General features: G+C 61.9%; 4 protein-coding genes and 1 long non-coding RNA gene across 7 annotated transcripts in view; 3 read left to right on the forward strand and 2 right to left on the reverse strand.

Annotated features, from left to right (window-relative positions):
• The first annotated feature begins 13,101 nt into the window (after positions 1–13,101).
• Positions 13,102–19,693, forward strand: PEX10 (peroxisomal biogenesis factor 10). Its single transcript, XM_047083673.1, has 6 exons — positions 13,102–13,249; positions 13,943–14,023; positions 14,525–14,931; positions 16,196–16,371; positions 16,513–16,648; positions 17,929–19,693. Exons 1-6 carry the CDS (start codon positions 13,138–13,140, stop codon positions 17,995–17,997), a joined length of 981 nt encoding a protein of 326 aa, XP_046939629.1. The 5' UTR covers positions 13,102–13,137; the 3' UTR covers positions 17,998–19,693.
• A 222-nt stretch (positions 19,694–19,915) lies between these two features.
• RER1 (retention in endoplasmic reticulum sorting receptor 1) lies at positions 19,916–30,461 on the reverse strand. 2 transcript variants are annotated; one of them, XM_047083674.1, is made up of 7 exons: positions 30,321–30,460; positions 27,441–27,528; positions 26,121–26,225; positions 24,074–24,173; positions 22,388–22,466; positions 21,230–21,365; positions 19,916–20,601 (listed from the first exon to the last, which is right to left on the reverse strand). In XM_047083674.1, exons 2-7 carry the CDS (start codon positions 27,519–27,521, stop codon positions 20,512–20,514), a joined length of 591 nt encoding a protein of 196 aa, XP_046939630.1. In that variant the 5' UTR covers positions 27,522–27,528; positions 30,321–30,460; the 3' UTR covers positions 19,916–20,511. The 2 variants fall into 2 exon arrangements, with proteins under 2 accessions (XP_046939630.1, XP_046939631.1); XM_047083675.1 differs by lacking the exon at positions 26,121–26,225 and having other exon boundaries at positions 30,321–30,461.
• Positions 30,462–30,678: 217 nt separating this feature from the next.
• On the forward strand, positions 30,679–82,088 carry MORN1 (MORN repeat containing 1). The gene is made up of 14 exons (XM_047084657.1): positions 30,679–30,808; positions 31,435–31,506; positions 33,878–33,976; positions 34,503–34,613; positions 35,790–35,880; positions 36,378–36,465; positions 44,375–44,471; positions 45,656–45,766; positions 57,069–57,192; positions 57,599–57,771; positions 69,176–69,315; positions 69,426–69,502; positions 80,007–80,053; positions 81,940–82,088. The coding sequence occupies exons 1-14, from the start codon at positions 30,736–30,738 to the stop codon at positions 82,086–82,088; spliced, it is 1,452 nt and encodes a 483-aa protein (XP_046940613.1). The 5' UTR covers positions 30,679–30,735.
• A 10,140-nt stretch (positions 82,089–92,228) lies between these two features.
• Positions 92,229–96,742, forward strand: LOC124514946 (uncharacterized). The gene is made up of 2 exons (XR_006962697.1): positions 92,229–94,782; positions 96,112–96,742. It is a non-coding gene; the product is annotated as an uncharacterized LOC124514946 (long non-coding RNA).
• SKI (SKI proto-oncogene) overlaps positions 94,526–137,558 on the reverse strand; it is a 70,114-nt gene continuing 27,081 nt past the window's right edge. Inside the window, exons 2-7 of one of the 2 annotated variants that reach the window (XM_047083390.1) lie at positions 100,973–101,095; positions 100,734–100,849; positions 99,904–100,166; positions 99,493–99,794; positions 98,503–98,733; positions 94,526–97,688 (exon numbers count right to left, since the gene is read on the reverse strand). In XM_047083390.1, coding sequence (XP_046939346.1) covers positions 97,500–97,688; positions 98,503–98,733; positions 99,493–99,794; positions 99,904–100,166; positions 100,734–100,849; positions 100,973–101,095 — 1,224 coding nt within the window. In that variant the 3' untranslated portion in view covers positions 94,526–97,499. Of the gene's footprint in view, positions 97,689–98,502; positions 98,734–99,492; positions 99,795–99,903; positions 100,167–100,733; positions 100,853–100,972; positions 101,096–137,558 lie in introns of both variants that reach the window. The other variant, XM_047083389.1, reaches the window with a different exon arrangement.

Here is a 137,558-nt window from a genome sequence, read left to right on the forward strand (position 1 = left end):
GGCTCCATCACTAAAGAGCGACTGTTGTTCTGTGCTGGGACTTTTCCTGAACTCGATGAAGTTCAAAGGCAAAACAGGCAGCATTTCACAGACGCCAGCCAGCCCTTTCTGTCACGATGGTGCTGGGGGGTGCTCGCCAGCCCTGGGCCTCAGAGGGGTGGCCCCGGGCCACAGGAGCGGCCCGAGGAGGCTGCCCCTGGACCCTTTCCACAGCCCTCGGCTCCCACGGCACCGTCACCCCCAGCCCGGCGGCTCAGGCCACCTGTGGGTCTGTGCAGCAGATCGAGCCACTTTGGTGTCCGAGCCCCTGAGTGGCCCAGGCTCCACCTGCCTCCTGGCGCCCCCTCCCCAAGTCTTAGTCCCGCCGGCCTGTGCGCAGGCTCCTCTCCTACTTGGAGCCCCCACTCCATCCATCCACCTCCCCCACACACGCCGGACCAGCTCCTTCCAGAGACTTCTTCCTCCCTGGGAGCTAGAGAGAGGCCGCAGAGGCCGAGGTGGGAGGCCACTGGGCCCAGGACAGAGCTTCTGGGCTTGGCCCCCGGGTGGACATCAGGATACCTGGCCCCTCCAGCCACCCAGAGCCACATGCTCTGCCCAAGTAGGCAAATGAACCGAAGGTGGGCAGGCCCTCTCCCGAGGTCCCCGTGGGTCAGGCTTAGCGCGTGACTCTCCTGAAGCCCAGGCCTCTGGGGCTCCCTCCGCCCCCCCGGGGGTCTATCCCTCCCTCACCCCCGCCTACTTCAGCCCCTCGGCCTCCACCCAGCCTACCCCATCCAAGACCAGCAACTGACCTAGAACTAGCCGGCCAGGAGCTCCCTGGGGTCCTACGCCCCCGAAGAGCACGGGGCGTGGGCACCAGGCAGCCCGAAGGCCAGGGCGCCAGGACTCACGGGGCCCCTCCGGCCCCAGCCCTGCTGTGCCTGCCACAGCCTCTCACAGGCCCGCCCTCCACTCCCGGTCACCCCTCCAGACGCCCTGGCTCCAGGTTCACCCGAAGCTGTGGGGTCCCCCGGCCCAAGCTCACCCGAGGCCGCCGGCCACACAGCCCACGAGGCCAGAGCGAGCTCCTGCCACCGTCTCAGCCGGCTACTGCCGGGTTCCGAGTAGGCACGGCGGCTTCCTGCTGCTACGGGAGCCCAGGATCCGTGCCTGAACACGTCTGCAAGCACAGGCCGGGCGTGGGGCTCGGCGGGACTGGCGCGGTAGAACCTAATTAGGCAACAGCACCACACCGCAAGCCGAGACAAGGCCGTTGAGGACCATGAGGTCAGCCGTTGGCACGGGCCCGGCTGCCCCTTGCCGTGTGAGCTGAGCCCCTCACCACCCGCCCCTGCCCCTCAGACCACGCCAGGGCCCCTCGTGGCACCCCTCGGACACGCCCGGCCCCTACAGTCCGCGGGCCTGCGGCGGGGTCAGCAGCCTTGTGGGGTGGGGGCCGCGGGCGGGAGGAGCCCCAGCTGACGGTGTTGTGGGGCTGTCCCCAGCCAGGCCTGCTCCTCCTCGCAGAGCCCCAGGCCGAGGAGGGGGGCCCTCTGGTGCCAGGCCTTCAGCTTGCTCAGACCCCCATCCAGATGCCAACGTCGAGTCCTGGGAACTGGCCACAGCCCACGGGTGACCGGTCATGGATGACATGGTTCAGTGCCAGGCTGGGTCCACTTGACCCCTGTCCTCCAGCATCGGCCTATTTAATCAAGACATACAGCCCAGGCCCAGAGAGGCCAGAGAGCGGCCCAGCCCCGAGCCCAAGTGTCAAGGGCGCGGTGCTCGTGCCCAGAGGTACGCCCACCTCCACGAAATGGCCAGCCCCCGCCCACGGAGCCCCCAGAGGACAAAGTGGTTGCCGTTTGGCCTGCACTTGTCAGTCCGTAGTGCCCTGCCCACAGGGAGGGCTGGCGTGGACCCTCAGTGACTTCCACCCCTGACAACTCGCCTCCAATGTCCGCAGCGCCCCTGCCGTGCCCTGCAGAGCGGCCGGCTGGCCAGAGGAGTTCCCCGGGGGTCACCGCAAGCCCCGGCCTGCTCCCGACATCCTCTGTGTCACTCCACGGGCGTCCCCTGGCTCAGAAAGACCCCAGGGGTGGGGAGCCAGGCAGAGGTGGGAGCCCCGGCCTCTGGAGGCGGGGGTGTAGCGATAGGGCGTCCGCTCCTTCCCAGCCCCAGGCCCCACCGGCCACCAGACTCCAGACATCCCACCTGACTTTTTCTAGACCCACTGCCCACTTTCCCCCTGGGGTCCCACCCGGGCTGGACACTTGGTCTGAGGGCCTGAAAATCTCATACGATGAGGGACCTGGACATCAAGGAGACGGTCTGCCTGCCCCCCAACCCCTTCCTCGTCTCGGGACCCAGTAGCCAGGGTCCTCCACTCCAGCAGTCCCTTCCCCCTGACCCCCTAGTGCTGCCTGACAGGTCTCCTCTCCAGCAGGGCACCTCGCTGCCCGCCAGCGCCCCCTGGCACCGGTTCCTACAACCTTGCCTCTCCAGCACAGCCTCCAATGGAGGAGCCCCAGTGATGGGGAGGCAGGTCAGGGCGCCCCCATGGCTGGCCGGTCTGAAGCTGGACCCTCTACTCACCCCTGACTTAGCGGATGAGAACACAGATGATGAGGGGCCACTCCCCCCCCTCAAGCTGTCGAGCCGCCCAAAGCCAGGCCGGGCACGTCGCACAGAGAACCCAGCAGCCCTGACTCCGAGGCCGTGGCGGGAAGCGCCCTGCCCCGGCCCCCTGCTCACGGAGGGTGGGCAGGAGTGAGCTGGCCCAGGGGCTGGTCTCACAGAGTTGAGCCCTCACGCTAGGTCCCGAGGGAGGGGCTTTTGTCAAGGGTCAAGCCCCAGGTAAGAGTGGGGGGTCACTCAGCCAGCTTGGCACTGGCCCCCGAGGAGTGGGGGAAGATGTTCCCAGCAGCCCTGACCGCTGGGGGACGCACACATGGAATAAACACACGGCATGAGGTCCGTGGGGACAAGCAGCGTCTTGAGAGCATAGTATTGAGCGGAGGAAGCAGAGACCAGAACGAGGCGTGCGGGAGAGCAGTGCTTCCAACGTGAGGCCCACGGAGCCCCTGGTGTCCCAGAACCCCCCGGGGGGTAGAAGTCTGCACTATTTCCATACTAACCCCCCACCCCGCTCCTCCCCGTGCCCACATCTGTGCAACGGTGGATAACAGCCAGCACAGAGCCAGGCAGCGGCTCCAAATGGCCCTGGGTCGTCCCGTCAGGCCCCCTGTCACCGCGCACTCAGATCTAAACACAGAAGAAGCCGCTGCCCTGGGAAATTCCAAAACGTGAATTTTGTGAAACCTCAGCTCTTGCCCGTATCCTGTGTGAGAGAGCCGGGGGTTTCTCAAGAGGAGGGGCTCCGGCGGCAGATGCCAGGCCCGCGGGCCGCGAGGCGCAGGCAGCAGTCTTTGCTGGAAGGAACCACGGCAGACAGACTGTTGGGAGGCACGGGCGTGTTCAACATCTGGCGGCGGATTTCTCCAAAGCACATACGGCGAGCCTGCCACCTAAAAGCAAAGTGACGACCGCGTGATGAGCTCCGTTGCCAGCGATGAAATTCGCGCTTCGGTAAAAATGAGCATTTTGGAGAATGTGTATCCACCACTGCGAGTCTGACGGCTTCCGAATATTTGAGGCTTTTTCTCACGGCAGCAGTGGCGACGTTCAGGAGAGACCACGCGACGCGTGGACGTGCAGGAACTCTGCCGCACTCAGCGACCAGCGGCTTCCAGATGCCCCAAATCCTGCCCAGGTAGAGATCCACTCACAGCCAAAGACCCACCGACGGGGCTCACGTAACAGAACCCCAAACGGGCATTGCCAGGCTCGGGCTTTCACCCGCCACCACCTCCGCCAAGCGTCATCGTCTCTGTGGCTTTGCCACGGCGGCGAGGGACGCCCATGCCCGCGTGCAAGGAGGTGGGTCTCCTCGAGAGCTTTCCACCCCGACGGGCACGCTGTGAACGCACGCTGTGGCGGCCGTGGCGCAGCAGCGCATCCAGAGCCCGGCCCCCTTCCTCCTGCCCCCCGTTCCGGACACTCACGACAAGACAAAGCAATACCGCTCTTCTCGCCGAATTCGTTTTGGGGAAAAAAAGTTATTTTCATGAAAAACTATTTATATTAACCTAAGTTTGTGCAGCCACTGTGGAAAACAATATGGAGGTTCCTCAAAAATTATAAATAGGAATGCTACTGGGTATTTCCCCAAAGAGAATGAAAACATTAATTCGAAAAGGTACACGCACCCCGAAGTTTACCGCAGCACCATTTACAACAGCCAAGGTGTGCGAGCGCCCTCTGGCGTCCACCCGTTGGGGAATGGAGAAGGACCGGGCATGTGCGCACGCGGGAATATTACTCAGCCATAAAAAGAATGAAACCTGGCCACCTGCAGCAACACGGATGGAACCACAGCGCATCACGCTACGTGAAATAAGGCAGACACACGAAGACAAAAGCCATACGAGTTCACTCGCACGCAGAATCTAAAACACCAAACCAACGAACAAAGAAACAGACTCGTAAGTACTGAGAACAGGTGGTTGTGAGAGGGGAGGCGGGTGGGGGGATGGGGAAAATAAAGGGAATTAAGAGGTACAAACTTCCAGTTACAAGAAAGATAAAGGAGTCACAGGGGTGGGAAGTACAGCACGGGGAACACGGTCAGTAGACTGTAATAACGTGATGGCGGCGAGCCCTGAGTATTTTACACAACTGCCCGGTCACTATGCTGGGCACCTGAAACTAAGGACTAATGTCAGACCGCACGTCAACCCTACTTCCAAAAAATACAAAAAATGTTCTTTATGTTCGCACGTAATCACTTGGTTGTTATTCAGCGAGACTACGTCAACAGAACGTTTTTCATGATTACTCTCAACATCTAACGTAGTAAATGTCAAGTGCTAATAACCAGGGATGTGGCGATCCAGATTTACCAACCAGCCCCGTGGGGGTGAAAGCCCTGATGGGCGGTGTTTGCCAATTTGCACGTGAATACGCCCGCGGCAGCCAGTTTCCAGCTGGGAGGAAACGGGGTCACGTCCGGTCCTCCCGCACTTCCGCTGGGGCGGAGGGCACAGGCATGAGCTACAAGATAGGGGCGCAGACAACAGCAAGATGTGAATAATCAGGAAGCAAGAGTGTTCATTACCTTGCTTTTCTTATAATTTATATGTTTTACATAATTTAATTAGTTTAATTTGATTTTAATAACGGCCGCGTGTGACAACCCGCTCTCAGAATTACCGGAGACCTCATAGCCGGTTCGGGAGCCGGTGCGAGCGGCTCAGGCTCCACTGCACAACACACTTCGGGGTCCCCCGACAGCTGCTCAGATCGGAAAGGGGTCCGGAGACCACCCTGTGCACTGCCAATACGGATTTTTAAAAATCACAGCGAAATAACACTATCCATGCTGAAAAATACAAAAAAAAAAAAAAAAAAAAAAGATGCACCTAAGGGGGGACCGGATGGGCAAATGGCAATCCATTATCAGTCAAGAGTGGGGTCGAGACGTGGTGAGGAGGGGTCCCCGCTGCTCTCTGCGCCCGAGGCCTGCAGAAGAGATTACTGAGGAACTGGGCGGGTCTCAGGGAGAAGCCCAGCCTGGTGAGCAGACACAGGCCCCTCCCAGTCTTCACGCTCTGGGACCCCCACCCCCAGGGACTCTTTCCCATGTTGCACCAGGAACAACACCCCATCGGGGCAGGGCCAAAATAACCGGGTTTCACCCCACAAAGATGATCCCGGGAAGAACCCACAACTTACCAGCAGACTGGGCCCCAATGCCCCTCCTGCCTGAACCCCACCTTCTCCACTCGGGAGGGTCACTTGGGCCCAACAGGCACCTCCAGGGGGGAGCTTCAGGGCAGTAGTTTCGTCTCCACGCCACAGCACAGGGGGATTAAAAAGGAAGCATACAGCCCAGGGACAGCAAAACCCCTGTGGCAGGAAGGGCCCTCTGGTCCGTGGGCCCAGGGCTGGCTAGGACCTTCGTGTCCCAGTCCTCCCAGGATTCGCCTGGGGCAGCTGAGGGAGCGCACTCTTCAACTGAAGGGCACCTCCACAGCTGGGGACACCTGTTCCGGCTCCTCCCTCTGTCCTCCCACCCCCAGAGGAGGCTGGCGGTGGCTTCCCACATCCCAGTGCTGGGTGGGCACATAGCCAACAACACATCAGAAGCCTCGTCTCCCTCTGCCGGCCCCTCAGGCAGTGAACATCCACCGTGACTGCACCATTCAAGGCCTCTGCCAACAGCACATCCGGGCCCCACCAGGACCTGGGGTGGCCGGCTGGGTGAAGGTGTGGAAGCGGGCAGGCCAGAGCAGCCCGTGAGGGGGCCGAGGAGGCCCCACGGGGCCTGGGTGGGGGGCGGGGGGGGGCACTGAAGACCACATGCTGGGAGACCTGGCCATGGGGGTGCTGTGTTCTGGGTCGGGGTGGACAGCAGGGGGTGGGGGGAGAGGAAGTGGGGAGGAAGTTCACTCTCTTGAAAAGGGTTTGCTCAAGGGTGGGCACATGGCTGAGGGCAGGGCAGGGAGGACTGGTCGCTGGAGCCACCGGTGAGGGACGGACGGGGAGGGATGGGAAGCAGACCCCAGGGTCTTTGGGCAGCAAAGACGTTAGTGCCACGAGGGTGTCGGGCCCAGGGTGGGGGCGCAGGGGTGCTGGGCAGCCACGACACAGAGCAAGCCTGGGTAAGGCCAAGCTGAGAGTAACAGGGCTTGGGGGGGGAGGGGCTCCCGCCTGGGAGAGGGGGAGCCGGGACAGGCATGGGCACAGGAGCGGCTGTGGGAACAAAAGGCAGTAGGAACGTGTCACCCCCATGTTGCACAAGGCAGGAAAGAGGCTCCAGGGGGGGAAATGCCCCACCCGAGGCTGGGGCCACCTTGGCCGTCCCCTGCCCCACTCCATGCTCTGTGCTGCACTCCCCTGGGGTGCCCAAGGCTTTCAGCCCTGCCCATAGGGTTCTAGACCAACCTGGGGACAGGGCCAGACGCTTGCACCCAGGCCCACCCTCGCCCACAGTCTGCAGACCTATCCCCCATCCTCGGCCCCCTCCACAAAATGCTACTGTCTCATTAGAGACGGTGGTAGGTTCCGAGCCCACGGGCCTGGCCTCCCCTGAATGCCTCCTCCAGCTGCCCAAGCTGATGCATGAGCTCCCCTCCCCTGCCTTGGTGCTCCCAGGCAGGGGCCCAGGGCCAAGCGAGGCTGGAGGAATTGCACCCGTGCTCACCCACTGCCCCCCACCCCTGTGGACAGCCTGGGGACACGTGCTATCCCGCAGGCACAACAGGGCACCAGGAGCACCATCTCCAGTGGAGACTTTGAGAGGAGACACCTTCTAAGAGTCCTGCCCACCAGGCTCCTCCTCACCCGAAGGCACCCCAGGCCACCTTGGAAGGTCTCTTCTGCTGCCGGGCCACAGAGGGAGGACAGGAGGAGATGGGAGAAGATTCCAAGGATGCTGCCGGCCTCCATCCCAAGGGCAGCTGTCTGGGGGCACCCCTTCCTGCCCTCAGCACTGAAATGGGGGTCATTCCTTTCTGTGTTTGTTCAGGAAAACCTGTGATGCCCCTTCTGGAATGGGGAGCACCGCAGTGATCCCCCGGAAGTGCCACACTCACAGGGCTCACATCTTAAGGAAGCAGGCAGCAAAGTAGTCCCTTGGCGGTCGTAAAAGACCGTGAACAGGGATTATGCCTGGGGAGACACATGGAGCGGGGTGGGGGACGAGTGATATTGTGACTGAGTCACGGGACAGTCCCGGACAAGACGGTACCTGCAGACGGCCTCCCGGGTGGGGCCAGCGGTCACCAAACAGGGCACCTGTGTTCCCGCATCCCCACTCTTCAAGGTGCTCACAATATCCACAGGGACCTCCAGTGCCAAGGTCAGACCTAGAACTCTCTCCTCCAGGTGCTGGGGAGCCTCTGAAGGCTCTGGAACAGGGAGAGAAGAGTCCGGTGCTGCGGGGGACGGTGGGGCAGGGACGCGGCGCTGACCTGTAAGGGTGGGCACCCCCACCACATGCCCAGAGCTACCAAATGCAACGGTCAACTTGCACCCCATCGGGTCCCCACTCGGCCCTGGCCTTTGGTGACACGTTTTGGTAGGTCACACCTGTCTGATAAATGAGCCACAACGGTGTGGGCAGGGGCAGAAATACCCAGAGCCTGTCGCGGGAGGCCTCAGCTCCTGCCCGCTGGCCTCCAGCGGGCCCGGGGCTCCCACTGCCCTCCGCCTGCGGGAGGACCCCGGCACACTTGGGCCACAGTGGGCTGCGCTGGGTCCCCTCTGCCTGCAGGAGCACTCACCCCACTAACTAAAATAGCCCGCACGCCTCCTTCTGGTTCACTGACGTGAGGTGGCCAGAGGAGCGGGGTGGGGGGGTGCTGGTGCCCTTGGCAGCTACCGATCTCTGTGAATTGGGACAAATCTGCCAACCCCGCATTCAGAACCGACTGGATGCGGCACTGAAGCCCCCCAGGGCCCACCCGGCAGACGCGGAAACCGAAGCCCAGGAAAGGTACGGACCTACCCAGGATCCCCCAGGATCGTACCGCTGCGCAGACGCGGCAACCGGGTCCCCGCTAGGACGAAGGCAGTGGCGCCACAGGAGGGTGTCTCCGAGGAGGCTCCAGCACACGGTCTCTCGAAAGTGGCCGCCCGGCCCCCAGCGCCACCCAGGAAATGGCCCCAGGACAGGGCCTGACCTCTCTGCTCCCGGGATGGAGGCCGCTCCCCTGGCTGGAGTGAGTGGCGTGCACGTACGGGTTTTCTGTGCTGCTCTCAACACCCCGCCCGGCCTGTGGCCCTGCGGAGGCCTCCCTGTCTGGCCCTCCTGGTGCCCATGAGTCCCCACACTTCGGGGCACCCCACGCCGCGGGGGCCTGGCCTTTCTTTCCCTCCTTTCCTTTCTCCCCCGACCCCCACGGGAGGCCAGGAGGGTGACCCATCACCCCAGCCTCTTCTCTGGATAGAGCCCTCCCTCTCCTTCTGCCGGTGCAAAGCCTCCTCATCCAGGAAGTCCTCCTGGATCATCTCTTCCCTGGGCCCAAGCGGCTCAGCCCAGGATGACGGCCACGCATACATGGACAGCCACCCCCACCCAGCAACAGACAGAACCACTGGGGTACAGATGTGGGGCCAGACAGACCTGGGATCACCGGGTGCCTGCTTTGAACAAGGCACAGTCTCTCTGAGCTTTGAGTTCTTAGCTCTGCCCCTACCTTCCTCGGCCCCCCAAGTGCAGACTCCTGTCCTGGCTCCCTTGAAACCCTGACCATGGGCCAGAGCCCCAGAACCCCAGGCGGACTCTGCTTCGTCGGACACGCAACTCTGCCAAGACAGTCCCATCCCTGACGAGCACAGGGACGCACTGGCCCCAGCCACTCGCCTATGCCCTGGAGCCACTGACACGACCTCGCAGGCAAGCCCAGGCCCCCAACCTGGGCTCTGCACTCTGGCCCCTTGTCCTGACCCCAGCTACCGAGCCTCCTGCTGTGGGACCACTGCTTGGCTGAACGAGGTCTCTGCTCGAGGGGCTGGCGGGGGTCCCCTGCTCGGTCCTGGCGGTGCTGCCCATCTGCACCCGGGGCCTCCCTCCCCTCCCCAGGCTCCCCCCACCCCACGCCCACTCTGTGTGTGTGCCACCGCACGCGAGTGCCAGTCGGTGCAGTGAGGGGCATTTCTGGGCTTCCAGGCCTCTGGGGCGGCCACGGGGGTGGAGAAACCTGTTCTCCGGGTTTGTCTGAGAGCCGCTCCCCACAAAAGGAAGCAATGCCCACCTCTGCCCTCCACCCCCAGGGCACCTGCCCAGTCAGGGGCCCAGGCCCAGCACCCAGGTGTGTGGCTGTCCGGACACGCACGCAGCTTTCTCCAACGTCCTGTGTCCCTCAACCTCCCGTCCCCAGGGTGGGCATCCTGCCCCGGGGAACGGTCCCCCTCCCAGTCCCAGGACAAGGGCACACCCCACTCGGTATCTAACAGGAGGACCCTGAGGCCTGGGAATTCGGGACAGGGAGTCACACAGTGGGAGCATCTTAGAATTAGGGCAACAAGCCAGCCCATCTTGTTTTTCCTTCCTCCCCTCCTCCCGGCACTGTTTTCTTGAGCACCTGTGCATGCCGGGCTGGAGGGGACAGCAGCCACCCCAGCAGGAAGGCTCCGCCAGGTGAAGCCAGCCTCCCAGATGAAGCACAGGGACACAGACGAGTTGACCACCAGCTTGCCCACTAGGCTGCGGGTGGTGCTGGGTGGAAGTGGGAGATGAGGCGGGGGACCTGGGGTGAGGTGTGCAGCAGGGCTGAGAGAGGAACCAGAGCAAACACCCTGGAGGAGGGACACAGGAGAGGGTCCAGGGCAAGCACCCCGGAGGAGGGACAGAGGATCCTGAGTGCTGGGAATCACACTCCTGCTCAAAGGGCAGCCTGTGATCCAGGGGACTCATGTGCCGGCACAGTGGGCTCTTAATAAATACCAGCTCATTCTATCAGTGCTCCCATTTCACAGAGCAAAAAACGGAGGTCTGGGGAGTTAAGGTGGAAAGCGTGCGAAAGCTCTCTGCAAGCTAGCAAGGACCCGCCGAAGTCACAGCAGGTTGAGTCAGAGACCAGCCCGGCGCGGCTCCTGGTCAGCAGGGCCCACGGCTCGGCTGCCACTGGACACAGCAAATAGCACCCAGTAGTTTAAAAACGGAGTCACCCCTTAACTGCAGGCCCAGCTGGTGGACAGCACCCCCTCCCCCCCGCCCCCCACCACAGGGGCTGGGCTCGGCCACCTCAAGCCCGGCCCAGGCGGCCACTTCCCTGAGGTCCACTCTGTTCTTCTCCACCTTCCTGCCCGGGGAGAGATCGCGGTCACTCTGCCACGTCTTTGGATCCTGATCCAGCTTCACTCCTTGGGGTGAAACTCCCTAACCCCTAAAATTCTACCCTCTGACCCCCTAGAGCAGATGGGCCGACGGCGCCACCTGCCGGCCGCTCCTCAGTCTGACCCCCAAACCGAAGTCCTCTCAGCGAGGGTGCGGGGCGGCGCCAGGGGGGAAACGAAGATCTGAACCGGGGGACCCAGGCCCCACCTGCCCAGAACAACACACGCCGGGTCACATGGTTTCTGGTCATATGGTTTCGTGAGGCTGAGCAGGAGAGATGCTGGGAGGTGCAGTCCCGAGCAGGACCCGCTGCTGGGCACGACGGGGCAGTGAGGGACCCGAACCTCCACCAACTGGCTGCGGTGAACACCAGGGCCGTTTGTGCAAACCCACAGGCCAGGGCGTCTTGGGGGCCAGCAAGGAGCTGAGCGTTTCAGGCTGTCAGACGTAGCTGGTCAGAAACTTGTGAAGGCGGGGTGGGGGTGCCAACTGAAGCTTCGGGCAGCCTCTGGCTGCGGGGCACAGGGACGTGGGCAGGGGCTCGCCTCCAGGGGGCTTCACTAGGAAGGGCCTGCCCACAGCTGGTGGGACCTCCGGTTAGCGCGGAGACTGGCTCAGAGCCACAGCCCAGCCACTGCCCGGCTGCACCTCGGTGGGCGGTGGTCCTGGAGATGGGAGCAGAGGCGAGGGCAAGGCCGCGGCCGTCACGCCCCGCGCCCTCCCGGGCAAGGTCACCGTAGGCTCAGTGGCTCCCCAGCCCCGTGGCCAGGCACTCTCCCTAGTGCCAACAGGACAAGCCGCAGGCGCCAGCCGTGTCCGTCTGCGGCACCCCCTGCCCTCCTCTGCCGGGCAGCGGGTGGGGCACAGAGCCCCAAGCCTCCAGGCACACTCCATCCTTCCTCCCTCCTCCCTCTCCCCTCCCGCAGCTCGGTCCAGCTGTGGCTCTCCCAGCGCCGTCCCCTCCGGCGTGTGGCCTCCCTGGGCCCCTCCCCTGTGAGCAGAGAGGCTGACAGGGGTCAAGGGTCGGCACTTGCGGATGTGGAGCGGTGCCTGTCTCGTCACGCTCACCGTGGATACCGGAGCAAGGCTCACCTCGAAGCCGCCACGTTAGCTTCCGGAGCCGAAAACGCCAGCACTCGCACCCGGTCCCCAAACCACGCCCCGCATCCACCTCCGTCCGTCCCTCCCGCCCCGCCCACTCCCTTCCCACACCCCAACGCCCATCCCTTCCGGGACCTCGGGGAGCTGGGGCCGGCGTTCACCCACCGCAGCCCCGCCCCCACCCCCCACGGCCCCGCCCCTGCACGCCTCCCCAGGCCCCTACCCGCCTCCCCAGCCCCCTACCCCTCACGGCCCCGCCCCTGGCTCCTTCCCGCCTCTACGTCGTCCTCACCCTCCACGGCCCCGCCCCCACATTGCCCCCACCCCTGGCGCCTGCCCGCTTCTACAGCACCCCCACCCTCCACAGCCCTGCCCCCGCATCGCCCCACCCTCCACAGTCCTGCTCCCGCATCGCCCCCAACCCTCCACAGCCCTGCCCCTGGCCCCTGCCCGCCTCTACGTCGTCCTCACTCTCCACGGCCCCGCCCCCGCATTGCCCCCGCCCCTCACGGCCCCGCCCACCCCGCCTTGCTCGCCAGCCCTCACGGGTCCCAGCCCGCCCTTCACGGCCCCGCCTCCGGCCCCTCCCGCCTCTACAACGCCCCCGCCCTCACAGCCCCACAGCCCATTGCCCCTAGCCCCTCACGGCCCGCCTCAGCATCGCCCCCCGCCCCTCACGGCCCCGCCCCCGCATCGCCCCCAACCCTCACGGCCCCGCCCACCCCGCCTTGCTCACCACCCCTCACGGCCCCGAGCCCGCCCTTCACGGCCCCGCCTCCGGCCCCTTCCCGCCTCTGCAAAACCCCCGCTCCTCACAGCCCCTCACGGCCCCGCCTCCGCATCGCCCCCGCCCCTCACGGCCCCGCCTCCGCATCGCCCCCGCCCCCCACGGCCCCGCCCCCGCATCGCCCCCACAATGCTCAGCCCGGCCCGCCGCCACAGAGACCCCGACCGAGCGTCGTGCCCGGACCCGCAAGACGCCGCTCGTGCGGCTCCGCCCCGCCTGGGCAGCAGTCAGCCCCGCCCCCCGCACCGCCCGCGTCCCTCCACCTGCGTTGGACGCAAAAGGCCTGCGCCACACGTTTGCGTCATCGGGCGCCGCCCGCGTGGGCGTGGCCACGGGGGTCACCCGCACCCGGCGCGCAGCGATCATGGTGCCTGCGGCCGCCGGCCCTCCGGAGGTGGTTCGCGCGGCGCAAAAGGACGACTACTATCGCGGCGGGCTGCGGAGCGCGGCGGGCGGCGCCCTGCACAGCTTGGCGGGTGAGGCCCGGGCTTGGGGCCAGGGGTGAGGCCCGGGCACTGGTGCGCGCTTCCGGGCAGCGGGAGTCCAGGGCTGGGGGCGAAGGTAGTGGGGACGCTCGGACGCCAGGCTCGGGTTGCGGACTCACGGCTGGGGGTTCTGGGCAGGGAGAGGGGCGAGCGGAAGAAACGGGGGCACGTTTACTTTGGCACGTCTTGTGTGGAACAACGTTCTCGGTGCTTCACAAACACCACCCGTTTAGTTCTCAAAACGTCGTTCCCAGGCGGGACTCCGTCGGTGTATTCCTTTTTGCAGAGGGAAACTGGGGTTCCACAGACCTCTGGTAGCTTATGTGAGGTCACAGCCAGCAACGCGAGGGGCTGGGATTTGGTGCCGGACGGCAGGCTCGGCTCGGGTTCTTAGTCACCATGCTACACTGCCTGTCCTTCTGGCCCTTCTGGGCTCGAGAACGGTTACCCAGGTGGGTCCTAGAGGGCCGGGTGGCCGCAGGGGGGGAGGTTCTCAGGAGACTCAGCGGCCCAGACGAGGCAGGAGACTTGGGGCCGGTGCACAGCTGGGAGACCAGGACAAGAAGGGGTGTGGCTGAGGACAGACTCAGCCCTGGGGAGGGGTGGCTGGGCCTTGGCGGCAGGAGGAGCGGGCAGCGTTGGCCCTGAACTTTGCCACCTCGCCCCCGCCGCCCCTTCTCTCAGGTGCGAAGAGGTGGCTGCGGTGCAGGAGAGAGATCGAGCTGCTGTCGGACGTGGCCTACTTCGGCCTCACGACGCTTGCAGGTAACAGCCCGGGGGGGACCTTGAGACCAAGGGGCCCACGACACACCAAGCCCAGGGACAGGGGTGGGGGAGCTGCCAGCAGAGCGAGAAGTGCCTGGAGGTGCTTCCTGGTGTCGCTGGCCCAGATGCAGTCTCAGGGAAGGAGGGGACCCTGACCCCTCCCCTGCAGGAGACGCCAGGCCCCAAGCCCCAGCTGGAGCCTCTCAGAGTTCTGAGGTCACATCTGTGCCGTTGTCTCATCCTTTGTTTCTGGGGACTTTTGTCCTGGACTTTGCCCAAGGGACCGTTGGGACTGTTTGTGACTGAGTTCCGTGGCCGGACAGGGGTCCCAGCGCTGAGCCCTGTCACAGAGCAAGGGCAGCAGGGCCCCAGTGCGGCACCTTCAGAGGAAAGGTAGGGACCTGATCGAGAGCAAGATCCGGTACAGAGAGAAAGAAAGGGACGGCAGGGCCCGGCCTCAGTCTTCTCACGTGCGTCACCCCCCTCCCCCAACCCCGGCAGGCTACCAGACCCTCGGGGAGGAGTATGTTGGCATCGTCCAGGTGGACCCGTCCCGGAGCCGAGTGCCCTCGAGGTTGCGCCGCGGCGTGCTGGTCGCGCTGCACACCGTCCTGCCCTACCTGCTGGACCGGGCCTCGACGCACCTGGAGCACGAGCTGCAGGCGGACGCCGCCGGCGCCAGGCCCTCGCAGGGCAGCCCGGCAGCCGACAGGCGCGGCCGGCCGGGAGCGAGGCTCTGGGTGCAGCGGCACGTGGCCGCGCTGACCGAGCAGCAGAAGAGGGTGCTCCTGCGGGCCGTGCTGGTGCTCAGGCTGGGCCTCGCCTGCCTCCAGCGGCTCCATGTTGCCTGGTTCTATATCCACGGTGCCTTCTACCACCTGGCCAAGAGGCTCACGGGAGTCACTTACGTAAGTGGCGGGTGCCGTCCGTGCTCGCTCCGTTCTGGACCGATTGTGTCTCGGCTTCTGTTGGGGAACAGCCACAGGGCCCTCTACCGAAAAGCGAGGCTCTTATCACGTCACGTTTGCCAAAAGATCCTGGGAGTACGGTCTCCAGGAACCCTGAGGGTAGGGCACACCTCTCCTCCGGAGGTAGCGTTTGGGAGCCGCTCCGCTGTTTACTCTGAGAGCCCGCCCGAGGCTCCAGGCTCCTGGGCCCGCGCCAGCCCCTTCCCAGCTGCCCCGGTGGAGGCGCACGTGTAGGGACGCCTGTTGCCTCCGGGATCTTCCCTGATCCAAGCCTTCCGGTCAGCTCCGCCTCGCATCCTGTTTCTTACCTGATGCGTCCGCTTCAGGATTCACCGGGAGAGTCTCGCCTCGGGGCCCCGACTGCCCGCTTCCTCGCCTCGCCGGCAGCACTCTCCCGGGTGCCTGCCTCTCTCCTCTCCAGTCTCAGCCCTCCGTGCCCACTCACAAGGGCTGACGGCTCGCCGCCCTCGGCGTTACCTACGGTGTGTGCTGAGCTGCCGTGGCGAAGGGCCCGGAGACACGGGCTCAACCCAGACCGAGGCCTTTTGCTCTCCTGGGGCCCTGGGGGACTGCTGCCGAGTCTTCTCTGCCTGGATGCAGGGGGCCTGGCTTGGGGACTCCCAGCTGAGGGGAGGGGGACCAGAAGTGGAGGGCAGCCGACTTTCTCTTCAGGGCTGTGGCTGCAAGTTGCCCCCATCACTAGCTGCAGCGTCACCGGGGGGCAGGTGTCTCGCTGAAAGTGGGAGCTTCTCCGCGTATGTGACACACGAGCTGCTTAGCGGTGCCTGCCCGGGTGCTGCTTCCCTGCCCCACGGGTGTTCTCAGGCTTCTCTGCCAATGCCTTGTCTCTCTGCAGTGTGGGTCCCCGGATGTATCCCTTCACCCCCCAAATCCTCACCTGCAGCTAGAGTGACTGCAGACTTGGGAGCCCTGCAGCCGTCTCCCCTGCTCAGCTCTCGGTCCCGCTGGGAGTGAGGCGCTGAGCTGTCCAGCAGCGTCTCCCGCCCGGTACTCAGCCCCTGCAAGGCACCCCTGCCCTCCTGACTCAGCCGAGAGCCCCCCCCGCCCCGCCACATTGTGCCAGGAGGGTGGGGTTTGGCCTCATCCGGTGGAGCACTCTACTGCCAGGGGGCGTCCTGGCCCCCATGCTGCTTGGCGCTCTGTGCCAATCGATCACGTGACTGTCCCTTCTGGCCCTTGACAGCTTCGCGTGCGCTCCCCACCTGCAGAGGACACGAGGGCTCGTGAAAGCTACAGGCTGCTGGGGTTCATCTCCCTGCTGCACCTGGCCTTGTCCGTGGGCCTGCAGCTCTACGGCTTTCGGCAGAGGCAGCGCGCGCGGCGGGAGTGGAAGCTACATCGCGGCCTGTCTCATCGCAGGTGCGTGGGTCGCGGCTCGCGTGAGTCCCTGGGGCAGGGCCGTGGCCTGAGCGTCCCCATGCTGGGCACTGCCGCGGCTCAGGGCAAGCACTGCAAGGACCCAGGAGGTTAAATTACGGTCTCGCCCTGCCACACCCCCAGGAGCCACGTGGAAGAGAAAGCCATTTCCAGAAACTCCCGGTGTACTCTGTGCCTGGAGGAGCGCCGACACTCAACAGCCACGCCCTGCGGCCACCTGTTCTGCTGGGAGTGCATCACCCAGTGGTGCGACACCAAGGTGGGTGTGCCTTGGGTCCCTAGCTGTGATTCTGGAAGCAGGCTCCACGAGCAGGTGCCTGGGCCCGCCCAGGTGGCCGCCCAGGAATCCGGGAGGAAGCCTGTCCCAGAAACCTCCTCTCACGGGGGGGGGGGTGGACGGGTGCGTGTCTTTTTAAAGCTCCCAGATGAGCCGGACACGGGGCGTGCCTAGAGTCAGGGCTGTGGTTGTGCAGCTGGAGGCGTTGCTGGGGCAGCAGCCCGGCCGCGAGGTCCGGTCCCTAGAGGCCTCCCCGATGGGGCCCCTTCCTTGGAAGCCCCGGCTTGCCTGCACACACGGGGCCCTCCCCGGCCGGGTACACGTCCGCCGCGACCACCCACGTGGGCGCTCCCAGGACACACAGCTGCCTGCGCCAGTCTCCGAGACCGCAGGGTGGTGGGTCTACCTGGCCAGGTGACCAGAGCAGGGAATGCTACACCCTCTTCCCTCCATGCGGACTCCAGGGAGGGCTCGGGTTCGTGGGCCCCCACGGCCTCGGGGCGGGGGGGGGGGGCGCAGGTGAGGTAGATAAACAAGGCGTACGATGTGCAGCTTAAACGCCTCGTCCTCTTTCTTACCTGAGGACACCTGCCTCCACACACTGGCCAAGGGGCACTGTTCACGGAGCCTGTGCGTGGGGCTCACGGTGGCCGTGGCCTCAGAGCCTGGGTGGAGCAGACTCGGAACCAGCACCTGTGAAGTGTCCGCACTGTGTGGGTCCCACTGGATTGGGCCATAGCCTCCACTTTGGGGCCCCTGCTTCCATTCGAGGGATTCCCCAGGGACACAGGGGCTGCCTCTGTAAGGGCCGCCCCGGGCAGCAACACCTAGTGGGAGGTCAGCTGACCTTCCCAGGGAGGAGGGAACCCGATCTGTCCTTGGGGGCGGGGCCACGAGGACTGAGCTGGACAGGACATGCTCGTTCATTCCCGGAACCGCGGATACTGCTGCCCTTTCGACACAGCCCTCTGTGGCAGCCAGGCCCGGTCACCGTGTGGACAGGCTGACCGTCTCCTTGGCCTGGTCAGTGTCCCCAGCTCCGCTACCCCAGGGTTAAGGCCTTCCCTTCAGGTTTGTGACTACTGAGAAAAGTGGGGTTTTTTAATCGTCTTAATTTGAAGTTAACAGAGACGTGCACAGCCCACGGGTCACTGCAAGAGCCTGCTGTGGGAGGGCCTGTGGCGGTCTCGTAGGGACCCTGGGGGCCTGTGGGGGGGGCTGCGCCGGCCACGCCCGTGTGACCCTTCTCCTTCCCCCTGTAGACGGAGTGCCCTCTCTGCAGGGAGAAGTTCCCTCCCCAGAAGCTCGTCTACCTGCGGCACTATCGCTAACCTGACCAAGGGCGGAGGAGCCCACGAGTCTGTCTTCACCTCGGGAGAATCCTGATCCGTTCCCAAGGTCCACTTGCACAGAAATCACGAAATTCTCGAGTTTCGCTTCACGTCACATAAGCAACGCTGCCAGCAGCTCCGGCAGCACAGGCCGGACCTGCCGGTGAAACGGCCGGTCCGGGGCCTTCGGGCGGGAAGGAGGCCGGGGCTCCCCGTTCTGTGGACCCCCGAGCCCCCGGCGCCGGCGGCAAGCAGCGGAGCCCCCCTGGGGGGCCGGCCGCACCACACGCCCGCCGCGGCACAGCCGGGTCGCTTCTGGTCTCCCTCCCTTCCCCAGACCGTTCACGTGCCGACAGCGGCTCCGTAGGAGGCACGTGGTCAGGGTTTGGCCCGAAGGGGCAAGTGTGGCCAAGAGCAGAGAACGCGGCTCAACAGTCACCGAGCCGCCAGCCCCGAAGACCCAAATCCTTGCCCTGGTCACCAGAGGCAGGCTGCCGGTGGCTCAGGCACACCGTTCACGGGAGTAGAGGGACTCCGAGGGGCTGTACCTCCACCTGAGAAGGTCAGCACGTGCCTTTTAACACACATGCGTTTGTTTCCCATCTTAGAAAACAAGTCTGCATCTCGGCTGAGGTCTGCCCGGAGTTCCGGGTGCACAGCCAGCCTGCCCGAGAGGTTCTCTGCTTTTTTAACACCTAACCCACAGCCGCTCTCAGAGCTCAGTCTCCCCGAGGCCTGGGCAGGCCGGCTGCGCACACCAGGTCACCGCTGTCTAGCCTTTTGGTTACTTTTAGGTCTTGAAAAGTATTTAGTTTCTGCCAGAGACGGGACTTTGCCACAAGCTTCTTTAGGAGACCAGCTCCACAGAAGTGTAGGAAAGTTCAGGCTGTTAAGGGTGAAGAACTGAAAATCAGATTCATAAAGGGTAAGAACCTGTGGTCAGGATGTCGCATTCCCTGTCGCGTCGTGGGCTTGTGAGAGAGGCCTATGCAGAGTTCCGGAATCTGATGGACTGGACACGGTTGTTCGGGAACACACGGCTCCTCGGCTGACAGAGCTCACCGCCTGAGACAGGCCCCAGGACCCTGCCAGACAGAAGCCGACCTCCGGATGGAGAGAAGCCTGAGAGAGGCTCCACGGTTTGAGGCCCATTACCTGCGCTCTGACCGAGCGCAAACAATTTCCCGTCACATCTGCGGCCTGAGCATTTGCTAGGAAAACAGGATGAAGAATGAAAGTGTCTGGAGTTTGAGCATCTCCAGAGCTACAGTGTCGCCTCAGAAGTATGGATTGAGAACATCATTTAAATACCAAGATTAAAACACCGAACGACCTACACAAAAGGTCTGAATCGGGCCCTTCAAAGCAAGAGGAGCTCAATTTCCGACCTGTACAAATTGGCAAAAGAAAAGCCAGACGATAAACATTCAGTGCCTAAACCCCTAAGACGGATGGGACACTGGTCAGTCAGAGCTGCGCGCCTGCCCCCACCCCAAAGGGCAGGAGGAAGCCCCCGTGTCTGCACCTCAACACCCACCCCCACCCCCGGGGCCACCCCACTCACCCCTGCGGAGGCCGTGCGCCTCCCGGCCGGGTTTGCTCAACACTGGTGAGCTGCAGTGTTCCAGATAAAGACTCCACAAGAAAGGGGACGCTGTCTTTAATAAAGTTGGAATTAAAAAGTCACTTAGTAAAATGTTTACGAGTATTTGTTTTTATCACATCAAAAAAGTTGACATGCGGGTCAGAGTTCTGTTTTCCTGTAGAAAGTGAGAAGCCATGTGTTAAAACCCACAAACTGGTCTGCTCTTACCAGTTGTTTCTATAAAGGGGCCGCTGCATGAGATCAACTTTAAATTAATCAAAAACAAACAACTCTTCAGGTATCAAAGAAATGTGTCAAAATAATTCCAAACAATTAAAATATAATATATATATTTATAATTCCAGGCCCTCAAAAGCAATCACGGTAGTTAAGAACAGAGTTTTGAGTCATTATGATAGAGACCAACGTGAAACATCTCTCGTGAGATGAAAATGGGAAACTGGCATTAGAACCCCAGAGTTACTTGGAAATCACCTTTCGAATGTTCTTCCAAAGCACAGGAATCAGGTTGGCATCATCGCCCAGCTGGGCGACGTGGCCGTGGCGTCCAGGGGTGCGGGGGGCAGCTGGGGCGAGACCCGGCTCCCTCCGTGCAGGTCCGTTCCGGGACCACACGACAACCGAGACCACCCGCCCCACCCCTCACCCCACCCGACAGTCCTCCCAGCCTGCAGTTTACTAGAATTCCATCCATTTGAACACTTGAACGTCACTGAAAAACAAATCAATGCAATTTGGTTTAAATGTCAGTTTCTTCAAGAACCTGATGTTTCAGTTACAAATAATTGAAGCTCCTTTTTAAAAAGAAAATTCGACTCCCTCGAAATCAACTACTTTATGTGAAGGAAGAAGGCATTGTTACAATGGCGCAGAACCGTCCTCAGACTCCGATGGGTCCAGCTGAGCGCCTAGCTGGCAAACGTCTTGCCCGCGTCTTCCTTCCCCTTGTACGTCCTCTTGCCGTGCGTGAACGGGATGTACCGGTACTTTATCATGTGCTGGGGACAAACAGATGCATTTACAATGGCTTCATTCGTGATGAGTGTTTTCTCCCAATCTGAATCCTGCTCTTCTGTACGCACGGGGCAACGAAACCAGGATTCCAATAAGCTTCTGGTCCCCTCCCCACCAGCGACCCAGCAAAACCCTCCAGGGCCCGCGGAGTCGGCTGAGCTCCTTGGAAATCCCAAGAGTGGGGGGAAAGGTTTTAAAACCCCTTACATGCAGGAAGGGCTAGGGCTGGGCCGGGGCCCCGGGATGGGAGGTGCCTGGACCCTGCTGATACCCAGGGGGGTGGCGGACAAGCCGCCCTGGGATCTGTTTGAGGGTAACGTCAGCATGACACACGGCTACTGTGGTGGGCCCCGGGGCTCTGAGCCCCCAGGACGATGGGCCGGTGAGGACGGCACAGCAGAACCGGGGGCCTTTCCCACCTGGCCCCCAAAGAGCCGTCTGCTTAACGGCTGGACTGTGGGACAGATTTGAGTTGGCCACCTTGATGAGAAGGGGCTGTGCCCTGTCCCTGCTGCAAACCTGCACGAAGCTTCATGACGCTCCGACTACAGAGAAGATCCAAGCGGGCTCTCCGCTCAGCACTTCCCAGCGCCGCGGCGCCCGCGTGCTCACCTTAATTTGCCTCTTCATGGTGATACAGAAAAGCATGATGAAGTACATCACCAGGATGGGCCAGAACACCGGGACATTGAAAGCCTCAAAGAAGGTACAGGCCATGGCCACGAGGATGCCCTTGGTCGCCGCGTGCCTTAAAGCAGGGGAGGAGGTCAGTGCCACCTGGGGCCACGGCAGCATCCCCACTTGGGGCAGCAGTGGCCTGGCATGCACCGCGCTTCCTCAGTCCCTTGAGAGTCCCGTTTTCTTCCGAAATCACAAAGGGTGTGAAACACTACCGCTCGTGCCAAAAGCTCGAGGACAACTCGGGGGCCTCGTGTCTGCCGCGTGGAATGAGCCCCACCGGGGCCGCGCATCGCTGAGGGGATCCCGGCGGCTCCCTCCAGCTCAGGGCCCGGCCCACCGACTCAGGGCCCTACTGAAACCCCTCCCTGGCTCTCCCTCAGCGGCAGGACAAAGGCAGACTTCCCTGGGGGGGCTGCAGGGCCATCCCACCCACGATCTGCTCCCTCCCCAGGCAGTGCCCACGCCCCGCGCCCCCATCCAGCGGGTGGACGCCTGCAGAGGGCCCGCCCCGTCCCCCACACACATCAGGGACGCAAAGTAAAGGTGTGGCAGCTTGTTCCCTTCGGGTTTTTGCTCCTAATGCTGTGGGAGTCACCTGTCCACGTGTCACACTCCTCCTTGTGCAACAGCACACAGACATCACTGCCTCCGGGAGGTCCCATCCCAGCCCGGTCCCGAGCACAGCACTCCCGGGGACAGCAGACGTCCCCAAGGCCACACCTGCCCTGGAGGGGCCCAGCCCTGCTGCCGTGTGTGGGGTGGCACCCCTCCCTCCTTGAGCTCCACGTCTGCAACGTACCCGGGACCCTCTACCCCGAAGCAGCTTCTCTTGCGCTCGTTTCAAGGAGTACTGGTGTTACCTGGCAACCGGGAGAAGCCCCCCGGCACCGGGCTGTCCCACAGAGGCTTCTGTGACCTGCCCCGTGCCCCGCCAAGCACAGCACTCACTAGGAATCAATGCCCAAAGCACACAATGAAACTCTCGTCTCTTTAAGAAGCCGCTGCTGGCCCACTGGAACCAGAACCTCTGTTTTCGGTCTCGTCACACTGAGGACAAGCCTTTCTCAACTACCCTAAGGAATCACTCACCAAAACTTAAACTCCGGAAGCCTCCGAATAAAGGGCCGGAACTCCTCATTCTGTTTGGTTGGTAACGAGGGGCCGTCATCTGAAAGGCAGAATGTCAGCGAAATGGAGCATGGGTCTCCTCCGTCTGTCTCCACCTGCGTTTATGAGTTTGTCCCCACAGCTTCTGAATGAGCAGGCCCACCGGGTGAGGCACAGATTTATGTTGCTTAACCAAACACAACACAGAATCTTCACCGATTGAGAAATCAACTCACCGTGGGGCCCCTGGCTGGTTCAGTCAGCAGAGCGTCCGACTCTCTTTCGGCTCAGGTCATGATCCCAGGATGATCCCAGAATCATGGGATCGAGCCCCACGTTGGGCTCTGCGCTGAGCGTGCAGCCTGCTTGAGATTCTCTCTTTCTGCCCCTCCCCCCCTCAGCCACGCGTGCACACGTACTCTCTCTCCCCCACAAAAAAAAAAAAAAAGCAGGAGAGGGGTGGGAGGGACGAGGGGGGAGGGAGAGATAGAGATACAGAGAATCTTAAGTAGGGTCCGTGCTCAGCACAGAGCCTGACGAAGGGCTTGATCCCACGACCCTAGGATCATGACCTGAGCTGATACCGAGAGTTGAACGCTCAACCGACCGAGCCACCGGGGTGCCCCTAGAATTTGTTTTTAGGACAAACTCCTGCACATCTTAAATAGTCACATAAATGCCATGGCGCAAGCCAGTGGTCAGGCACGCACCAGCCGAGCTCACACAGGAGACGCATGAAGCTGGGTCCGCTCAAGAGTCCCGCTCAGGATGGCTGCCCTCCACGCGGAGCCCAAGCAGTCAGGCTGCCCCACCCTCCCTGCCCAGCTACACAGGAGGAAACTGGGGCCTACAGAGGAGATCTCTCAATCACCTAATTCCCCCAAATGACAGCAAACGAAGTGCTGTTTCCTTTACCATTTTCATTAAACAGCCCGTAGGAAAAAACCACAGGCTTCTGGTCACGGAGTGAACATTCTGGAGAAAATGCCTAGCACTCAGGAAGCATCACAAGGAGGGTCACGTGAGCGGGCAGCTGCATCTGAGTTTTTACAACAGTGGTGACGGACGTGCTGGCAGAGTGACCGACCCCCCAGTCCGCCTGTGTGCTCCGCCCCCCCCCCCAGCCGGCCAGTCAGGTGTGGGCTTGGCTCCCCAACCTGGCCCGGGGATGGCCAGGAGCAGCGTGAGATGAGAACTTTCCAACCCATCATCCTGGATAATCAGAGAGCGCTGCCCTCGACGGGCCATCAGCGGTCAAGACCCCGGTGGCCTCTGCCGGTCACAGCAAGCTGCCCGTGAAGACTTCTGGTTTCCCAGGAAGGGGGCCGACTCATCGAGTGTAGACAGGGCTCACACGGGCTGGCCGTCAGGCAAGAGTGCCAGCCCTGCCCCACGCGCTCCACCACAGGACCTCGGACGAGTCCCACAACCCCGCGTGCCTCCCTTCCCTGGTCTATAGATCAGAGGGACACGAGGACCTGCCCCACCATTTACAGAGGTTTAAGGACTCATTCTACACACAAATTTGTCATCACCAAGTTTCTACGTACATTTTAAACACCAAGAGGACGGTCTCAGAAGTTCAGATTTCAAATGAGGTGACTGTGAAGTACACAAAATCACAACCCTCCCGAACAAACAGAGCCAAGTGGACAATCTCTACTCTACCTGAGTCTTCCATCAAGGAAGGATCCACTTTCGGAGAAAGAAAAGCTATGAAAAGGTTGAGGTGGTAGATCCCCAAGGCGTAGGTCACGATGTACCAGCCCTGCAAGAGAAGGAGGCACGGTCAATGGCATGCCCCAACACCGCCCCCGGGGCCCATCGTGGCCCATCGTGGCCTACCGCGCTGTGAACTCCTGACCTCGGGTGAACCGAACTTCGGAGTATTCACAACTGACGTACAGGAGGAGGGGCAGCTTTTGTGGCAACAGGCGACAAAGAGGCCCAGTGGACGCCCACCATGGCAGTTGACCTCAAATGACTTTGTGAGCGTGACCGTGGACAAGCCACGGCCCAAACGGAGAACTTCTCCAAGAGTCGAGCTGGATGCACGTGACACCCGAAGCCAGCAGCTTCCCATCAGGAGCACAGACGAAAAGGAAGATTTTCGCGAAGCCGCACGCCTGAGCTGTGCCACGGCCCCCGGCAGGTACGGACCGGGCACCGAATGGCGCCGGCGTGCACGCCCCGACGGCCACCTGAACCAGAGTCCAGGATCTGAGCCGTCGCTCAGGACGTGCCGGCCATCGGCTCTCCTGGTAGGCCCGTCACGCCACCATCACCACACACCGGTCACGAGTGTTAAGAACCTTCGCCCGGAAAAATCCAGAACCGGAAAATCCGGAAGTCGAGAATGAGGTTCAGGGAATGTTGTGGAGCCAAACCCTCCTCGGGACGTGCAAACAAACGGAAGCACACGAACCTGTGCCAGGTTTACCCAACGGCACCAACGGTGCTACCGACTCTAAAAGCCTAAACGACTTGCACACAAGCAAAAACTCCTCTGCCTTCCTATTTTTCAAGCCCCGAAACCACTGACTAGACGTGGAAAGCCGACGGTCTCCTGCCGGCGTGCCTTCCTGAGAGCGACGCCACAGCAGGTGCGAACTCGGGTTTAGAAGACAGTACGGTGAGCCTGCGTGAGGTGCGCCCCCGTCCCGCCAGCACCCCGAAATCAAGGTCTCCGGGTCGTTCTGTCCGTTACAGAATGAACCAAGTTCCCATTCAAACGACAAACCTAGAAACAACCGCAGTAAATCTGACATCAGCCTCAGAGCAGCTGTGCAGTCCTGCTACGGGGAACCACAGAACGGCCCCCACGGCGCCCACGGCCCCACGCGGAGCCAGCGTCAGGCTCGCATACAGGAAACATGCACGGGCAACAGTACCCGGGAACAAAGAGGCTACACTCAGTTCAAGTGAGAACTTCCCAAAGCAGTGGACACGTCGTAGAGCCCAGGACACAAGCGTGTTGACCGGCGGGCCCATGTCCTCCTACGTCCTGGAAACATCCGGAACGGAGGCATTTGCTTTAAAGGAGGAAACGCCTTTGCAGCTACAGAGGAGAAAAGACTGTGGGCGAGGCCTTCAACCTTCCTTCCTCCAGATGTAATGGGACATCAGATACCCCGCACCCGAGGCCTACAGAGAATTCGCACCCAGGAACAGGTGGGCACTGGAGAACACATACACGGCAAAGGGGACGTCTGGGGACATCACCCGAGCTGAAGAAAGGTCCTTCAAACCCACTTCCAGTCACCAGGTCTCAGACTCAACAACCCACTCTCTCTCCTCGGCCTCCTGAAAGGGAACTTGAGAGAAACAGCTAAGCCCTCAGGATGCTCAGGGCATGAGGTGGCTGATCCAGAAGGTTCTTCTGTCACCCCGGGGTCTCTTGTGCCAGGAGTCCCAAGGCAGGGTCAGAGGGTCCACGGTGCAGACCAGGACCGGTGGAGTTTCACAGGCCCCAGGAGGATGTCAAGATTGTCCTGGGAACTCCAGCCACAGGGCATGACAAACTTAGGGTGAACTGCAGACGATCCAATTTTAAAACACAGTCGCTGCAATTTTTCTTACATTTAGTCCTTACCTGAAAAATGACTTATTAGAGACCACGTCCTTCGCCATGAAACCTCCTCCTCCAGAGACAGAAGGAGAACCGACACCCCGCCCCGAGACCGCGTCTGGGCAGCGTGCAGCCGGCCACACCCACCTGCAGCAGGTAGACTCGAATCATGTACACGAAGCTCAGGCCCAGCGTCACCACCCATCGCACGGCCGTGTAAGGCGTGGACTTGTCTAGCCAGGACTGATAGATCTAGAAAGACAAGAGTTCACATGCACCGCACAGACCCCGCGATGCCTGCTGCGAGGCAGCCACGCTTCCCGTGAGCGTTGGCTGCCGGCTCTAAAGTTACCAGCACAAAGCAGTGACTACGATTAACCCCAACCTGCAATCACTCCCGAAACAGGCCCTCCCCTTAAGCGAAAACACGACAGAACACTCTCTCTCAGCAGACGGTCCTACGGCATCAGCCTGAGCAGTCGTTTTGAGGACACCTAACCTCACCCCAAGGGCACTGGGAGCGTGTATGCCTTACACGGGTCCCAGAGCCCCCACCTCCCCCTGCCCCGAGCTGGCCTCAGCCCTGCCCAGCAGCCCCGGGCGGACCTTGCCTCAGCCCAGTCAGCCACAGCTTGACCCCTGGCGGGGTGGAGCTCACATACAGTGGGCACCAAGCGGTGAAGTTTCCGGAAGGATTCCTTGGTTCTACCCATACACGCATGTGTGCAAGCACGTGTAATTAGCAGACGTACGTGCACTGTCTAATTTTCACTCTCAAATTAACTTTAACCTGTAAGCTTTTAATTTTCTATGAAAAACGTCAATCATTCATAAAAGTAAAAGTACCCGTCACCCGGCTTCAGTAATTATGAAGTTTCCCAAATGCTTTTTAATTTTAAAAACAGATATGCTTTTCATTCTGAGTCAAAACATCAGTACGTGCAATTGTTCACCAAATCAGACCTCTGAACCCAGTGTGTGTGTGTGTGTGTGTGTGTGTGTGTGTGTGTGTGTGTGTGTGTGTCTCCAGGCACCGCTGACCACAGCAGGCCTCAGCCCACGGCTACAGCCCGAAAATCAAGTACAGAGCTGGGTGAGGGGGCCCGAGAGCCCCCCCCGGCCAAGTGGACGGGGAGGTGGGCGGCCAGGAGACAGGATGGTAAGGGCACAGCCACGCCACCCAGGAGCTAAGAAGTGTTTTCGTATTTGTAAAAGCTGTCGGGGAAAAGCAAAGAAAACAGGTGAGTGGCAGAGAACATACGTGGCCCCCAGGCCTAAACCTCTGCGTGGCCCTTCACGGAAGCACAGAAGACACGAGCACGCTGGCAGCACGAGGAAGGCGCGAAGGGAGGCTGGGGACAGGTCCGCCGCCCTCTTCCTGGGCGCGCCAGCGGCCAGCACGCTCCCAGTCGGCAGGAATCCCATCCGGCCCATTCAACTACCCGCTCCAACTACAGAGAAACCAACCTGCCCGAGTCTTGTGAAGAATCTGTACACCACAGAAGGTTTCCCATGGACAGAATCTCCCACGCTGTCACCTTCAGACATCCTGTACCTGAGAAACACACAAAAGACTTCAAATTAAAAAAGCACTCGAGGATTTCATCACTTTACCCCACTTTCATCGATACTACCAAGCACGTTTTCTGTCTTGACTGTTCCTTTCTTCTGGGTGTCTTTACCACGAGCTGCCCACGGGACAGCCGCAACCAAGAGGCCCTGGCGGAGAGCCAGCCCGGCACGTGACACGCAGAGCAGCAGCGGGGACTTTTGTTCCCGCTCATGTCACCTGGACCGCACTCCTCCCGCCGGCCCCCAGGAGCAGCCCTCGCCAACCGTCAAGTCCTGTGGACACAGCTTCGCTGGGGCCGCTGCACCCACGCCTCCCTCCTCTGCTCTATTCCCAGGGTTCCCCTCGGCATCCCCTCTTCTCCAGGCTGCTCCCCAGGGCACCGGCAGCCGGCCGTGCACGGCCTGGGCCTCCACTCCGTGAACAGGGAAATGCCACACAATTCCCAGGGAGGGAGCCCACGGCCTGCACCCCAGCTCCTCATCTGTAAGCAGAAGGGGTCCTACCCCCTCCTGTCTATTTCCACGTGCCGTGCCGTCATGGGTTCCGTGAGGAATTAGCCGATGAGAACCCACATAGCCACCCAAAGCAGCTTTATCGCTCCTATCTCACTGAGGAGGATCGAGTCTCAAATAGTTTGAGCCACTGACCCAAGGTCAGGAGCAGCTCTGCCCGACCTCGGCTTCTCCATCTGAGCACGCCGCTGCCCGAACCAGAGGTCCCAGGTGCTGATGAAGACACCAGGCCAGGGCTCGGCGCTGCCCCCCCAAAACCTGTGCGCGGCACCCTCCCAAACGAGTCTGCGTTAAAGCTAACTGTGATTCTGTAACACTAGGTCCTAGAGCGGACGTAGGGACGGGTAGAGGGCCAAAAGTGTCACGGAAGAAATGCCTTGTGCCCTCACGGGAGACACAGAAAGTGCAGGCGCACAACTGAACCCAGCGGAAAGGTAGCCCCAGGCCCGCCTCTTCAGGGGGTGCGTTTGTACGTTCTGAGAGAGAATTCCCCACGGCTGGCCTCCCGGCGTAGGCCAAAGCCAGGCCAGCAGAAAGCTACATCAGTAACATTCCTGTCCTATGGGTCCTCGTGAGCGCTCCCTTCTTCCACGTTTCTACGACCAAAGTGTCCACCATCAAAACGTCCACCTGACGCGCTCCTGCCTGCGAGAGGGTGTGCAGAACCCCTTCCAACACACGTTAGCGAACTTCGGACCGTCTGGCCAGCAACACACGCAGCGTCACGTGACTCCCTGTGTCTCGATGAAAGTCACCGCCACAGTAACATTAAGGAAGCGAACTCTTAGCAGTTCTGTCACCTTCTGGCGGTAGGACCTGAGCGACACCTCATTCCGATGTGTGAAAGGGAGCGACAGCACCTTGGCCCCTGTCTCCAAGGCTTCTCGCCCAGGAGTTACCAGTCAGCTGCATGGGCCCCCAGGGCCTGGCAGAAGGAGCCTCCCTCAGACGTGCCAGCCCTGTCTCTGGGATAGGGCCACCCTAACCCAGCTCCTCTGTCTGTGAGCCTCTTCCCCTGCTCAGGCTGAAGGCCACCTCTTCAGAGAGGCCCTCCAGTCAACAATCTCTAGTCACTCATATCACCTGGTTTTTAGTCTCCGTGACAACCATTTTCTGATTTTCCTCACTTCTCGTTTGCTTATTAGAATGCAAGCTTCTTCAGGGGGAACCTTGTCTGGACCACTGCTGGGCCCTGTCACCTAAAAGGGCCAGTTCTGTAGCACTTAGTAAATTACCTGTTGGATTGAACTGTTTTGTGCTCAGTCAGAAGGAAAACAAAGCAAAAAGCACTTTAACAAAACCCTTCCAAAGAGGGTCCTGCCTGAAACTGCACACAACTGTCTCTGTACCCAGTTCTGGGGCCCTTCCCTGCCCCAGAGCCCGCACTCCTCAAACAGCAAGCATGGCCCTTACAGGATTGCATCCTGCCAGGCTCGGGGGGCGGGGGGGACGACACACTTGGCCCTCCTCCCTTATTCCTCCTAGGTCTGAGACGTGAGAGTTTCACCTGCAACCTCTGGGGCCGTTCCCTCCGCTGAAATGCCCTTCCAGACGTCACCTACTCATTCTCAGCAAAACCGCATTTCCCCGGCCAGCGCTCCTCCCGCCCCTGGGCGTGCCCATCTTGGACGTCCGCACCTGGCCCTGACCACAGTGCACCTGGCCGGGGTCACCTCCCGCCCTCAGCAGGATCTGGGTCTCAACCGCCGAGGGCTCTGTTCACCCACGGGGGATTCGATCCCGCAGGCCCACGAACTGACAGCCCAACCCCGCTGAGAGGAGCGAGCCTCGGGAAAACTTCCAGGGCTCACAGGCCGCTCTCCTCTCGGGACTCGAGGGAGCGCCCCGAAGAACGTTCACCGGCGAGGGCGGCTGTGGGCTGCGCGATCCCCGGCGCGGGAGCACCGCCGGGTGCAAAGTCGGCTTGGAGAACTTCGACTTTTGCGGCCGTAATTTGCAATATTTCCAGATATCACCTTGGGCAACCTAACTCTTCATTCCGACGCTTTCCTGCCCACCCCCTACAGACAAGCCCCAGTGTCGAGCGAGGACCCGAGGAGGAAGGGCGGACGTCCCCGCTCGAGCCGGGGGTGGGCAGCCCACCCCGCCCAGGCCGCGCCCGCGGGCGGGGGCGGGAGGCGGTCACTGCGCGCCCCCGGAGCCGGGCCCCAGCCCCCGCCCGGCCTAGCACGCCGCCGCGCCCGCACGGCCCCCGCCCCGTGCCTGGCCCAGCCCGCCCGGACTCCCGCCGCCCGTCGGCACCTCGCCGCTCCCTGCGGTCGAGCGCGGTCTCCGAGGGCCGCGGGAAGGAGGACGCGGGCAGGCGGCCGCGCCGGCGCTTCGCACGGTCCGGGAAGGGACAGCCGAGCACTTCCGCTCTGTCCTGTGCGGCACCGCCTCCGGAGCCTCCAAGATGGCCGCCGGGGCGGAGCCGAGAGCCTCCAACCATTTCCGCTTCCGGCGCGGGCGCCAAGGCCGTTGGCGGGCGGTCCCCTCGGCGGAAGGGACGTCAGCGGCGGAAACGCGCTGTGCTGCGCATGCGTATTGGCGTCCGGGGGGGGGGGGGGGGCTCCGGGCCTGCATAACTCCAGTCCAGAGATTGCTATCGCCCAGAGGCTGGCCCACGAGCCAATGGAAGAGAGCTTTGCTGGTTGCTAAGGAAACCCCAAGCGGCAAGATGGCAGCCGCCGGCCATGGGAGCCCGAGCTCCAGCCCGCCTCGCCGGGACCCACCGAGGCCGCCGCGGGACGGTAATGGCTGTAGGCCGGGACCGGGCCTCCGTGCGCGGCGGGAGGGAGACGCCAAGGTCCCAGCCGACAACCCCGGGGAAGCCCCGGTGTCCCGAGCCTGGGAGGGGGGCACCCCCGCGAGTGGGAGGGGTCCCGGGCCCGCAGCGGAGCCGGGAGGGTCCGGGCCTGGCCCTGGACGCGCGGTTCCGAGGCTGGCGGGAGCTGCTCGTAGATGAGAAGAACCATCTTCAGGTAGTTCAGGTGGAGCCTGGGCTTCTTTACGGCAGGTGCAGGAGTCCAGGTTGCGCGGTGGAAACGGGGCTGGTGGGGAACTGGAGGGTTGCAGCTGCTGGCAGGACCCCTCAGGTGTAAATATGGGCTTTGTCCCGAAGGGACCAGAGGACCCTGGTGCGTTCGTGCAGAGGAATGGCGGGGCTGGCCCCTTCCCCTCAACCCTGTACCTCACCTTCCCCCAGCAGCTGTCTCCCAGACCCTCCCCAGGCCGCAGCCTCTCAAGGACCCTGTGCACGCATCCTGCACACTCCCCTCAGGGCCCAGAGACCACCCCTCTCTAGTGTCTGTTGATTGTCAGCGGGGTCACCTGTGTCACCACGTGCTCACACGTCCATTTTCTTTCCAACAATCAGGTTATGGTGTCTACGTGTACCCGAATTCTTTCTTTCGATATGAAGGAGAATGGAAAGGAGGAAAGAAACATGGTAAGAAGTATCTGTGGCCCACTCCCACGCTTGCCACCTTGCACCGACAGCCCATTTCCTGGGGTGCCTGGGCGGGCAGGTGGCTGCAGGAGCAGCATTGCTGGGCCCCACGCTCCCTGTCATGAGAGTCGGGGAAAGTCCCTGCAGGGCCCTGAGAGACCCCTCCGCCAATGCCTGCTGGCAGGCTCTGGGGCACCCTGGGCAGGGGAAGCCACAAGTGTAAAATCCTCCCCAGGGTTTTCATCTGTCTTGGCCAAATTGAAAATTGTCTTCATGGTTTACTTTTGATGATCAAGAAAATTACCTAGTTTTGAAAACAAACAAACAAAAACACCTCAGCACTAGAGAAGAGAAAGTGCCCAGTAAGAGGCGGGGGAGTCCTCTCCAGAGGTGGGCCCAGACTTTCCCGCATTTAAGCATTTATGTTCATGGGCATGTCTGTCTGGGGATTCTGCCTTCTCATATCCTCTGCCCGTTTTTCTCCTGGAGAACTGGTCTTTTGGAATTTTTTTTATATGAGTTCTTTTTGTGTCTACTGACTGTTAGTATTTTCTATATTTTTAACTTTTTGACTTGTGTCATTGTCACACAAGACATTTTTTGCTTTTGTCTGAAATCTTTGCTTCTCTTCCTTGAGGCCGGGCAGGGAGGCTTGTGTCTAAGACCTCATGGTTCCCCCTTTTACTTTTTTTTAAGTTTTTTTTTTTTTTTTTTTTTTTTTTATTTAAGTAACTTCTACCCCAATGTGGGGCTCAAACTCACAACCCTGAGATCAAGAGTTACACACAGGGCACCTGGGTGGCTCAGTCTGTTGAGCATCTGACTTCGGCTCAGGTTATGATCTCCCATTCATGGGTTTGAGCCCCGCGTCGGGCTCTGTGCTGACAGCTCAGAGCCTGGAGCCTGCTTGGCATTCTGTGTCTCCCTCTCTCTGCTCCTCCCCTGCTCGTGCTCTGTCTCTCTCGGTCTCTCAAAAAATAAAACATCCAAGGGATACAGGAGTACTGATGCATAGGGGCACTTGTACCCCAATGTTTATAGCAGCACTCTCAACAATAGCCAAATTCTGGAAAGAGCCTAAATGTCCATCAACTGATGAATGGATAAAGAAATTGTGGTTTATATACACAATGGAGTACTGCGTGGCAATGAGAAAGAATGAAATATGGCCCTTTGTAGCAACGTGGATGGAACTAGAGAGTGTTATGCTAAGTGAAGTAAGCCATACAGAGAAAGACAGATACCGTATGTTTTCACTCTTATGTTGATCCTGAGAGACTTAACAGAAACCCATGGGGGAGGGGAAGGAGGAAAAAAAAAAAAAGAGGTTAGAGTGGGAGAGAGCCAAAGCATAAGAGCCTCTTAAAAACTGAGAACAAACTGAGGGTTGATGGGGGGTGGGAGGGAGGGGAGGGTGGGTGAGGGGTATTGAGGAGGGCACCTTTTGGGATGAGCACTGGGTGTTGTATGGAAACCAATTTGACAATAAATTTCATATATTGAAGAAAAAAAAAAAGAAACCATTACAGGTATGATTGTGAATAATTTCAAGATGAGATCATCCTGGACTAAGTTGAATCCTAAATCCAAAGATGATTTTCCTCATAAGAGAAGAAAAGGGGAGATCACACAGAGGACAAGGCAATAGAAGACAGAAATATAAACTGGAGGGGTGCATCAGTAAGCCAAGAAAGGTCAAGGATTGCTGGCAAAATGCTAGGGGAGAAGTATGGAATGGATTTTCCCTCAGAGGCTGTAGAAGGAGCCAACCCTATCTACACCTTGATTTTGTAATTCTGGCCTGTGCCTACAGAACTGTGAGATAATAAGTTTCTGTTGTCTTAGCACTCCGTTTGTAATAATTTGTTATGGAAGAACACTAATACATATATCATAAAACATCAGATTTTTTTCTGCTATAAATAAATAAAACGTTAAAAAAATTTTTAAAAAAAGTTACACGCTTCTCTGACTGAGCTAGCCAGACACCCCAGTTCCCCTTTTTTAAATGTTTTCTTGAGTGCTGCCCTGTGTCACAGACTCCCCTTCGTCCCCAGTGCTGATGGAGGCCAGGTGACCATAGCGTCCCCACTGAAGAGGCCGGAGTGGGATCTCCTCTGCACTTTGATGACTCTGCAGTCATCCTGGCTGAGATAGCGGGTGTTCGTAACGTTTCAGAAACATTTCTGTTGATAAGCGTGTATGTGGGTGAGTTTGCAGAGAGCAGGTGTGGGACCAGAGACAGAGCCAAAGACAGAGACCTGAGAGCCTCAAGGCCTCGCTCTTCTCTCTGAGAAACGAGCCCGGCCACACACGTGTGCCAGCAGTCACTCCGACTTCGGTCTGACTTCACATCCTGATCTTTCCCCAGGTCGGGGGAAGCTGCTGTTTAAAGATGGAGGCTATTACGAAGGCGAGTTCACGGACGGGGAGATCACGGGGGAAGGCTGCCGGATCTGGGCCTCATCAGGTTAGCGGTGGGGACAGGTACGGGCATGCTAACTCCTCCCTCATAAGCCATCTGCTCTAAGTTGTACCTGGCTTCCGGCTGCAGAAGGCCCCTCCGACTGTGAAATGTGGGCTCCTGGTTTCCGTTAGGTGTCCTGAGTCAGCAGAGCGTCCCCTGGGGCAGGGTCAGCCACGGCTCCAGGAGCCCAGACCCTCGCAGGCAAGCCTGGTGGCCGCTTCTCTGGGAGGGAAGGTTCACTCCACAGACTGACCCAGAGAGGCCTTTCCCTTGGGCTCACGGATGCCACAGAGGGTCGTCCTAGGACAGGTCTGCTCCCACAGGCGAGGAGGGGAGGGAACCGACACCCCTACAGTAACCAGGATGACAGGGCCAGACCTACCCAATCATACCTTGTCTCGTCGGCCAAGGTAAATAAATGGCGCCTGCCGCCACTGATTGGGGACAGGAGGGTCTGACTGTTGACCCACCAAGGACACAGGCAACAGCTCTAACCCTGGATGCCTGTGCCCCTCCTCCTCTGCACCAGGGAACACCTATTCGGGACAGTTTGTTTTGGGAGAACCTCAAGGACGTGGCGTCATGAAGTACAAAGCTGGTGGATGTTACGAAGGGGAGCTCTCCCACGGCATGAGAGAAGGTCTGACGGCCACCAGAACTTCCTGAGTGTGGCAGGGTGCTGTGTGGGGAGCCCTGGACACCAGCACCCCTCACCAAGATCTGACTCAGGGGGCCCGTGTGGGCTCAGGAATCTGAGCTTGCCCAGGGAGCCTGACATGCACCCGGGGCCTGGGAGCCTTTCCCCCAGTTCCGTGTGGGGGCCATGGCCCGGGGACCCCGTGTGCTGTGGCTGTGACAAGGGTCGTGCGTCGGTTAACCACCACTGTGGTTTAAATCCAGTGGCTCAAGACAACCGCGACTTAATTGTTTGCCCACAACCCCAGGCGTCTGCGATCTGGCCCGGCCCTGCTGGGAAAGCTTCCGCACTCACGTGGGGTCTCCCCTCCAGCCGCAGTGACGGCACTCGAGCAGGGCTGGTAGCTCCCGGGCCCTCCTGGCCTAAAAGCCTCGGGGCTCCTGGGGGGCGAGAAGGTGCAGGCCCTCCGAGGTCACGCTGCTCACAGAGCGAGTCAAGAGGCCATGCTAGGGGGGAAGTGGACTCTGCCCCGAGGGGGCAGTTGGGGGTGGCATGCGTGCCCCCGAGGCCCAAAGACCAGAGCGCTCACTATTCTGGAAGACCAGCACCCAGAACCGGGCCAAGAGGCCACTAGGTCCGATGGTGCCTTCATGGTGTCCGCACGCGTTTCCGAGCTGTCCCGAACGACACAGTGAAGCCCTGTCCTCACGAGCGTGTCCTCTGGCCTCTAGGCCGAGGGCCTCTGAGTCTGTTACTCGGGGCCCAGCCCTGCTGTTATGTCTGTGAGGGGCGGCTTTCCCACGGGCTCACGTGCACACCTGCAGTGGCCAGGCCATGGTGTGGGCCCCACCACACAGCAGGCACTCCGGCCTCAGACTCCGGGGGGGGGGGGGGCTGGGGTCCTTAAGTGACACCCTCCCACCCTCACTCAGGACCTTTGAGAGCCGGACCCCAGAGCCACTTCCATTGGGTGGCCGCTGGGGCCACCCTAAATCGAATCTGCCCTTCCTGCCCCGACGGCCCTGGCCTGGGAGGACGGCCTGGCTCCCGGGGCCCCGCCGACCCCAGCTTTCTTCCCGACCCACCCGCCCTCAGGAGGCCCGCAAAGCCCCGTCAGGGATGTAGGTCCACCTGGCAGGACACAAGAGGTGACACTGGGTGCCTGGGCTCACTCCCTAGGATACGGGCGTCTGGTGGACCGGGACGGACAAGCCTACTGGGGGTGGTTCCATGATAACCAGCGACACGGCCAAGGACACATGGTCTTCCGGTGAGTACGCCACCCTTCTGTCCCCAGCCCCCAGCGCCGGTCCACGAGGTTCGGTCTGAGTTCTTGGTAGGATTCTGACCGTTCTCTCAGTTACGGACATCGCTCACGGGGTGTGCAGGAGAGAAGACGTCCCGGGAGGCGGGTGCGGGGCCCTGGCCGGAGGACGAACCAAGGCTTCCACGGCAGCAGGCCTGCCTGCCTGCCTTTAAATCCGGCGGCCGCGGCTCCGCGCAGGTCCCCCCCGCTTCTCCGGTAGCCTCTCCAAGTCTTACTCACCTGGGGGGCCAGGCGAGCGGGCGCCAAGGCCACAGCCCCCCGCCACCCCCCCGCCCGCAGCAGGCCCTGGCGAGGCAGGAGCTCACGCCATCTGCTCAGAGCCTATTTTCGCCTCCGTCCCGGCGGCGCTTGCTGAGCCCCGGTCGGAGGAGCCGGTCTGAGTCAGCGCCGCCACCTGGCTCTCCCCAGGCTGACGGCAGCCCCTGTGTTTGTGTCCCCAGGAACGGTGACGAGTACGAAGGCGACTGGGTCCGGGACCAGCGTCAGGGGCACGGGGTGCTGCGTTGTGCCGACGGCTCCACCTATGAGGTATCTGGGGACCTGGTGGGACCCAGGCCCTCTGTGCTGGCCTCCGGAGTGTTCCGGTGCGTGTCAGTGCTGCTACCCGCCCCCAGCAGGGGCCCGGAGGGCTGCGGTGAAGGGCCCCGGCCAGTACCTTTCCTGACTGGCTCCTGAGATGCCATAACCCGCACTGTCGCCTGTGGAAATGAGGTGAAATTTCTCAGTCCCTTGAGGATGCCCTCGGTGCAGGCAAAGCGGGTTTTGGTGAGGGATGCCCCCACTGATAATGTGCGGAAGCGGACGAGGAGGCCCGTCCCCCCTCACCGCTGCAGGCACTGCCCCTCGGGTTTGACAGGGGGGTTACTCACTACGAGGGGTGGGGGAGAGAGACCCAGGCAGATCCAAAGACCTTGTCAAGACCCCAGAATTCATCATTCTTTTTATGGACACTGGCCCGCATGCCCGGCCGGGAGCAAAGCGGGCAGAGCCAGGGATGCGTATCTCCGGTCGGCGGCCAGACTGGATGAGGGGCCCCGCTGGGTCTGCAGGCAGGTGGGTGGCCAGGGGCCTGGCCGTCCTCCCTGATGTGTCCTCGTGTGTGGGCGGGAGGAAGAGGGTATGGCAGGCCGGCTTGGGAGGCCCTGGAGTCTCAGCGGGGCTGGAATGTGTTCCGAGCGTCTCGGGAAGGGCCGGAGGGGTGACGCTCTGGTCTCTGTGGGAGAGGCCCGCCTGGCTCTTAGTCGGAGCCACCGTCAGGAGAGGCGATGGGGCGCAGAGAACAGCATCAGGACGTTTCGGAGGTGAAGACGCGGCCGTGCTGACAGCTTGGCTGTTGAAGCAAAGGCCAGAGGAGAAGCAAGGACCCCCGGCTTCGGGACTGTCAGGTGGCAGTGGTGCCCAGAGCCGAGTCCCGCTGGGGGACAAACCACACCAGTGCGTGAACATGGACACGGGCAGCTGGCGAGAGGCTGTGCAGCGCTAGGCGGGGTAAAAGCAGACGCACGGGTGGCCCCGGAGACGCCTCCAAAGATGGACCCGGGACCTGGCTCGGGCAGGGAGAGTCGTGGCGCGCATGGGGGGCTTCAAGACCGATGGAGCTGTGGCCGTGGTTGTGACACGCCCACTAAACCCGGCTCTGGGAGCCCAGGTGCTGCTGCTCGCGGCTGCCCCTGCAGCGCCCTCTGCTGACGAAGCGGCACACCAGCCGGCCGACAGAGACCTCAAGGGGTCCGGCTTCCGCCCCCCGAAGGCGGCCAAGAAGGGTGGCTCTGGGGCTGAGAGGCCATAAAATGGTCCCCGGCCCGGGGTGGAGACGGAGTGGCTGGGGCAGGGGCGGGGGTGCCCGGACGCCGGCCTGTAGTGCGGGAAGCCCCCCACGGCTGGCTGCCTTCCCTGCTCGTGAAGCAAGATCTGCCCCGGTAAGACCGCACCCAGGCCAGCGCCCCCTGTGCTCGAGGGGCCCCGCGTCCACATTGCTGCCGCCCTGCCGGCCTGGGCTGGTGTGCTTGGTGGTTTGCACCGCGCCCATTTGCAGGTGCTGCTGTGACCTGCTTCTTCTCCACGAGGGGACGTCCGTCCGTGCGTCCTTATGGGGCCACAGACTGTCCGCCTCAATTCTCCGGAGCTGCAAGGGAAGAGAAACGCAGGGCAGGCCCTCCTCCCAGGGTCCTCGCCCCACCTGGAGTCACCTCCACAAATGTGCACGGCCACACCCCAGGCTGGGGGACACCAGAATCTGCCACTTGGCCGCTAGGCCTCTCGCCACAGGCACCGGGCTCTGTCCTCAGCCCTCGCCTCAGTTCTGCACATCTTGTAGTTCAAGGGCCTTGTGAGTTCACAGGCCCAGAGGAGGCCTCCCACATCAGGGAGTCCTGGCTTGGAGCCCGGGCTCCCTCACATCCCTGTGACATTCGGGGACAGCCGGCACAGCCTAGGACCCGGGTCAGGCTCCCAACGGCCGGACAGGGCAACACGCTCTTTAGAGCCCCCAGCACTTCCCTGTTTCTGGAGGCTTTTCTGGCCCTCGGACCCTCCGCCGCCTGCATGGCCTCCCTTCGGGGCTGTGGCTGCCCACCTGGGCCCCCGCTCAGGCCTCCCCTGCAAGTCGAGGCTCAGCCAGGAGGGGACGGGCAGCAGCCCCCCACTCCCCGGGCTGACCCGGGACGCCTGCCGGGCGATCCACCAGGGGGCAGCCCAGCCCTGCCAGCAGCGTGGCCTCGGCAGGCCTGCCAGGGGCTTCTCCCACTCGGGAGACATCTTGTTCCGACTTGCGGGCCGGGAGCCGGGTCTCCGACAGAACCGCCCTGGGCTGCAGCTCCCGATGGCCAGGCTGCCTCGTCCAGAGTGAGGAGGTGTTTGCCTGGACAGTCGCCCCGTGGTGTCTCCAGCCACACCATCCCAGCCTGCAGACCTCGGGATCCCCGCATGCCCTTGAGGGAGGCGTGGGGCGCCTCAAATGAGTGGAGGTGGAAGCCTGGTCCCTCCAGGCCGCGTCTCCCCAGGATGCAGACTCGTGTCTCTCCATTTCCTTTTGCTGGGCAGCGTCCCAACCTTCCGGAGCCTTCTGCCCAAGAACCTCGGACAGTCCGCCTGCCCCCTGCAGCTCCAAGTGCTGCTGGGACACCCATCCTCCATCGTGCTGGGCGGTGTCCATTTGGGCAGCCCCATACGCACGTGATGGCAGGGACATGAGCAGCCACCTCCCCTGCGGTCCAGGCGCTGACCTGACGGCCTGAGTGGCACACGGGTCCCGGAGGAAGGGCCGGCACCGGGGTCCATCCTCTGCCCTCCAGCCCCTTTCTAAACTGGCTTCCAGCTGGCCGTGCAGACAGACAGACAGACGGACGGACGGGGCCAAAGGAGGAGGGCCGCGTCCAGGAGGGGGTGGGCTCAGGCTGCAGCCACAGGGCGGCCTCAGGGCCCTCACTCGCAGCTGCCAGGACGCCTTTCGGACCGCCACAGAGTCCTCGCACAGTCTGGCGCCGGGCCTGGCCGATGAAGAAGGCGCGGGCTCCCGGGTCCAGCGCGGGCCTCTCCGGGTGTAGGGACACCTCCCGCCCGACCTCTGACCTCCGGGCATCGGGAGTCACCCAGTAATCGGTGATCGGTAGACACGGAGCCGCCGCAGGGAGCGGGGCGCCACCCCAAGGCGCGTCTCCCGTGAGGGTGTGGGCGACCCCCTGGGCCCTCGCAGGGAAGGAGTCGGCCCTCTTGAAAACGATCTGTGTATCTCGTGAGATATCCCTGACCTGAAACGTACCGTCTTAACCACCAAGCGTGAAGTTCGGAGGTATCAAGCACGTTCACACAGTTGCGCGGCCGTCCCCGCCGCCCATTTCCAGAACCTTCCACCTTCCCAAACGGACGCTCCGCCCCATGAAACACTGGCGCCCACCCCGCCACTCTCTCTGTGGATTTGACCCCCGCGTGTACTGCGCGTCCCCGGAGTCCCACGGGGTCTGTCCTGTGGGGACGGGCCGCTGTCACGGAGCACGGTGCCCCCGAGGGCATCTGTGTTCCTCCCTCTTTAGGGCCGGATGATCCTCCCCGGCGTGGAGGGACCACGTCGTGTTCGTGCCTCCGTCGGTGGGCACCGGGGCGGCTCCCACCCCTCGGCTCCCCGAGCGCCTGCTGCCGTGCGCGTGGGGGGGGGGTGGCGCCCAGCCCTCACAGGGCCTGCGCCCGGTTCTGCGGCCGTGGACCCACCACGGGGACTTCTGGACCGCGGGGTAGCTCACTGCCGGATGTGCGAGGAACTCCTCACGGTTCCCACGGCGGCTGTGCCACATTACTTTCCCACCAGCATCTGTCCTTCTCTGTTCCGGAAAACCTGCCCCGACCAGTGTGGGTACCATGCACAATAGCGGACGGGGCCTGGGGGCCGATAGCGCCGTGGGGGCGAGCCGCACTCCCGCAGAGTGGAGGCAGGCCGAGCTGTTCGCACAGCCGAGCGCTCCCTACCTGTGCGGCTGCGGCATGGTCCCCACCGGCAGCTGCTGGCTTCCGGGCTGTCCGTGCACATTGGCTGCGTTTCCGTGCTGGCTCTCCCAGAGGGAGGCCTGCTGCTCGGTGCACCTGCCTGCCACGGGGAGCAGGTGGCCGGCCTTATGTGTGTCTTCACCTGCTGGCGGCTCCCCTGCGTCTGCAGGAGCGCCGGGGGCCTTTGTGTCCCCACACCCCCCCTCACAGTCCAGGGATGTGGGGCCGTGACCCCGGGGGGCGCTGCACGCAGCACAGAAGAGGCATCTGGGCCTTTTCGAGCACGTGTGGGAGGAGGGTCTGGGCTGCCGGAGCCATCGCGGGAGCCAACGCCAGGCTACAGGCTCCACGTGAGGTTCAGATGTCCACAGACTTCAGAAACGGACGCGGGCAGGCAGCGAGAGCCACCGCTGACACCGTGAAATCCCGGGAACTTACAACAGGGTCACGGAGGTCAAGCATGACACCCTGTGACCCTGGTGTTCGGGAGACGAGAGTGGGGCGCACACCCATGCCACCGTCGTGCCAGCCTGTGCGGTCACTGCCACCCCTGCAGGCCGTCCCGCAAGCCGGGGACACCGGGGCTCCTGGACAGTCGCGGGGCCCGGGCAGGTGGCCCGCGGCCATCTCCTCATATGTGACCCGACCCCAGCCACCCCGACCTGGTCTGCGAGCCCGTGACCTCAAAGGAAGTGGTCACCTGCTCCAGCTCCGAGGTTTGGCATGGCGCGGAGACCGCGAATGCCTCTTTGAGTGGCCGCCAGTGTGCCAGGCTGCAGATTCAGGGAGCACCAGGGAGCACGGGGGAGGGGCCGGCACGGAAGCGATAACCACGAAAGCACAGCAACTTTTCCCTCCGAAAGAAAAGTCGCGTCGGTCAAGCAGAGCGCTTCCTTAAATGAGAAGAGAGTCAAGCGCTTGTCTCACACAATTTATCCCCATCACTTGTGGGCACAAGCCACGAATCTCTCGTCCCATTGGCCCCACTCTGTTCAGGGAGGCTCCAAACAGGCGGGTCCCGTCCTGTGGAGCCCTGGGCGCCCAGAGGTGGGCCCAGCTGCTCAGTCCACAGCATCACCCTCGGGGTCCTAGGGGAGCCCCGCAGCCGCGGCTGACAGGCGTGCCTCACCGTCGTCCCGCGGGACCGTCTCCTAACACTGGACCCCGTTCCCTCGGTCTTTGTGGTGTGGACACAGGCCCCGCGCTTCCTCCCGGGATGGCTCCCACCACCGTGCAGCAGCCCCGGCCTGGGCCCCGGGTGGAATGCACTCGCCCCTCCTCGTGGGGGTCCAGCCTCCTCCAGGAGACAGTTGTAGGAGTGGTGACTCGTGCTTCGGGAGTGTGTCGGCGGAGAAAGGGCAGGGCTCTCACAGGTATGATTTATGACATTAATTAGAAAAGGTCCCACGCTGGCTGAGTTGCGTGGCACACCCGAGTGTGCTCGTCCCGGTGTGGTTCTGCACTGAAGCCGCGGAAGCCCAGCTGCCCCGGAGCTGCGGTCTGGGCTCAGGTTCTAGCAGGCGAGTTAAAGGTCGCCGGGGGACGGGGGCGCCTGTGCCCACGGGCCGCCCTCCTCCTCGGAGGCCCTGGGTGTGGAATGACCCGAGAGTCCGATGCTTCCCAGGCAAGGCTGCGCCGGTGCTTGGCCTGGTGGACGGGAGTGCGAGCGGGGACGAGAGGCGGCGGCTGTCGTGGCGGAAATGGCTGTGAGGTGGGCGGGCGCGGGCGACTGGCTCAGCAGCCATCGCGCCATTTGGAGGGCCCTTCGGCCTGTGTCGATTTGGGCCCTGATGCAGGCCCGAGGGAGCCAGGAAGCATTTACAAGAGTGTCCACCCGTGGGAGCTGCGGCCCCTGCCTCCAGGAGTCTCGGGTGCCCCCGTGGGCGGGGCGGGGCTACAGGGTTGGGTCCGCGTGCGGGAGCGTCTGGAGCCCAGAGAGGGAGGTGCGGGCATGGGGCCGGCGCCTGGGAGGGCACGTGAGCACATGGCTGGGCTCCAGCGGCCCTGCTCCCATCCCCGCAGGGTGGGGTGACCCACATGCCTGCCCAGGGACAGGGACGAGCGCTGCAGGGTGAGGGCAGGTAGCAGGCTTGCCCAGAGCACAAGGGGGCGCAGAAAGAGCAGCTCTCGCGTCGGTGGGACGGAGCGACGAGGCCGAGGGAGGCCTCGAGGCCGCGGGGCCCCACAGGGAGGTGTCGCTCTGCAAGACGCAGCCCTCACCTGTGGCCACCACCCCTGCCCCGGCCTCCTTGGGGCCTGACCACATCCTACTGTGTCACCTGCTGCCGCCGGGCCCCGGGCCCAAGCCCAGAGGTTTCCAGGCGGAAGGGCGCCCCTCTGTTGGGGGCGGTGGGTCTGGTGTGGCTCCTGTGGGCTTTTCGTGTGGCCAGCCAGGGGTCTGTCGCCCGAGCTGAAGCTGGTAACTCGTCAGGTTTGGGGATGGTGTCGTGAGGGAAAGGGTTTCCCAGCAAGCAGACGGTAACCGGGGGCTCCGGGGGCAGCCACCCTGCCCTCCCAGCGCTGCCCCGACCTCGACCCACGGACCACAGCTCAGCCCGGGACCGCTGCTCCACTGGCTCCCGCCCAGATCACCTCGCCCGTCACCGTGAGAGAGCGCCGCTGCCCGGCCACGCACACACACACGCAGGCAGACACGCAACACGCTTGCCCGCAGGTACGCACAGAACATGTCTGTAGGTGGAAGCGCCCCCGTCCCCACGCGGGTACCTGTGCGCTCGGCACCCGCTGATGGTCACTTAGGTGCTCACAGGCGTCTCCGGAGCCGCCCCTGCCGCTGCCGGGTGGGCTTCCCGCCCCGAGTCCAGGACGAGAGAGCAGCGCCCGCGGGCTTGGTCCGGCCCATCGCCTGCACCCCGGGGGCCACTTCCTGGGGGACGCGACCTCAGCCCCGCGTGCACTGAGCACCCCCGAGGTGCAGCCTCGGGAGACCGGGAACAGCCGCAAGGCCGACTCTGCCGTCTGGGTCTCGGGCGGGAGGGACGGCCAGGCCTTGCGGCTGGGCTCGGCCTGCCCCTGCCCACCTGGAGCCCCGGCCCTCCTGTGGCCGCGGCGGTCGGGTCGCCGCCCCTGCCGGGTGCCCGGGGGGCTGCCCGCTGTCCGGAGCCCCGGCCCAGGGCTGAGCCGTGGTCGGACCTCCACCCCTCACGGTGACTTGACTCCAAAGCCCTGGTGCTCGGCGACTCTGTTCCCCAGGCCGCCCGCGGGAGGCTCCTTCCCAGGTTTGGGGCGTCCAAGCTGTGCCGGGCCGCAGCCCCCGGGGGCCGTTGCCACGGCCCCGTGGCCCCTCCTGGGGGCCTGAGAGAGGCCGGCGCCGGCCTCGGCTGCGCTGTGTCCCTCGGGGCCCGTGGGCAGCGCCGTCCACGCGGGCATCGACCATGGCCCAGCCCAGGTGGAGGGCAGGGCGGGGGAGCGGAGCCCGATCAGCTCCCACGGAAGGATGCGTGGAACCAAACGTGCCTTCGGCTGAGTTTTCTTCCAGAAGGAGTAATTCGTAGTCAAACAAAGTACCAGCAGGCCCTTGAAGTTTCCCACAGAAGTGACGTAGTTCTTATTCTTCTGCCCTGTTGTGCGTGTGGTTCGGAAAGCGAGGTTTATTGTGAGGGCGGCAGAGTGGGGTGTGCGCCGCGGGGACTCAGCGGGCCCCTCGATGGGCCTGCCCGTCGTCAGGGAGCCCTCCGGCCCGCACACGTGCGGTGTCCTTACCGAGAGGGTTTCTGTGCCGAAAGGGCCCCCTTTCTGAGCCGGTGTTTCGTTGGCATCTTGTACACGTGTCCTTGCTCCCAAACGTCACGGCTTCTTACACTTCGGTCGCAGGGCAGCGTGGCCACACAGCAGCAGCTCGTGATTCCCCGCCCTCGAAGGGTCCCCGGGGCCACCCCCTCCCCCTGCATCACACGTGCCCTCTGTGGGTTCTGAGTGCACACGGCTGTCTCTGCAGGGACAGTGGCACGGTGATGTCTTCAGCGGCCTGGGCAGGATGACCCTCTGCTCCGGGGCCGTCTACCGCGGGATGTGGATCAATGGCCACCCGGCGGGTAAGTGCCCACACCCCCCCCTCGGCGTTGCAAGGTCCTTTTGTAAGTTCTCCCTCAGGCGGCCCCAGGCACCGGCACAGGGGAGTTGGGTCAGGAGGTGTTTGGGGGTGATGGTGAAGTTCATCTAGAACCCCAGCCCCTTCAGAAGAAACACATTCCAGTCGGGTTTCGGAAGGGCTCGTGACCGTGACTGGCAGAGGCCCCAGTCCGACCTCGGACAGCCATGGCCCCGCTGTGAGCAGGAGGGTCCCAGCCTCAGAGGGTCCCCGCCCGCAGGGCCCTGGGCACCTGTCCCCCTCCCTGAACTCTCTGCACCGTGACTGGAGCAGAGGGCTTGCAGGGGCCCCTCCCTCTGTTCGCCGGTTCAGGTGACCTCCAGTTAGACTCCAGGACAGAAGTGCCACCCCGGGGGCCAGGGGTCACGGGCTGCAGCTGCTCACTCAGAGCTGACCAGCCACGACCTCAGGTGGGTCCCCAGGGCCCCTTGCAGGGGAGAGGCCGCGGCAGGTGCCCGCCAGGCCGGGAAGGACTCCTCGGTGGGGGCTCAGGTCCTGTGAAGGGGAGTGGCAGCCTAGGTCAGGGGGAGTCTCCTGGAGGGACTCCCGGATCCTTCCCAGCCCCCCAGGGCTCGGGGTTCAGGGGGAAGCAGACGCTGAAAACACTGTCTCCGGCCGCTCAGACCCCAGAGGACGCCCGGCAGATCCAGGAGGTGGGGGCCAGCCTGTGGGTGGGTCGCCCTCCAGGCCAGCTCCCCGGCAGGTGGCCGTAGCACCTCGTCCACACACGTGGAGCCCCTGACTCAGACACAAGGCGTGCAGGGCCTGAGTCCCAACCAAGCAGAGGATGTGCCGGAACCTTCCACGGTGTACAGACCCAAATGCTGATGAGCCACTTGCTTACAGCCCTTCCCCGTTTGGTGGCCCTCTGCAGTCTCTTCAGTGGACTTGTGGGAATTGCTTAAAAATCACAGCTGACCCTCAGGGCGGGGTCACGGTCTCGTTCTAGTGACTGCCCAGGTCACTCGGTCAGGTGGCTCTTGCAGGGGATTGACCGCGGCGAGTGATAACCCTCTCCCCACAGAGCTCTGGGAATCGAGGCTGCTGGGCCTGCGTGGGGGGTGTGGGCTCCAGCGGACGACGTCCCCCGTGCCCCGCTCACCCGTGCTCCGCTCTGCTGTCTCCCAGCACAAGCCAGGAGGATCGTGATTCTGGGTCCGGAGGTGATAGACGTGGCCCAGGGGTCTTCCTTCGACTTGAACGTTCAGCTGCAGCAGGACAGCGGGGAAGTTGCCGAGAGTGAGTGTCTGCAGGGTGACGACTGCGTTTTCGGAAGGACAAACAGGTGTCGGGCTCTCAGGGTTAGGGACGAGATGCCACGAGTGGCTTCCAGTACCCGGACACCAGCAGATTCTTTGTTCGGAGGTCCTCGCCACGGGAGCCTCGGCAGACAGGCAGTAGGCACGCGAGGCCTCCAGGTGGCGGGCGTGTGCGCGTGTGCGGTGGTTGTGAGCGTGTGCAGTGATGGTGCGCGTGTGGGGTGGTTGCACGTGTGGGGTGGTCGTGAGCATGTGGGGTGGTTGTGTTCGTGTGCAATGGTTGTGTGCGTGTGGGGTGGTTGTGCGTGTGCGATGGTTGTGCGCGTGTGCAATGGTTGTGAGCATGTGCAATGGTTGTGTGCGTGTGGGGTGGTTGTGCGTGTGCAATGGTTGTGCGCGTGTGGGGTGGTTGCGCGTGTGGGGTGGTCGTGCATGTGTGCAGTGATCGTGTGCGTGTGGGGTGGTTCTGTGCGTGCCCGTGGCCATCGGTCGTCTTACAGGAGGAAGGGTGACTCTACGCACCGCTGGCGTCTGCGGGGGCGAGTTCCCGTGTCCTCCGTGGGTGATCCGGGAGGGCAGGTCTCCTGTAGCATCTGGGCTGCTCTTTGAGGGACCCAGCGGGGCAGCAACGCACAGCGTGGACCAGCTGACCTCCCAAAGCCGGTCCCACCCGTGACCCGTGAGCAGAGGGCGCGGTGCGGAGAGGGCCCCCGCACGGTCACCGGTCCCTGTGCGTGGCCGGGCAGGACCACCGCTACTAAAATGCGTGCCTGGGATTCCTAACGTCCGTTAGTTCGCCCGAGTTCGGCAAGCTTTGACCAGGAAGCCCCCGTGTGCGGCGCGGATCAAAGACAGTCACAACTGGTTTATTTTATTTTGTTATGTTTATTTATTTCGAGAGAGAGTGCGTGCGCTTGCGCACCAGCAGGGGACGGGCAGAGAGAGAAGAAGGGGGGGACCCCAAGCAGGCTCCACGCTGTCAGCGCAGAGCCCAACGTGGGGGGGTCGAACCCACGAACCGTGAGATCATGACCTGAGCTGAAACCAAGGGTCCGACCCTTAACGGACTGAGCCTCCCAGACGCCCCCACAGCTGGTTTGTTTTCACGGCTTTATTGTGGTGCCATTTTTATAGCGTGAAATCTTTGTGCTGTAAGCGATTCGATGATCTTTAGCAAATTCCCGGAGTCGGGCAAGCAGCGCCACGCCGTCTGTTTCGGACCGTGCCTCGCACCTCCTGCCTGCGGCCCCCTGCCCACCCCACCCCTCTCCTCACACCTGCTCCGCTTTTCTGACCGGCACACTCTGCTGGGGTGCACCCACGTGGCAGTGCTCGGCGCGAGTTTTGGGGTGGCCCGTGTGCTCTGTCCCTCGGTTATCCGCTCACGAGTGGGGTCGCCGCGTCACGTGGCAGATTTACGTGTAAATTTTTAAAGAAACCGCCAGGCCGTTTCCCAAAGTGGCCGCACAGTTTACAACGCGGTCGGCGGGGCCCGGGCTGGATTTCCCACACCCTGCGCGTGCACAGCCGGCCCGAGGGGGCGTCCGGGGGCGCCCCATCTTGGTGCCCCTCTCGGTTCTGACCCACAGTTCACGGCTGACGAGGTGTTTCAGCTTTCCGTGTGTTTATTGGCCACGTGTGTATCTTCTCTAGAGAAACGTTAATCCAAACATGCTGCCTGTTTTTTAAAATTAGGCTGTTCCTCTTCTGGGTTTGAGTTATTGGAGTTCCCGACGTATTCTGAATACGAGTCTTTTTATAGATGCATCTTTGCAAATAGTTTCAGTCTGTGGCTTATCATTTTCTTAATGCTATCTGCTGAAGTACAAAGGGCTTTAATTTTGATGAAGTCCAATGAGTAAATTTTTTCCTTTGTGGATCATAATATTGGTAACCTGTGTGGGAATTCCTAGCCTGACCCAAGCACACAAAGATATTCTCCTGTTTTCTGGGAAAAGTTTTGCTCTTGGATTTCTGCCATCCGTCTTCGGCTACTTTTTGTGGATGAGATCAAGTTCTAAATTCATCTCTTTTCGTGTGGCTGTCCAGCTGTCACAGCACCACGTGCTGAAAAGACTGTCCCCTCCCCACTGGATTGCCTTGGCACCTGGGTCGCGAACTCCTTGACTGTAAGAATGACGGTTTAGGGGCACCTGGGTGGCTCAGTCGGTTAAGCGTCCGACTTCAGCTCAGGTCACGATCTCGCGGTCCGCGAGTTCGAGCCCCGCGTCGGGCTCTGGGCTGATGGCTCAGAGCCTGGAGCCTGCTTCCGATTCTGTGTCTCCCTCTCTCTCTCTGCCCCTCCCCCGTTCATGCTCTGTCTCTCTCTGTCTCAAAAATAAATAAACGTTAAAAAAAATTAAAAAAAAAAAAAAGAATGACAGTTTATGTCCAGACTCTATTTCGTTCCATTGGCTCCTGCGTCTGTCCCTGTGCCACCACACCGTCCTGTTTATTGTAGCCCCATAGTGAGTTTGGAAATTGGAGATTCCTCCAATGTGGTTTTTCTTTTTGAAAATTATTTTGGTTATCCTGGGAACTTTGTATTTTATATAAATTTTTTAGGATCAGCTTTGTCAATTTCTGCCAAAAAAAGAAAAAAAAAAAAAAAAACCCTCCTGGGATGTTGTTAGGGACTCTGGCCGGGAGGCACCACCGCTGACAGCACTCCAGGTCACCAGCGGGAAACATCTCCCCATTTATTGATGCCTCTGCTTTCTCTCACCAGAGCTTTGTAATTTTTAGTGTCCAAGTCTTGTACTTCTTTTGTTAAATTTATTAATAAATGCTAACTTATTGCTGGTTATTTAATTTATAATTATAATTTGTTTACTAACACGCTTGTAATATTTGTTCTTTTTATGCTATTGTAAATGGAATTTTTTAAAATTTTATTTGAGGGAGAAAGAGAGAGGACGCACACGAGCAGGGGAGGGGCAGAGGGAGAGGCAGAGGGAGAATCCCAGGCAGGCTCCGTACTCAGTGCAGAGCTGACTTGGGGTTGGATCCCACGACCCTGGGATCATGACCTGAGCTGAAATCAAGAGTCAGCCGCCCGACCCACTGAGCCACCCAGGCGCCCCTGGAATTGTTTTCTTATCTTCATTTCAGAAATTGCTAGACTACAATTGATTTTTTTTTTTAATGTTTGTTTATTTTGAGAGAGAGAATGCATGAGCAGGGGAGGGGCAGACAGAGAAAGGGGGACAGAGGATCCAAGGCTGGCTGTGTGCTGACAGCGAGAGCCCAATGCCGGGCTTGAACTCAGGAACCTCGAGATCACAACCTGAGCCGAAATCCGGAGTCAGATGCTTAACTGACTGAGCCACCCAGATGCCCCTAGACTACAATTCATTTTTAAATATTGATCTGATATCCTTTGACCTTGCTGGACTCACTTGTTAGTTCTGCTATTTTTTCTGAGGATTTCTTAGGATTTTCTATATAGAGGATCACGTCATCTACAAAAACATCCAATTTTACTTCTTTCTTTCCAGTCTGGATGTGTTTTCTTTCTTTAGGCTGCATTTTACGTCCCCACCAGCAATGACTGAGGCCTCTAGGCGCTCGACCCCCTCACCAGCACTTCTCATCATGTGTCGTTTGGGTCATGGCCATCCTACTGGGTGTGAAGCAGTGTCTCCTTGTGGTTCTGATTTGCATTATCCCTAGCAAGGAGGAATGTGAGCATCTTTTCATGTATTTATTGACCATTCGTACATCTGCTTTGGAGAAATACGTATTCATTGCCCACTTAAAAAATCGGGTAACTTGTCCTTTTACTGTGAGTTATTAAGACTTCTTTATGGGGGCGACCGGGTGGCTCAGTCAGTTAAGTATCCGACTATTGATTTGAGCCTCAGCTCATGATATCACAGGTCCGTGGGATCAAGCCCCACGTTGGGCTCGCTGCTGTCGGCACAGAACCGCTTCAGATCCTCTGTCCCTCTCTCTCTGCCCCTCCCCCACTCACACGCTCTCAAAAATAAATAAAACTGTTTTTAAATTTATTTATTTATTTTGAGAGAGACAGAACAGGAAGGGGCAGAGAGAGAGTGGGAGGGAGAATCCCAAGCAGGCTCCACACTGTCAGCACAGAGCCTGATGAGGGACTCAGACTCTCAAACCATGAGATCGTGACCTGAGCTGAAACCAAGAATCAGATGCTTAACTGACTGAGCCACTCAGGAGCCCCAATAAAACATTTTTTTTTAAGAGTTCTTTATGCTGGAGCTAAGTCCCCTTATTAAATATCTGATTTGATGGGGCGCCTGGGTGGCGCAGTCGGTTAAGCATCCGACTTCAACCAGGTCACGATCTCACGGTCCGGGAGTTCAAGCCCCGCGTCAGGCTCTGGGCTGATGGCTCAGAGCCTGGAGCCTGTTTCCGATTCTGTGTCTCCCTCTCTCTCTGCCCCTCTCCCGTTCATGCTCTGTCTCTTTCTGTCCCAAAAAATAAATAAACGTTGAAAAAAAAAATTTAAAATATCTGATTTGCAAATGTTTTTTCCCATTTTATGGATTGTCTTGCAGTCTCTTGATGGTGTCCCTTGAACACAAAAGTGTTACGTTTTGGTGAAGTCCAACTCGTACTTTTTTTCTTTTGCTGGTTATGCTGTTGGTTCCATATCTAAGAAGACTGCTTAACTCAGAGCCATGAAAATTTTCTCCCGTATTTTCTTCTAAGAATTTTATATTTTTAGCTCTTGCATTTAGAACGATAATCCATTTAGGGGCGCCTGAGTGGCTCAGTCGGTTGAGCGTCCGACTTCAGCTCAGGTCACGATCTCACGGTTTGTGGGTTCGAGCCCCGGGTCGGGCTCTGTGCTGACAGCTCGGAGCCTGGAGCCTGCTTCGGATTCTGTGTCTCCCTCTCTCTCTGCCCCTAACCCACTCGCGTTCTGTCTCTGTCTCTCTGAAAAATAAATAAACATTGGAACGATAATCCATTTAGAGTTAATCTTTTTGTGTGGTGTGAGGCAGGGGTCCAACTACATTCTTTTGTATGTGGACGTTTAGTTGTCCCATCACCATTCGTTGAAAGACTGCTCTTTCCTGGCCTTGAATGATCTAGACAGTCCATTTACTAAAATTTTGTTTACAGTTTTTGCATATCTTTTCATGAAGGATAGTGGTCTTGAATTTTTTTTTTATTTTCCTTGTTAAGGTTTGTTTTTAAGTAATCTCTACACTCAACATGAGACTTGAACTTACACCCCTGAGATCGAGAGTCACATGCTCCCCTGACTGAGCCTGCCAGGTGCCCTGAATTTTTTTTTCTTTTAATATCTTTGTCTGGTTTTTGTATCACGGTAATGCTGACCTTGTAGAATGAGTCTGGGAAAATTACTTCCTCTTCAATTTTCTGGAAGAGTCTTGTTGAATAATTTCATTTCTTTCTTAAATGTTTGGTAGAATTCAATATGAAGGCCATTGAGGTCTGGAGTTTCTTTGTGGGAAGACTTTTAATTACTAATTCAATGGCTTTAATAGATATATGGTTATTGGGGGTATCTGTTTCTTCTTTTTATTTTTTTAAGTGTATCTATTTTGAGAGAGCACATGACAGTGGGGCAGGGGCAGAGAGAGATGGGGAGAGAGAATCCCAAGCAGGCTCCACACCGTCAACCCAGAGCCCCAACTGGGGCTTGATCCCGTGAACCATGAGATCATGACCTAACCTGAAATCAAGAATCAGACGCCCAACCGACAGAGCCACCCAGGCGCCCCGAAGTTCCATGTTTCTTCTTTGACAAACTTGGGTGTTTTGGGTCTTTGAAGGAATGTTTGTTCATCTAAGGTGTCAGATTTATTGTCATAAGCTTGTTCCTAATATTTCCTCATTCTCCATTTAATGCCTTGATATCACCTCTTTTGTCCCTACTGTGGATTATTGGTGTCTTCCTGTTTTGCCTGACTAGTTGGCTACAGATTATCAGTGTCATTGATAAACCATCAACTTCTGGTTTCATTGATTTCTCTACTGTTGTGTGTTTTCTGTTTCATTAATTCCTATTATGATCTTAGTATCTCCTTTCTTCTGCTTACTTTGGGTTTAATTCACTCTCTTTTTTTCTAGTTTTTAAGATGGAAACCAAGGTCATTTATTTCAAACCTTTCTTTGCTAATACGAGAGTTTGCTATACCTTTCCCCCTTAGTACTGCCTTAGCTGCATCCCAAGAATTTTGACATGTTGTGTATTCATTTTCATTCAGTTCAGAATGCTTTCTTATTTCTTTTGGTTTTCCCTTTGCCACGTGAGTTATTTAGAAGTGTGTTGTTTCATTTCCAAATATTTAGAGATTTTTCAGATCTTTCTGTAATTGACTTCTGACTTAATTCCATGTGGTTAGAGTCACACTTTGTATATCTTGAACCCCTTTAAATGTATCGAGACTTTTTTCACAGAATTTGTTCTGTTTTGGTAAATGTTGCGTGTACACTTTGAGAAGAGCATGATTTCTGCTCTTGTTGGGTAGAATAAATATCAATCTGTAAATAAATATCTATAAATATCTTCTATAAATATCCGTCAAGTGGATTTTACTGTTACTGCCCTTCAGATTTACCATATCTTTGCTGATTTTCTGTCCACTTGTTCTGTCAATTACTGACTGTGGTATATTGAAATCTGTGATTATAATTGGGAATCGTCTATTTCTGATTTCGTTTCTATCATTTTTTTGCTACGTGTATTTTGGAGCTCTGTTATTAGGTGCATAAACATTTAGGATTTTTATGGCATTTAATTACTTGACCCCTTATCATTGCAAAATTACCTTTTTCTTTTTTTAATGTTTATTGCTTTTTGAGAGAGACAGAGAGAGAGACAGAGCACGAGTGGGGGAGGGGCAGAGAGAGGAAGACACAGAATCCGAAGCAGGCTCCAGGCCCTGAGCTGTCAGCACAGGGCCCGACACGGGGCTCAAGCCCACTAATAGTGAGATCATGACCTGAGCCGAAGTCGGACACTTAACTGACTGAGCCACCCAGGCGCCCCCAAAATTACCTGTTTCATCCCTAGCATAGTCATTGTGCTGGCATCTACTTCCTATGAAGTAGGAATATGACTATGAATATAGTGACCCCAGCTTTCTCTTAACTAATATCAGCATGGAGTATCTTTATCCAGCCTTTTGCTTTTCACCTACTTAAGTCTTTAAAGTGTGCTTTCTGTAGGCAACATATATTTGGGTCTTGCTTTTTAGTTCGTTCTAACCACATCTACTTCTAATTGAAGTTTTTACTCCATTCACATTTAATGTATTTATTTATATACCAGTTTCAAACTTACCATTTTACCGTTTTCTATTTGCCCTGGCTGGTTTTTTCCCTCTTTACACTCTATTCCTACCTTTTGTGGGTTGAGTATTGCTTCTGATTCCATCCTATCTCCTCTGTTGGCTTATTAATTCTTACTCCTTGCTTTTTTGTTCTAGGGGTTGCTTTAAGGACCACAATTTACATCTTTAACTTATCACAGCCTGCTTTGGAGTGATACCATACTACTTCACATATAACATAAGAACTCTGCAATAGGATATACTTCTTTTTCTGCAATCCCAATTTTTATGCTATTGTTTTTATATGTTTTACATTCATATGTTTAATACACTCCGTAATACATTGTTATTACCTTTGTTTAAACAGTCGTTTATCTTTCAAAGAATACGTAACAAATAAAAAAGGAAATCTCATCAATTTGCCCCTGTAGTTACCCTTTCTGGTCCTCCCCATTCCTTCTTATAGATACAGATTTCCACCTGGTACCATTTTCTTCTGCCTGAAGGACTTAGCCTTTAACATTTGTTGTCCTATGTGCTTTCTGGTAATTAATTCTTTCCACCTTCATATGTCTGGAAACGTCTTGATTTTGCTTTCATTTCTCATAGGTATTTTCACCAGGTATAGAATTCTGGTTTACCCTCCAGCAGGACAGTGGTGCTATTCCATTGACTTCTTGTCTATGCTGTTTCCAAAGAGAAGTCTGCTGTCGTCTGTATCTGTGTTTTCTCTGTACAAACTTGCTTTTTCCCTGGCTGCTTTTAGATTTTCTCTCTTTTTTTTTTAATTTAATTTATTTTTAAAAATTTACATCCAAATTGGTTAGCATATAGTGCGACAATAATTTCAGGAGTAGATTCCTTAGTGCCCCTTACCCATTTAGCCCATCACCCCTCCCACAACCCCTCCAGCAACCCTCTGTTTATTCTCCATATTGAAGAGTCTCTTATATTTTGTCCCCCTCCCTGTTTTTATATTCTTTTTGCTTCCCTTCCCTTATGTTCATCTGTGTCTTAAAGTACTCATAAGAGTGAAGTCATATGATATTTGTCTGTCTCTAATTTCACTTAGCATAATACCCTCTAGTTGCATCCAGGTTGTTGCAAATGACAAGATTTCATTCTTTGTCATCGCTGAGTAGTATTCCATTGTATATACATACCACATCTTCTTTATCCATTCATCCAGCGATGGACATTTGGGCTCTTTCCATACTTTGGCTATTGTCGATAGGGCTGCTATAAACATTGGGGTGCATGTGTCCCTTCGAAACGGCACACCTGTATCCCTTGGATAAATGCCTAGTAGTGCAATTGCTGGGTCGTAGGGTAGTTCTATTTTTAATTATTTGAGGAACCTCCATACTGTTTTCCAGAGTGGCTGCACCAGTTCGCATTCCCACCAACAGTGCAAGAGGGTTCCCGTTTCTCCACATTGTCGCCAACATCTGTTGTTGCCTGAGTTGTTAATGTTAGCCATTCTGACAGGTGTGAGGTAGTGTAAGATTTTCTCTTTATCACTGGTTTGAGCAGTTTTATTTTTTATTTTTGTTAACATTTTTTAATGTTTATTTTTGAGAGAGAGACAGAGAGACAGAGAAACAGAGTTGCAAGCAGGGGGAGGGGCAGAGAGGGAGACACAGAATCCGAAGCAGGCTCCAGGCTCTGAGCCGTCGGCACAGAGCCCGACGCAGGGCTCGAACTCACGGACTGCAGGATCGTGACCTGAGCCAAAGTCGGACGCTTAACCAAGTGAGCCGCCCAGGCGCCCTGAGCAGTTTTATTTTTGAAGTGACATGGTGTCATTTTCTTCATGTTTCTTGTGCTTGGGTCTGTTGATTTTCTTGCATCTGTGGGTTTATAGTTTTCATCAAATTTTGGGATTTTTCAGCCTTTATTTCCTCAAATAATTTTCCATCACTGCTTTTTCTTCCCCTCTTTTAGAGGCTCCATTACCCATATATTAGGCCATTTCAAGTCACCTCACTGTTCATGGATTCTTTTTCCCCTTCCCTCTTTCTCCCCTCTTTTTCTTTACCTTCCTATTTTATTTATTTTTTCTTTTTTCCTTTTTCCTCTTGGTATTTCATTTTGGGTAGTTTCTGTAGCTATGTTTTCAACTTTTTTTTTTTTTTTTTTTTTTTTTTATTTTTGGGACAGAGAGAGACAGAGCATGAACGGGGGAGGGGCAGAGAGAGAGGGAGACACAGAATCGGAAACAGGCTCCAGGCTCCGAGCCATCAGCCCAGAGCCTGACGCGGGGCTCGAACTCACGGACCGCGAGATCGTGACCTGGCTGAAGTCGGACGCTTAACCGACTGCGCCACCCAGGCGCCCCTGTAGCTATGTTTTCAAGTTCATGAATCTTTTTTTTTTTTTTTTGCAATGTCTAATCGGCCATTGATCACATACAGTGTATTTTTTATCTAATAGTTTTTATTTCTAGAAGTTCAACTTTGTTCTTTTTATATCTTCAGTGTCTCTACTTATCTTTTGAATGCACGGAGTCCAGTTATAGTAATAACTTTGAAAAAGTGTCCTTTCCTGCTAATTCTAACATCTGGGTCAGTTCTGGGTTGGTTTCATTTGACGGTGATCCCTCCTCATTATGGACCATACTTTTCGTCATTCTTCGCCTGGTCATCTTTGACTGGGTGCCAGACGTTGAAAATTTACCATTTGGAGGCTGGATATTTCTGTGTTCCCATAAGTACTCTTGGCCTTTTTTCTGGGGTACAGTTGGCTTCCTTGGAGATCGTTCGATCCTTTCAGGTTTTGCCTTTATGAAGTGTTAGGTGTGGTGGAGAGCTCCCGCTGAGACCTGTCATCCCCACTGCGGAAGCAAGACCTTCTGAGAACCCTGCCCAGTGTGCCATGACGTCCGGGTCTCCCAGCCTGGCCAATGGGAATGAGCACCGCTCCTGTCCCATGGGAGCCCAGAGCCTCCCGCCCTGTCTTTTCCTGGGTCTTTTCCTGGCCTGGGGACATTTCCTTGCACTTGGTGCACCAACCTGTGCTCTGCTGTGCACCCAGAGGCCCCACACGCTTCTCTGTTCCTCTGCCTTCTGGACTCCAGGACTCCTGCTATGTGCCCGTCCTCCCCCCCGCCCCCTTCAGCCCTGTGTCCTCACTGAGGGGGTTCCTGGGGTTGCCAGTCCCTCTCCCTGTACCCGGTCCACCTTCTCTCAAGGCAGTGACCTGGGCACTTATGGGGTCCACACCCTTTGTTTCCCATCTCAGGGACCGCTGTCCTTGGATCTTGAAAACCATCACGTTATCATTATATTTTGTCTGCGTTTTTGGTTGCTTCAGGTAGGAGCATAGATTGGTCCCGGGTGCCCCATCATGACAAGAGCGGAGGCCGATGAGACCGTACTGGGATGTGATCCTCAACTCCGCCCTCCACTCCCCTCCTTCCAAGTCAAAGCACTTGCAGTATCTGTCCTGCTCTGTCCCCTCTTCCACGGGGGCTGAATGATGCGTCACGGACGCCGCTCAGAGTCCACGCGACCAGGCCCTGTGCCGAGTGCCCCGGGAGTGTAGACCAGGGGGGTGGAGCCATCCCCCAGGTCGAGGTGGGGGCTGGGCCACAAGCAGCGATGTCTCCCCGGAGGTGGAACCGCGGTGAAGGCGAGCCTCCGGTGTGACTGCTCTCAGCCAGGGCAACCCCCCGCCCCTGAGCAGGTGAAACCCTGAGGCTGGCCAACAAGGAGAGCCCCCCAGCCAGAGGCACAGCCAGGTGCCCTGAGGCCCGGGATCCCCAGTGAGGGGTGGCAGTGCCGGGCAGCGTGGACGGCTCAGCTGAGGGCCAGGGGGGCAGAGGAGCAGGGACGGTGGGCAGGGAGCGCGAGCTGGATACGGCCGTGGCCTCTGCCAGCCCTGCCCGCGTGGGGGGTCTGCTGCAACGGTCCTCATGGTGCCCGGCCCAGGACCAGAGAGGGAGAGACCCGGGTTCTTCTGTCCCTCCCTGGCTCAGCCTGCTTCTCTGTCCTTCCCAAGGCGAGGATGGCCGGGTTTTGAAGATCTCGGCTGGCGTCAGGTACGTGCAGCTTCCGGCCTACTCAGAGGTCAGCTTTTTCAAAGTGGACAAGGACAACCCGGAGACACCCTTCCAGACCCCGTTGTGAGTATGGGCGACCCCGGACGCCCGTGTGGGGTGGGAGACAAGGAGGAATGGCCCAGAACTACTCGACCCGGGCCCGTCCGCACGTGGCTCCCACACCAAGGACTCTGAGGGCACTGGGGACACAGTAGTGACCACCAGACACGACACGCTCTGTCTAGTGGAGCAGGAGCGAAGGCAGAGGGCCAGGGGGAGGTGGGCTGGGGCTGCGGCGTGGTTCCAGTGGTCCCGGACAGACCGTCCCCCCGCCCCCCACCGTTCCCTGCTTCCCACCACGTTAGTCTCCGAGTGGTCGCCTCGTCCCCTCCTCCCTGGAAGGACCCTTAAGCCACCGTGTCCCCCACAGCCAGGTGTCCCTCTCAGCTTGGCGTCCGGCAAAGCCCAGTCCCACCTGTCCCCTTTGCAGTGGCTTTGAGTGCATCGCCTATCCTCTGTGGAGCCCCAAGTCTGGGCCCTTGGAGCCCAGAGCTGCCCTGGAAAGTGCCAGAGGAGATCCACTGCTCCCCAGGGGAGACCGGGAGCCAGCAGCGGCATCAGACACATCTCGAGGCCAGAGGGACATCCCCGGTGGCCCTCCCGGTGAGTGGAGCTGACCAGCTGGTTGGCGGTAGCTTACGTGAGTGCTTCGGGGTGTGTGGGCTGATGGCGGGCGCCTCAGAACCTGGGCAGGAGGAAAATAAAGTTGACCCTTGAGAACTCAGGCACAGTGGCCCTGGAGGGGACAGAACGTCCCAGGAAGGCAGTGCCCAGACCCGAGCAGGCCGGTCGCCATTGCTGTGGGTTACAAGGCAGGCTGGGAGCTACCGCCCTGGGCACCAGACCCCTCGGGTGCACGTTCTTACTGTGTGAGCCCAGAGCCCGTGGTGGGGCTGGGGCACGGCAGCCCGGGGACCCCCATGGTGGCCGTCCTGCCCTCGCCACATGCACATCTGGTCACTGCCGGCTGTCTTGTTGGTGCACAAGAGCCTGGCGGTGCGGTGTGGCCCCTGGGCTGAGGGCCTCGGGCCTGTTTCTGCATCTGTCAGACCTTGGCGGTTTGCCTCGGCCACTGTCACCAGGAGGTCTGTGGCTGGACGGGAGCGCGCCCTCGTGACAGCCCCCACCCGCCCGGGACAGGCGTCTGTAGACCTAACGGTCGCCAGCGTTTGCCTGGTTTTCCGGCTGGTTCCGCCTCTGCCCGGAGCACGCAGCAACTCCACATGCACCTGGCCCCACGGCTCCTGGTGCCTGGCAGCTGCTGCCGTGGACGCCTGGCCCGGCTTCTCCATGGAGTCCTCTGGAACCACTGCCGGAAGCAGAGCACTGGAGCTCCGGAGGTAAATCAGAGTTTAATCTCTGCAGCTCACCGTGTCCGGGGACCCCGGGTCCCACACAAGCCGATGCAGCGCCACCGCTTACGTCCTAATGGGGGGAGCATGTGCGTTACCGGAGGCGTCCCGGCGAGCGTGGCCGTGGGTCCCGCCTGGTCCCCTCGCCACGGGAAGCAGCTGCATCAGGTCCTGTGGACCAGGGCACGGTCATCAGCGGGACTCCGGGGTCCCCACCGGGCAAGTTCACGCGCATGTTAGCCGCGGGGACCTTCACGTTCTCCTTAGCCCTTGAAGAGGGGCCGGTCCCCCATCAGGACCCCAGCCCTGGATGCCGCAGGGGGTTCTCCCAGGTCACAGCAGAACGGGGGGACTGGTGTTCTGCACCAGGGCCCGGGCCGGGCCCTCTGTGTGGGGGCGCCTCACACCCCAGCGGCCGGCGGGGGCCCCGAGGCTCGTGGGGGGAGCCCCGGGGGGCTGGCCACGACCCCTCGTCTGCTTCCCACTCGGTTTATAGAAGCAACTTTACGCCAAAGGGCAGAGTAGTCTCATGTTTCTTCGTAAAAACACCCTCTGGGCGCCTCTTCCATCGGCAGGGATTTCAGAGCCTGTGATGAGGTCTCCGTGGAAACCCAGCCCGGAAAGGGGGGCCCACGTCCGCGCCCGGGTGTTTGGTGTGGGCGGCCCGGGCCCGGCCCGCTGTGCGGGTTTGGGGTGCTCGCCGCTCAGGAGCGGGCCTCACCCGGTGCTCACGGGGCTGGTGTCCGGCTGCCGACACGCTCAGAGACGTTTCTGGCTTTGCTAGGACGCGGGCGTGGAGCCGTAGAGAATCACCTTTGGGGAGACGGAGGGGAACACGCCTTGGGTCCTATGAGAACCGCTCGAGCTCTGCAGCTGGACCCGAGGCCCCGGGTCCTTTGCCAGGTGCCCTGGGGGCTGACCCGGGAGGTGGCTGCTTCTCTGCCGCTTTTTGGCCGAGCCTCTCCACACCTGTCTCCTCTTCTGTAAAGCGATGGTGAGCGGCATCTGCTCCCAGGACCGCCAACCCCTTCGTGACCCCCTCCCGTCCCCTCACAGGGTGGGGCGCCAGGGACACGCACACCTGGGTCAGGAGGGGTCGCCCGAGCCTCTCTGCAGGACACTGCCACTGCGTCCTGCCCGCTCAGCTGCCCCGGAGCACCCTCGCCCCACAGGGGCCCAAGCCCTCGGACGAGCTGGCCCGGGGTGGCCCTGGGTCATGGACACACTGGCCCGCCGTCTGCAAACAGGAAATGAAGTCAGTGCAAATTTGCTGCCGCAGGTAGGATAGGAGTCGGCCGTGAGCGAGAAAATCCCAGATAATCACAGCTTGACCAGGGGAGCTCGCTCTGTGGGGTCCAGGAGGCGGCAGCTGCGGGGCAGCCGGGTGGTACCTGAGACCCGCGTGGGAGTGGGGAAAACCCAAACGGCCGGGACACGGAGCTGCTTGGGCGGGAAAGAAGGAAGTCTTTGTTGTTGTTTTAACCAAAGCGGCTCATTCTGTGACTCTCTGGGGACAGACAGCCTCAACTTATTCTGAGCGTTATTCCAAAAGAAAGCAAAATTGTGTCGTCGTGTGGCAGCCCCCACGCATACAGGGAACACGGAGCGAACCTCCGTGTTCTCAGAGCAGCCCCGCCTCCGGGTCCCTGCTCCTGAGCTCACTCTCGAGCCCCCTTCCGACAGCACAGCGGCGGCTTCAACTCCATTGAGGTTCGCTTCTCGTGTGGATGTTCAGAGGCTGGGGTGCCGTCCCCCATGGTCACCGGGGCCCCTGTTTCTGTTTCCTATGCCGCTGCTCTGTCGCCCTTCCCGCGTCATCTCGTGGCCCTAGAAGGTTGCACGGGCGCCAGTCGTCATGCCCCCTGTTCCCGGCAGCTGGGAGGGGGAAGCGTGAGGAGCCAGGGCCCTCCCTTTTAAGCCGCGTCCCTTCTAAGAACGTGCCGTTGCTTCCACGTCGTCGGCCAGAACTTGGTGACGTGACCGCACCAGGCCTCGAGGAGACGAGGAACGCAATGTGCCGGCCAAGACCAGGCTCTGTGGCCGGAGAACCAGGGGAGGATGGCCGTTTCCGTCAACCGGCACCTTTGCCTGACAGTCTGGATGCCGCATGAGCAAACCCACCGGCAACCAAGGCCTCCGCCGCCTCCGGGGGCTGACGGGGAAGCGGGAGGCGGGTGCCCTCCCTCCGCAGCCCTTTGCAGGAAGGGTGTCCTACGCGCGCCGCGCCCCCGTAGCCCTCGCCCTCACGCCCCGGCCCCACCACGGGACTGTGTGGCAGTGACGAACGGGCTTCGTAAAACCGGGGCTGGAGGCGAAGACGCTCCTTCTGTGAGACCGGCAGGAAGTGAGGGAGACGGGGCCCCACGGCGGCGGGAGCTGACGAGGGCACCAGGGCGCGGCGGCCCCGTGGCGGGCTCAGCTGGCACCTTCCAGCGCGGCCTCGCGCACGCCCCCCGGGGACCGGCTTCTCGGCTTCCTCCTCACCCCTGCAACGGGCGGTTCAGGACATAAACCCTCCAAAAGCCTGCTTTCTAATCACACGAGTAAGTGAAACGAGCAGAGAAAGTACTTCCCGGAGGCCTCGTGTCGCCACGCGGGGCTCAGGATCCTCTTCTCCCTTTGATACGAACTATGTCAGCCGCCTCATGGTTTTTAACTTCCGAGCACTTTGCTTTCCGTTGAGAAGAAAAGACGATTTCATAGGCGTGGACCGGCGCCAGGCTTCCCGCAGCCTTTGGTGACGTTGCAGCCCCCACGTGGTAGCAACAAAGCTGATAATGATGTTCGGTTCACAGAGATTTTTATATTTAGACGCTTAACCTTCTGTAGTTCCCGCCCTCGGCCTTAAGCGGGAAGCCCTTTTGTGCTGATCGCGTCAGGGGGGCGTCCGCTCGCCCCCTGGCAGTGTGAGCCCTCGGAGTCCTGCCGCAGGTGCCGATAGTGGCTGCAGGGACACTGGCAGGCGGGCCACTCGGCCCAGACAATCCCCGTAAATTGGATTTGGGAACCCGATAAAGCCCTAGGAGGGCGAGACCCTCACGTTGCACGCGCGTGTGTGTGTGTGTGTGTGTGTGTGTGAGAGTGAAATGCACAAAACCCTCCCAGGAAATGTTTCCAGCCGATCTGAGTGGTCCCTCTTTTCCATTTGTTGAACACATGGTTTCGAGCATTCATCAGATGCGGTCTGCGAAGAATCATCCCTAATTGTAAGATGATTTTAAAAATCAAGGTGCCCTTTGCTGCTAATGCAGTCTTGCCAATAAGCGACGCAATGTATAGCAGAGAACTTCTGGGAATTTCATTGCCTTGGGGGGGGAGGGGGGAGGTAATGCATTTTAATATTAATTGTCTATGGTTAATTATGGCGGCGTAGCTACCATGAAAGATCCTTGCTTTTAAAGGGAAATCTGTGCCGTGAATTTCCTGTGGAGGAATCCTACGGGGGGCGGGGGGGGCTCGTCCCAGACAAGTACAGGAAAATCCTCCGGTGCCTGCAGGCAATGCCGTGAGCAGGGGATACACTTGCTCGTCAGGGGCTGCGTCCGTCTGAAACCGAGCAACCCCGGGGGTGGCGGGGCCACGCGATCTGAGACCACAGCCCGCGGAGTGAGCCCCTCCCACAGCCTTGGCCACCCTCCCCAGCACCTCTCCACCTGCCGCTCATGGGTCCTGGGGCTGCGTGGGCACAGCCACAGGGCAGGAGCCCCAGGAGCACCCCCGGGACCCCTAACAGCAGATCTCCGGGGGGCCCCGGAGAGAAAGGAGGGAGGGAGGCTGGCCTGGGCTTGCGTCAGGTGCCGAGATCTTGCGTGGTGGCCAGCCTGCGCCCGCATGGATGTGCCTGGGGGGGCGGCTGCGAACACGGCTCTAGAAGGCACCGATGTGCCTTCGGCAACCCAGAACCAGCTTGGATTTCTCTTCGCCCCTGACCGCGGCCTCGGAGGCCTGTCCCCCCGAAGGGGTCTCCATGCTGACACTGGCAGTGAGGATGCCCTGCCCCAGGGCAGAGTGGGCCGGGGTGGGTGCCCTTCCCTGTGGCTTAGGGACAGGCCCCAGACCGCTTAGGGCCACCAGGCCGGCCAGGGACGGAGACTTCGTCTGTGTCTTCGTCTGCCTCAGGCTTAGCCTCTGACAGTTGAGCCACAGAGGGGAGGGGACGTGTCCCACCTCGCCAGCTGCCCCTGTGCAGCCTGCGCTGGGGCCCCTGCTGGGACCTGCTGGCAGGGGCTCCCAGTCTCCTGTGGTCACAGCCCTGCTTGCTAGAAGCCTGGCCCCGGGGGGCTCTCCTGGGGCGGTTTATGCCACTGTATCTGCCCCCCCTCCACGTCACAGAGCCTGTGGCCTTCTGGTCACCACAATGCTGCCTACGGGCCTCTGTCCCCTGGGAGTGGGTGTCAGGCCCCTGCATGAGCTGGTGGGGGTGGGGGTCTCTCCTGGGACAGGGTGCAGCCCCTGGGATCCAGGACCCAGTTCAGGCAGGGGATTCAAGGAGGGCGGGAGGCCAGGCCGGCACCCTGCTCTCTGACCTGTCCAGGGTCCCCTGGCCAAGTTTCTGGGGAGGGGTCTGCTGGAGTCTCTGCTCCTGGGCGGTGGTGGGCGTGGGGCAGGCCTGGCCCAGGCCCCATGGCAGGGCAGTGTGGGGACAGGGAGCCTCCGGGCACCCGGCACCACCCCGAGGAGCTGCCCATGGCCAGCCAGACATGCAGGTGTGGGAATTGGCCGAGGGTCAGCCTGGGACTGAGGGCCCGTGGGCCAGGCGTGTGCTGAGCGTGGGCCTGCGTGTGTAAGCACCGTTGTGTGGCACCGTGTGCATCTGTGTGCACATCTCCCGTGTGGGGGTGTGTGTAAGCGTGTGCCCGCACCCCTGGTCACGGCCGGCTCCTTAGTGCCCAGCCCCTCACAGCACGCTCCGCTGGTGGGCCGCAGGCCCCTCGAGGCCTTTCTGGAAGCCTCAGGACCAGCTTCCTTCTCCTAGGAAAGGCTGCTGCCCGCGGCGCGTCTCCCCCGACGGCAGCTCCTAGAGACACAACAAACCTCCTTTCATCCCTCCCAGAAAGAACACGGGGCCATGAGTTCTGTCTTGCTGGGATCGGCACAACCCCGGCCCAAGGCCAACTCCAGCCCTCGTGGGAGGCGAGCTTCGGGGTCCAGAGACCCCAGAGACCCCAGACTGGCCGGGAGCCCCAAGCCACTGTCCCGGCCTGTCCTGCCGCTGTCCGCACCTGCAGGCGGCCCCCTCCGTTGGAGACCTGCCACGCTCCAGGCCCGTTCGTGGGCCCCGAGGCCTCTGCCCGGGTCTGTCCCGAGAGCCCCCAGGACTGCCGCGTGTGTCGCCCAAGAAGACGGCCCCAGGCACAGCCTCCGGCCGATACCTGCGCAGGAGCCAAGCTGGAGGTCAGCCGCGGTGTCCAGACCCCACGTCCCCAGGGCCGCTCCTCTGCTGTTTTCCCGCTGGATGAGCAGGAGACCCCTTGGGGGAGCCCTGTGTGGTGTCAGGCTGCCTGCCTAGCCCCGTAGGGCTGGTGTCCCCGTTGGTCACCTCGGGGGCAGCCTGGCCTCGCTCTGCCCAGCCAGGCACAAACAGCCTGGCTGCCGGAGGCTCCCGGAGTCGAGGATGAGGGGACATCAGAGACAGGCTCAGGAAGAACCCCAAATCAGTGCCTCCCCCCGTCCTGCGGGTTTGACCACAGAGTCCCGGCCCCTTTCGAGTCCTTTTTGCGATTCCAGCACAACCGAGCCCAGGAGCCGAGCCTGGAGGTAACGCATGCCCTCGGGGTCGCAGGAAGTGTCTTGGCATTTCTGGAAGGAGGAGGCTTTGACCACTTTGCGGAGCACACATACAGCCCCCTTCGGAAGGACGCACGTGTAGAAGAGGGACGGGGCAGTGAGTCTGAGCATCCAGAAAGGACATGGGCCAACGGGGACCGTGGCTTTGTGTCAAATCCATTTTCTGCGCTTCAGTAAAGGGAGGGAAGGCGGGCACCAGGTTCCTCGTCAGGAACGGTGCTGTGGCCCCAGACACCGGCCCTGCCGAGCTCAGCCCAAGGGACCGGGGTCCTGGTCCACCGCAGCCACCACAGGGCACGGGGCTTCTAAACACCTGCCCGGCCAGGCCCGGCCGTGAGCTGCCTGCAGGCCTGGCTCTCACACGGGCTCCTTGGGAAACTCATGGATTCGAAAACCTCTGGATAGAAACCTGAACCAAACCCTGCCCGCAGGCGGGGCCTCCATCCTGCAGCCCAGATGGGGCCTGAGAACCCCACACGGGGACGCCTGTTTCTGGGCTCGTCCCCAGGGCGCCTCCATGCTGGGTGCAGACCGTGCGGACACATCCGGTCGAGGTGGAGCAGAAGCACCTGGAAGGTCCTGCCCCGTGGTCACGTCGGGCCAGCCCTCGCCTCGGGCCCGGGCGCCCACTGGACAAACCGAGTGGTGGGGGGTGGGGGGGTGGGCGCGTCGCGGCCTCGAGGGAGCCCTCGTCTGGAGACCGGGCCGTCCAAGAAGGGGCCCAAGGGTGCCCCCCCCAACCCTGCCCAGCACTCACGCTGCCTCCTCGCCTTCTGGGCCATGGAGACCCCGGCCCCGCCAGTCCTCGCCGAACAGGCCGCTCTGCCTTTGGAAGGTAGCAGCTCCTTGGCCGGTTGAGCCTCTGCCCTAAAGACTAACGCGGTGTGTCTGGTCACCTCCACGTGAGACGGCTCTCGGCCCCTCAGGGCCGATAACATTTTATTTTTTTCTTCATATAAATGAAGAAAACATTCCAGCCTGTGGCTGGCTCTCCGCCCGGGGCCCCCCGGCGGCCGTTTGACGGTCGCGGCCCGGCCTGCGCAGCCTTGTTTACTCGGGCCGCGCTCCGCCTTTGTCTCCGCGTCCTACACAGGTGATTAGGGAGTCTAATTGAGTTGGCTGTAAAAAGATAATTAATCGACATTTCCTCCCAGAGAGGTCAAGCGCCGATCTCCCCGCGGTGCAGCCTCCCGTTACCAGTCGCCCCCCACCCGCCCCCCCGGACGCAGCAGTGACCTTTATCTTGCTGATGATTAAAATCGACATAGAGGCCTCGGAAATAACTCCTGGGAGCTGGGGTCGGCATCTCTGGGCAGGGGCCCTGCCTCGAGGGTCAGCCAGGCTGGCCAGTGCCCCCCTAGAGAGGCCAGGATCAGCTCCAAGGGCCCCTGCAGGCCAGGGCGGGACCCTCGCCCCAGAACGCTGTCCCCACGTTGTCCCCAGGCTGAGGAGAACAATGGGTCCCCTGAGACTCTGGTGCGTGGTGAGGCAGCTCTCTCGGAGGGTGGGGGGCTCCGGCCAGGAGCGCGGCCGGGAAGGGGGATCTGCTCTGCCAACAGGGCAGACAAGGTGAGGAAGGGGCCGCAGGAATGCGTGAGTGTTGGGGGTGCACATGGCCACCCCGTGACAGCAAGATGGATGGTGGCAGGGCCAGGGCCACCGGGACACGACACCTGCAGCAGTACCCCAGGGGCAGGGCGTGAGCAGAGGCCAGAGGGGCCAAGCGTCCAGAGGCTCAGTGTGGCGGCCCGGTCGTGAGCTAGGACGAGACGTGAGGAGTAGCCAGTGCGGCTGGCCCCGGAAGTCCTGTGGCCACAGGGCATGGCATGTGCTCAGGACGCAGGAGGAGGTCAGTGGGAGTTTGGGGCTGGGGTCGGGGGGGGGGGTGTCTCACCCAGTGGTGAGTCCCTGTGCTAGGTGTGAGGCTGGGCCCTGTGATGGCGGCTGAGGGGAGACCAGGACGGGGGGACATGGGTGATGTCGTCCACATTTCTGGTCGAGCGAGCCGGAGTTGGGGTAGGAATTGGGTCTGGGGGGCAGCACGTGCAGGTGTCCGCAGGGAGCGGAGGTGGGTGACTGACCCGAGGAGGCGGGAGCTGGGCAAATGTGGTGGACACCCCCACGGGCAGCAAGGTGCCCACCCAAAGGGGCACAGACGGGGGAGAAAAGAGACCGGCCTCCAGCAGTGGAGGTGGGGGGTGGGGGTCAGCTGCGGCCACTGGTGCCCAGGCAAGGTGCACCGATGTTAGGGCCGAGGACAGCGGCCCCCCGTTGTGGGAAACCCAGATTCTCAACAAACCCTGTGGAGCCCTGGGCTGCGGGCCCCCCTGCTCCGGGACAGAGGGCACTCTGAGAGGACGCACTTCTAAGTGGATTTTAAACTCCTAAGCCGACCAGAGAGCCCTGTTCTCTTTCAGTGGCCAAGCAGGGTCCACAAGGTCTCTCCCTGACCTTCCACGATGGGCTGGGGCACAAGCTGCATAGGAGGCTTCTGGCCTGGCCGGGACACCACCCACCCCACAAACGCCCTGTGCTGCGGTCCACACACGGTCGGGGTGGCTGGGGACGGCAGGAGGCCTGACCTTTTGGGACATCGCACATGCAGGGCAGAGACAAGCTGAGGGACCGCTTGGACGCACGACCTGAGAAGCCACGGTCCAGCTGAGACACGGAGGCAAAGGAGGCCACCGGGCTGTGTGCAAAAAGAGGGGCCGACGCGCGGGGCCCGAGCACGGCCAGGCTGCGGTGACAGCGTTGTGATCAGCCCAGAAGCCCCGCGAGAGCAGCTCTAGCGGGAAGAGCTGGGGGCTGAATTCGGGGGGCACAGGACAGGAGCGGCGGCTGCAGGCTGAGCCCCAGTTCTGGGAAGGCGGCGTCACATCTGAGACTCGGGGATGGCCCGAGGAGCGGGGGGTGGTCAGGTGCACGAGTTCCACGTGTCACTTTGTGGGGAAGGGGCCTCGGCGCCCAGAGGCCTCCTGGGCCCGAGCGGCCCAATCTCGGGGACCCCTCCTCGCACCGCGGACGTGCCACCGCTTTGGTTTAAGCCCGTCGGTGTTGGGTTTCTCTGGCTTTCGACCAAAAGGGGTCTCGGAGCCGCTTCTCGTCCGGGGACAATGAATGGCAGGAGGTGATGGAGAATGTCAAGCCTGTGGCTGAACCGAACTTGGTCGTCCACGCGCCTACCGGCCACGTTGGGTGACGTGGTGTTAGCGGGCAGGCGGGGAGGCCAGCACCGCGGTGCTCTCTGGGCCCGGGGCTCCTCACCACGGGGCTGTGACCACAGAGCCCCAGCCCCGACAGGCCCTGGGAGTCCCGTGAGGATCCGCGGGCAGCTGCTTGGTGCTGGGTCGGTGCGTCGGGCGCCGTGGTCGTCGGGCCCCTGAGCCCAGGGGGGCAACGTGCTCCGGGCCCCATGCCCACGTCCCCCGGCCACCCCCGCCCAGGGAAACTGGCACATTTCAGGTCGGGTCTGACGCCGCTGCTGTCGGAGGCGGGCTCTGGGGACCCACTCCTGCACGGTCACCTTGGCAGGGGTATTAGGACACAGAGCCGGGGCCTTCGTTGGCCGGAGACGTCGATAACAGACAACTGGTTCCTCTCAGGCCCGCTGGAAACCGTCGCTGCGCTCAGAAACAGAAATCATGCCGTCAGCAACGCGGTTCACAGTCGTTGCCCAGGACATAAATAGTGTGGGGACAGCAAAAGCTAATGGAGAGAAGGACTTTAGTTAAAGAATGTCCTTGCAGAAGGAAAGACTTTACTTTTTATAATGCGCCATAATGATGACATTAAGACCCCTCTGAGAGAAATAATTCCCTACCTGTAATTTGGAAATACTTCTGGGGCCCGTAGGCATCTCTCCCTGCAGAAGTTGGGCTCCAGGGAAGGGGACTTAATGCCTACGGCCCCTGGGCCCCATCCAGGGCACGGATGAGAGACGCCCTCCACCCACTGAGCTCCCCCCATTGGCGGGAGCGTCCAGCCCACCTTGTCCACCTCCAGCTGTCCCCACGGCCCATCCAGCCCCCTCCCTGCGGTTCGACCAGCTCCTGCTGGTGGCTTCTCCCTGTGTGAGAGCCGGCAGGGACCTCAGGACAGAGGTCAGTCAGGAGAGCCGGGAGCCCAGCCCCCACAGGATAGCGGGTCCCGACGCACACGTGTCTGGGTCAGTGCCGGTGGCCCTCACCAACCTCACGACCCCGTCTCAGCAGCCAGCTTTCTGTGCAAGGGACAGAAGGAGGGGACAGCCAGGGCTGTAGGTCCATTGTCTAGTGCGGCGGAGCCTGGGGAGGGGACCGCCAGGAGACGCCCCGTCCCACCTCGGGACACCGGGAGGGGAGGAGTAGGGAAAGCCAGGATGGACAGGGTCCACGGTGGGGGTACCTCCTGCAGGGCCCAGCCCAGCCTGGAGGATTTGGGGGTCTCCTGGGGGGCTCTCGCCCCTTGTGGGGGCTGGTGGCTGCCAGCGGCCCCCATGTTCCACACTCTTCCTGGACCTGGTCCGACATCACCTTAGCATGCAGCCATGACGTAGAAATGTCCTTCTCTGGGTCCTGACCTGGCGCCCAGGGCCTCAGGCAATGGGCTGTGTGGTAGGAGACCCTCCTAGCCCCAGGGCACCAGCCTGCAGGGCTCTCAGGGTGGACCCCAGGTGAGGGGGCGTCAAGAGGCCAGGGGCCCCAAAATACACCCACACGGAGCCTGCGTGGTGTAGAGCAGACTGTGCCCCCTCCCGTCCCCCCAGCCACACGGCCAGTGCCCCGGCCGTCCGAGCTACAGAAGCTTTGCGTCAGGGGCCGTGTGACAGGTTCTTTCCCATCTTAGCTTTGTGCTGTTTGAGGGATGTTCTGTCCTTCACCTTCCAGGAGAAGCCCGGGGATGCGAGCCCCACTGTCCTGAGGACTGCAGGCGAGTGGAACAAGGTTGTGCCCGGTTCTCGGACGTCTGCCTTGGGCCCCCCCCGCCCGGGTACAGCCCCATCCTCTTCCTGGACGACCCCCGTGAGGTATGGGCAGGGAGACACCCCCCCTCCCCAGGGCTCTGTCCACACGGTGCCCGGCACCGAGGCCCATGTGCTGGTTGCCCCTCTGAACCCTCCCCCACTGCTCCTTCCAGAAGGCAGGTGGCAGGCCCAGAGGGGGCCTGGGCCCCGGCAGGACGCCCACCACGCGGGACCCGCCAGGAGGCAGCAGGTAGGAGACACTGACCGACTCAGGGCATTCGGGGGGTTTGGTCCGGCCTCGCCATCAGCGGGACCACAGGTGGGGCCCCCCAGGTGTGCGCTCCGTGCAGGGGCCGGGGTCTCGGTTTCCCACAGGCGGGCGACCCTGTGACCCCACAGGCATGGTCTCCGTCTGCCCAGGGACTGCACGCACTTCTGCGGCCTAGACGGCAGGAGAGGCCAGGCTCCCAGCCTCAGGGGAGCCGGGCCGTGGTCCAGGTTGGCGGAGCCGGGTGGCCCACGGAAGGGACGATGCTCCTTGATTGTGTTCGGAGGCCAGGAGGGGCCCACAGGGTGGGCAGAGGCGGCCACAGGCCCGCCACATACCTGCCGCAGGCCCGTGATCCGTCCTGCAGCAGACACACAGGTCGGGGCTGCGAGCCCCACGGTGGGGGCCGAGGAGACTCCACTCTGCCAGTCCCTCGGCCACACGCTCTTCCCAGCCCGGGGCCCTGCCAGGAGGAAGGCTGAGTTCCAGAGAAATCACTCCTGGCAACTGCTTGTGGGAGCAGCCTGTCCCCTGCCAGGCCGTGTGGCCCAAGGCTCAGGTGGGACTGAGCTCCCCTCCTGCCCCCCCGGCACCCCCGGCACCCCCGGCCTGTCCCCAACCCGGTTTGCAGTTCCGTGGGGACTCTGGGGGGTGCAGAGGAGAGCTGGGGCCGAAAGCAGCACATCGGGAAGCTGTGGCTGGGACCCTGGGAGCCGGCCCCTCCGTCTGCAGGCGGGGCGGGGAGAACGGGGCCCCTGGGGGAGGGGCGCCAGGCCTTCGAAGACGCCCACCTGCTGGCAAGGGCAGGCCTCTGACCCTTGTGTGTAGCCTTGTCATCAGCCCGGGGGAGGGGGGGCAGTGGCCAAGGCCAGCGTGCCCGGGGCGCCTCTTGTGGCCTGGGACACGCACATCTCTCTTCACGCGGTCTGCTCCGGGGCACCCGTCGAAATAGCCTCACAAAAGAGCAGAGGCCTGTGGGCACAGACCCAACGGCAAAACCCTAGGAAAATAAGGCATTGAGTAGAAGCGGGAGGAGGGCCCGAGGCATCCGTCCTGAGCCGCCGCGGCCTGCGGATGTTCCGCAGTTAGATTGCTCATCGGTGACGCCAGCGGGCGTGGGACGGGCCGGGACACCCGGAGGCTGGCACAGTATCGGCAGGCTGACAAGCCTTTGATCCCACTCGCGAGGCGGAGCCGGGACGAGCTGTTTCCAGGGGAAGGTGCCACCCTGTGTCTTTCTGAGTCACGGTTTGTGAATCAAGTATGAGGCCCGCTTCACACAGTAAGTGGAGAAGCACAGACTTTAAGAAAAAAAAAAAAGCCAAGATCCTGCTGAACAGTGATACGACACACTCAGCCCGCGCTTCGGTCGCGGGCACGCACGTGTGACCCAAAGCTGCAACGCGCGCGGAATAACTCGCGTTGACACGCACAGACCCATCCGTGCCCGGGGCAGAGTTACTGCTTCCTTTTGTAACGGGGGGGGGGGGGGGCAGCTGGGGGCTGTGGGACGAGGAACCGTCTTCCTCCGGCACAGAGAAGGCCCTCGATGGCTGGTTTCTCCTGAGGGCAGGAGGCAGCGCCCGCTCATTCTGTCGGTTCTGGTGCTTGAAATTCAGTGTCCTCGTCCCGGGGTCCTCGCCGTCCCAGGAGGGCTCTGCTTGTGAGCCGGTGCCCGTGGCCGGGGCTCCAGGGTCTTCCGAGTAGAGGACCCCAGCAGGGATGGCTTTCAGTGGGAACTTGGGGGCTCGGGCCGCCCCACCCCAGGGCCCGTTTGCAGGCACAGATCTGGGCAGTGACGCGCAAAGCCCTTTGTGGCCGCCGAGCGCCCCCCAGAGCCCACCTCCCCTGCCCCTGTCACAGGGTCCGTGTGGCACGTCACCTGCGTCAGACCCCACTGCCCGAACAGCCACTTACTCCAGGGCCCCTGCTCTGTGCCCCCGAGGCCCCCTACCCGATCTGGGTGTCTTGTGCCCCCCCCGAGGCCCCCAGCATCTGCCCCAGCACCCCCTACCAGTTCTGCTGCGGGGATGTGGACCGTCCCCATGTCCCCCCCCCCCCCAGCTCCTTACTCTGGTTCAGGCACCAGCATCCCACACCAGCATCCAAACCTGGCTCTTGACCCCAAAAGCCCACCTTTTAGAATCCTAAGAAAACCATCCTTTCTAGCAACCGAGGCGGACTCGGGCAGATCAGGGGCCCCGGACCTCCCCCTGGGTCTGGTTTGCGTTAAGGTAGGCCCTCTCGGGGTCTCAGATGTGTGGCTCCAGTCTGGCCCACCCCCAGGGTCAGGGTGTTTGCAGGGCGGTTGCCCTCGGCTGCCAGGTCCCGGGTTGGGGCTCTCATTTGAGAACGCCAGACCCACGAGGGAGGCAGGGGAAGGGAGGCTCTGGCACTCCCTGCCCCAAAAGTCCTTGCCCCTCTCCAGCCCCCACGTGGCACGCAACAACCTCACCCCTGCTGAGGATGGGCTGTGATGTCATTTCACAGACACCCCAGCTTCCCGGGGAGGCCACCACTCAGACCCCACTTTCTGTAATGGGGAGCGGGCCTGCTGGGCCTGACCCAGCCCCCGAAATGGGGCACAGGGCCCTGTCGACTCTCCCCCCCCGGCCCCCCCCACCCCAGGCTGCCTCAGGCAAACGCATGGACCACAGACCAGCCAGGCATCCCGGCCTAGAAGTCTGTGTTTCTGGTTGTGGGTTGACAGCCTGCCTCCCGGTCTAGAATGAGCCCCCCTGGAGGGCGGAAGGCAGGACCGTGGAGGCCAAAGGCCGGGAGGGGGCAGCCCCCTCTCCCCACCAGGCTCCACCTGCCTCCTCTGCCCCACCCCCAGCGACCCCAGAGCCCCCTCCCTGTTGCACGGTTCCTTCCCACTCACTCAGATGAGATGAGATACTGGCAGAAGCCGTGACAGACTGCTCCAAGCCTGCCTCCTGCCTGTCCCCAGTCCCCGGCCAGTCGGCAAACACGGTCCCCACGCAAGGTTCCCAAGGTGTTAACAATTTCCGTGGGGGCGAGGTGGGGGTGTGTGCAGATGGCTTCTGCCCGCACACCGCCTCCTCCCCACGCCCAGGGTCCAGGGGCGCAGAATGGCCTGTGGGTGTTGGCACGGTCCAAGAGCTCCCGCAGGCCGAGGGATGGCGGGGCCACGGGGCTGACTTGAATGTCCGAAGCGGTCCGGGCAGCCGCCAGCCCGCCCGGGGTGACCCGGGTCAGCTTCAGGGTCGGCGGCAGCGTGGCCCGTGCCCGCGTGCGGCCTCACGGACGGGGGCCGCCTCTGCGTCCTCGCCGAGCCTCCCGCCCCCGGTCACCTGTGTGCCCTGGGCTGCCCACCTCTGCCTGGTGACCCCCAGCAGCCACAGTCCACTAGTCGTTTGCTCGTTTATTCACCCTGCCCGCTGAGCAGCCCAGTGTAGACTTCCAGGAGGCTCGCCCGATGGAAATGACTGAAAAAGGTGCCTCCATACTCACAAAGATGAAGAAGGTCGCGCCACCCTGTCATTTCAGAGCTGGCGGAGGTTTGATTTGCAAAAGAAGGGAGAGAACTGGCTGCCTCCAGCTTCCAGGCGCAGTTCTGCGGTATCGTCAGTGACTGAGGACAATCACCTTTGTGCATTTTGGCGAAGGGAAGGGAGGTGAAGGGTCACCCGCCAAGGCCGCTGGGCCCGCAGTGGCTTCTACCCTCCAGCACACGTGCTCTCACCGTTTATTCATGGGGCGTGCCGCCTGGGGACGGGGGCACTTAGGTGCAGCCATGTGGTCCCGTCCCCAGCCCCCAGCCCTCTTGGAGTGCTTCACTACAGACCCCAGCGAGCCATGCTCAGCAGGGTCCCTGCTGGGAGGGCCCTGAGCCCTGTCCCGGGGGCCCTGAGCCGTGTCCCGGGAAATGGCATGAATCACGGCCCTGACTTCTTCCCTCAGAGTCTGGGACCTGACGTCCCACCTCCCCAGGGTCACGTGGGCGCTTTCCGTGTGGACCCCGCCTGGGGGTCGTCTGCAGATGGCTTCGGGGTTTGCGCACGGACCCCATCCTGGAGCAGGGAGGGGCAGTCGCTGGCCAGGCCCTGCGAGGAGCCCGGAGGCTGACCCTCTGTGCCCACGGCCCGGGGCGAGGCTGCATCCCCAGGGCCTGGGGCTGTGCTCCGAGGGCCCCAGCCGGGCCTGCCCGACTGGATCCGGCTGACCCTGGAGGCCCCTGCCCGGGGCATCTGCGGGTCTCGGCGGGGCCAGCCAGTGGTGGTCTCACGGGACAGCACCCAGGCCCCAGGGCAGAGGAGGGGGCACGGCAGGTGGACCCATGTCCCCGGAGCAGGGTCAGCGAGGAGCCCGGGATGGAGGCTTGGACAGCCCCCCCAAGAGGTCAGAGGCCTGCGTCAGGTGCTCAGCGGTCACCTGCGCGACCCTGCCCGGAGGGGTTGCCAGCACCAAATATCTATTCAAGTAAAAACAGTAATTGGCCCCATCTGTGTTGGCCTGGTGACTGATGAAGTGACTAATCGCGGAAGTCTTAATTAAACCCATTTTTCTCCGGGTGAGCAGGGGAGGGGCCGTGCCGGCCAGCACATCAGGCTCCGGGCTGGCCGAGTGCTGAGCCGGCAGCGAGCAGTCACGGGCAAGGTCGGCCCGAGGCCCCCACCCACCCCCGGGCAGACTGGCCGCCGCGTTGTGCTGTTACAAGACACGCACTTAGGGTTTGGGGGAGAATGCCCCGTTTCAGTGGAGTTCTCACGGGCGGCTGGGCAGACTCACAGCCACATTTACACAACAGACTTCGTCTTTTGCAGCTGACACAACTCCACATCATTCAGGAACTGACGGGGCCCTGTGTCATGTTGTGAAATTCCGTAATATGCCAGGAATGTCTCCGCAGGAATGCAGCGAGAAGCGTGCGGTGGACAGCGGGCTCTCCCAGGGAAGAGCAGGGCCCTGGGCGGGGGCCTCCAGGGTCACCGGGGTCCCAGAGACGACAGGCTCAGGCTGGTGGCCTGTCCCGCGTCTGAGCGCCGGGGGTGGGGGGGGGGGGGCAGTGCAGGGTCCAATCGGGAAGGCCCTCGGATCAGCCTCTTGGCTCCTCGCGGTGCCCAGCCGGCTACTGCCCCGCGCTGCCCTACGGGTGGGGTTCACGCATCCCCTTCCCTGCACCACGGCCGCCTCTGGGGCCACTTCTGGGTGCCTCCCACCCTCTCTCCCTCCGCTCTGTGACCTACACAGGGCTCAGCTCAGGAGACTGGAGTGCGCGCTTCGTTACCCAAAGGTCCGGGGTGAAGCCCTCAGCCCCTCCGCCCTGCGGCACCCCCTCCGGCTCACCTGTGCCCCCGCCCTGTTCTCCACACACAGCAACCCCCCGCCCCCCCGCCAGCCTTTGGCACACGCCGGCCCCTCAGCTAGGAGGGTCTTCCTCGGCCTGCGGCCTGCGTCACCAGGCAATGTGTCTGCTGTAGGGCAGCCCTACTCCCAGGGGTGTCCCAGCAAAGTGCGGGGCCGGGGGGACGGGTAGTTTGATCTCAGATGAGCCCCAGGGCAGCGCGGTGGGGGAGGGCTCCCAAGACAAGAGGGAGCCAGGCAGAGGGCTCTGGTCCCCTGGGGACCTCGTCACCCCTTCCTTGGCCACCGGCCCCTGGCAGAGTGGGCCCGGCCTCCCCCCCCCAACCGCCACCCCCCGGGCTGGAGGCTCCTCCGGGCGTGTTCATGGAAAATCAGACATAGAGACTGATGGGTTTCTCTGCTTCCTCAGAAACTCTAAAGATGGAGAACTGAGCCCCGTCGTCCGAGCAGGAGTAATAAACGGAAGCAGGTGTGAGGCCCAGGCGGGAACAGCTGGGCTGATGGGGCGCCCTCACCCCACCCCACCCCCACAGCACAGCACGACAGGCTGGAGGCTGGCGGCAGGCGGGGCCTTAACCCTTACACGCCCACTGCAGGCCAGGGGGGGACACCTTCACGTCCCCTCCCCGCCCCGCCATCCGAGGCCCCCGGCCGCTCTCCCGCCTGGGCAAGCAGGGGCCTCACTTGCAGGGGCCACTGTGGCAGTGTGACCCGAGTTCCCCTGGTGGCCCGTGGAGCAGAACACGCTCTGCAGAGGGGGCGCGGCCGGGGCTGCGTGCCCACTGCACCCCATGTCCATGCCCGTGGCCGTCACTCAGGACCCACAGCCCTGAGGCTCCTGTTTCCCAGGCGTCCCCCGGGAGTGGTGATGGTTTCCAGCTCAGCCCCAAACCCGGGCCAGCCGTGCTCCAACAATTAGCTGATGTTCTGATTTTGGAAATTCCTTATGGGCTCTGTGTGGGGGCCACAGAGAGCCCCGGGTCTCCTGTCCCACGTGAGCAGGTCGGGAGAGCCGGGTCGCTTCCCTGAGGACCACACGCCCTCGGGGTGGCAGTTTTCCCCAATCCCTGCCTTGACTGGCATTGGACTCCGTGGCTCCCCGGTTCCCTAAGCCGGCACATCCCATCGGTACCGGAGGACTGCCATGATGCCCACACGGCTGTGGGCAGAGGCCAGGACCCGGGGCCTTGACCTAGACGGCTCGGGGCGGGGAGCTCGCCCCGGCCAGGATATGGGTGCCTTCTCGCCATGCTGAGCCCCAGGCAGACTGGTCCCCGTGCCCAGGTCAGGTCTCAGGGCCTCCACACCCCATGCCCTGCCCACGTGCCCACCTCAGCCTGAAAAACTGATGACAGCCAGGGTCAGGACCAGGCCTGACCAAGCCGCGGGCCTGCTTCCCCAGCCCCCTAGCCCTAAGTCGGGTCTGTAGCCAACGGCCCTCCTCTGCCGGGCCACGGGGCCACCCTGTCCACAGCCCTGCAGGTCCCTTGGTGGGCCTGTGGGTGGACAGGCCCGGGTCACACAGGCTGCCAGGGACCTTTGGCTCCCCCCAAGGGAAGCCCTTTCTCTTGCCACCCACCGTGTGCTTGACTGCGGGGTCTTGACGTCCCCTCCCCAGCGGCCCCCCTCTGTTCAGCTGCCCAGGAAAGGGACGAGCGTGCACAGGTCGCCGGGTTCCGGTCCCACTGGGCCAGGGTCTGGCTGGGCGGCCTCAGGCTTCCTCTTCAATTATGGCCGTTTCCAGAGCTCCGCCCACCTGGGCGTGCCCGGGCTGCTGTGGGCCTCGCCTCAGCAGTGGTTCTGCTGAGGGTCAGACATGCTGCCGGTAATTCCGGTGGGACGGAGTCCTGAGGCGCGTCCCTGGGGGGCTGCATGGTGTTTCAGTGCAGTCCTGAGACACGCTTGTCCTGGAAGAGGTGAAGTGAGGAGAGCCTGCCGAGGTTGCTCGGCTCGGCTCAGACAGGACACTCTCGGGTCCTACAGAAAGGGAAAGGCACGGGTCAGGGGGAGCGGCAGGGCCGGCGGTGCCGAGGGGAGGGCAGCTGGGCCTGTGGGCCACTCAGGTATCTGATAGGAACCTGATAGGAACCTGCAGGTTACTTGTCGGCCCTGAAAGGAGGCTGTCCGGTCCCCTCCTCGTGCCAGCTTGGCCGTTGGTCCCACGGGTGAGGCCCGCCAGGCCTGATGGGGACCAGGAGACCCACCATGGGGACCTCACCACAGAGTATTCACACTGGTCCAGGCCCCACCTCACAGCGACACAAGCAGTCAGGACAATATGCCCCTTGGGGGCCCTGGGAGGACAACCCCGACTAGCAGGCACACAGGCCTCACGCCCTGCCCTCCACTAGGAGCCCCGGCCCTCAGGCCACGGAGACACGAGTTGGGGCCATCTGAGCACCACGTCTCAGTCTGGTCTGTAAATGCGGGACCGTAAGGGGCTGGGTTTGCCGTCCCACAGGTAAACAGGTAACAAGCCAGATAAGATCCAGGAAACCATGGCCAGCCTTCAAGACACTGGGTATCAGGTGATGAAGGGGGAGCCCCTGAGAGGCCCCAGCTCACTTCCCAGAGCATTACCATCTGTAGTGCAGGGAGGGGACCCGGCAGGCTCAGGGGTCCCCACGAGGGGAGAGAAGGAGCTGGGAGTCCCGGGAAGCTAAGGCAGCTAGAGTTTGCAGGAGGCAGCACGGGAGAGGGGAGTCCTAGAGATCTGCAGAGCGCGAGGAACGTGCTCGAACGTGCCAGGAAAACCAGCGAGAGGGTCACAGCAAGTCCTGCCCGGAGCTCACACGGGGCTGTGAAGAGTGCTGGGTCCAGGGGCCAGTCCGGAAGACCTCAACTCACAGGACGTCAGAAAAGTACTAAGTGGTGGGGAATAATTAACCATATCTCGAACCCCACCTTGCAAGCCTTAAAGGCAAGACCCAAGAGGTTCAAACCGTCTCTAAGTAACCAAACAGCATCAAGACTATAAGAACACAAAAGCAGCCAGTGGCCAAGAAAGTAAAATTCACAATGTCTGACATCTGACCGAAAATTACCAGGCACACAAAGAAAGCGGGAAAGTACGACCCATGATGAGGAAAAATGAACCGATCAAAGCCGACCCAGAAAGGACACCAATGGAAGAGCCAGTAGACGGCGGCACGAGACGTCGTCAGTGGATTCTGTGTGTCCAGCAGGGAAGACCGGCCACGCTCGGCAGACGTGAGGCGTGAGGGAGTGGGCTCACCCCCCAGAGATGATGTGCGTGGGCAGGGGTGGGCGGGAGGGGCGTGAACTTGCAGGCACAGCCACAGAAACCCCCCAGATGAAGCCCAGGAAGAGAGGCAGGGCTGAACTTCATGAGCGGAGCGTTTTGAACTGCCGAACAGCTCCTCTCCGCCAAACATGCACGGGATCAGAGGCTCCCAAGTGCCGCAAGGGAAGGACGCAGCCGAAGAGACGGTCAAAGAAATAACGGCCACCGTGTTTTCAAACTCATCGCAAAACCTACAGATTCAAGACACAAGGAACCCCAAGCACAGGAAACATGAGGACAAGGACGCCAGCCACAGATAAAGAGAAAACCAGGCTGGAGCCCTGGGTCCCCAGCCCCGCCCGGCCCCTGGGTCCCGACTCTCCCAGCGCCCTTTTCCGCCCAGGAGGCGCCGGCACCGGTTCCCAGAGGGGGCCTGTTCCCTCCTCTGGCTCTGACCTCGATTCCTGGAGGCTCAGCTCAGTGCTGTCTACACAGTCAGTGCCCAGTTAGTGTTCCTGCTGTCACGCTGCGGCCCGGGGCTCCCGGTGCACCCTCAGCAGGTGGCCTCTCGGGACCGCCTCCCAGGACGCCAAGTCCCCACCCCGCGGGTCTGGGAGAACCGTCCACTGATCAGTCGGCGCCTCTGGCCTCTCCTCACACCGAGACTCCCCAGCTGCTTCCCAGCTCGGCCTCCGATTTCTCAAGGCCCTGGGGGTTCTGTAAAAACTCTCAGGATTCTTGTAACCCCTTCTATTTCTCTTGACTCTGGCAGGCTGACAGACTCTGGTTATTCTTAGTGCTGAATTATTTATCCGCGTTCCCCTCCTCACCCACATTTCAGAATCTGTAACGTGGCTCCTGGGTCCCAGCCAAGGCCCATTTCCCCCGCTCAAAATGAAGTAATTTTAAAATCTTTTGTCTTTAATTTTTTATCACCCAAACCATGCCCGTGGTAATTAAGCTTGGCAAGGGGTCGGAGCCTGGCAGGTCGCCGAGCCGATGCCAGGGAGCCCCCGTCCTCCACCCCCAGCTCTGATAACAGGAAACCACCACCAGCCACGGAGGCCGGGGTGGGAGGAGTCCCGTGGCTCCCCCCAAGGCCCCCGGGTAGATCCTTCAGGGCAAAGCCCAGCCCGTCCCTCTGGGGCCTCTGTCCCACCAAGAAGGTGCATCTGGCAGCTGGGGGTCCGGGTCGGCACCCTCATGTCCCCAAGGTGGCCTCCTGGTGACCACCCCTGCGGGCAGGCAGAAACCCCCGGTCAGGTCAAAGCCCTCAGACTTGGGCTTGATTGAGCCGCCTCGGGCTGCCCGTCAGGGCCTCTTGTGGCCGCCACGCGGCCACCGCGTGAGAAGTGAGGGTCTCCGTCCCTCGGACTTGGGTCCAGGCCCAGGGAACCCCGCACAGCCTGTCTCTGCCTGCTACCCTTTCTTTCCCTTCCCATGAGGCTCCCAGGTAGCAATGGCCTCCGGTCCCTCTGAGGGGGACACAGGAGGACGCACCAGGGCCCCGCCGAGCCCGGCTGCCGCTGGAAAATAAACACCACTGGTAAGTCACTTCCAAGCAGAGCCGGTGTGCCAGCCCTTCTCCGAGTGGCCTCTCTGCTCGGCACTGTGGGGGCTCCGTGCAAAGAACCTTTGATCCTACAGAGCTGTGGAAACAGGGATGGGTCTGCTGGGGTCTGGCACCAGCCTCTGTGGCCATGTTTGGGTTTAGACGGCGAGGCACCGGGCCCAGGGGCAGAGAGCTGTCCAGACGGGGGCACGCTCCACCCTCGGGAGGCAGAGACGGGCCTCGGAGGACAGGACGGTCACACCTGTGCCCGCCTGAGGCCGGCAGGCAGGAACAGCAGGGTCTCTGTTGTCCTCAGGGCCCCGGGGCTGCGGTTCAGGGGCTTCCTTCTCCTCTCCCTGCAGGCCTGACGGGGCGGCCACCGCAGAGCCCGCGGCTGCGGCCTTCCCAGGTAGGTGGCCGGCAGGGGACAGAGGGGGGTGGGGCCGATTCCACCCACCACCCCACAATCCACATGTATCATCGTCGCCGACCTTTTGGAAAGACTCCCTTCCTCTGAACGCACCCCTAAATCCAACACTCGTCTTGACTCTGGAAGCCAGGGAATCAGAGAGGGCGGCTCCCGGCCCGGCCGCTCCCCACGCCCCTCTGGGCTCCCCCAGAGGCACCCCAGGTGGAGGGGGCACGGATGGGGGATGGGCTTCCACCAGGCCCTCCCCGGGCCCTTGGAATGGCCGCGGGTGCCGGGTGGGGGGCCTCTCTGTCCCCACGGGCGAAGTGAACGTCCCTGGCTCCTTGTGTCCAGGGTCCCGATCGGAAGGCCGGCAGGCTTCCAGGTCTGGGCCCCCTCAACCCTTCGTGCATTTGAAGCCTGTGGCCCACAGAGCCCCCCCTTGTGTGGGGGAGGGCTGGGCCGGGCTCTGGGCAGCGCCCCCCACCTTGCCGTGCGGGCCGGCGCTAGGAGTCCCAACAGCAGCCACGTGAGTCTGCTGACGCCAGCAAAGCTGGTGCTGTGGTCGCCCTATTTTAGGACCCTGGGCCCCTCGTGCGTGGGCAGAGGGGGCGCCCCCTGCACCCAGTTGCGGGGTCCGATGGGCGACAGGCCGGAGGAGGGCCGGGCCCGAGGAGAAGCGACTTCCGGCTTCGAGGGGTGAAGCCGGTGGGTGGCCGCGCCGCCTCTGTGGGGACGCTGGGCACCGGGCCCACGGCCGGGCCGCGTGGGCCGGGCCTCGGGTGGCTTCTGAGGCCGGCACGGTGGCCACCGGCCAGACCCCCTGCCGTCCTCGGGGAGAAGAGCGCGGCAGGGAGGTGAGCCGAGGGCTGGGCCTGGTCCTGCGGCCGCTGCCCGCGGAGCTCGCCCCCCAGCCGGCGCGCTGGCCGCAGGTTGGTGTAGCCGTGTTCCCGGGAACACCTAGAAACCGGCTGCTTGGAAACACTGTGGCGTTGCCATGCGCGGCTTTTCCTCCAGGCCGGCCAGGGAGGCCTGGTGCCCGGGGCTGCAGAACGCGGGCCCCCGCCCAGGCCCCCCGAATTTCTGAAGGAACTGACTCAAAGCCCAGCAAATTCCTGCCCCCCCCCCACCGAGGCTCTTTCCCGTCCTGCCACCCCCCCCCCCCCCCGCCACCGCCAGAACACAGGGTGTCCACAGCCCCCGGTGACTGTGCAGCGAGGGGAGTGCCTGCTTCCCAGACCAGGGCGCTGGAATGTTCTCTCTGACGGTGTGAGCCGCCTCCTGCGCCCCGTTTCAGCTGCGGCCGCATTCCTGGTGTGAGCCCGGGCCAGCCCAGCGAGGTTTTTCCACGCTCCGGTGCCAGCCCCCTCGGGCTCGGGGGAGGGGAAAAGGACGGTTTCTATGGCAACCACACTTTCTGTTATTTCTTATTTTCTTTTTTATGGTTTCTCCAACTTTGAAGCTCTGCAGACAGTTTACAGACTGCAGAAGGGAAAGTGTTTCTCCATCCCCGGGCGCCCTGGAGGGCGGCCTCCCCCCCCCCCCACCCCCCGCCCCACCTCGCCGGCCTGAGCCCGGCCGGGCGGGGGCTTCAAACGAACCAGACGACGGTGTCTTCAGAGGCTTAATTATTTAAAAAAACATTTTAGAGGAAATGAATTGCTTTTCTGTTACAAAGATGGGGAGTTTTCTCAAAAGAATCCTTGCACTCAGTCATGCAGCCCCATCGGGGGTGAGGGGTGCTCCGCGCGCCAGGTCCTGGGGTCGCAGGGCCCGGGAGGACACCTGAGGTCCTGGGCAGGGTCTGGGGGTGGGCAGAAGCCAGGGCAGGGGCCCGGACGGGGGGGGACTACTGGGGACCGAGTCTGAGCGCCCGTGTTTTGCAGGGGAGTATGTCGTCATGATCCGCGATGTGACCGACCCTCCCTTCCTGGGCCACGTGCTGCCCACCGCCTTCAAACACCTTCGGGTCTCGGGGAAGGGGACGGACCGGCCGCCCCACATCCCTGGAGAAGGCCCTGAATCCCTGAGCTAGAAGAACCATCCCCATGCGCCCGAGAGCCACCAGTGTCCTGTCTCCCCCAGGGAGACCCCTGCCTTTCAAGGGCACCCTCCTCCCAGTGGCCTGAGTGGGGGCCGGAGGGGCCCCCTTTCGTGCACCCCAAGGCCACTGGCTTTAATAAAATGCTCAGCACTGACTGCCGAGAGGTGCCTCGCCCAGACGCAAGCCCCTTCCCGTACACCCAGGATACCCGTGGAGGCTCAGCCGGGTGCGTGCCGGACCCCCTTCCGCCTGGCACCCCCGGGCCCCGGGCTGAGCCCAGGCCGGGCTGGGGATGGGACGGTCCCGGTCCCCCTGCTACGGAGTCTGGCAGCGACGCTGGCCCGACTGAGCCGTCAGAGCAAGCGCTGCCTCCTGCCACAACCCCTGCCTTGGAGGGCGGCTCAGTCCCCCTCCTCCCCCCCCCCCCCCGCCCCGCAAACAGCCTGGGGACACTGGAAACGGCTGCCAAAGGAGAAATCAAGAGGCAGTGAGCAGGTGACTGGCTTTCCAGAAACAAGCTTCGTGTCTGCAGGGACGGGGCAAGGGACACTTCTCGGAGTTTACAGCTGCCTCTGAAATGCACCCGGTGCCCGGGAGAGGGGGGCTCTGGGCAGGTGGCGGGGCCTCCTCCTGCGTCCTCTCCCGAGTGGGCGCACAGTTCCTGCTTCCACGCCTGGGCTCACCCTGTGTGCACCCCGTGCTGGGGGGGCTAGACTTGCCCCTCAGCCGCGAGGCCCACCGCCACTTCTCGTCCTGAGAAATGAGGAGTGGGAGAGGAGCACCCAGAGCCCCCCCCCCCACGAGAGTACACGGCTGCTCCCGGCCCAGAAACCCCGCAGACCCCGCTCCCTTCTCCCTCCTGGATGAGGACCCCCACCCCAGCGCTCACAGCGGGGCCACCCGCCCCTCCTCCGTGCACCTGCGCCCCGGGCTGCTCCCTCACCTCCCTGATCGCCGGGCGGGGGCTCAGCCCCAGGGACGCCCTCTGGCCCCTGGCCCTGGTGCAGCCGGCCAGCAGCAAGGCTCAGGGAGGGTGGTGACTGGACGGCCTCCCTCCGGCCCCGAGGGCACTGCAGACGAGCACCCCACACCAGCCCCCCCGTTCCCTGATCTGCTTCTCCCCTGCTCCATGGTCCAAGGCAGGTCTTCTCCGTCCTGCTTCAAAGTGCATCCCCAGCCCGACTTCGTTCCCCCACTCCCGACACCACACAGCAGGGGGCCGTCAGGGCTCACCCCCGAGACTCTGCCAGGACCCCCAGCCCGGCCAGAGCTGGCTCCACGCTCGCTGCCCTCACTTCTTGGCTTTGCACTCACACTGGCCCCCGTGGCCCCTCAGCCCTGCCATGCGTGTTTCTGCCTCGGGGCCTTTGCACGTGCTCTTTGAGCTGCCGAGACTGCTCGCCTCACCTTCTCACGAGGCCTTCCTTGGCCACCAGCTCTGAAGCCGCACCCCACCGTCAGCAACATTTCCTGCTCTTGCCTCCCGCCTCACGTCTTCTGCACAGACGGGGCTGACGCGCCATGCCCTTCACTTGTCTGCTCCCCAATGTCCAGAGGGAGATGTGTGGTCGCTTTTGCTCGCTTTCACAGCCTTAGCATCTAGCACCGCGTGTGACCCATAGGAGGCCCTCAGCAAATACTCGTTGAATGAATGGGTGAATTCAGAGCACCTGCTCTGTGCCACGCAGAATGGGAGGCACTGGAGACACATTGGGCAGAGGAGGTATGCAGGGAGACTGGTAGCTGAGTAGCTGGAAGGATGGATGGATGGATGGATGGGAGGATGGATGGATGGATGGATAGATGGATAGGTGGGTGGGTGGATGGAAGAATGGATGAATAAATGGATGGATGGATGGGAGGATGGATGAAAGGATGGAAGGATGGATGGATGGGAGGGTGGATGGATGGATGGGTAGGTGGTGGGTAGATGGATGGATGGATGGATGGAAGAAAGGGTGGATGGATGGATGGATAGATGGATGGATGGAAGAATGGATGAATAAATGGATGGATGGATGGGAGAATGGATGAAAGGATGGATTGATGGATGGATGGATGGATGGGTGGATGGAAGAATGGATGGATGGATGGATGGGTGGGTGGGAGGATGGATGGATGGATGGAAGAAAGGGTGGATGGATGGATGGATGGATGGGAGGATGGATGGATGGATGGATGGATGGAAGAAAGGGTGGATGGATGGATGGATGGATGGAAGGATGGATGGAGGATGGATGGGAGGATGGATGGATGGATGGATGGATAGATGGATAGGTGGGTGGGTGGATGGAAGAATGGATGAATAAATGGATGGATGGATGGGAGGATGGATGAAAGGATGGAAGGATGGATGGATGGGTGGGTGGATGGGAGGATGGGTAGGTGGTGGGTAGATGGATGGATGGATGGATGGGCAGGTGGGTGGGTGGATGGATGGATGGATGGATGGAATAATGGGTGGATGGATGGATGGATGGATGGAATAATGGGTGGATGGATGGAAGCATGGATGGAGGATGGATGGATGGATGGATGGATAGGTAGGTGGGTGGATGGATGGATGGATGGATGGAAGAATGGGTGGGTGGGAGGATGGATGGATGGAAGGAAGGATGGATGGATGGATGGATGGAATAATGGGTGGATGGATGGAAGGATGGATGGAGGATGGATGGATGGATGGATAGGTGGGTGGGTGGATGGATGGATGGATGGAAGAATGGGTGGGTGGGAGGATGGATGGAAGGATGGATGGATGGAAGGAAGGATGGATGGATGGATGGATGGCTAGGTGGGTGGGTGGATAGGAGTGTGGGTAAACTGATGGATGAACAGGTGTATGGACAAATAGTGGATGTGTGGTTGAGAGGGAGGATGGTGGGTGATGGATGTGATCATGGATGAATGGAGCAGAGGCTCACCTGTCCTTAGGAGGTAGCTTCCCATGGAATAACTGTTCTTACTAAAGGCAAGAGGGAGCAGACAAGGAAGGCATCCCTATGGCAAAGCCAACATCAGGCCCCTGGCAGCCGTGCCCTCACTTGGTGCTTCCTGCTCTCTGCTTATTAGGGTTCCCATCAAGTTCTTCCCTCAATATGACTGCCCAAAATGGACAGCCCAGATGGATCTTGTCCTGCTGAACCCCAGGACCACCCCTTGCTCGGTCCTGGCTTCCAGACCCAGTGAGGCAGCCAGCCAGCCAGCCGCCAGAGGGCCACTGACCGCAGAGTCAGTGAGGGAGGGGGGTTCCAGAGCCTCCGTAACTAAGGAACTGATGTGCTTCTGAGCCTGAGGTGTGGGGTGGCCGCTGTGTCACCTGGAGCAAGCTTCACCTGCCAGCCTTCTGGTTCCACGAGCTCAAGTGGCCATAGACGCTGCCAGCCTGGTTCAGCAGGGCCTCCGCCTCTGTCCATTAGGAGGGGACGGATTGCTGGCCGGTGTCCCCAGCAGCGAGTCCCCAGAAAGGACCCATTCTTGGGAACCACCGACTCCTGGGTCAGAATGTGCCTGGGCCCTGGGGACTGCGTCCTTCCGGAAGCACAGGGAGGCGGGTGGGGCTGTGGCCGTGAGCTGTCGTAGGAGCCGTGTCCACACGCGGCTGCGTCAACAGTGGGGCAGAGCCCCTAGTGGGCAGCCGGAAGTTAGGAGGGCCACATGCACCAAGGTCTGCTAGAACAGCCCGTCAGGGCCTCGTGTCCTCCCGGGTCTGCCCGGATCCTCGGCAACGGGGCCTGCAGCCCTTTCCTCTTTTCCAGATGAAACTTCCTTTCTGTCAAAAACAATAAAAATGTTTGAGTTTAGGAAGAAAAATGTGCTGGGAAGAGAAGAGCTGCGACGTTTTCCAGGCTGTCCAGGGGTGTCCTCTGGCCTTTCATTCCAGACCAGCGCTGTGGGGTTGAGTCACAAAGCCCAGGGCGCAAGTTCAGAGTCGCCACCCCACACGGACCGGGACTGTGGCCCCCAGGGCCTCTGGACGCGGGCAGGCGTGGTCCATCCCACCCCGAGTCCATGCGCGCGCACACACACACACACACACACACGCGCGCGCATGCGCAGAGCAAGGCCGGCCCTACGGTCCTGCAGACGCATGGCCCGCGAACCCTCCTACTTTCCGTCTTCCAAGCAAATCTGAGAGCGGGCACTGGCCCCGTGGGTCCCCCAGGGCTCTCCCCACGCCTGCGCCCCCACCAGCTTCCCAGTGAGGTGCCTGCGGCCCAGTGAGATGACCCACTCGAGGCCTGAGGGGAGCTCACACCCCGTGGGCCCCCTTTTGGGCAGGATAGCGGTCCCCTGCCCTGTCCCACTGCCCACCCTCTGCTGGGACTCCTGGGTGACGGCGTGGACGTGCCCTTGGGGACAGTGGTGTGTCTGAGCCAGTGAGCAGGCACGCCGGGTGGGCACAGAGGCAGCTGCCCCCTGGCCGGGTCCCAGTCCTCACAGCGTCCCACAGACAGACCCGCAAGGAGTTTGAACTCCCAAGAAAACGAGGAAAGAGGGAGGGTCAGCAGAGTCCCGGCCACAGGCTGGCCTGGCCTTCACATCCGGCAGGTGAAGGGCCGAGCGGGAGCAGCTGGGCCCTCTGGGGCAGCACGGCAGACGCGGCGACCGGTCCCGGAAGGCCCCTCACCCCTCGCCGTTGCGGGGTCGGGGACAGCCTAGGGCGGGGGCCAGGCGGGAGAGCTCTCACCTGGAGCTCTGAGCGCCTGCAAGCCCACCCGTTACGTGGGTCCTCAGTGGGGGAAGGAGGGACCTGGGCCTGGTCGCTGCTCCCAGAATCGGTGCTGACCCGGCGGGGGGCCGGGGGGACGTTAGACCCGGGGTCCTGACCTAGTGGCCATCAGACAGGCAGGGGCTCCGTCAGGCCCTCCCGGGAGACCCCGAGGGCCTTCTCCTTAGAGGAAGGCAGGCTTCTCCGAGGCCCCAGAGCCACCTCCGCCACTGGGCTGGGGCAGGCGGGCAGGGGCTGGTAGCGGGTAGCGTGAGGCTGCCCCCACATGCCTTACACCCCAAGAAGCTACTCAGCCCCCAGGGGGCTTGGGGAGGCGGCTCTGGTCTCAGCCCCTCCCCGACTGCAAGCGAAACCCTTCTCCCCTGGGCCGCGCTCTCTCCCCCGAGGGTCCCTCCTGCTGTCCACTTGCTCGGGGGACATTTACAGAGTGATAACCCCATGCTGAGCACCTGGCAAGGCACTGCCTGGAAGAGGACGTGTTCGTTCTTCATTCGGAGTTCTGCAGCCAGACAGAAAGAGGGGCAGACGGATCAGGGGCCTGTCCCTCTCTGCCCGGCCCACCTCCCAGCAGGGCCCTGGCGAGCGCGACCTCTCAGACCACCCCGCGCCAGCCTGGCGCCCAGCACAGGGGGCCCCTCCTGCGCAGGCGGCCTGCCCAGCCTCCTCTCCCCGCTCCGGCCGGCGGGTCACCCAGGACTCTCAGGGGAGGCCTTCCTTCTGCAAAGCCCGGGCAGGCCGCCCAGTCTCGGTGCCGGGCCGGCTGTGCGGAGCCCCTCCTCCCAGGGAGGGCTTCCTGAGGGGTGCCCGGTGCCCGCCGCCAGACAGGTTCCGGGGAGGCCCGGCCCACTGCCTGCCGAAGGAGGCCCAGCACCCCGGGAGCCCTCCGTCCCGCGGGGACCACGGGGCCTGTTTCCGCAAGACCACCCCGGGGCGGGCGGCGCTCGGCACCTAGAACGGACGTGGCTGTGAGGGGCCGTCCCCTTCCTGCCACTGTCCCCTCAGGGCAGGAGATGGCCACCGAGGGCCAGCCCACAGCCTCTCTGATGGAAAAGCCTGGGCCACAGTCAGCACAGGACACCCTGGGAGCCAGCTGGGGGCCCGAGCAGGTGGGGAGGAGCTGCCCTGGGTCCCCTGCCTCGCAGGTAACCCTGGGGGACCCCCTGGCCTCAGGCCCAGGGCGGCCGCGGTCCGTCAGCGAGCCTCGGGGGTGGCCAAGGGGAGTGAGCGGGCCAGGCGGCGGCCCGTACAGGCCGGGGCCGCTCCAGCCCGGGCTCCTCTTGGCACGAGGCCCCGGGTGTCGAGGAGCAGCGCGGCCACCCCACCGCCCTGGTCAGGGGCGTTTTCTGATGCAGACTATAAATAGGGCTGTCATCGGCCGGCCGGCCAGCGGGCAGCCTGGCACAGCCTGCCAGATGTGCCGGGCTCAGCCACCAGGCCAGCCGTCCACCCCATGTGACCCCCGGATGGTGGTGCTCCCCGAAACTCCAGGTACCCCTCCTCCTGGGAACTCCGCCCAGCAGTTCAGAGAACCGTCGGCCCCCAGCCCTGCCCCCTGCACAACCAGAGACAGGAGGAAGCGGGAGAGTGTTCCCCACAAACGTCGCTCCGGTGCCCAGCAGGGTGGACCCCAGTCTGCAGGGCCTCCCTCCTGGGGCGCCGGGGGAAGGGCGTGGGAGGGGTGCTACCTGCCCCCCCAAGCCTCCGAACCTTCCTTGGCCCTGTCTGCAGCACGGGTGCTGGCCACAGGCCACGGAAACCACAGGCGCCCCTGCGTGGGCCAACGTCAGGGGTGGGGCTGGCCTTCCGGGGAGGCCCCGTTCCCTCCTCGCTCCCTCTGCAAATCCTCAGTGAGCCCTCTCCGGAAGACCCCCCGCTCCAGGAAAGGGGGCAAAGGTGAGGCAGAAAAGGAGGTGAGAGGGCCTTTAGGAGGATGCCGGGGGCAGGGCTGGGGGCGCACCTGGGGCACCAAACAGCTGCCGATCAGGAAAGGTGGTCAGCAGGTGCACGGTGGGAGAAGGGGTGGTAAGAATGGGAGGCCAGGTGTGGGCGGCTGGGCCTGCTCTGCCGAATAGAGAAGGGCAGGCGGGCTAGGCCTGGGTGTGGACTGGGTGGGGTCCCAGCAGCTTGGGGGAGAAGCAGGGTAGTGGAGAGGGGATCATCCTGGTGAGTGAAGTCCAGGGCAGGGGAGGCCAGTCCTTGAGGAGCAAGGGAGAGGCTGGGGTGGGGGGAGCATTTCTAAGGGCGTCATAGGTCACGGTGTGGCCTTCCGTGACTCTTGGGGTCTCCAGTGGTCACACCTGCCAAGGCCCCCACTCCCCAGGGGCCGACGGAAGCGGGGCACAGAGAGAGCCACTGGACCCAGGTGGTGCGTCCCCCAGCGGTGACTCGGGGCCCGCGTGCGGACCACCAGCGGGGACAGGGCCCAGCGCCTCTATGGAGCCCCGGGAAGGGGCAGAGGTGCGGGGGGCAAGGGGGCTCTTCCACCAGCGGGAACGCTCCTCGCCAGGTGCGGGGCGGAGGAGGGGGCGCTTAAAGGACCGGGTCTCCCTCGGGCTCCCGCACAGGCGGGAGGGGTGGCCGAGCGGGCGCCCTCCCGGGAGGGCGGATCCCCGTCCCGGGCGCACACGCGCCCTCCCCGCGCCCGGCCGGGGCTGCAGTTCCCGCCTCCGCCGCCGGGGGCCGCCGCCCGGCTCGGCCTCCCGACACGTGGACGGGCCCGCGCCCCGCCCGCCGGGCTCGGAGCGGGGACCCCCCCCCGGCCCCCCGCCTGCCCGGGCCGCCCCTCCCCCCCCCGCCCCGAGCGGGGACCGGAAGGGCTAACCGCGCCCGGCCCGCGGGGGGCACTTCCTGCGCGCGCCCCCGGGAGCTCGGGGAACCCCAGCTCGCTCCTGCGCCCCGGCTGCGCGGGTCCTGCGGGGGCGCCCGGGACCCAGGCTGCGGACGGAATTGGGACGCGACGCCGGGAGGCGGGCGGGGGAAGTGAAACCGGGCGGCGGGGCGGCCCCGCGGGGCGCAGTGGCGGGTTTCCGTCAGACGCATGATAGGAAACCGAGGCCGCGGGGCGAGGGCCGCAGGACCCCCGGTGTCGGCCCTCGCCCCCCACCCCACCCCGCGCCAGACCCCAGAAGGTGACTCGGCGGAAGGAAGTGGGGACCTACTGGCCCCCCGGAAGGGGGGGGCTCGCGCGGACTCGGTCGCGGGCGACGCCCCCTGCCCCCTAGGGGCCTGCGAGGCCTACGAGAGTCCAGGTCCTCGGCCCATCCGGACCCGTGCAACACGATCACCCCAGGAGGGTCGGCCCCGTGGCCTCCGGGGACCACGCAGCCCCCGCCCCTGCCCGCCCCTCCCCAGGCGCGCTTCCGGCCCGGCCGGAAGGAGCAGGAATTCGGAATGTTTTGGAACCAGCTTTCTAATTCCACGGAGGATTCTCTGCGGCGGCCCTTCCCCCGGGGTGGGGGGTGTGGGAGAGGAGCCTAATCTGCATCTGACTGGGGGGGGGAGGGGGTAAACTCGGACTGGGGGAGCCCCCCTCCCCCCGCATACCCTGCTCACTGCCAGCTGCAGGATGGTGGGTGGGGGGTGGCCCATATCCTGACATGGGTGCTGGGGAGACTAGACCCAAGGCGGCCACGCCGGGGCGGAGGAGCCTTGACCTGGGCCCCTGTCCCAGTTGACCGCTGCCTTCCTGCCTGGGGAAGCAGGTGTCCAGGGAAGGCAGATGGCCGGACAGTGATGGACCAGTGATTGCCCAGCCAGGCCACACCCGCCGCAGCTCTCCTCGAGTCCCCCCCCCACCCCCCGCCTCTGGACAAAACAAAACAAAACCCCTCCCAGCGCCTCCCCAGACCTTGGCCAGAAGCCTCCAAAGATTCCCCCCCCCCAACTCCCCCTCCCCCCCTTGCCACCGAAGACTTTTCTGGGACTGCTTTTTCTTAGAAACAGGAAGTTGGGGGTGTGGGCCACACGTCCACCAGGTCAAAGCTCCACCAAGGGCGGGGGGTGGGGCGGGTTGGACCCCATGGGAACTCACCACCCTGCCCCATGCCTGCAGCCCGCAGTGCCGGAGGGAGCCCCAGAAAAGGAAAGGAGGGCAAGGATGCCCAGCTACCTGGGTGGGGCTGAGACAGGGAAGGGAAGTTCATGGGGGGGCGGGGGGGAGACTTGGAAGGGGAGTGGTGGCACCTGTCCCTTGCCGGCTCGTGTGCAAGCCGACCTGGCTTTCCCACGCACGCGAGCGTGCAGACGCCACGGCAGTGCTTAGGGCCCACCTTCGTTGCACGGAGGACCCAGACACGGCCCCGCCTGTCTGGGCCCATCTCCTGGGCCCTCTCCCGCCTTCCCCTCTCTCCCACCCTGCCTGGGCCTCGCGCCGGACTCCGATGTCCCCTGACAGGGGCCTCGTGAGGAGGGGACCCAAGCCCCGGCCTCGGGCCCCAGCCTTCACAAGGTGCCCTGTTCCTGAAGTTCGCCAAGTCAGCTTCTGTGGCAGGAGTGGCCTCGGCTGGGTAAGAGCTTGGGCCAGGCTTCCTGCCGGTAAGGGCTCCAGGGCCGGCAATGGAGCAGGAAGGCCCGACCCCGGCCCTGACAGACACCTGCCGGGCACAGGACACTCCAAAGAGAAGCCAGGCCGGCTCCACCTGCCTGTCCCTACCACCCCCCGCAGAGGGGCCACCTGCTCCAGGGCTGAGAGTCCCGGCACTCGCGGCCCCCAGCCCCTGGCCCAGGTCTGGGCACAGATGGCCGCGGGTGTGAGGCCTGCACAGCTCACGTCATCGCTGTGGCAGGGGTTGCGGGGGCGGGCAGGCATCCAGGCCCCCAAAGTTCTGCCCCCACCCCTCCCAGGGTTGCCTGGCAGTGGGCAGGGCACACGGGAGGGCGCAGAGCACGGTGGGTCTCTGTGGGGAGGGTCAGGGTCCTCTCCGAGGCCCTGCTTTCACATCCTGCCGAGGCCAGCGCAGCCGGGTCACAGCCCCACCCTTTCCCGAGGTCACAGACTGTCCTTCGGGACCCTCCAAAAGGGTGGGCCAGCTGCCCATTTTTCCTCTAGGATCCCTGCCTTCCTGCGGGCGGTGGCCACCCAGAGTGTGCCTAGGCCCCTGGCCGGCAGGGTGTGGGTGTGGGGCCTTGGGGATCTCATGAACGACCCCGATCTGTCTCTCGGAGCTGCCCAAGGAGCCCGCCGGCCTGTCTCTTCCTGGCCAGCAAGAAGGGGCGACCTGTGACGGGACAGGCAGAGAGAGACAGGGAAGGGGGTGTCGTGGGGAGCAGAGGTGGGTCGGGCTCCAGGCTGGGCGAGCCAGGGAGGGGGGGGCTGTTGGCCACAGCCGGGGTGTGGGTGGGGTGGAGGCTGGGCACCACACTCAGCGCCAGGGCCTGACCCCGCAGTCCTCCCCCCAGGGGGCTCAGGGGAGGAGGCCGTACCAGCTGTTACTGTAAATGGGCAGGCGGCTTCCTCTTTCCACGGAGGGCGCGCCTGGCATCCGCCTCCCCAGATAAGGGTGCGAGTTCTTGGCCTGCGGTCAGCCCCCCTGACCACAGGGTGGTGGGTGGGGCCCCGGGGGCCAGACTGTGGCTCAGGGGCCAACAGACTGGAGGAGGGGCGGAGATCCCAAGACAGAGACAGGCAGGCACGGCTGAGCACAGGGGCCGCGGGTGGGGCCCTGGCTGCTGGTGACAGAGGCAGAAGTGAAAGTTGGGGGTGGGGGGTCACAGGGCAGGCCCAGAAACTAGGGACCTGAGTCAGTTCCCAGGAGCACCTCCTCTGCCCTGGGCTCGCCGCATCCCCAGGGCCTCGAGGGGCTTGGAAACCAGCACCAACTGGGGAGGGGCCCGAGAACTTAGGCCAGGGCTCTGGACAAACGAGGCCAAGCTCTGGGACAGCCTCGTGGGTCCCTGAAGCCCCTGGCCGGCATGCCGGCGGTGTGGACGGTCCGGAGCCAGGGGACCCAGAGGCAGCGCAAGGAGGCAGGAGGCTGCTGGGAATACTGGGGAGGGGCTTTCTCCCACCGTGACCTCTTAAGAGCGGCTTTGGGACGGGGGTTGACAACTAGGCAGCCCCTATCCTGTCCGCCCCGCATCGGGGTGCACAGGGCCCTTTAAAGTCAAATTATACCCGAAAGTGACCCCCAGCATCCCATGTTCCGAGGCCACCACCGGCCCAGCTCCAAAGCCCCGAACGGGCCAAGCACCACATGGGCCACAAGCTGCCTCTCGAAGCCTGCGCACGGCCTGCGCCCCCAGGAAGCCCTCCTTCCCCATCCCCCCAGGGGCCTCCAGTCCTTCAGGACCGCCTCTCACCCCCTGCCTCCCTCCCCTCGTTTTTCACATTCAGGGCCTCCGGCAGCATTTGGACCCTCACAGGGCGGGTGCGGGTCGGAGGCCGAGAGCCTGCAGGTCCTGGGCGGTGGCCTGGGGAGATGCCCTGGGGAAGGACGCGGAAAGGCCCTCGCCAGGCACAGGGCCCAGGTCAAGATGCCCACCTGGCAGGCCCCAGGGAGGGGACTCAGTGGTAGGGATCGATGTCCCATGGCGATGGCAGGTCTGGACAAGTCTGCAAGGTCACCCAAGGTCCTGCCGCCCATCCTGGTGGGCTTGGTCGTGAGGCGGAGGGAGGGACGAGTGTTTGGCACCGGGCACCGGTAGGGCCTTGGCTGCAGGAGCCCTCTGCTCGCAGTGCCCCCGGGGACGCCCAACAGACCGCAGCGGACGACTGTCCACTCAGGAGACCCCAGAAGACAGTGAGGGGCAGCCCCCCTAACGGAGAGAGCTGGACGGGTGCCCAGCCCTGCCCAGGCGGGGACACGCAGCTCAGCGGGAGGCCCCCCCAGAGGAGCGGGGAGCCAGGCCCGGGGGACACCCAGGCAAGGGAGGGGGCAGCGGTGAACAGGGGTGGGCTCCAGAGGGTGTGCCGTGTGGCCCTCGGCAGAGTCCCACTGAGGTCAGGTCTGCCGTCCACACCTCGGGGCCCAGGACCCCAGGCAGGGCCCCGGGGCCTGATGCGCAGCAGGAGGGGGCGGCGGTGGGGGGCTGTGGCTCGGGGCCCAGCTCACAGCCCTCCCTCCTGACCTGCGCCCAGCCCAGCCTCTCTCGCAGACCCTAGGTGGCACCCTACGAGGGGCTGGGATCTTGGCGTTGGGGAGCCCGTCGAGTGACCGACAGAGGCGAGGCTGGACAGAAGCCTGGCGCCGAGGAAGAGTGGGCTTTTCCGGGCCGCCCATACTGCGGCCTGCCCTGCACCCCTCCCCGGGGGACTCCCGGGACCGTTGGGGCTGCGGAGGCACCAGGGGGGCTGGGACCCGGGCGTCCCTCGAGGCAAAATGACCTCCACGTGACCTAGGAGGGGCTGAGGTGGCAGCCCAGCGCCCCAGGGCCCAGCACAGCGGAGTCCCTCTGCTTCTCCCTCGGGACAGCAGGCTGGGGCCACCTGTGGGGAGCCGGCCATCCACGCTGAGGGGACCCCAGGCTGGGTCCCCTCCAGCTGAGGTCCACGGTGCAGAGAGCCGGCTGGGGGGGGGAGGGGGCCTAGAGAGTCAGACCGCACCCCCGCTGCCCACCCGCGCCCCACGCCACTCGGGGTCAGCGGACACCGAAGGCCCCCCGAGGTCTGACGGGCAGACACCCACTTCCCCTCCCCGGGCTCAGGCCCCGGTGGTGGCCGGGGGCGGGTGGGGTGGCCCAAGCATGGCTGTCCTCCGCATACGCTCAAAGTCCTTTATTGTACAACGTCTTCTGTCTGGGGGAGGGGCGCCAAAGGACTAACGGGTACACAGCGAAGTAGATAAATATGCCAAGCTTTTTCTTTTTTCTTTTTAAATCAGGCATTTATAAACAAGAAAGCATACATTAATTACATAAAAATAGTTTTCGATAGTAGAGTAAGTCACCATGTTGTCATTAGCAGCAGCAGAGGAGAAAACGCGGACGGCGATGCAGACGCTCCCGGCAGGTACAAAGGTAGAGCTGTGGTTTTTTTCCTTAATTGAAAAAAAATGTCGCTTGTGACTCCTGACTTAAAGCAAGAACACGACGGCCTCTCGAGCCTGGTGGACGCGGTGGCGGGCAGGGGCGGGCAGGACGGAGCCCGCAGGGTGCTGCGGGGACTGGCAGAGGGTCCGTCCCCTCCGGCAGGTGAGCTCTGTTCTTCCTCAGTTAAAAACAACCCAGAAAACAGGACAACTACCAGGTAAGAAAAGAGTTTCTGAAAAAGGAACCACCGTATACGCGGGAGATACGACAGTGTAGAGGACAGGTATTTACACAGGGACTGTTTTTACACGGGGCTCGTTCTGTACGAAAAGCAGGATATTATGTGTGTGAGTTAGCTGCTCCAAAGATATGAATGTTATTGCTGTTTTTCCCTTCGTTAAAAATCCTCTTTCAGCATAGAAATAATGAGTAATTAAACGGGTGCACAGTCACTCGGGTAATGGGTATTACACACAGGGAGAGCCAACAGCCTACAAGACCCCCCTTCTCCCTTCTGCGGCTGCGCGAACCCTCGGCCCGGCCCCCCCCACCCCCCACCCCCGAGGATGGAAGCGGCCGGAACAAGCCTATGCCCCCCAGCTGCCCCCGGGAGCCGCCCGGGAAGGCTCAAGCTGCTGGTGACCAGGGAGCCCGTGACAGCCGGTCCCCGCCGCACCAGCTCTGGCGAGGCCGCAGGAGCCTCAGACAGGGACAGAGGGGCGGGCCTGGGGGGGGCGGGGTGCGAGCTGCCGTGGCCTGGCCAGCTTTTCCCAACGTCCTGGGGCAAAGCTGGCAAGTGGGGTCGTGGACCCAACGGCCTAGACGGTGACCGGAGGTGGGCACTGCGAGGGCAAGGGTGGGGGCGGGGAGGGCGGGGAAGGTGCCTGCACAGAACTTAGAGAAGCTCATCGCCCGCTGGGGCCTAAAAAACCGAAAAGCAAACGGACGGCCCCGGGCGACAGGCCCACGGGCCCTTTGATCTCTCACGACTTTCAGACTCGGCAACAGAGCACAGTCACACAGAAGCACACTTAAAGGTCTGCTCCAGCTAAATCATTTCGTTTCCCTTGAAGAAATGACTGAAAAAACACAACTCCGGAAACACGAGGCTGAACACAGCATTCTGCGTGTTGTGTAGCACAGCCGGCCCCTCACAGGGCCCGGTAATAATGCCCATCGATGGGTATACATATGGCAGAGGTTTAACATTCCATGCATACAGATTTCATAACTGCAAAAGAAAAACAAAAGCAAAAAAAAAAAAAAATCCAAACAAACGCTGCATATATATGATGTCCCTTTTGCATTGCACTTTAGGAGGGGGGTCCAGCAGCACCTGCGCCCCTCCCCCCTCCCCCCCGGTAAACCACGGGCAAGAACCCTGCAGATGACACGGTCACCAAGCCTCTGCTGGTCCCGGCGGCGGGCGGCGTCTGCACCTGCGCCAGCCAGCGGTCCCCACCTCCGTGCGCGCTGGCAGCTGCCTCGGCGTTGGAACGGGGTCGAGCGAAGAATCCTGGCTAAGATCTTTCTCACGTAAATAAATACCGTAATTTCAGGATGGGTAGCCGCCTCTTGTCTACTGGGAAATCATTTTTCAAGCTTGGGCGTAAAAAACCTTATACAATTTGCATGAACAGTTGAGAGTAAACGAGATTATCTGGAATAAATGCAAGTAACTTATTCTGATAGTGGCAGATTCGATCGCGACTGAAGACAGGTGTCTCGGGGGTAAAAAGACGAGTCAGGATTTGCTGTACAAGATGCTGGAAGGCACAGAACTACCCCCCGAAGTTCAGCTTTTGCATTTCCGTTTTGTGATTCCCTTGTTCAACCGAGCACCAGAGGGGGTTTCTAAACACTCGAGCACTTAGGATGTGGACTGCTCTATAAATGGGTCTGCAATATTTGAAAAGTAAAAACCTCCGTTAACTGGGGAATAAAAAGAGAAGGGAAGAGTTTTGACAAAGTGCAGTTCTAAATATACGTTTAAATGAACAAACAAAAAGAAAAAAAAAAAGTGAAGTAATGCTGTTTTTGTTCCGACGCTGCGGCCTCAGTCCCGACGCGACAGGGGCGGCCGGGGGAGGGTGGCGGAGGTGAGCGGCGCCCGGGCAGGCGGAAGGCGGCAGTGTTCCGGCTCGGGGCGCCGGCGGCCGGCACGGGCGGCCTGGGTCCTTGTCGCTGAAAAAATAGACTCTGGAGAAAACCCTCCCTGTCCTCGCGCGGGCGCGGACGAGCTGAGATGGCTTTGCGGGGCGGCGCCCCGGCTCCCTTAGCAGGTCCTCAGATGGCGTCACGTGTTGGTGGGGCTTTGAAAAGTTAGTCATTAAAAAACCTGTTGATTTTTCTGAGTATCAAGTCTTCTCGTTGGTTTTAAATAGCTTATAACAAAAATGTAAATGGTAGGACGTCCCGGCAAGCAGAAGGACCGCGGCGGGCACGGAGCCTCGGCCCCCGGCTCCGCTGGGAACCCGGCTTGCACACTCGAACTTGGCCAGTAGAAAATTTTGCAGTGGATTCCAAAAGTATGTGGTTCCAAACGCTCGCTTGGTTATAGGCACAGTAAGACGTTGTGCTATGTGGACGCGGGGGCGGGCCGCCGGCGCGCAGGCGCAGAGACCCCCGGCTGGCGGGGCGGGGGGCCGGGGGGGGGGGGGCCGCCCGCCCCCGCGGCGTCCGCACCCGGCCGACCGCGGGCTCCGCTAGGGCTCCAGCTCGGCCGCGCTCTCGCTGCCGGCGGCCTCGGGCCGGGGCCGCGGCCACAGCTGCTCCTGCAGCTCCTTCACCACCTTCTCCAGGTGCTCCCGGGCCTCGCGCTCCCGAAGCAGGTCGGCCCGCAGCTGCTCGCGGTCCGCCTCCGCGTGCTGGAGCTTCACCTGCAGGTCCTCGATCTGGAAGGGACGGGACGCCGGGGGTCAGCACCCGCCCCCCACCGGCCGCGCCAGCCGCCCTCCTTCCCCTGCGTGGGACGCGTGCCGCTGAGCGAGGGAGGCGGCAGCCGGGGCCCGGGAGGGCCTCTCCGGGGGCACCGTGACCCGAGTCCAGACGGGTGTGCCGAGCCGCTGGCGGGTGGGAACTACCGGCCCCCTCCCCGCCCCCCCCCCCCAGCAGCTGCCTCGGGGCGCCCTGGACATCCTGAGGCCAGTTTCCCTCCAAAGCCCAGACCAGACCCTCCCAGCACCGGTGAGGCAAGGGGAGGAGGGGCTGCCATGCCCACCGCCCCGCACCCGATCCCTGGCCGGGCAGGACGGCCCATCCGGACGTGCTGAGGCGTTTAAAGCTGTGTGGGGTGAGGCTGGGGCTGCCCGGGGCTCCTCTGCACCGCCGGGGGGCCGGCTCAGAGCCGGCTTCTCAAGGGAAACCACCAAAGAGGGGCGTGGTCGGGAGGGAAGAGGGCACAGAGCGCCCACGTGTGCAGCCAGAGGACACCTCCCTGCGGGGGACCGACTCCAAAGCCCAGGAGAGCGTGCAGCGCCCCAGTCGGCCTGCCGGTCCCCCCGTGGTCCCCTAAGCTTGTGGTGGACCCCTCGAGGTGAGAAAGGACCCCAAGATGCCAGCACAGCGCCTGCCCCGCGGCCGAGTCTGGAGGTGGGGCCCCGCGGCCTCGCCGACGGTCCGGCCCCGGGCCCCGCAAGCCCGTCTCCCCATCTGTCACCCAGGCACCAGGTGATGCCTCCGAGCCCCTGCCACAGCCCCCGCCTGTACCTGGGCCGAGTACTTGGCACGCAGGCGGCCGGCCTCGCAGCCCTTGTCGCACACCCGCACCTGCCGCGCCTGCTCCAGCTCCCGCTTCAGGCGCAGCCGGGACTCGTTGGCCTCGCGCATCTTCTTCTCGTTCTCCGCCCGGAGGCGCTCGATCTCCTTTCGCAGGTTGCGCTTGGCCTCCGTGGCTTCCCGAAGCTTCTCCTTCTTGGCCACGCGCAGAAACTCCAGCTCCTGGGAGGGTGGCGCACACACCCGGGCTGGGGTCACCGCCCTGGCCCCTCTCCACAGCCTCCCCCTCGGGCGTCAAGTGCCACCTGCCTTCCCGGATGCCCCAACCCCTCCCGGCAGAGCCCCTCGGCCCAGCGCGCTCCAGCCGCCGGGCGTCCTCCAGGCCGGGCGCCCGCTCAGGCTCCCCGCCTCCCTCCTCAGCGCCTCCGCCTCTGCCCGTCCCTCTCCAGCCACCAGAGACGGCCGCCCCCCGCGCCACAGGCGCCAGCGAGCACGCGTGTGGGAAATCACGCCTCCAACAAGACCAGGGAAGGGGCGTTCTGAGCGAGCGCCTGACACACGCTCAGGAGAGACGTCTGGGACCCGGCGCCCCGGGGACCGGCAGGCCCGTGCTGTGCTAGAGCCCACGTGTGAAGCTGCCAGACGCCACCGCCACCGCAGAGGTGTGAACTCGCGATCCCGAGTGCGCCGGGCAAGGCCGCAGAGTCGGGGCGGAGGCCCCGCCCGCCCCTACGGAGGCGGGACCCAGACACCCTAGGCCCCAAGCGCCTTCTCGGACAGGAAGCAGTCACTTGAGTGAAATCATCTAGAATCCAGCGTGCCTGGAGCCAGCCGGTCCCGCCTGCACACTCGTTCCCTCTCTGACGACACGGGGCTTTAGGGAACGAGCCTCGGGCGGCAGGCCAAGCCCCCACTCCTCCCCGGCGCCCCGAGCGACAGGCCGGCTCTGCGAGGGGACGGCGGGGCGCACGGCGGCCTCACCTGGTGGAGGCTGCGCTTGGCCTGCAGGGCGGCGCTCAGCTTCTCCTCCTGCTTCACGCGCATCTTCACCACCTCGTGCAGGAACTTCTCTTTGGCTTCCTTGGTGTCCAGGCCGCCCTCCAGGGCCTGCCGCAGGTGCTCGAGCTCTGCCTCCAGCCCGCCGCTCGCGGTGTCCGCGGGGGCGGCGGCCTCGGGGGCGGCGGGCGCGGCGGGCGGGGCGTGCATGCCCGGGGAGCTCAGGTCCTTGGCGGAGCTGGATGAGGTAAGGGACGGGGAGGAGAGGGAGGACAGGGAGGAGGTGACTGCGGACACAGGGACGGGAGGGGAAGCGGACGTTAGCAGAGCGCTCACCGCACCTCCGCGCAGCGCGGCGGCGCCCCGGGGCAGGCAGGGACCCCGACCCACACGTACATTCCTCCCTGCTGTCCACTTCCACCTCGGCCTCCGAGTCTTTGCCGTCCTCTGGGGCGGCCACGGGCGCCGGCGTCTCCGGGGCTCCGGGGGTGTCCACGGCCAGCTTCCGCTTCCGTGGCTGGATGCAGGTGGCCAGAGGCTCGGGGGCCCGGGACACCACGGTGGCACAGGGCGGGCTGCTCACGACCTTCTGCTGGGCCGGCGGTGCCAGGGCCACGTTGGGGGCCACACCCGTCTCAAAGCTCTTGTAGGAGTAAAAGCTGCAGGGGTGGGGGGACCTTGGGGCCACAGGCGTCTGCCCCCCCACCCCCCTCCCCACGGTGGCCAGCACGTGAAGGCTCCCGGTGGGACGCCCCCCCCCCCCCCCCGCCCCCGGAGGGTGTGAAGGAGGAGGCGCGAGCCAGAGCCCCGGGGCAGCTGGAGCACGGCCGCTGGCCGCACCCCAAGCAGAAGTTCTGGCCGTGCCCACCCGGACGCCAGTCAACAGGACCCCCGCCTTCTGGGACTCCTGCCGGAACGGGGCTAGTTCCACCGCCACGCGGCCCCACGCGGACGCGGGTTAGAGCGAAGCCGCAGGCGGGGACAAAGAGCGCCAGGCCCACAGACTCGGGCCCCTTCACCGGCCGTGTTGAGCGCACACCACCGTGCACTCAGGCGTTTAAGGGGCGCCCGGGAGGGGTGGGTGCCGGTCCTGAGACGCGCAGGGTGACGGCCTCGCTCGAATCACGCGCGCTCTGTCTGAGGACAACTCCGGGCGGCCACGTCAAGGAAAGGTCTCATCCACCGATAATTACTGACCGCCAGCAGCCGGCACGGCAGGTACTCACCTGTCTCGAATCAGGGCCGGAAGGTGCGGGGAGAGCTCTTTGTCACTCGCAGAAACCGCAGGGGACCAGGGTCGGAAAGCGGAAAGGCGCTGGCGAGGGTGAACGCAGCCAAGGCTCTGCTGGAAGAGGCGCCAGGGGTCAGAGGCAGGAGCGCAGAGCCCCGTGCCCGTGCCCTCACCTGCCGCCCACATCCCCGTACCCACCACCCCACGTCCTGTACCCGCCGCCCCGCGCCCGACCTTGCTGGAGGAGCTGGCCAGGGTCCGCAGCCAGCCAGACTGTTTGTCCTTCTCAGAAGACGTGGGGACTTGGGAGGGGGCGTCATCTGTTTTTCGGATGGAGGCCGGGGGCTCAGAGGAGACCTGTGAATGACACAAAAGTTGTCACCGGAGCCCCTGAGGGCATCGACGCTCTGAGCACCAGGCGTGTGCGGTGATGTGCGGCCCGGACTCCAGCAGGACAAGCCATTTCCACGAGAACGGGCGCTGTGGCGCTACCTGTGGGGCTACGGTGCCGTGACCTCCCCCGACGGCCACAGGAGGCCCAGGGCAGGGGGCCCAGGCCGGGCTCAGGGTGGGGACTCGAGGGGACAGCCCCTGGCCACAGCCCCAACAGCCAACAGGAGCCACAGACGCTGACCTCCTCCTGGTGGCCATACTAGGTGGCGGGCAGACTCACGGGCCAAGTGTGGGGACTCTGTCCCTGGGTCCCCAGTGTTGTGGGTGACGAGTAGAATTTCGACCGCTTGCCATCGGCTGGGGGGTGGAGGGGGCAGCCGCCCTCTGGCAAACTCCCCCAACCCCGAAAGCAAGCATCCTCAAAAAAAAGGGACAAACCCCTTCCACCAAGTGCACAACTCAGCTTTGGGACACAGGCCACACTCCTGCTTTCCTCACACCTTGCTGCTGGAGGCTGGAGAAGCTGCCCCAGACTCCCAGGGACCCAAGGGTCTGTCGGACGTGATGGTGGGCGTGGCCTCCCGAGCAGGTGTCAGAAGGAGAGCCACCTGATGGCACAGGATCCCTAAGGGAGATGGGGTCTCTTCCTGCCAAACAGTCCGCGGAGATGGACCGTGCCTCCCCCCGGGGCGGCTGTGCTGGGGTCCTGGGGTCCGTACCGCAAGGCGGACACACCGTCACCCACCTGAGGCCGCCAGGATGATGCCTGACCTCAGGGGGAGCAGGTGCGGGGAAGCCTTGGCCAAGAGGGGGGTGGGGGGGATTAATGGGGGAGGGGCTCCTCCCTGCTCTGGAACAGGTGGGGAAATGCTGTATCACAGAACTGGCCCCGGGAGGGAGATGGGGGAGGGGGAGGGCAAGTGGTCAGGCAAGGTGTCCCGTCCCCCTCACCGGGCTGTCATCACAAAATTCAAGAGACCCAGGGCTGACTGGAGCCCGGGCACAAGGCCCGCGGACCGAGGATCCCAGAGGAAGGGCCTGACCAAGCCCAGCACATCTGCCTGCACGCGGGTTCGCGGGGCACCCAGCCCCTCGCGGTGGACAGACAGGCGCGGGGGGGACTCCGTGCAGGGACACACCGGCCTCTGTCCTCACGCAGAAGCAGATGCCCCAAGGCCTGTGGCCCTGCAGCCGAGGGGGACGCGCTTCAGGGCAAACCCACAGACGGCTGTGGACGGTCTGCTCAGATGCGAAACAGTCAGGAAAGAAAGACGGCTTGGTGGCGCTTTTTAGGGGCAAGAGTCCGGTGACGTCTGCCTGCGCGGCCCGGCCGCCTCCGGCCGCCTGTGACAGGGGAGCGGGGGTCAGTCACGCCAGCAGGGGTGGGGCTTCCTGTCAGAGCAGATAGGAGGCCGGGAGGGGAGAAGACAGGCCGAGTTCCCACCGAGAGAAAAGCCGCAGGCCTGGCGCCGGCTCCTGCAGGTTCTGAGAACCCTCGGGGAGACTCCGGGGGCGTCACACGGCTCCAGCTACGGGGCCACCCCCACACGCATGGGGCTGGCGGGTGGCGCCCGGCGCCCATTGGCCAGAGCCCACTCCACGCGGCGGGGGAGAGCGGGGCAGGTTCCCGGGCAGGGACGCGGCCGGCCAGCGCACCCAGCGCTCAAAACCAGCCCATCAGTTCTGGAGAAAGGGCCAGAGCTTCCCTCGCCCCCACCCACCCCGAGCTCCGTCAACCCCAGGAGAGGGAGGTGTCTTCACGGAGCTGGAATGACTCCTCTGAGATTCCTATAGCAAGAAAAACCCCCGTGAGCCCCTTCTATCGACGAGAGAGAGAAGCAGGAAGACAGCTGGGCCAGGACATACGTCTTCGGGCCTGGAAGGCCACTGTCCCCAGCAGGGCACACTTGGGCCCCAGGGATGGCAGATGATCAGGGACAAAACCGCCCAGTGATTCCTACTCCGCCAGAGATCAGCAAGCAGGTAGGACATTCGCTTGTGGTTTCTGACCCTTCTCAAGGCCTCCACGCCAGATCCCGGGGGCCCACAGACCTCAAGGAGGGAACAGGCTTCCGGGCCTAGGACACGGCCAGGGCGGTGGGGGGGCCTGCCCCCGGAACCCACTGGTGGCCCCCCACAAGGGCGAGGGCACGTGTCCTGTGCCACATCCCGGCACAGGACACGTGCGGTCTCCGGGACAGCGCGCCGAGGGCCATCCCGCCACGGGGCAGCCGCTCCGTCGGAGAGCTGGCCGTGGACGGCACAGGCACACGCCCAGGACTGTTCGGCGGCTGTGCGCGTTCCTCACAGAGGAGGAAAGGACACCCACACGGGGGTTTCGCACGCTTCACGCCCAAGGGCCTCTGCAGGTTTGCAAGACTCGGGGTACGATTTAGGTGTGACCCTGCTACCTGACCTTCACGTCAACGGGGGCCAGGGTGTCAGTCGAGACAGAGGCTCCATCAGACACACACGGAGCGGGGTCAGGACGGCTGCCGGGCTCTCGGCCACCACCCAAGACCAGCGCAGGGAAGAGCAGGGTGGACGAGAGGGCCAGTGGCGGCCGGAAGCCACGGCGGCTTCCGGCATCGGCCTCGGGGCCTCACGCTCGCAAAGGCCACGCTTCAGCGCCCGGGCCCCAAATGCACAGAGGGACAGCCTGGGCCACGGCCCAGAGGCAGGGCAGGGCGGGAGAAGGTCTTTGGGCTCCACGCCACTGGCTCCCCTACGCTCTGCTGAGAACCCCCGTGTTCCAGCAGCACTGGAGCAGGCCTGGGCGCGGAGCTCTGACCTGGCATCTGGGGAACCCCTAGTGGCAAGAGCCCTGGGAGAGACGCCACTGGCTGTGCCCCACGCGTTCGGGGGAGCGAGCTCACGACCACTTTGCCTCCCAAGGCTGCCGGCCTTGCCACCCCCACGTACCGCTTTTCGTGTGCCGCCCTGCACGTCCTTAAAAAAAAAAAAAAGTATGTGGGGGACGAGGAGGGGAGGAGACGATCCAGAGGCCGGCCGATGGCGCCGGCCCAAGGCCCGAGAGCGCGGTCTGACTTCGGCGCGGAGCTCCGGCTGCCACAACAGCCGCTAAGCGTCACGCAGGCACCCCGTTCTGGGGTGACGCACCAGTAAAGACACAGCTCCCACCCAAGTGCCAGGCAGAGCCAGAGGGACACCCGGAGGGCCCAGCAGCGAGATCGGCACCCACCCCAGCGAGGCCGGGCTGGTCTGCGGGCGTGCACAGCGCCTCCAGCTCCAGCTCCAAAACCAGCACCGGCACCGGGACCAGCACGAGCACCTCCCGTGCACAGATGCCACAGGACCGTCTGAACACAGAACAGCGATGACAAGGCCGCGGCCTCCGATACACAGCTCACGCGGGGGGGGGGGGACAAGAGTCGGCCCGGGGGGCTGTCCGGCAGGAGACGTCAATCTAAGTCAGTGGGAATAAAGTCACCGTCCCCACCCAGGTCCACAGAGCCCAAATTTTACTCAGAGGCACTTGAGGGGTGTGTGGACCTTGGACTGAGGATCTGAATGTGACTATCGGGACCGCCTGTCCTACCTGGAGCTGCCCATGTTCCCAGAACCAGAAGCACAGTGCCCGCTGGGTACCGGCCCCGCCAGGGGCACGGATGTCCAGGAGCAAGCGTGTGTTCAGGGGTAAGTGGCGGCTGCAGCACCTGCCCTCCGCACCGGCTCCCACAGCTGAGGGACCGCTCAGGCCAGTGGGGCCAGGGTCTAAGGCTCCCTCCCCCCCTTGTCTGAGATGCCTCCCCAGCCCCCACCCCCTCTCTCCGTGCCGTGTCTAGGCACCCTTGGCACGCATCACAGCGCCAGGCCTCCCCACCGTGGAGGTGTGCACTCAGAGCTCACGAGAGCACTGGATGACACATTCAGCTGGACAGGGTGCGTGGCACTGCGCCCCCCCCCCCCCCCCCGCACAGCCGGGGACTGTCTGGTTTGTGTTTTGGCTGGCCGTGTACCCCAAGGCCAGGAACACATGCCACCCTGGGTGCCACACGGGGAGCTGACATCAACTGCCACCCAGGTCCCCTCTAGCCCAACAGTGCCAGGTGCTGGCTGGGAGCATCGTCACCGTAGCCGGCCACTGTGCGGAGATGTCCGTGGGCCCAGAGCTCCGGATCCCCACCGAAGGCGTCCCGACAGAGGAAATGACTCTCGGGTTCCCGAACGCACAGCAGCAGGGCCAGGCCCCGGTGGCTGGGACAGAGCCAGGGACCCACGAGGGCTCGGCGGCAGTGATCGGCTTCACCCAGCAGCACCAGGCAAGGGGCAGGCACAGCCTGACCCGGTAAGGCTGCAGAGCTGAGCCACAGGAGCCACAGTGGCCAAAAAGCCCTCTCCGGTGGCGTGTGCGTAGGAAGTGACGGCCAGCGCTCCACTGACACATCTGGTCTGACATTGACACCCTTTGCTGCCTCGGGTGCAGAATTCTGGTCACTTCCCCAGGGATCAGGAAAGAGAATGTCGAAGTCACAGGTGGGACGAGGGGCAGAATCCCCAACCTCCCAAGACCCCAGCTCACTGTGGGCCGGACCCCACAGGGCCCAACGGGACCAAGGACCGATGTCCAGACCCAGGCGAGGCTCCCCAGGGCCCAGGAGGTGAGCCCCTTCCTGGCGTCATGGCGGTGGGAGGACTCACCAGACCCCATAACGACACGGAGCCTCAGACCGTGCGCGTCCTCCTGGACGCATGGTGTTCCACCGCCTGCCGGAACCACGGCCAGGCCACGTGCCATCGGCACCTTGGCAGGAGCAGCTGTAAAGAAGGGCTGCCCGTGGTCTACACGTCCTGCAGCCTTTCAGTGGCCAATCCCCCACGGCCTCCGCACCTGTGCTCCAGCGGAGCCCAGCCCCACGGAGAGTCGCCACGCAGGAGAGTACGGGCAGACCCCGCCGCCTCGACCGCCAGGGTGCTCCCAAGGCAGGGACGGTCACTGTGGGCGGTGCCCCGCTGCAGGGCTTCAGCCTGGTGCTCCCGACACTGTGCTCGTCCACCCTGCCTGTTACGCCTAATTGTTAATTAGAAGCCGAACAACAGGTCCTAGCCCTGTCGCTCTCACCGCCAATCGGTGCGGACAGTCCCTGCTTTGAGCCTTCGGACACGGGGCTCTGAGCCAACCTCTGCAGAGAGGGCTCACACACCCCGATCAAAACGAAACTGGCAGACGGAGGTGTGCGCCCACCCAGCGGCCCCCGAGGGGCCCTGCCGTCCCAGCGCCGAGCAGCCGGCACCTCTCTCGGCCTGGTTTGGCCACACCAGGGAGGGTCATGGTCGTCGGGCTCACGGATGAAGTTCCCGCGGTGCCTGAGGCAGAGGGTGCCGCTGAAGGCCGTGGCAACGGGCAGAGGGGCTGGCCTCCACCACTCTGGGCGATCTTCCGTCTTCAAAGAACAAGCAATTACTCTAAGGTCTGGGGCAGCTACCTGCTGGCAGGCCACACAAGGAGGAGGTGACGGTGCTAGAGGAGGCCCCTCTGTCCGTCACCGCACAGAAAATGAGGGCTGAGGGGCCTGGGGCTCCAGGGGACCCTGCGTCGCCCCCGGGAGGCCTGAAGGCCACAGTCACGTTGTCAGCAGTGGGTTTTGCACGAGAAGCAGCATGCGAACCTGGGGCGGGGGAGGGGGGGGCCGTGGAGCAGGGGCCTCAGACACGGAGCTTCCCGACTCCACATGCCCCCAGGGAGGGAGGGCTGCTTCGCTGCTGCCCCTGAGCAGGACCCTCACACTAAGGCCCACGGCGCCAGCAGGCTCCACAGGGAGATGGCAGAGGGTCCCCAGACAACGCCTAGACACCAAGGAGGCTGCAGCCAGACGGTGGAAAAGGCGGCCTGGAGGCCTCGGCAAACACCGGCGGCCACACGGGGTGACTACTTCCCGTTTATTTACCAGCAAACAAAGACAGGCCTAGAGGCCTAGAGGAGCAGAACCGGCACAAATCCACCGCTGAGACCCCCCGGCCTGGGCCTCAGGCAGCCTGACCCTGAGGCCGACTGCACAGACCTCGAACAGGCCTCACTGGCAAAGAGGCACAGTTGAGACTCAAATGATAGAGCGTGGAGAACACCAGACCAGCACCCGGCAAAGCGGCTGCAAGGCCAACAGACGTCACTTCCGCCCAGGCCACCACCACGGACGGCCACGTCAGACACGCCACGTCTCGGCCCGGGAGCGAGGGCGATGCCTGACCCAAGGAGGGTGTGGAGGAGCACCTGGAGTCCCCACCGGAGCCGCCACCAGAGCCACTAGGCAGAGCAAAGCGTCGTCCTGCACGGCGACCGTCAACTTGTTAAAAGGACAGCACCAACCCCGGCGTCCACCCCCCGCAGGGCCCCGTGTCTGCACGAAGCCAGGGTTTGCTGCCGAGGCCCCGCGAGCGGCACAGTGTGTGTGTGCGGCCGAGATACCGTCAGGAAAGCAGCCGGGCGTCGGGCAGGCCGTCAGCCTCTCGACGGAGCCAGCTTCCGTTCTGCACAACCGGACGGCAGAGTGGGCACCCGTGCCAAGAGACTAACCTGAGGGCCTCGTCCCAACTCCCTCCGGGCAACGGGACCCCCACGGGAAGTTCACAGAGCCGGGTGTCCGTGCTGTAGTGCAGGACACTCCTGCCCGCGTCCCCTCCGGCCTTCCAAGGGCCCACGACGCAGCCTCGGGTCTGACCCGCGAGCAGCTGCCCACACGCGGCCTCAAGCCACGGTCGCTGGAGCGGTCGAGTCGGTCCGGACTGTCCCGCACCGAAGGCCTGGGGCAGCCGTGCCAGGAGGCGGGCGGAGTCTCCTCGGACACCCAGGGCTGTTCTGCTTCCAGCGGAAGGGTCTCTGGGAGGTGCCAACAGCGCCAACGTGTCCCACGGAGGCTGAGGCCCGGGGGCGAGGTCACCGGCCGCCCGTGCGCACGGCCGATCTCGTCCGGGAGGCCGGGATGACAGGCCGCAGGGGCGCACCCCCGGAGGCCGCGCTACCCAGTGGTGGCATCACCCACACGCTCACGTTCTAGAAATGGAAAGAATGGCCACCAGGAGAGCCACGTCCTGCGTGGACGCTCCCGAGGCCACCAGTCACGGGCAAAAGAGGCCGAGCGCGGCGCGAGATCCCGCTCCCGGGCCGGCTTCTTTCAGAACCTTTCTGTAGCGCCGCCACCGTGATTGGCTTATGTGATCTCCTATGTGGCTGCGAAGTGTCTCCCTGGAAAGGGCGCGACCCCAGCCTCGTGTCTGCTTCTCACACGTGTGCTGCGCTCTCCGAGTGGAGACGGCCCACGCCGCTGGCCCAGCACCCCTGTGGGGAGGCCCCTTCAGGTTCTCGTGCCCAAGACTGCTTCTGTGCGGCTTCTCTACAAAGAACGGCCTCCTTGCACCAGCTCGGAGAAAACTCCGGGACTTCAAGGTCTACAAGGGGGGGGGGGGCCGCAGACGCCCGCCAGGGTTTCTGGCAGAGCTGGGGACGCAGCCACAGCCCCAGCCTCCCCGACAGCCCACCCGCTCAGGTGACACCGGAGCCCGAGGACAAGATAAAATAGGAAAGCGGAAATTCATCAAGGTCAAGACCTCTCTGGGCTTCAAAGGATGCCACCAAGAACGTGGAAATACCACCACAGAAAGGGAGGAAAAGACGTGCAAATCAGGTACCTGATAAGGGACCGGGATCGGAATTCACGAAGAACCAAAACTCAGCCAAGTACCCCACTACGAAAGGGGCAAAGGACGGGACCAGACCTCCCGCCAAACGAGACCCACAACGAGCACGCGAAGAGGGTCGGCACCACGGCCGTCAGGGAAACGCAAATGAAAACCGCACGTGCTGCCACCGAGGGAGGGAGGGGGGCCTGGAGCGTGGCGGGCACGGCCGCCGAGGGAGGCGGGCGCCCACAGACGTGACCCGGGGGCCGCGCTCCTCAGCGAAGCCCCGAGAGAACCGCGAAGATGGGCCCAACGGCCGTCCGAGTGACCGACCGTCCACGCCGTCGAAAATGTGCGTGTACCCGTGAGTCCCCACGACTGAACGACCAGGCCTCACCGTTCACACGAACACGGGTCCACACGTATCTCGTATGTTCTGTGTATCGCACGCTGCGTCTTATGACAAGGTAGACTACGGGAAACAGCGCTACTAAGCAAATCAAAAGGAGGAGGAAAAGCATTTGCGGGTCTGTATTCGTCGATACCGATACCGTAGTCCCGTGGACTGTTTACAAGACGAACCGTCCCTCGGGACCTACATCGATGTTGTCTTCTGTGACAGGAGACACTGCAGATGTTACACGCGTTACTAGCACTGACACCAAAGATGACAAGGTGGCGTGGAAAATAAATTCGTATGTGTTTACAAGCAGAACGATGCACGCACTGATTACGAAGCAGACGGGACCGCTTTCTGGCCCCCAGCCAGGGCACAAACGTAGGAATCGTTACGACGCTTTGTACGGCATCTAGGGTTACAGTTGTATTCTTTTTTTTTTTTTTTTAAAGCGTACTTACTGACTTTGAAAGACAAAGCGAGCAGGGGAGGGGCAGACAGAGGGACAGAGAATCCCAAGCGGGCTCGGCACTATCAGCGCGGAGCCCGATGCGGAGCTCGAACTCCCAAACCACGAGGTCACGATCCAAGCCGAAGTCAAGAGTCCAACACTTGGGGCACCTGAGTGGCTCAGTCGGTTGAGTGTCCAACTTCGCCTCAGGTCACGATCCCACGGTTCGTGAGTTCGAGCCCCACGTCAGGCTGACCGCAGTCAGCACGGAGCTGGCTTCGGATCCTCTGTCCTCCTCTCTTTCTGTCCCTCCCCCGCTCACGTGCTCTCTCCCAAAAATAAAATGAAATAAACATTTAAAAAAAAAAAAGAGTTGGACACTTAACTGAGCCACCCAGGCGCCCCCAGTCCTAGTCTTACTATAGAATTGGAAACGCTGTTCCACTTTTAAGACCGTTCACCAGTGATGACAGGACAGTGTGCAGTCTCTCCAACTAGGAGAGAGGGGACAACTACGCTAATTCTCTGAAAGCAAAGTTACAAGACAGTAAGCCAACTAACACATGACTGGTCTTGTATTAAGTATCACTCCGCTCGTGGCTGTGTAAGGAGAGGCTGTGAATGGCACCATGTAGGGACTATGTCGTGTGCATACGTTTTGATAAATGTTAACTTTTTGTAGATTTGAGTTTTATTGCAAAAATGATAAAACAGACCAACATCTAAATGCATCTTATGCATTCACAACATACCTAACTTTTTAATTTTTTCCATATCTCCAGGCTACATGGCTCATCCACAAGTTTTCCAAACTGTCGCACATCTCCAAAAATTTTTCCAACGTGGTTCTTGAGTAAAAACCCGCACGTAAGTGGACCCGCACGGTTCAAGCCCGTGTTGTTCAAGGGTCAGCTGTACTAGGATTCCGCAAGGTGTTACTGATGGAGCAGTCTAGATAAAGTATACAAGAGAACGTCTCTGTTATTCCTTACGGTCGCGTCCATCTACAATTATCTCAAAAAAAAAGATGATTAAAAATATACAAGGTGTGGAGTGCCCGGTGGCTCAGTCGATCAAGCGTCTGACTCGTGGTTTCGGCTCAGGTCATGATCACGGCTCGAGGGATTCTCTCTCCCCCTCTCTACATAAATAAACATTAAAACAATTATTTTAAATAAAAACAAAAAGAGCAAGCTGCCGCGTGACACCAGGATGGCTACACTTTTTTAAAAGAGAGGCAGGACAAAGCGCTGGGGACGCGGTGAGAGATCCGGGCCTCCGTGCACCGCTGGCGGGAAGGTGAAGGGCTGTGGCCGCTGCGGGACAGTTAGGTGGTTTCTCACAAGGTTAAATAAAGAATTAGCCTATGACCCGGCAAGCCCGGTCCTGGGCGTCCACTCAAGATTACTGAAAACGTACGTCGAACACTTGCACACGAGTGTTCACACAGCATGATGCGCCGCAGCTGGCGCGGAGACATCCCACACGCCCTCCCCCCAGAGGAGCGGACCGGCAGGTGCACGGCCTGGACCCGCGCTCCGCCTCAGAAGGAGCGAAGCCTGGACGCGCACGATGCTCAGGGAGAAGTCCACACAGAGGGCCCCACGCCTGCTGTGTGACTCTGTTTCAATGAAACGCCCAGAAGAGGCGAATCCATAGCCAGGAAGCGGAGTGGTTGCTGGGTGTGGGGGGAGGGGAGTGAGGGCGCCGGAGTTTCTTTCTGCGGTGACGAGAATACTCTAGAAGGTGATAATAGCGACGGTCGCATATACTAAAAACCACCGAACCGTACACTTACAAAAGGTGCGATTTCTGTTACATGAATTATATCTCAATAAAACTATTATTAAGAAATTCTAAAAAAAAAATAAGTGAAATGAACTGTTGGCTGAAAACCCAAACCACCAAGGTCAATGGTTTTCCCCGGCTCCCACCCTCCTAGCAGACAGAGCGAGCCGCTGAGCAGGACACGGGCACGGCCCCTCCAGGACAACCGGGTTCCTCGGCACCACCACCACCACCACCACCACCACCACGTGGCTCCCTCCGAGGCTCAGGTCCCACACACAAGGCCTGTGCGGAAAGGAGCGCCCGTCACGGGTCAGGGAACGTTCCGGTCTGGCCCCGTCCCAGCCACAGGATGCCCCTGTCTGAGCCGTGGGCGGAGGGGCGGCAAGGGCTCCATGACAGGCGGGGTGGCCTGGCACAGACCCTGGCCTGCTCCCACTGCGCCAGGACCTGGTGCCAGGACAGCGGCCGGCGGGGCGGAGGGGCTGAGCCACCGGGACTGCAGGCAGCTCTTGGGAGGGGAGGAGAGTGCGAGGGGCAGCCGGCTCAGGGAGACGGGGGGACACGGGCTCCTAGAGGCCACTGTGCGCCGGGCAAGGGCCAGGCATTCTATGTGAGCTCCGGGCGAGGCCTCGGCGCCCAGCTGGGCAGCCAGGGCGACTCCAGGATGACAACGTGGCCCTGGCCATGGCTGCGGGGTGTGGTGAGGGTGTGCTGCGCGCAAACGCGGGGGCTCAGGGCAGGAGGGGGTCCACGAGGCTCCCGAGGCCCACCTGACCCCCACCTCCCCAAGCCCCTGCGGTCTGGTGTCCCGGACGGTGGGCACCGCGGGAGCCCCACCCCGGCTGGCTCGCTCAACCTGGTGCCAATCCCCAGACGGTGCCGCCCGAGACCACCACGCACAGCGCCAGGCCCGGGCGAACGTGTGCGTGACCCCTGCGCCGGCCCGAGGCGCCCACCCTCACGCCATCGGGTCAGCGTCCGCTCCCCTCCCCTCCCCACCAGCGCCCACACTAACGGTCCCTCGTCTGTGCCCCGACCCTCAGTCTCCGAAGACCCAGGGCCGCGGGGCTGGCACCTGGGGGCAGCCTGCTCAGAGGACCCCTCTGTGGGGCCGTCACTGCCTCCTGAACCACGCACAAGACAGAGCAGCGCAGGGCCCAGCCTCGGAGACCCCACACCGTGAGAACGCGCCTGAAGTTCTCGCAGATCAGCAACGTTGTGTCTGACTGCGACGGAGCGTTTTTAGCAGGTAGAGATGTCACAGGAAAACCACATCTAGGAGCCTGAACACACGCAGCCATTTCCTAGATGCTGAATTAAAAACCAATTCTTTTTCAACAGGCAGATTTTAACGCAATTCAACCACTAAGTGACATATCCAACTGGAAACCGGCTGCACGTTTAGAGGCGGGTGAGGCGGGGCCCAGCGTTTGGGTCGCCCGCAGGTTCCAGGGGACCGGAACCTTCTATCACATCAACCTCACCGAGACTGCCACAGCCCAGGGACGAGAGCCCGCGGGCTTCACCCTCCGGAGCAAGGCCACAGGGGGCGCAGGGCTGGGGCTCTGCGGGGAGCAGAGGGGGCCAGCGGAAGTGCTGGGGGCCCGACTGTCCAACTCATTGTGTGGTTTCCCATCACTCGTGGGTCAGCAGGAAAAAGCCAAGACCACAAAGTGAGAGACGGAAACTCTTCATAGACACATCAGCAAGGAGACCGACAGGCGGAGACCCCCACAGAACAGGGCGGGGTGGGGGGCACCCTGCCACGTCCGCTTCTCAGCCTCACGGCGTCGAGGGGCCCGGAGTCGTCCTCCACAACCACTCCAAACGTCACAGTCTTCTCTGACACAGCACAACACCCCCATGACATGGGGCTGAGCTCAGGAGGAAAAGCCCAAGCGCCCGGGACCAAAGATGACGAAAACCCTGTGATGCGTCAGCCACACTAACCCAGGGTAGCCCGCGGCGACCACCAGGGGCAGACCCCCAACCGCCTGTACTGGGAGGAAGGAGACCGCCGAGTCCCCAGCCCACCCGGGACTACGGAACGGACCCGCGAGGACCTCCGAGAGCCCCCGGTGGAAGCTGAGATGAGCGGAGTCCGGGGCCAGCACCCGGCCCCAGACGCAGGGAGCGGGCCGGCCCCCAGGGCCTCGTCCGCTAGAGCAACCGGTAGAAATGCTGTAACAGCCCTAGCTCAAAATGAGTAAACACGCAAAGAAAAAAATGCGAGAAAAGAGTAAGACATCAAAAAAGATCACACAGATTGGAAAAAAGCAGAACTTTCCAGAATAAAAATAGTTCTCAAGGAAATTATTCAAACGCAGCGCAGAGAAAAACGAGATGAAAACATGAGAGGTGGGAACAGACGTGAAGAGACGGGGAGGGATTCCAGGAGGAGAGAGCGGGGACGGTGGCCAAGAACCTTCCGGGACTGGGGAGAGGCAGGCCCTCAGGTTTCAGAGGTGAGGCAGAAGGGGGACCAGAATGGAAGTCTGACACTCCAGGTTCAAGGTCAACACCGTCTTGCCACCACCGACAAGTTCAAGTGGGCGTGTTTCTGGGGCCATGACGTGTGGGGACACAGCATCCGATGTGGCAAATCCCCACAGACGCGGGGGCCCGTGACGGAAGCTGGGTCCTGAGAGCAACGGGAACAAATGTCCCCAACACACGCCCTCCGGCGATCACGTGGCACTCTCAGTGGGTCCAGGGGTCGGCACATCCTTGAGCACAAGGACACGTGAACATGGGGGGACTCCAGTCACACCTGCCTGTCCACGGACAGGCACAAAGCGGGCGAGAGGCAGCCTGCAACGCACCGCCCACAGCCGCCCCGTGCTGCTGGGATCTCCCTCCGTGGGGCGTGCTGGGCTCTGCGACGGGCAGGGAGCCCCCCGCCAAACCCCCCGGGGAAGAGCCCACCAGGCACAGCACGGGATGGCGTCCTCTTCCCCGCCCGGCCTGCGATCCCTGCTCGGCCCGTGAGCAGGGCAGGGCCTCCTGGCCCATCATGTCCTCTAACGGGACAGGAGATGCTCTGTGACAGAGTTCCACCGTCTCCTACGGGTAAACTCTAAATCCCCAGCCGGAGCCACCCTAAATCAGCCCAAGATCTACATTATGGACTGTTCCTGAAGATTTTACAGTTCTACAATCTGCACAGCTATTTTTATAAGTACCATTAATATTTTCCACGGGATAATTCATGTTTCATATTATACTTAAATTAACCTATTTCTGATTACTGTGGTACAGGGGAAGCAGATTAAATTTGCAAGACAACGCCAAACCTCAAAATGAAGTGAAAATAGCAATTTTAAAGATTCACCTTGATCTTTTAAAAAAAACTTAAGTAGGTCAACTCTTCTGCGACTTCCACGCTGTTGAGAGTAAGCCGGTCCCCTCTAAGGAAACGCAGGTACCGACTGCTAGACCTCACGCCCCTCGCCCAGGAGTCGGACCTCACTAGGCCCAGAAACCCTCCTCGCCAGGGCTCTGACACTCATGGCACCAGCTGGTACTTTCCTTCCCCAAGGACGCCCAGACCCCTGCCGCTCCTGGCCTGGCACCACGATGGAAGGACGCTGCAGGCTCCAGGGCCCGCCGGGCTCGGGGATCACCTACCGGCCGGTCTGTCAAAACACAAAGAAACCCTCAAAAGCAGAGGGCGGCTCCGGGAGGGTTGGGGGGCCCATACGCCGTTCCTGCGGCCCAACTGCTCTCAGGAGGGGAGGGGGAGGCTCACCTCCACCGGGCCAGGGGGTCCGGGACCCCGATCGGAGACACCCACCGGAGCCAAGACGGAGAATGGGTTCCCACGCAGAACGTCCATCCTGACCCCGTGGGCCCCCCACGCCCCTGCAGAACCTCACCGGTAGCATCAGAAGGTGCGTGGGGGGTGCCCAGGGGGACAACGTCGGGGGGGATGGACCCTCTCCTCAGCAGTCACTGGAAAGTAACTGTCGGAAGGACTGAGAACAAAACAGAACTCCAAGAACAATGAAGCCATTCTGAAAATCGATGGTTTTTGTTTCAGGGCTTATTTTAATGCTCCCCAATACTCTTGTTTTGGGGGAGCTGGTGAGCAGGAGGGTCTTTCCCCAGCACCCAGCTGTCACGTCCGGCCTCCCGCCCCCACCAGAGACGACGAAGACAAACACGCCCTCCATCCAGAGTCACCAGAGTCACTGCAAACGCTGCACAGAGTGCGGGCCGCAGCGGAGGACACGCGGCTCCCCCGGCCGGCTGGCTAAGAACCGGGGCGGGAGGCCCGTGCCCCACGGAGGCCCCTCCGGAAGGAGGGCCGCCCCTCCTCCCCCACCGGCCTCCGCACAAACAACCAGCAAACTCGGGTGGCCCTAGCAGACCCAGCCCAGGAAGGGAGGGCCAGGGGCAGCACGGCCTGCAGCTGCCCGGGAACCTTCCTGCGGACACCCCAGCTGACCGCGGCCCCTGGCCACCCCGGCCAGTCCCTGCCTCTGACGTGGAAGCAACAGGGAACACTGAAGGCAGAGAGGGCAGCGGCCACCTCCTCTTGCCTCCTGACCCACACCCACCCCTCCCCCACCGGGGGCTCCCGTCACCAGCCCCTTCTCTCGCCTCCCGCACCTGTCACCAGGACGTGCGTGGGCCCCCGTGGCGCTGCCCCCCTCACCACCTGTGTGGTGTCTCCACCGCCTCCCACGTGGACAGCGCCCTCCCTGCAGGTCCTGGTGACCCTCTGACCTTCAGGGATCTGCAAGCCCTGTCTGGGGTGTGGACCCCACACAGCCCTCAGCTGCTCTCCTTAAATCTACAGGTGACCTCCCACACGCCCCCGTCACCTGACCTTGTGCTCAGGACAAAAACCACATCCCTGATTCACACTGACACCTGTCATGCTCACACAAGGAACGTGGGCGAGCGCGTGTGCGTGTACGTAGTGTGTGCAGGCGTGTGGGCGCACGCATATGTATCCTGCGTGGGCGCGAGGGCGCACGTATGTATGTTGTGTGCAGGAGTTTGGGCTCACGCATGTACAGCGTGTGCGGGCACGTGGGTGTGCCCCTATAGGACGTGTGCGGATGTGCATTTGTAAGGTGTGTGTGGGCGTGCGCACGTATGTCCAGCGTGTGTGAGCGTGTGAGGGCGCGTATACTATGTGTTGTGTGACCTGTCATCTGTCAGAGGTGGAAGGCCTCAGAGAAAAGGCGCCGGGCGAGAAGGTACTTTGGAGGTTGATACAGGGTGTGGGTGACGCAGTCTGAAACGAGGGGATCCCGACGACGACTTCAAGGAGGGGTCAGGTCAGCTCTGCCCCCCCCCCCCACCCCAGGGGCCTAAGGGGCCTCTCACAGAGCAAAACGTGAGAAGACGCTTCTTTTGAACACAAAGCAGTCAGGCTGGCAGGGGCAGGGTCACAGGTGGCCCTGGAAAGACAGACACCCCCTCACGTCCCTGCAGAACATCGGCCCAGATGCCGGCCAAGGGGCGGACAGAGACACTGCTGAACCCTCAGACCCAGCCAACACGGAATTCAAGCCGAAGCCACACCCGCAGGCCTCGGGGACCCGGCGGCCTCCTGCCTCTGGCCGCCTTCCAGTAAACAGCCTTCTCACTCCTTGAAACTCTCAACCTGACGCCAGCCACAGGTCTCAGGACGCCGGTGCCTCTCCCAGGGCCTTGGCCAGGAGCAGAGGGGAGGCGTTTAACCTCAGAGAAAGGAACCGGCAGGCAGACAGGACACGCGAGAGGCGGCCCTACCGCAGTTTCTGACCCCCGAGGCCACCAGCCCCACGTGAGGGCCATGTCCCCGGCCACGCACCTCTCCAGGTGCCATCTCACCCCGTCACCCACCCCTGCAGGAGCAGCAGCTGGGCCTGGAGAGCCAGCAAGCCCGAGCCTGCCAAGCCTCCGTGCAGAGAAAGCCTTCCATCCGCTCAGCCCCTCTTCCCACGCACAAAGGCTCCAAGGCTCAGCACCCTCGATGAATTATGCATAACAGCTCGATTATGACGGAGCCGCGGGAGGGCTGGCGTGGGGGCCCGGGAGGGGGGAGGAGGAGGAGGAACCTGGCGGCGGGCATCCTGGAGGAGGGGGCAGAGATACTCCCGGCCCAGCGGGGCGGCCGCATCTGCGTGCGCGCCTGCAACACGGGCACAGCGCTGGCTGGTGCACTGGGGGGGTCAAAGGACAAAGAACTCCAAACTCCAGCCCACGTCTGGATCCCAGATCCCGGCTGGCTACCACCTGACTCCCAAGGGCCCTGCCCCAACCCCAAGAGGCCAACTACCGCCAACCAAGTATGACCTCTGACTCCATCCAAGCACAGAGAGCCGCTGCTAGCCCTGGGCAGTGGTGGGCAAGCCCCCCGCCCCGGGGTAACCGGAGGAGACGCAGGGCCCCACAGGCCCCGGCCCCACGCCTCCCTCCCTAACGCCCAGGAGACACACACGGGAACGGTGACATCCGAGGCACTTCACCCACCAGACCTGCATTTCAGTGGCGACCCTGCAGGCAATTCACCCTGCAAGCCACCAAGAGCGAAGGCTTCAAACCAAGTAGCGGGCGAGAAGTATGAGGCATCTCTGCTCTAAAACAGCCCCCTGGCTGCCCCCCCCCCCAGGATGAAGCCTGCAGCTAACACACACTCAGGGGAGGTGCCCCCTGCAGTGGGCTGGGGGGTTGGGGAGCACTGCCTGGCTCCAGGCCCTGCATCCATGGGGCAGACCCAGCAGTCCCCCTCGAGGCGGGGCCCGAGGCACAGAGTCCGTGGGTGATGTTTCCAGGAGTCTAAGGTGCCCACCCCGGGAGATCACCACTTCCCTCGGGCCACGAAACTTCTCCTGTGCGCAGCCAACACTTTCCAGTCTTCAGGGTCTAAATAAAAACACATCCCCAAGTGGCGTCCACTCGGAACAGGAAAGTCCGCCAGGCCCCCCAGAGCCTAACGCCCACGTGAGGAGCGGAGCACCCCTTGAAGGACATCTGGCCTCCACAGCAGCTCTGGAGGCAGGGGGAGGGTGGGAAAGAGGGTCTGGGGAGGCCTGCCCTCTGGGTGCTCGCAAGCTGGGCCTCTGATGGTTTCTTAATCTAAAAGTTAAGACATTCCCCCCCCCCCCCCCCGGCTGGCTCCAGGGGCAGGCAGTGCGCGCACGGGGTTTAATGCTCTGCGGACGTTGTCCAGGGATGCTCGGTAACCTCTTCTTCGATAGAATGTTCTGTATAATGGAGTCTGATGGGACAACGGGGCGTGCATGGAGCTGGTGACTCCAGGGAGGTAAAGCAGCCAGAGTCAGGGGTGAGACCCTGCGTCGCCGCCGGGCACTCCCAGCCCCAGGAGGCCAGGGCTCCGCCCCACACGCAGCCGTGGGCCGTCCAGGTCCCCCTGCCCAGCTGAATGTGTAGGGAAGCGGTGGGGGGGTCGGGCAGGGTTGAGGGTACTGGTGGCGCGTGCGTGTAGCAGGAAGTGACAGAGAAATGGCCGAGTCAGCTTTGTGCTGTGTTTCCACTGTTCCGGGTAATAAGGAAATACACACGCGTGTTCCAGGCACAGAACACAGACTGTGTGATGCCAGTGACCCTGCATTCGAATTACATACTCTCTCTCGTGTGTGCACTTAAAACTGGCATCTCACAATATAATTTTTTTTTAACGTGTATTCATTTTTGAGGGACAGAGAGAGGCAGAGCATGAGCGGGGAAGGGGCAGAGAGAGAAGACGACACAGAATCCGAAGCAGGTGCCAGGCTCTGAGCTGTCAGCACAGAGCCCGACGCGGGGCTCGAACTCACAAACTACAAGATCACGACCTCAACCTACTGAGCCACCCAGGCGCCCCTGGCATTGCACGATATAAAGCCGAACAGTAAAACTTAGGGCAGTAACCTAAATTTTTTAATTTTCCTTTACTGGAAAGGACCTTAAACAGCAATGAAAACCACTGCGACAAGCTGGAAAACACTGCAGAGAAGAGGGAACCTTCTGTGTCTGGGTTTGGGCACATTCTCGCTTCCCCGACCGGGGCCCCGCACGGTCCTTGACGTGCACATCAATGCGGGGCCTGCAGTCACACGGCCTCAGCAGTGGCCACCGTGGTCCCTCAGGATCCTGGGCAAAGGCTTCCCACAGAGGACGGCCTCAAGCGGACCCGCAAGAACCCGCAAGTGTCGCCTGAGAGGCCGCCCAGCCCGGCGCCTCGCGGCTGAGCCTCCCCTCACACCAGGCACGGGACCCTGGAAGCCATTTTCTAATCTGTTACAAAACAAAATCTTCCAGAGCTAGAGTTTTAAGCCCACTTGTTAACACCTTGCAAATCCATGCAAAATCCAGCTGACGTCAGGGAAGATGGAAACTCACTGGAGAGAGTGAGAGCAGAGGCCACACCCGCCCGCAGCTGCCGGGCTCTGCTACGCCCAAGGCCACCTCTGAACCGGAGCCAGAGAGAGGCACGCTGCATCAAACTGCCCAGCGAGGCTCAAGAATATTCCAGTAGGCCCACACGGGAATAAAACTACACATCAGCAAGATCAAAAAGGTTTTCTGTGCTCCTAGTTCAACTTACAAAGTACAATCGTTTCTTGCTCCTGTCACCAGGAAGGCCTCCTGTGCGCTCGTGGAGAAAAGCACGCATGTCTCCCTAAACTCCCCTCTCTGCACTGGCCACTGGCGGGGATAGTCTCAGAACGGACACCGAGCACCGACCCACCCTCCGGCCAGGGACACAGAGGAGCGCTACGTCCGGGCCCACCTCTCCACCCCCAGACCTCCTCGGGGTGGCAGGTAATGGAAGGGAACTCACCCCGGGGAGGTATTTGGGCAGCATAAGTAAGTGCATAAGTTCCTGGCCAGGAGGAGACCTTGCCGCAGGGCAGAGGCCTGGGGACCCTCCCTGCTGTGGATCGCAGGTCAGCAGGGGAGGGGCCCTTGGGAGATGACACCTGTGGAGCTGGTGGCCCAGATGAGCAGGGGGACGCTGCCCTGGCCCCTTACCTTTGCGGTGCCTGGCACACCGTACGTGCAAATAGCACTGAGCAGAGCAGGGTGACCCAGAGCCAAGCGAGGAGGCTGCGGCTGGGTGCGAGGGATCGGAAGGGAAGTGTGGGCAGGAAGGGAGAGAAACCCTGGTCTGGCCATCACCGGTCATCACCGTGGCGCACTGGCAAGACCCTGTGGGACCGTCTCCACCCAGCCGGACACTCCCGCCACCAGACAGGGGCTGCGGGGGGCGGGGGGTGGTCGTGGGGCAGATCCCCCCCAAGGGCAGTCAGCAAAGGAGGCGGGTGTGTAGGGGAGAGGGAGCCATCAGGCTGCAGGGGGGCTGCAGGGCGGCTCTGGAGACCAGCACTTTCTCTGTCCCAGCCAGGAAGAGGCGGCCCCGCCCCTGCCAGAGCTGTTTTGCTTCCTCAGCGCCTCCTCCCCTCCTCCCCTCCTCCCCTCCTCCGCCTCCTCCGCGCAGCAGTGGCGGCAGCGCCTCCTTGTTTTCTCTCCATAGAAACCGACACAACAGCCCAGAGGACAGGGGGGCGCTGCCGGGCCCGCAGGGCCGCCTCCACTTCCGGGCCGTGGCAACGAGGCTGGCCAGCAACCGGCAAAGTCACCGGCGGAGCGTCCCAAGCGCCAGGGCTGAAAGACGGCTGGCGGGTCCGCCACGAGAGGAGTGCGTTCTGATCGCGGACACGGCCCAGAAGCAGGCACTGGACCCCCCAGGGCTCTGACCAGCGCGCAGAAAAGCAGGGCCACCACAAGGGTCCGTCCTGAGCAATGCGCATTCTCCCTAGGAGCCCAGCAAAACAGCACACTCTGCAAAAATGCACGTGTCACTCTCAAACAAGGTCTCCAGGGAGCCTGGCCCCTCCTGTCTGAGGTGGGGTGGGCAGGGGACAAGAAGCCTGAGGGGCTCTGGGCCAGCACTGCCTGCAGCCCTGACAGAGGTGGCGGTGGGGGCGACACCAGGCCCACGTGGACCCTGGCTCACAGGGACCCCGAAGAGGGCAGGACGGTGTGCGTGAGAGAGGCCTGAGGCAGGAGACCTGAGAAGAATTCGGACCACACCAGCTTTTCCCTCTGAGAAATGGGTCGACCCAGGCTCCGCTACCTCCGAGGTGCCGACGCAGGGAGAACACGGCCCGCCCTACAACAGGGACCGGCCCGTAAAACAGAACGCCTCCTAGATTTCCGAAACTGGTCACTAGGCCCAAAGACCCCCAATGCCCCCTTCCTGACCGTCCAGGGATGGACTCCAGGCCCCCGGCACCAGCAGGAGAGGGGGGCTGGGAGCAGGCCCGCCCAGGACGGCGGGCCTGGCGGATGGCGGCAGCCTGGGCTCAAGGCACCAAGGTACTCACCAAGGCTGCCAGGCCAGTGTCCGGTGACATCCCTGCACCGGGGGGTCTGGCCTGCCACCTGACCACCCACCGCCCCCTCCTGGTGTCTACGCCCCTCGCGGCATGGAGCCAAAGGCCACGCAGGGAAGGGCGGGGTCTCCCAGGGAACCATCTGGCAGCGTCAGCGGCCCGGCTGGGCGGCAAGGCCGGGAGCCCCTCCGCAGACCCTGGAATAACGCAGCAGGCGGCTGGGACGGGCTCACGGAAAACAAGGGCATCCGTGGTTCCCGAGGGCCCCATCTACCACAGACCGCCGGCGGTGACCCCCGCACCGAGCCTGGGGCCGGCTCTGCTCCCTGCGGGGATCGGCCCACCGGGGACCCCTGAGCGCTGACCCTCACCTCCTGCGCTGCCGCACTTCGAATATCTACTTACACGGATCAGGGTCTCCTTGTTTTGTTTTTAAATATCCAACAGCAGCCTCTCCCGGGTCGTGCTGTAGACCAGGCTCGTCTGAGGTGGGTGAGGGGTCGGGCAGCGCAGCCCCCGGGGCGCTTCCAGGAGGAGCACTTTCTGTAGGCCACCAGGACCCCACAGCCAAGAGCCCGCCGGGCTGTGCAGGGGGAGTCACCCTTGAGAGCACACTTCCAGGAAGCCAGGCTCCTCCGGTGAAGACCGGGCATGCCCAGGCCCCTCTCTTGGGGATGGTGACAGGAGGGGCTGTGGGGCGCCAAGTGTCTCCTATTCGGCCGAGGACACAGACGGCTGGGGGCGGGGGGTCCCCACCGAATCTGCTTTTTAAAGGACCCCCCCTTTCAACAGCTGAAAGGAAACAGCTCACTGTCTCGGGAGAGCTGCGAGTAAGCAGGCCGCGCAGGCCCTCGGTCTCCCCCACAGGACACTCACAATGGACCAGAATTAGGGAGAAAGAGCCCTTCTGTGTGCAGGGCTGGGACTGCGGGTTTGCCTTGGCGGGGGAACAACTTTCCACTGGCCGTGCCCCTCCCCCGCTCCGTCCACTTGCAGCTGGGGCTGTCCTCAGAGGGAAGGAGGCATTTCCTGTGCCCCCCCATTTCCCAACATTCTTGGCAAGCCCAGAGAAGAGCAGGCAGCAGGAACAGGGAGGGGGCCGGGCGGGCCCCCCGGCGCAAAGGCGGGGGGGGGGGTGGGGGGTGGCGGACACGGTGCCCAGAGAAGGTGCTCGCAGAAGGCCAAGGGGGCAGATGGGGGGGGGGGTCTGCCCCCTCTGTAGTGGTTTCCCTCCCGCCAGGGTGTCCGTCAGGCCCACACTCCCCAGGAGGAAGGCTGAGTAGCCAGAAGGCGGGGGTTTCGGGACAATGGCTGAAACGCACGTCTGGTCTCGTGGGGGGCTGGGGGAGACAGCTCTCCAGGACCGAGAGCCAGGTAGGCAGGAATTCAGGTGACTGTCCAGTCACTGGCCACTAAGTCCCCCCAAAGGGTCACGCACAACAGAGGTGGGGGTGGGAGGGCTCCACCAGCCTCTGGCATCTCCACTCCCCTCTGGGCTCGGAGGAAGCCCCGAGGGCGGCCCTGGGGCCTCAGGGACACTAGGCCCATGGCAGTTGCTCAAGAAACACCCGCAGTGTGAAGGTAGGAGGTAAGGTCAAGGGAGGCCAGTCCGGCCTCGAGCAGAAGCATGGCTCCACCCAGCTGCCCTCTCCCACCTCCTGCCAAAGGCCGCAGGAACACCTTGTCTCAGACACCTTCCCTGTATGCTGCCACAAAGCTCTGGGTGTCTGGCCTGAGCTTCCTGGGGGTCAAGGCAAGGGCCGCAACAGTAGTGACGACCCTCCGGTCCAAGGCACCGGGAACACAGCCCTCAGGACTCCGACAGCACCGCCCCTCCAGTGGGCGCCCAAGCCGTGGGGAGGCCTGGATGGCTTCTCCCCGCACGGAGAGGGGCGTGCCCAGCTGTCACAGGAAGCCCAGCTTAGTCTGGCCGAGACAAATCAGGGTCCCCACCCCAAGGCCGGGGCTGATCTGCAGGGACGCCCACTCCCTGGACACACCTGTGCCCTGCCAGCAGACACAGAGGGGATGGACAGGGGCCATCGCGCCTGGCTTGCACGTCTGCTGGGGCGCCAACTGCGCACCTGTCAAGAACTAACCAATGGAGGCCACGTGGTGGCCCGCAGCTTGGACTTCGGACGCAGGAAACCGACGGCTTATCTCAGGCTTGCCGAACTTGCACAGCCCCTCCCCAGGACCCTGGCTTCTACGCAGTCTCCTCCCACTTCTCCCGAGGCCTAAGGGCCCAGCACGTCATCGGTCTCTGGAGCAGAAGGAAAGGCCCACTGCTCTGAGGACAACGCGCCCGCTCTGGTTAGGGACCCACCGCATAGGGATTTCTCTGCTGGGAGTGGTCTTTAAGTCAGCTATACAAATCCACAGATTTTCAAAAGGCCACTAGTCTGGTCCCAGGGCCTTCCCGCTCCACCCCCCCCCCCCCCCCCCCCCGTCTTAGCTGCTGAACCTCACAGCCTCCCAGCAAGGATGAACAGCCTGAAGCCTGAACCGGCACGCGCGCCCACAGCCCACTCACTGCTGTTCAGCTAACAGGCTCAAACTTCCAGCGACCAGGTGTGGCCACAGACTCCGCCCCCACCGGCGTCTACTGGCACGCTGAACTTCGTGAAGGCTTGGCTCGGGCAGCTACTTTGGGCCATTGAGGCAGGAAGCAGAGAACAGGACCGGTAGGCAGGTCTGCCCCCGGGGGAGGAGAGACAGAGAAGTACAGGCCATGCTCTGCAGTTGCGCTTGCCCCCCTGGGCCCCTTCGTCGGAGTCTCCCCGCGTTTCAGTCACCTCAACACCCCTCTTGCCGGGGAAGCAAAGGACAAAAGGCGCCGACACTCGACGCCCATTACAAACACACCAGGGGCACAGGAGCCCCAGGACCCCCAGGACCCCCGATTCCAGAACAAACGGGAAAGGTCTCAAAGGCCGGGTCCTGAATATATCGGGACAGAAGCGACAGGAAGAAGTCTCGGTCCCTTCCACAGAAAACCAGCACAGCCGATGAGTCGTGAGAACAGAGCCACCAGGAAGCCGACACTCCCGGGAAGCTCCAACCTTCACAGCTGCCCCAGGCCGCCCGTTCCACGCGCCCGCAGGGGAGACCACGGCACCCCTCGTGCGCACAGCCCACACGCACCACTGGCCCCAGGATGCGGAGTCCCTGCGGGCCGCCCCAGGCAGCAGGAGCAGGTGGCCTCCAGGCTTCCGACTTGCCTCTGGGGTCTGGGCCGCCTGCATAAGGCTCCTTTCTTGAGATGATCTCTGACTGCAGCAGATGACCTCAGAGAGCGGAGAGGGGTCCCGGTGCCTTGACCCACCGTGTGACGCCGCTAAGCCGGGCCCCCAGGCGCAGGGGCGGGGCAGACCCCCTTTAGAAGCTCAACGTGGGGGATATGGAACCCGGGCCTCGTGCCTGGGCTGTGGGTGGTGCAGCGAGTGAAGGAGGTTTTGGGGGCCTGAGCAGACACCAGCTCCTAGAGGCTCCTGTGCACGAAGGCTCTCACAGGACAACTCCCCAGGATCACAGAGGAGAGCCCAAACCAGCCAAATGAAACCGCTCGGTCCTAGGGTCTCCGCGGCCCACGGTGTCCGGGGACTGTGGACCAGTGTGCACAGGCCTCTCCCACGGAACCCGGGGCAGGCAGGGCTGCACGGTCCTGTCCCCACCCCAGGCCGGGCCCCCTCTGCAGCTTCTGGCAAACACTTAAAGACGCGGTAGAATGTTTATGGAAAAACCAAGCCCCCTAAACCCTTCTCCTGCCCCGGGGGGCTCAGAGGGGCAGCCCCCCGACCTGAGAGTGCAAACTCAGACCCCAGCCTGAAAGCAGGCCGGAGGACCACCGAGTACCCTGTGGTCCCGCCACGCCTACCTCGGAGGAGCCTCCTCGGCAACACCCGGTGGTGGGGGCGTCCTCCTCGCGGGAAAACAAACAGGGAGCTTTGTGACTCCACAAGCTAGCGGGGGACCCACACGGCCTGTGGTCCTTCCCGAAACGTCTCTCAGGACGGGACCTGACCAGGGTTCCCACCTCTGCCCCAGGCCAGTCAGCCTATTGCCCTTCCCACGGTGGGGCCCCAAGATGATCCCGTCTGGCTGGACAAACCCTGGCTGTCTCCCACGTGGCCGTCTCCGCCCAGGTGGGTGAGCGGTGCCTGACCCAGGAAACTGAGCCACCAGAAAGCAAAGGACGGCGCGGATCCGACATGACCGAGGCACCGTGCCCCCTGGAACGCAGCCACACGCCGGCCACAGGCAGGGCGAAAGGATGGGTGTGCCGACCCCACACCCGTCATCATCAGGGAAATGCCACTCACAGCCACAAGGCGCGACCACCTCACACCTGCCAGGCCGGCTTCAATCACCAACACGGGAAACAACAGGTGTCGGCGAGGATGCGGAGACGGGGGGACCGGGCACCGTTGCGGGGAGCACACGCTGGTGCGGCCACTCGGGAGCAGTGTGGAGGCTCCTCCAAAGTTAAAAATACGAGGGCGCCTGGGTGGCTCAGTCGGTTAGGCATCCGACTCTTGATCTCAGCTCCGCTCAGGATCTCACGGTTTGTGACACGGAGCACCACGCTGAGCTCTGGGCTGACAGCGCGGAGCCTGCTTGGGATTCTCTCCCTCCACCCCCTCACGCCCCTCCCCCACCTCTCAAAATAAATACGTACTTTTTAAAAAGTTAAAAATAGAGGGGCGCCTGGGTGGCGCAGTCGGTTAAGCGTCCGACTTCAGCCAGGTCACGATCTCACAGTCCGTGAGTTCGAGCCCCGCGTCAGGCTCTGGGCTGATGGCTCGGAGCCTGGAGCCTGTTTCCGATTCTGTGTCTCCCTCTCTCTCTGCCCCTCCCCCGTTCATGCTCTGTCTCTCTCTGTCCCAAAAATAAATAAACGTTGAAAAAAAAAATTTTTTAAAAAAAAATAAAAAAAAAAAAGTTAAAAATAGAAATACCGTACACCACTAAACTGCACTACTGGGTATTTACCCAAAGAACATAAAAACACGCACTCGAGGGGCGCCTGAGCCGCCCAGGGTGGCTCAGTCGGTGGAGCGTCCGACTTCGGCTCAGGTCGTGATCTCACGGTTCGTGGGTTCGAGCCCCGCGTCGGGCTCTGCGCCGACAGCTCGGAGCCTGGAGCCTGCTTCGGATTCTGTGTCCTTCTCTCTCTGCCCCTCCCCTGCTCATGCTCTGTCTCTCTCCCCCTCTCAAAAATGAACATTTAAAAACAAAACAAAATGAACAAACACTCCCTCGAAAAGACACGTGCACCCCTATGTTTACTGCGGCATCGCCAACAATAGGCAAGATACGGAGGCAGTTGAAGAGTCCACCGGAGGACACGCGAGACGTGGTGCAGGTGCGTGTATATATGTGTACGTACGCACACGTGTATGCTCACATATGCACACACACACACATACGCTTATACATGCGCACACGTACACTTATATACGCACTTGTACAGACACGTATGCTTACGTATACGTACGTACACACATACGCTCATACACACACGTATACTTATATATGCACACAAACACATACATATGCTTATATATGCACACAAACACACGCAATAAATAGAACATTACTCAGTCTTAAAAAAGAATGAAATCTTGCCGACTGCAACAACATGGACAAACCAGAGAGTACAGCACCAAAGTCAGTAAGAAAAAAAAATATTTCAGTCGGTCAGAGACAGGCAAATACCATGGGATTTCACTCATAGGTGAAACTTAATGGACAAAATGGGCAAAGGGAAAAGAGGTGAAGCATGAAACAGACCCTAACTACAGACAACACACTGATGTTCCCAGAGAGCAAAGCAGGTTGACGGGGATGAACGGTCACGCCTGTCATGATGAGGGCGGTGTTACATGGATGTGCAGTCACTACGTTGTGCGCCAGAACCTAATGCTACGCTGTGCGCTAACTGGAATTTTTTTTAATGTTTATTTTTGAGAGAGAGAGAGAGAAAGAGAGAGACAGTGCGAATGTAGGAGGGGCAGAGAGAGAGGGGGGGAGACACAGAATCCAAAGCAGGCTCCAGGCTCTGAGCTGTCGGCGCAGAGCCTGACGCGGGGCTTGAACCCATGAACCACGAGATCATGACCTGAACCGAAGTCGGATGCTTAACTGACTGAGCCACCCAGGCACTCCTCAATTTTTTTTTAACTTAACAAAAAATGGATATGGCAAGAGAAGCAGGGCCAGAGGGTGCAGTCAGTGTTCCTCAGCATGCAGTGCCTAGAATACGGCCTGTCTCATGGGAGTGGCCCTCGCCCGTGCAAGTCCCACTGACTGACACACCTCCTGGGTCCCTGACCTGGCATCCCACTTCTAGAAACGCATCGCAGGCTGCATGTGGCCAGGCGTCACCGGGGCTGCCTGCGTGGGGCAGGATGGACACGAGCCAGGCAGCCCGGGGCGGGTGGGGGGTGGGGACAGGCTGTCCACACACCAGAACACACACCGCCAGTGTGGGCACAGAACCTCAGGCATCACGTGGGCAGACGGAGGGACGTGAGCGTGTGGCACCCATCTGTGCCAAATCACGGGAAAGTGCACACAAGCTTTGTAGCAGAAACACTCTGGCAGTTCAGAGAAGAAACCAGAACAGAGGTGTGAGGGTGGTTTCCCCAAATACTTCAGCACTTCTAGCCTGTGAACAATCTCCCATTCCCGACAAATACAGAAAAAGGAAAGACAGACGACTGGGAGCCAGGCGGGGGCTGAGCTGCAGGGAGGAAGGAGGGGAGCACCCCTACCTGGCCCTTCCAGAAAATCAGAAGGCCACCCGCCACCTCCAACCACACCCAGGTCTGGAGAAGGACACCAAGACATGCCCCCTGACCACAGCCCCCGACCCCTGCCCCTCCTTCCTGGCCGGGCACTCCCCTCTGGAGCACGGAGCACGCAGGCCACCCCTTAAGCAGCCCGGCCAGTCCCACACGGTGAGAAGCTGCGACAGCCCCTGCCAGGGGCCACGACCCGGCACACGAGTCCTGCGGCTGTTCCCCCAGAGCCAGACCCCCCCCCATCCACTCCCCTCCTCCAGACAGGGGGTGCGAGGGGTCTGAAGCACACCGCTCCCCGGATCCCCCTGCACACCACGTCCCAACCGCCCCTCCGGCAGCCTTTCTGCCCCGCAGGTTCCCAGGGTCAGGGGTCTGACCGGGGCCAGACCGGGCCTCGGCCCCCAGGACGCCACGCCCGATGGAGCAGGGTCAAGACGTCCTCCCAAGCACAGGATGGCACAGCCCGCTTCCGTGACCAGAACGTGGCCCGGCCACCTCCTCACCACTTCTCTGAAGCCTATAAATTCGAGGCTCCTTCCCATAGCACCCGGCCGCATGAAGACAACTGCCGAGAGCAGCCCTAGCGGCCAAGCCTGCAGCCAGCTTGGACAGCCAACCCCGACCAGGGTGACATATCCACAGGAACCGTGTGTCGTCACTCTTCCACCCCAGCCTCGTGCCTCAGGAGTGCCAGCGCTCCGACCCCTACAGGGTGCAGCCAGTCCTTGGACTTCACCGCAGGACCCCACCGCAGGCGCAGAGTAGAGAGTAAGCAGGCAGCCTGCCCCGTCTCGCCCGTCTCGCCCGTGGGAAGGTCCGTGCAACAGCTGCGCCTCACCCACAGAGCAAGCACAAGAAGCCTGGCTCACACCTGTCTACACCAGCACGCCCAAGAATCTACCAGAATGATGCAAACAGAAAAGCGGGGCCAAGAGGCAGAAGAGCGGCCCACAAGCCTGGGGTGTGGAGCCCCGGGAGCCCTAGTCCCGGGTTCACGGCACAGACCCCGGGACTGGCACTGACTGGTGAAGGGCCAGATGGCCTCGGGGGCCATCTGAGGAAGAGCAAGCCTGGGGGTCAGACATCTGGGCTTCGGGGCTGCTGGCAACGTAACAAATGTCTTCCTGGTGGAAAGGACCAGCAGCCTGTGTTTTCAGGTGCTCCTCTGGCCGGTGATCACTTTTACTACTACCAGGCACCCCCCTGATTCAAGACCAGGGGCTCCTGCCACCTGACCCACCCCCCAGGAAGAAACACATCTAATAAGGCGGGCTGCACAGAGCTGGGGGGGGGGGGAGGTCACGTGGAGGTCACGTGGGGTCCAGGGCTGCTTGGGGGGTGGGGTGCACAGCAGCGGCCACCCTCCCGTGAGCAGAAATAGCCTGTCTGCTCCAGGGTCCAAGAAACAGGGCCGGAACATGTGGATAAAGGAGAGGGGAGAGAAATCAGACTCCGACCCTGCAGACCACACGCTAAAACAGCAACAGGGAAGACTCGGTTTTGATCAAACATGTAATTACAGCAAGGACAATATTTACGAGACACGGCAGTGTTTAATTTAAGGGCTTTGGGGACCATCAGTCACAATGCAGAAACATGAACTAACTCACCCTCCATCATTCGGTTTTAAATCACAAAGGACGCCTCCCTGTGCCCGAGCTGGTGCCCGCACGCCGGCCGCTGGGACCCCTGGGCCGGCCCGCACCCCCACACCCAGCCCCACTCGCACGGGGGGTCCAGGGAACAGCCGCCCCCCGTCTGTTTATCTCCAGGCCACTGGGCTTTAGGACGAGCTCTGGTTTCCACTTGCCCGAAACCTGGACCCACATGTGTGTTTGCTCGCAACTCCTAACGCCAGTTTTAAGCTACTGAAACATTTCACCTTGGTGGCTTGCGATTCTGACCTTTTGGCGTGTTTTTCATCCCCTGAAAGGCCCTGTCAAAGCTCCCAGCCTGCCCGTCTGTGCCGAGGGCGAGGGTCGTGGGAACTCAGAGGCGGCAACAAAAATTAAGGCAGTGACCTTTCGACCCGGCTCTTTGCAGGGCCTGCAAGGGGGTGGGGGCGGGGCGCCCCCACAGCCAGGCCACCCTCCCCGGGCCCCTCGGCTCAGCTGGCCCTGCACCTGCCCATGGGGCCACTGCCCCCTGGAGAAAAAGAAACAACCAATCGGGGCAGGCTCAGCCCTCCTCCCCCAGCCTCCCTGAACCTGGTCTGACTGTGGCATCGGGGATGGGGTCCCTTTTCAAGAAGTGGCTTTCTGGGAACCTGGCCAGGCTGCCCTTCCCCCACACCAGCCTCTCCAGCCAAGACATTTGTCGTCAGCACCTCCTGGCCCTTCGGCAGGAAACCTGGAGTGGGGGTGGGGGGTTGGGGGGGTGTCCCAGGGTCCCCCGAGTTCCCATGCTGCAGGCAGCCACCAGCAGCCCCTCAGAGAGGACGAGGGCTGCATCAGAGCCCTGGGGGGAGGGGCGCACAGGAGTGGCAGGGCACCCCCAGCATGGTGGGCTCACAGGAACAAAGGTTTCTGGGGGCAGGAGCCGCTCGACATACAGGGAAGGAACGTCCGGGTCACTGTGGGGCAGACAGAGAGCACAAAGCCGCCAGCCGCGTGCTGCGCATCCCCACGCTGGCCCCCCATCCCCAGACGGCCCAGAGCAGTAACAGGAACCCAAACAGGCCCTCCTTTAAGGAAGGCCAGTGACATGGGGCTTCACGTAGCCCAACTCCGCACCCCTAGGAAGGAGGCCGTCTCAGAAAGGACGTCACCCAACAGCCCCAGCAGACTTCCGGGGTCAGGTGCCATCCTCCTGAACGGGTCAGGGAAAGCCGGCAGGGAAGGGGCGGTGGCAGCGTGAGGGCCAGCCGGGCCACTGCTAGGACGGTCCCGGTCATCCCCACAGCCCCAGCCTGCGGATGGCAGGGCCAGAGCAGGGGAGGGGGCTCAGGTGAACTTGTCTGCCCGTCCCAGGCCCGGCCCCACAGCTGACCGGCTGAGAGCCCAGCAGGGCACACGGGTCCGCCACCTCAGCTCAAGGGTCTCCTACAGTCGGACCAGCCACCCGCATGATTCAGGGACCAGGAGGAAGGAAAGCGGGCGTGTGACTCTGCCCCACCCCCAGCCCCTCTGGAGATGGGACGGCCTGAACTTTTCACCCTCAGCATAGACACCAGGAGAAAAAGGCCACAAAGGTGTCTGCCCGGGGCGGGGGGGCACAGAGAGGGCGGCCCCTGACACCGTCTGCAGTTTGTTTCTCCACCATACCCCCTCCAAAAATGTGTATTGCCCGTTTTACAATCACCAGATGGAGGCCCGGGGCCCGCAGGCCTCATCACCCTCTGTGACCGCCTGACCTCTTGTAAACGGGGACAGAGCCCAGGACCTGCGGCCACACCCCCAATCCCAGGGGGCCGGCGCAGGTCACCAGGCTGCATCCAGCCCTTGGCATCGGGCGGAGTGATCGCTATCTCCCAGACCTGCTCACGCTGAGAACCAGAAAGGATAGAAACCCAAGAGGCAGAGGCCCCAGAGTGACCGCACCCACCAGCAGATGGGCTCTCCTGCAGACACTGCGACCGCCCAGGGCGCGGCCAACAGGGGGGAGGGCCGTGCATGGATTCACATGCCCACCCCGGGTGTGTCCCCTCCCAACGGGCACGAAGGAAAACAGAGATGAGCCAGACACCGGCCTCTGCTGCCCCGGGCTAGTGCTCGCCAGCAAAGCAAACCCGCTCCTTCCTCATGAGGGTGCCGCCCACCCTGACCCCCCAACAGTCCCTGTGCTGTGCGGGACTGGCAGCGCACGAGGACGGTCCCTGTGCTGCTGTGCACAGGGCCGGCGGAGGACGCCCTCGGCCACCCCAAGCTCCTCCTGCGTGTGCTTCCCTTCCAAGTCCGTGCTCATATCGCCATAAAGTCCACCACCAGCTAGACGGTCACTCCCGGCCCGGGGAGCAGAATCTCGAATCTGGGTCCTCTCACAAAGCTCGGAAGCTCTCCAGGCCCTCACCGGGCCTGCCCCAGCCTGCCCTCCAGCCCCCGAGGCTCTGCGTGGCCTCCTTAGGCCTTAAGGGCAGCGGCCTACGAGGGATGTGCCGGCCAGAGGCACGGGACGCACATCACAGCAGGTCCTCAGCAGGGCTCGAGAGTCAGGCGTGTGCTCTCCTGGAATCCCCAACAGCACAGCCACACCGAGGCCCCAGTGTGAGAGGACCATCGAAACCAGCAGTGAGCAGGTCACAGTCCTGAGTGGTGGATGGACCCCCCGACACCACGGACTCGAGCCGGCACCACCCCCAAACTACGGCCCAGCTGGGCCGGCTCTGAGCCGTTTCCGGGGCAGGAGCACCAGGGCTGGCAATGCCCCCACACCCCTACCCCACGCATGCGCAGGGCCCCCCGGCCCCCCTGCTCTGCAGCCCTCCTGGGGCAAGTCAGGTAAAACACCCCACACGACCAGGGAAAGAACCGTGTTATAAAAGAACCGTGATATAAACCCAGCAGGAAAACTCACCCTCATCTCCCAAACCAAATCACTGTGCTTCAGGACGGTCCTCTCTGAGTGACTGGCGGGGGTGGTGGGCGCCGGGCAAGACTCTTCGGCCCCGCCTGCTTCCTCATCACCCTCTCCAGAGTTCTCGGCCTCGGTCAGCTAGGCACCACCTGTGGAGGCGGGACAAGGCCCTGCGGACCTGGACACAGCCCCCCACACAGCCACAAGCCTGGGAGGGTCCTGCTTACGCAGCAGAGAGCCAACGCAGGAAGCAAAACGCCCCTCGACAGCCGAGAGGCGGCCAGCGCCCGTCCCCTCCCCACCCTGCGTGCTGGGCGCCTTGTGCGACACTCAGGTGCACCAGTGCTCAAGGCCTTGCTTCCCTGCACGAGCCCCTGCCCGTGTGCTCGCTCAAGGCGCCAAACCAACACGTGGCCTCGTCCAAAAGCCTGGACGAAGGAATCGGGGTGGGGGGTGCACACAGCAGTGGCAGCCAGCCAGCTGTCAGGAAAGACCCAGAACATGAGCACATTCAACACAGTACCAGATTCCCGGGCCTCAGGCCCTGCCCTACAACTCGTTCTCTGAGCTGCTGCCCCAGGCCCGGCTGTGGGGGGTGGGGGTGGGGGTCTTCAGGGACTCTTCGGGGAAGGACAGCAGCTCCGTGGAGCACCCTCAGAAGGGTCCTGAGTGCCACCGCCCTGGGACAGACAGTTGGCAGGAGTGAGCGACGTCCGCTGGGGGGCCAGCTGCTGGGTGTGGCAGCCACCGTGCCCGCAAGGCCCCCACCGAGGCAGCTCCGGCAGCCGCCGTCCCTAGAGCAGTGGCCACGGAGCACAGAGCCGACCACAGAGCTGGGGCCGGCCCAGGCCGCTCGGGAAGACAGCCGGCCTTCCCGCTGAGGGGGCCTCTGATGCAAGCTCTGAACGCCAACCAAGACAAGAGGCTTCCAAGTCCTCGGACGCGAGAGGTGCTTCCACTCAGAGAACCCACTCATGGGCAGCAGAACCGTGGACCTGTGACCGAGAGCGATCTGGAAGCACAAAGCTCATGGTTCAACCTGGCACCAGGATGCCCAGGCCATCGTCCCTGAAGCATGCTCGGGCACGGGGTCGGAGACGTCAAGAGCCACGGGGGGTGCTCCCTCCTCGGAGCGAGCCTTTCCTGGTGGTCCGGCCACTGCCCAGCACCCACTTCACGCACCCAACGCCTTTCAGATGAGAGCGGAGGAGCGCTGCCCCGTCGCTCCCCAGAGCCCCCTGCCCCCAGGCAGCTCATGAGAACACAGCACCCCCTCCAGCCCGGCCAAGACCCCAAACCGCCGACCGTGCCTTCAGCCCTAAGAGAAGGCTCCAGGCGGAGGTGGTCTCTAAAGGCCACAACCCTCACCTGACAGAGTACGGGTCACCCTTACTGCCCTGCTCCTCCCTGAAGAGCACCATGAACGTGAACTTGCTCACTCTTAAAGGGACCCCACTGTCCGGACATGTTGATAAACAAGCCAAAACACTCAGTTGTATCTCTGCTCAAGCTGAGCCCCCCAGTTGTGAGTGGCGCTTCACGGGAAGGGTAGCACCCCTGCCCCAACAGCCAGCTCGACTGCCGGCATTGTCTGCGCTCACAGGTGTCACCAAGAGCTCAGGACACCAACCCTGGTCCTGCAGGTGTCACCACAGCGCGTGGACACAGCCCGTCCTTGCAGGTGTCACCGAGAGCACAGGAGCGCCACGCCTGTCACTAGGCTGGTTGAGCGCTGGCTTGATGCAGCTGCTAGTCTGAATAGTCAAAATCATGGTACTTTGTTCATCGTCAATTCCGACTAAAATTGAAAAGGCGGTAATGAAGACGGTAACAAAACGAATTTAATGCAGCCAAAATTACTGCAAAAAGGAAAATACACCCGCTCACAATGGACACGCCAGTCAGCACAATTCAGCGATTTTCTAGAACCTTCTACCTCAGCTTGCTTTGCGCACCTTCCTTCCTCCAGCTGAGGTCACCCCCAAGGGTCTGTCGTTCAAAGTCCTGAGCTGTTTCTTGTTCGTTTTGTCTTTTATAAGTTTATTTACATTTTTTGAGAGAGACAGACGGTGCAAGTGGGGGAGAGGCAGAGACAGAGGGAGAGAGAAAATGAATCCCAAGCTGGCTCTGAGCCTTCAGCACAGAGCCCCACGTGGGGCTTGAACTCACAGAACCACAAGATCACGACCTGAGCCGAAATCAAGAGTCGGACGCTTAACCGACTGAGCCACCCAGGCGCCCCCAAAGTCGTGAGTTACCTCTGCCGGAAGCCCCTGCCTGTGCAGGGCGCCTCCCGTGCTGCCGACGTGCGCAGCGAGCAAAAGGACAGCAGCTCCCTTACTTTGTGCCTTCCTTCTCCAGTGTCGCTAACGAAGACAGTACCTGATCGGAGAAACCGCAAGTCGATTTCAGCGGGGGACAACAGCCACAAGGAGACGAGAGGAACCATCTGCAGCCAGGATGGCGTCACAGGGGCCAATCACCCCTGCCCCCAGGATCTGGGGGCGCCAAAAGCCAGACAAGGCCCAGCAGCCGCCCGCCCTCAAGGCACACACAACCAAGCACAGTCACCCCAAGATACGGAAGCAATCGCGCCGAGCCCTCCACCCGCCCAGCTCACCGTCGCGAGGGCTTCGGTGGAGCTGAGGAGATGGAACTGGCGGTCCAGGGACACACGCGGTGGGGGGGTGGGGGCGGTAGCAAAGACCAGAACACGTGTGCAAGGAACAGACACAGGCACCGACAGGGTGGGTGGGAGCAGGACCCGAGGCTCCCACCAGGCAGGCTGGGAAACCTCTGAATTGGGGCGGTACTCCGCTCACGAAGGCTCTGTCCAGTTAGCCCTGAAAGGAGGTCTGCTCTGGACACACCTAACAAACCCCGAGAGACCGGTAAGGGCCAAGCTATCTCCAAGTAGCTCAACCGCACCTCAGGACAAAGCCCGAGAAGACCGACAGAGACACAGGAACGTGCAGCACCAGACGTCACTTTCAAAAGATGTGCAGCCAAACGAGTGGGAAAACACGAACCACAGTAAGAGTCAGCCACTAAAACTGACCAGAACGGCCACAGGCATAAGAATTCACAAAGGACAGGGGCGGCCGGCCGGCTCAGTCAGAAAAGCGTGTGACTCTCGATCTTGGGGCTGTGAGTTTGAGCCCCACACTGAGTGCAGAGATCACGTAAAAATAAGATCTTAAAAAAAAAAAAAAAAAAAAAAAGGATGGAAACAGATTGCCATGTTCACAACAACCCAAAGAAAACCGGAATAGCTATATTAGTATCAAAGTCAATTTCAGAGCAAAGAACATTAACTAGGGACAACGAGGAGTGGGATCGTGTGGATACAAAAGTCAAGTAACCAGACACAAAGCACAAATATTAATGCCCCAAATAACAAAGCTACAAAGCACATGAAGCAAAAACCAATATAACTGCACAGAGACAAATCTTCAATTACACTAGAAGACTTCAACACTCTTCCATAAAACTTGATCGGGCAATGATAAAAAAATCGGCAAAGACACAACGGCACCACCACACGACACCATCAACAATCTGACCTGACCAATATTTACAGAGCCCCCCGCCCCCAGCGCAGGTCCTAGTCAAGCGCACAGGGAACATTTACCGAGACAGAGCCTATTATGGACTGAAAACAAGTCTCAGTACATTTAAAGGGGCCCATATCATACGAACTGTGTACTCTGACCAAGGCAGAACTCAATTAGAAAACAACAACAAAAAATCGCTGCAGAATTCTCAAATATGGGCAAAGTAACACACTTCTAAATAACCCATATGTCAAAGGAGAAATCAAAAGGCAATTATAAAAGTATTTGAATGGAATGAAAATGAAAACACAGCACATCAGAATCTGTGCAAAATCCTGAAAACAGGACTTAGGAGAAAATCAAGTATTTGAAAAGAAGAAAGGTCTTACATAATTGAGTCAGCTTCCAACTTACGAACCAAGGACAGACTCAACCCAAAGCAAGTCAAAGAGAGAAAACTATAAAGATCAAGACAAAAATCAACGAAGTACAAAACAGAAAAATAACAGAGAAAATCAGTGAAACCAAAGCCGATTCTTGGAGATCAGTAAAATTGTTAAGCCTCCAGCTAGACTGCTTGGGGGGGATAAAGAATTAAAAATGGTCAGTCAGCATCAGGACCGTGAAAGGCCTCAGCACTATTTCTCTAGCTAGTTAGAAACTAACAAGGGAACATTACGAACAGAACAACGTTATGACGACAAAGCTGACGGCACAGACAAAGTGACCAATTACTTGGAGAGCAAACCCTTGACCAAGAGCAGGCAGCCTGCACGGCCCCATCTAGTTGAAACCTTCTCCACAGGCCTCCAGACCCAGATGGCCTTCAACCGTTAAGTACTACCAAATATATATTTTGGGTTGTTGTTTTTTTTTTAAGTTTATTTATTTTGTGAGAGAGGACACACAGGAGGGGCTGAGAGAAAAGGAGAGAGAGCCCA

This window comes from Lynx rufus, unplaced genomic scaffold (assembly GCF_022079265.1).
Source record: "Lynx rufus isolate CCGP_SWC_20201006 ecotype Redwood Valley unplaced genomic scaffold, mLynRuf1.p SCAF_2, whole genome shotgun sequence".
Classification (NCBI taxonomy): Eukaryota; Metazoa; Chordata; class Mammalia; order Carnivora; family Felidae; genus Lynx; species Lynx rufus.

What these genes read in the sequence shown, in the direction of transcription:
- PEX10 (XM_047083673.1), top strand. Translation starts at nt 13,138, where the DNA reads ATGGTGCCTGCGGCCGCCGGCCCTCCGGAGGTGGTTCGCGCGGCGCAA. An exon ending in CGCCCTGCACAGCTTGGCGG is followed by an intron (nt 13,250 to 13,942) that starts GTGAGGCCCGGG and finishes CCCTTCTCTCAG; the next exon opens with GTGCGAAGAGGTGGCTGCGG. An exon ending in GGCTCACGGGAGTCACTTAC is followed by an intron (nt 14,932 to 16,195) that starts GTAAGTGGCGGG and finishes GGCCCTTGACAG; the next exon opens with CTTCGCGTGCGCTCCCCACC.
- RER1 (XM_047083674.1), bottom strand. Translation starts at nt 27,521, where the DNA reads ATGTCTGAAGGTGACAGCGTGGGAGATTCTGTCCATGGGAAACCTTCT. An exon ending in TTCGAGTCTACCTGCTGCAG is followed by an intron (nt 24,174 to 26,120) that starts GTGGGTGTGGCC and finishes CTTCTCTTGCAG; the next exon opens with GGCTGGTACATCGTGACCTA. An exon ending in CTTCCGGAGTTTAAGTTTTG is followed by an intron (nt 21,366 to 22,387) that starts GTGAGTGATTCC and finishes CCCTGCTTTAAG; the next exon opens with GCACGCGGCGACCAAGGGCA.
- MORN1 (XM_047084657.1), top strand. Translation starts at nt 30,736, where the DNA reads ATGGCAGCCGCCGGCCATGGGAGCCCGAGCTCCAGCCCGCCTCGCCGG. An exon ending in CAAGGACACATGGTCTTCCG is followed by an intron (nt 35,881 to 36,377) that starts GTGAGTACGCCA and finishes TTGTGTCCCCAG; the next exon opens with GAACGGTGACGAGTACGAAG. An exon ending in CCGACGGCTCCACCTATGAG is followed by an intron (nt 36,466 to 44,374) that starts GTATCTGGGGAC and finishes CTGTCTCTGCAG; the next exon opens with GGACAGTGGCACGGTGATGT.